Source organism: Myotis daubentonii, chromosome 1, assembly GCF_963259705.1.
Source record: "Myotis daubentonii chromosome 1, mMyoDau2.1, whole genome shotgun sequence".
Taxonomy (NCBI): Eukaryota; Metazoa; Chordata; class Mammalia; order Chiroptera; family Vespertilionidae; genus Myotis; species Myotis daubentonii.
This window is the reverse complement of record NC_081840.1, coordinates 35,484,995-35,627,288: the sequence shown is the minus strand read 5'-3', so window position 1 is coordinate 35,627,288 and position 142,294 is coordinate 35,484,995. Positions and strand designations below refer to the sequence as shown.

General features: G+C 40.6%; 3 protein-coding genes and 1 pseudogene across 9 annotated transcripts; 3 read left to right on the top strand and 1 right to left on the bottom strand.

Annotated features, from left to right (window-relative positions):
- The first annotated feature begins 5,755 nt into the window (after window positions 1-5,755).
- Window positions 5,756-6,096, top strand: LOC132217133 (large ribosomal subunit protein eL36-like; annotated as a pseudogene).
- A 30,546-nt stretch (window positions 6,097-36,642) lies between these two features.
- Window positions 36,643-75,797, top strand: NAA30 (N-alpha-acetyltransferase 30, NatC catalytic subunit). Of its 5 annotated transcripts, none has more exons than XR_009452731.1 (6): window positions 36,643-36,811; window positions 37,077-37,839; window positions 42,858-42,981; window positions 45,634-45,689; window positions 63,344-63,539; window positions 75,666-75,797. XR_009452731.1 is itself a non-coding variant. In XM_059695100.1 (5 exons), the coding sequence occupies exons 2-4, from the start codon at window positions 37,078-37,080 to the stop codon at window positions 45,638-45,640; spliced, it is 906 nt and encodes a 301-aa protein (XP_059551083.1). In that variant the 5' UTR covers window positions 36,643-36,811; window position 37,077; the 3' UTR covers window positions 45,641-45,689; window positions 63,344-63,362. The 5 variants fall into 5 exon arrangements, 3 of the variants coding, with proteins under 3 accessions (XP_059551083.1, XP_059551076.1, XP_059551078.1); XR_009452743.1 differs by lacking the exons at window positions 63,344-63,539; window positions 75,666-75,797 and adding exons at window positions 45,345-45,445; window positions 54,726-54,779 and having other exon boundaries at window positions 45,621-45,689; XM_059695100.1 differs by lacking the exon at window positions 75,666-75,797 and having other exon boundaries at window positions 45,621-45,689; window positions 63,344-63,362.
- Window positions 75,798-88,229: 12,432 nt separating this feature from the next.
- CCDC198 (coiled-coil domain containing 198) lies at window positions 88,230-107,899 on the bottom strand. 3 transcript variants are annotated; one of them, XM_059695085.1, is made up of 6 exons: window positions 107,506-107,899; window positions 104,277-104,359; window positions 95,386-95,472; window positions 93,769-93,870; window positions 92,681-92,837; window positions 88,230-88,480 (listed from the first exon to the last, which is right to left on the bottom strand). In XM_059695085.1, exons 1-6 carry the CDS (start codon window positions 107,726-107,728, stop codon window positions 88,245-88,247), a joined length of 888 nt encoding a protein of 295 aa, XP_059551068.1. In that variant the 5' UTR covers window positions 107,729-107,899; the 3' UTR covers window positions 88,230-88,244. The 3 variants fall into 3 exon arrangements, with proteins under 3 accessions (XP_059551068.1, XP_059551070.1, XP_059551074.1); XM_059695087.1 differs by having other exon boundaries at window positions 93,769-93,867; XM_059695091.1 differs by lacking the exon at window positions 104,277-104,359 and having other exon boundaries at window positions 93,769-93,867; window positions 107,506-107,639.
- Window positions 107,900-131,292: 23,393 nt separating this feature from the next.
- On the top strand, window positions 131,293-134,029 carry LOC132233826 (RNA-binding protein 25-like). The gene is given in 1 exon segment (XM_059695081.1): window positions 131,293-134,029. A coding segment is annotated over 1 exon segment (2,499 nt). The 5' UTR covers window positions 131,293-131,404; the 3' UTR covers window positions 133,904-134,029.
- Window positions 134,030-142,294: the final 8,265 nt, after the last annotated feature.

The window sequence follows — 142,294 nt, the reverse complement described above, 5'->3', positions numbered from 1 at the left end:
TCCTAAAACAGGATATTTTTTTTCCATTTTAAATAAAGCAAGCAGCATGTCCTAACACCCAAGAAGTATCCTCAATTCACTTATTGGAAACCTTAAATTTTGTCAGTCATTTTCCCATGTTGATAGCAAACACAGCAAAGATTTCCATTTTAGCTATCCCCCAACATCCAGCCGATTTGGCCTCACAATCAGCAAGAATATCCAATCCATTGTTTTTTTCTATCTACTGGGAAGGCATAAAAACACGTGGGCTTTCAATATAGGAGGTGGGGGAGGAATGGGCCTGGCTGAGTTTGGCCATTTCTGGACTGCTTTCTCCCATCTCATGAACGAAAGGGTTTCTAAGACTAGATGCCAGGCCATGGCTAATAATGATGGCTTTGCTCTCACTGCCAATGGGCAAAGAGTGTGAGGAGGAATAGAAAGAAACAGAGAAAGAAGGCTGGTGTCATCTTTGCAGCAAAATGCTCATCATTCCAAAGAGGTGCTCTACATCAGCGAGAAGGCCAGCTACTCCTGCGCTGCCCCTCTCCTTCCTTCTGGAATAAATTTCCTAATAATCACAGCTCAGAAGAGTTGTTCCTTTTCAAGCCACAGCCTTTGGGTGCTTCTCTTTAATCAATTCTAAGTAATACTTATCTTCAGATCACAGGCTAAGACTGAAAATAAAATTTAAAATATTATTTATGTTTAAAGTGTATACATGATTGATTTTTGTAAGTTTGGTGTTCACGTTGTTTTAAAAGTAGTCATTTTCATGGTAATAAGAGAATTCAGACAATTCTAACATTTGAATAATTCATGCTTATTCACATTTTACTACTTGTAAAGCAACAGTAGTCTGTCAAAAGTGCAAAATATGTTTGTAGACACCAAGAACAATTTTTTAAAATGTAGTTGTGTCAGAAGATTTCTGTCTGGACAGTTCTTAAACTGGATTTGTATAATATAGCAATGTTATGCTGATATTTGAACTATTTATAAATTTCAAACATAACAAATTAAAGATTATCAAAGTTTTAAAATACTATCTTTGGCCCAACAGTTTGACAGGTGATCACTTTTTGTCTAGCATACATATTCCTCCTAGTTTTCTGGAACAGAGAGGTTAGAAAATGTTCACCAAAGCATAAAAATAAAGGAGAATTTCAGGCACAAATAAAAATAGAAAAAAGATTGGGAGTTGTTAAAAAAAAAAAAAAACCCACAAAACTTTCCCAAGACATTCAGCGTAACACCAGCATAACAAAGTGATTGAAATGTTTGTTGTGATCAAGAAATTACAAATCAATAAAAAGCCAGGTAAGTACACAGAGAGAGCTAAGCTGCACTATACTAAGACCGCTCTGCCATCCTGTGGGGAGAGGCAGCCTGCAGGGCCGAAGGGCAGGGAGCCCAAGGGAGCCTGCTCTCAGGAACGCTGGATTGTCACCTAGAGAAACATCCATCTCCCTTATTACCCCACCGTGCTTTTCTGCCCCACATCAAACACCAGATGGACAGCCAGCTGTCAGGAAAGGCTGTCTGCTTGCCTCCTCAATGGGAGTATAGTGTGTGGAAGGTACCCTTTTTTTGAGTCTTGTACTTTCATGTGAGAAGTGCTGCTAAGGCAGCAGGAGCTCGGGGTAGGAGTTACGTGCTACAAAAATGTCCAGAAACATCAAACGTTACTCTCTCTACAGAAAAGTCGGCTCCAGCTTTAGCAGCTGATTCTTTTGGCTCAAGCTGAGTTAAGCAGTACACAAAGAGTAGACAAAAGCCCGCGAGCGACTGGCAGTCACCACGGGGCACGCCAAACCAAGGCTGGCTGACTCCCGGCGTTGCTCCTTCTCTGTGGAAGAGCGGCTGCACCTGCGTCCAGCTCAAGCTTGGCCACGTCTCCTCCTCTGGACCCTGGAAAACTCGCCACAGCAAGAAGACAGGGCTCTGGTCATGGAAAGCCCTGGTTTCTGTGTATGTGTGGATGCTTATTCATATGGAGATTTTATTCCTCAGGCTTCACCCACTTTAAGCTTGAGCTCTTTTTTAATGAACTATAAAATGAGGCATGACACAACTGTTAAAAATAATTCCTGCTGTAATAACTGAACCCAAATGCAGCTTCCTTTTTCTGGAGGCATGTGGAATTAGCCACAGCCTCTAAAATTAGCACTTTTATCTCCCACATAAACCTTTGACAATCCAAACTTAATTGTCCACTTACTGTTTACTTGGAATACTAATCCTCACACACCACTCTTTTGAGTGTCTCTACAGTTTTTATGGTATATCAGCTTTTTAAAAATATCATTGCTTTCTTCAATAACAACTAAATGGGGGTTAGGGAGTATTTTCTTTCACCTGGTATTATGGATCCATAATAAGATATTTATGGATCTTAAGAACTGTTGCCCATAGGGTTCATTTCTTTTTTAAAAATCTATTTTATTGATCTTAGAGAGGAAGGGAAAGGGAGTGAGAGATAGAAACATCCATGATGAGAGAGAGTCATGGATTGGCTGCCTCCTGCACGCCCCCTACTAGGGATGGAGCCCGAAACACAGGCATGTGGCCTTGGCCAGAATCGAACCCAGGACCCTTTAGTCCACAGGCCGATGCTCTATCCACTGAGCCAAATCAGCCAGGGCCAGGGTTCATTTCTTAAATGAACATTTCTTAAGCACGTATAGAACATCTTGTAATATAAGAAAGAGTCGCCCATTATTCTCCCCATTTAATAGAAAGGGAAATAAAGGCCAGTTGCATGATTTATGAAAATCCTTATTATGTAATGGGGGCATGGAAAATTCCAGAGAAATCACCTATAAAATGATTTAACTACTATTGTGTTGTTACTTATCAATGCAGGAACAGCATCAGGAAATCTGCATCTTTCAATACTTTATGGAATATAAAATTGTGGAAAGAAAACACCTTTTCCACCACTTCCCTTTTGCGGATTTTCTTCTGTGTCAGTTGTAGGATGGGATTGCGGACCACTGTTCACAGTTCCAGTGTGATCCTGGGCATCTCTACAGCAGGGCCTCTCAGAGAGGGAAATGTCTAGGCGTGGGGGAGGCCCTCGGGACACTGAAAAAGCAGACACAACGTGAACTGGTCTGTCATGTTAGGCTTTCTCTCTTACTTGTAGTCATGTGGTTGGAAGATCCTTCTTCCAGTCAAGTATCTGTCTATTTTTATGTTCATAAAACACTCTCTTCAAAAGTCAACCTTCAAATACCCTTGACGTTAGAAAGGCAAAAAAAACGTGCTATTGTTCACTTAGATGACACACCACTTCCCAGTGTTTGCCCTAATCTGCTAATAGCCAGCGGCAAGTGGACACAGTCGAAAGAATTCCCACGAGAGCCATTTTCTCCTTTGAACAAGATGGAAATGGTACTGGATTAAGTTCAAATATTGTCTGTGACTGTAGCATATAAAGACGTTAAATAGTTTATGGTACTGTAATGACTACCCTTGCAACTATTACTATCTCTTAAATTGTATCCCGATAGCTTAGTCCCACAGCTTGCTAAGAAAATATAGTGTGAAAGGGTCAAGAGCATAGCTATGTCACCGTAGATTTAGTAATCCACATGTGGTTAGTAATTCATTCAGAGAGTCCAATTAAAAATGTGTAAAACAGGCAAAAATGACTGTGTTTGCTTCAATCATGGTTAATCACACAATTCTTCAGTATGGACCATCACAGCCATCATGAGACATGTATGAAGCCGCAATGGCAGCAATGGAAGCAAATGCCTCTGAGAGATACAAGGCAATCATTAGCCATAAATAATTTCTTTGAAAATTCACAACTGGATAATTCCCACACAAGATGACTGTAGGAATAAAGTAATAGGTAATCTAGTACCATACATCTGAACATCCAGAATAGAAAATGCACAAATCTTGAACAATCCTATCTAATAAAAGAGAAACATGGTAATTAGCGTACGACCGCTACCCTTCCCATTGGCTAATCAGGGTGATATGCAAATTAACTGCCAGCCAAGATGGCGGCCGGCAGCCAGGCAGCTTGAAACTAACATGAGGCTTGCTTGCCTCAGTGACGGAGGACCCCAACGTTCCCCGTCTGTCTTGCCGGCCTCTGAGCTTGAAACATTGTAACAAATATAGAAGCTAAACAAAACCCCAGAAACCTGCTTTCAGCAGCAGAGGCCTCAGAGCTGGAGCCAGAGCTAAAGCTGGCCCAGAATAAAAAAAGAAAAGAAAAAAAAGGACAGGTTGGGAGCTTCAGTCACCCACCAGCCTGAAAACAGCCCTCAGCCCCTCACCCAGACTGGCCAGGCACCCCAGTGGGGACCCCCACCCTGAAGGGTGTGTGACCAGCTGCAAACAGCCATCATCCCCTCACCCAGGCTGGCCAGGCACCCCAGTGGGGACCCCCACCCTGATCCAAGACACCCTTCAGGGCAAACCAACCGGCCCACACCCATGCACCAGGCCTCTATCCTATATAGTAAAAGGGTAATATGCCTCCCAGCACCAGGATCAGCAGAGCCGAGAGGCCTCCCAGCACCGGGATCAGTGTGACAGGGGGCAGTGCCCAAACCCCCTGATCGCCCTGCGGCTCTGTGTGTGACAGGGGGCGGGGCCAAAACCTCCCTATCCACCCTGCTCTGTATGTGACAGGGGAATGTGCCCCAACCCCCTGATCAGCCCTGCTCTGTGCCTGATAGGGGGGAGCTCCCCAACCCCCTGATGGCCCTGCAGCGCTGTGTGTGACAGGGTGCGGCGCCCCAACCCCCTACCTCCCCACAGGCCCTGCTCTGTGTGTGACGGGGTAGAGCCATAACCTCCCCATCGGCCCTGCCCTGAGTGTGAGAGCGGCGGTGCCCCAACTCCCTGATCAACCCTGCTCTGTAGGTGATAGAGGGCGGTGCCCCAACCCCCCCCCCCCCCCACGGGCCCTGCTCTGTGTGTGACGGGGTAGAGCCATAACCTCCCCATCGGCCCTGCCCTGAGTGTGACAGTGGCGGTGCCCCAACCCCCTGATCCGCCCTGCTCTGTGAGTGACAGGGGGCAGCGCCCCAACCCCCTGATTGGCCCTGCTCTGTGCATGACAGGGGGTGGCGCCGCAACCTCCCCATCGACCCTGCCTTGAGTGTGACAGGGGGCAGTGCCCCAACCCCCCAATCGGCCCTCCCCTGAGCATGACTGAGGGTGGCATTGCAACCTCCCAATCTGCCCTGCTCTGTGCATGACAGGGGGTGGTGCCCCAACTCCCCAATCGGCCCTGCTCTGTGCCCGACCAGGGGCTGCACCTAGGGATTGGGCCTGCCCTCTGCCGCCCGGGAGCAGGCCTAAGCTAGTAGGTTGTTATCTCCCAAGGGGTCCCAGAATGCGAGAGGGCACAGGCAGGGCTGAGGGACCCCCCCCTCCCCGCCCTGAGTGTACAAATTTTTGTGCACCGGGCCTCTAGTAGGTATTATAATACTGATGAGATTATAAATTCATATAACTTGTCCAGTCATAAGCCAATAGACACAACACATGTTCTAAGAGTTTATAAAACCAATATTTTTGGAGAAGTAAAATCTCCAAAGTATCTGCCTCTGAAAAAACATCACAAAAATAAACAAGATGTTAGTTTTCGCCAAGGAAACATTAAAGGAAGAAGCATAAAAATAAGACATTTTGGTAAGTCTCTGGCTTCATACAGATATTTAATGACAATTCATCTGATAGTATCTTAAGAATATTTTTTGCTTGTTTCCCTTCCCCAGGCAGCCATTGAGTGGCAGCAGCCATGGCTCAGCACTACCCCATGGCCATCGGCCTTAACAAGGCCACAGGCGACCAAGGACGTGAGAAAGCTGAGGCACAGCCGCTGCAGTGGGTGCCTCACCAAGTGCATCAAGTTGGTACAGGACATGATCCGGGAAGTGTGTGGCTCTGCCCTCTATGAGAGGAGCACCATACGCTATTCAAGGTCTCTAAGGACAAGAGGGCCCTGAAGTTGATCAAGAAAAGGGTGGGGACACACAGCTGTGCCAAGAGGAAGAGACAGGAGATGAGCAATGTCCTTGCAGCCATGAGGAAGGCAGCAGCCAAGAAGGCCTGAACCCCATCCCCTGTGTAACAAAACCTGTTCAGAAAAAAAAAAGAAAGAAAGAAAGAAAGAAAGAAAGAAAGAAAGAAAGAAAGAAAGAAAATAACATATTTTGCTTACAATAATAGTTATTTAGTACATATCGTTACACATTTATAGCTGTTTCAACCAAGGAGTAGTTGTAATAAAAACATAAAAATATGGAATACAGCATTTCTGATGTCTTCAAGGAAATTAGAACAGATAAAGTCTTTATTATAGAGCAGAGAATTGATTTTAAACTTGATGCCTTATTAAATCTTTATTATCTCTGTTCTATGTTCTGAATGAAAAGTACAAATTAGGGAACTTTGGAAAATAATCTGAGTAGTACAATACATCTTGTTACAAAACACTATATTTGGTGTTTAATATAAAGTAGAACATGCCATAGTTACCAAGGAAGATGTTAAGTGGTCCTATTCAATTGGAAAAGAAAAGAATAAATAAAATAATTCTGATCATGAGGATAAAGGCTTTCCTGAGGTAGCAGTATTTCCAGAGCATAAAACAAGGGAAAGTAGAGAATGTAAAACAGGAGTGAATAACAAACAACATTTGATAATCAATTTAGATTAAAAAAAATTAGTAGAAGAGGCTGTTTGGTTTTTCTTCAGTAGAAAGATATTTTTTAAAGAGATTTTTAATTATATGAATATGTATGAGGGATAAAATAAGTCATTATTTTAAAATCAAGAATAAAGTGATATAATAAATATGAAAACCCTTTGATAAAACAGAACTGAAAATGTTCTTTTTTATCAAAGTACTTTTCCATGATATTTTGTATTTATCAAAATGCTTGTTTTGCTATTATTTATAGTGTCAATAATGTGATGCTGGGGGTTTGACAATAATAAGTTATGCATACTTAACATATATTTGCCATTAATGTTAAGACCAATATAAAATTTAACTTTTCTATTAGAATTTTTGATAAAGGTATTATTTCTTTGTATATGCTTAATTATGCAATTGCTTTCTGTTTTTGCTCAAAAAGTATATTAATTTCAATTAGTAATTTAAAAAAATTGTTTTTACCTGCTGGATAAAAATTAAACCTAACCATAATCTTAGTAATTTTATAGTATTCCAGGGAGGTTTTCTAGCATAATTTATTTTATCCCCTTTTTATCTTAGGAAAATGAATATGTGGATAATTGTTCACTGTCAATAATCTATGCCTATAAAAAGTACTGCAGCTAAAGCAAATGGACTAGTTGATGGAGAAAGTCATTTGCAAATTCAAATTTAAAAATTTATTTAACCAATTAAATAAACCCCATTGCTTTGATTTACAATATTTGATAGTAACATAGGCATTTGTTTAACTTTTGAAGTCAGTGTCAATATCATATTTTATCTATTTGAGACTGTGATTTCTTCTCCTTACTATTTCTCTAAGAAATAAAAAAGTAGCCAAAACCGGTTTGGCTCAGTGGATAGAGCGTCGGCCTGCGGACTGAAGGGTCCCAGGTTCGATTCCGGTCAAGGGCATGTACCTGGGTTGCGGGCACATCCCCAATGGGAGATGTGCAAGAGGCAGCTGATCGATGTTTCTCTCTCATCGATGTTTCTAACTCTCTATTTCTCTCCCTTCCTCTCTGTAAAAAAAGCAATAAAATATATTTTAAAAAAAAAAGAAATAAAAAAGTATAAAAAGGATCTTATATGTTAATATCCTAAATTTCTTGTTTTGACTCCTGACTAAGCCTCCATCTTTTTTTTTTTTTTTAATTTAGGAAACCCTAGAGACTGTACTACCAAAATATATAATTTAAACACATTTGCACATACTTTTACTTCCAGGTGAGAAATGAAACAGTATTACTGAGAAAATTATTAGAAATATGAACTACATCTCAGTTGTGATTGCCTTAAAATCAATATCCTTTTATTTGAAAAAACAGCAGCAAAAATCATTAAGGTAGAACCCTAGCAAGTCAGGTTAAATTACAGCTCAATCGTGAATTTGTTAGATCATTTGGACAAATTGTTTCAACAATTTCCATTTCTGCCTCTTGTAAGTATAATAAGCATAATCATCCTTGCTGGAAGCCATGACATTGAAGAACATGTTTTTGGGAAACTTTCCAGATTCTAAGGTATCTATTATAAAAGAGGAAAGATACTATTTACAAAAGTACTATCTGTCAAGAGACAAATTTTATCACATATACTTGAAGTCATGTCCTTATTGGCTATGTGGGTAGCATTCACATAAAACTTCAGAGGAACAGATACTTCCTGGAATAAAATCTAGAGCAGGCTTTAAAAAATAATCAAGACCCGGAGGAATAAAGCAGATGAATTGATTTAAATGCCTGAATCCTCAGGATTCTTATTTATTCTACATAGTATCTAAAACATGCCAAGACCATAAGTTCTTTTGTTGGTCTTGCTTTAGATTTCCCAAGTGAAAAAACACTCAAGAAGCAAAATTCAATTTAGAAGTAGCTACACCGCGAGCCGGGGACATGACTGGTCATGTTAACATGCTTGCCTGCCTCGGCCTTGCGCTAGCCCCCTGACCGCCCTCCTCGCACCCAGTGGTCGCAGGGATGGCGTTTCCATGGCTATCATCCGCTGCTCCGTGCCCTGCAGCCTATCAGGCAAAAACCCTCCGCTGTTTCCGAGTAATAGAGCGCTTGCAAAACCACAGAATTATCTTTCATAGCTTCAGTTTTCCAAGAATTTGACCGTTAGCAAAAGCAGCCATTTAACTGTTTTCATAAATAATTTTTTTTCAAGTGTATTATTTTTAATGGTTTTTCAGATATTATCACATCTGCTACCCCTTCCTCCACAATGGACATATTTCCATTAGTTTTTTTTTTTTAATCTAAATCTGTTTTAAATCTTAGCTAACAAGATACTAACCATTCCTTTTATTTGAATGTTGAAGACAGACAAACCCCTGTGAAGACACACAGCTGGCTGAAAGTACACCATCAGGTGATCATACCACAGGCAGCAACTGTTAAGAAATACTGGAGGTTAAAAGGAAACTCTGCTTTTCAGATTCAGGAAGATAACAACTGTCTTACAGTGGCACCGAATTCAGAGGTGGAAAGCCTTCAGTCATTGCTGGAGGTTGTATTCCTAACCATTGACCTTGGAGAGTTCAAGTTAATCAGAGTATCATGGCCTTTCAGTTCTGCCTGGTTTTCCCCAAGAAAAGGAATTAACTACAGTTTAGGTTTGGAACTAAAAGAGATTTGTAGATTCATAATGCTTTCCCTGTGTCAGATAGCTTTAAGAGGTAACTTCCTTTCTGCTTGAAAGATTATTATTGAGTGTTTAGCAATGTTAAATACATCTTTAAAAAAAAAAAATCAGCCTCTCTTTCAAAAAGTGCAACGTGAAGTTTGTTGATTATAAGGGTATTTTTTAAAAGTTAAAATGGTTTCTTTTTTCTATATTTTAAATACAAAAACTAATGATTTATAATTTGTACCTTCAGTTATTTGTGTTACATTACTTTAAACTGTATGAGTAAGACATTTCTACTTTCCAGGTATTATAAACTGTCATGCCCCTAACAAGCAATTTAATATCACAGAAAAGGAAATTTCCAGTTTGCAGTAAGTAGCTCCCTCCCTCAAGTCCAGAGTTAAACACTACTTATAAAGATGTGTAAACAGGACATTTCAAAGTTGTATTGAACGGGGCATGGCCATAAATAATATTAGAGGGTGAGTAATGAATTTTCCCTATTTATGCAGTATTCCCTTAATATTTCTGGAGGATAAAACAAGTTAGATGGGTGGCTAATGAGACAGAGGCTACCTGGAATTTCAATTATCAATCAATGTATCAATTATTAAATATCCATTATGACAGTAGCCCTGCAATCATTTCCAAAAAACAAGCAACATTCCTGTCTTCAAATCACCTCAGTGTCCTGAATGGCCTGGCATGTTGGCTTCTCCACTCTCTATTTAGGGCATAGCAAGGATGGGCTCAGTAAGTGAGACACTCAGAACATCAAGTCAAGAAATGCATTGACGAGAGACTCAGTGTCACAATGTTACGATGCTGTAGTGTAGGGGGCCTTTTTCCTCTTTCCTAATCCAAACACTCTCCAACATTGTTCAAATTCTCATTGGTCATTGAAAACAGGTGGAGTTTCAGCATTTACATGCTTTAAATCACTGGGCTCCATACATTTCACAGCATTCAGGAGGCAAGTGACACAACTCATAATAATGTACCTCAATCCATATAGTTCAAAGAGGTCTGCTAGGGGGATTGTTCTTCCCTCCTTCAAGTTTCTGAAGAGGAGGGGGAGGGAACTCATAGATGTGCTCATGAGACTCCACTGGGTATTTTCCCAATTCATTCAGCATATATTTATTGAGTGTCTACTATACACCAAACTGTACTAAGTGATGGGGACTTCTCTTCCTGGCACTGGAACCCTGGGCTGGGCACCAGGTGTGGGGCTGGGACCCCTTGCTCCTCACAGGAGGGCTCCTCATCCAAGCGATCCCTCCCCATTAAAAACACACCACACCTCCTACCAGTCTCAATGTGCTTTCTTCTTTAATTCTCTAGCTGTAGGGCTTCCATTCAGTCGGATTTCAGGTGGTTCTGAATGATGGCTGTTCTGTATTTTAGTTGTAATTTTGATGTGGTGTGGGAGGACCTGAGTACTGGCATTTATTTATGCTGTCATCTTGGTTCAGAGGTTTGCCTTGTATTTTAAAAGGAGGCCCAACATTTCTTTTTTATGTCGGAAGAAATTAAAATTTGAATTGTTTTCTCCCTACTATACATATGACGGTAGTTTTCCTGTAAACTTCAGTATTGATAGAATGTGAGTCTGGCTCTTGACAAACTCACAAAAAGGAATCAGAACAACAAAAAGACAAATAACCCAAGTAAAAATGGGCAAAGGATTTGGGTAGACATTTCTCCAAAGATGATATACAAGTGGCCAATAAGCATAAGAAAATGTGTGCGCTATCATTAGTCATCAGAAAAATGAGAATTAAAACCACAAAGAAATACTACTTTTCCACTGTAATAAAAAAGACAGACAACTAACAAGTTTGGGCAAGAATGTGAAGAACTGCAACCCTTATACGTTGCTGGCATGAATGTAAAATGGAGCAGCTACTGTGGAAAACAGGTTAGCAGTTTCTCAAAAAGTTAAACATAGAATTACCCTTCCCTCCTATATGTTTAAAAAAATTATTTTATTGCTTCTATTCACAATTATCAAAGGCATTTCCATTGATTATAAAGAGCTGGGAAAATAAGATTCACATTTTAAGGAATCTTTGAAAGGACATTATTTCTCTTTAGCTAGATTCAGTGCAATATTGATTGTTAATGTTTTTAGATATTTATTCAACTGAGAAGAAGATAAAAGATACGAGTTGAATTTGGAACATAACTTTAATAGGATGTGTAATAGGCTTTAAAATAAGGTCATATTGAGTAATTTAGTAGAGCTATCTATGACAGAAGTAAGCATATAAAGATAGGATGCTGAATTATAAAGCTGTAGAACCTCATGGGGATTAAAAAAATAGGAACAGGGTCAGTATGTGTAGAGTTACTCTCAGCGTCAAAAGAACAAAATAGGCCTATGATTCTATTACTCCAGCACATTGTGATAATACCAAAAATAAGATTATAAACATTCTTAACACCCAAGGAAAAATTAATCATTCAAAAGGAGTAGAACAATTCTGGGCAATTAATGAACTTTTTATACTTTTCAAAGTCACTTAGAGAGACCAAATAGAGTAATGATGCAAATGACTACTCAGAACATAGTGTCTTAAAGTGTTGGGGGTTTGCTTTCTGTTGTGCCAAATTCCAAAACTTCTGAATGTCCTGAGTTCTTTAACTCTGGGGGAAAGTGGCAGTGATGTAGCTTTGGGGATTATATGTATAATGACATTCATGATATGAGTTTTTGTGGTAATCATTTCACAATACATGAAAGTCATGTAATTATGCTGTACAACTTAAACTGATACAGTACATATGTCAATTATATCTCAATAAAACTGGGTGGGGGGACAAAAAGTACACTAGACTTGAAGTCAGGAGACCAAATACTACTCCTTCTTTATCTTGACTAACCACTCTGGTTCACCTTTGAGTTTTTATATGTATTTATAATATCTGTGCAAGTGTGTTCCTGTTAACAAAACAATTTATTCATTTTTTAAGATGTATTTTTATTGATTTCAGAAAGGAAGGGAGAGGGAGAGAGAGATAGAAACATCAATGATGAGAGAGAATAATTGATTGGCTGCCTCCTGCACACCCCTCACTGGGGATGGAGCCCACAACTTGGGCATGTGCCCTGACCAGGCATCGAACTGTGACAACCTGGCTCATAGGTCGACACTCAACCACTCAACCACACCAGCCAGGCTATTCTTAATTTGAAAATTCAACTGTTAGTAAACCATATAATGAAGACAATTTACCTCATTGATGAATTATTGTGGACAATTGATGAGCTGCATTATGAGAGCAAGGGAGAAAAAAGGCCCAATATACAGAAAATCAAAATTAAATTTGGCAGGGAAGGGAACCACAGGAAAAAAAGAACCTTGTAAATCTTAGTAGGTACATGCTGGGCACAGCACAAACAATAACTCTTGAGGTTTGTAGAGGGAAAAATGGCATCATTGCAACAAAAGGAAGGAAATAGAGAAATTGATGTGCATGCACACAGGGGGATGAACATACCTTCCACTTCAATAAAAAGTATATTGTGTTTGTATTGAAATATCAATTCTGCGCAACACTTTATATGTTCCCCAGTCTCCTAACAAAAGTGTGGTACTTGGAGCATATTGAGGAAGTCCCAGAAAGTAAACAGTTAGAGGAAAGGTGGTAATGAAGCAGCTTGATGCAATCTGATCAAAAGTAATAAAAGAGATGAAGAGGTAGTGAGTCATCTGTGCAGCAAAACCTAAAGGAAAAGCCTGGCTGGTGTGGCTAAGTGTTGAGCATAGATCCATGAACCAGGAGGTCATGGTTGGATCCCCAGTCAGGGCACATGCCTGGGGTTGCAGGCTCGATCCCTAATAGGGGGTGTGCAGGAGGCAGTCAATCAATGATTCATTCTGTCATCATTGATGTTTCTACCTCTCTCTCCTTCTCCCTTTCTCTCTCTAAAATCAATAAAAACATATTTTAAAAAACACCTAAAGGAAAGAACATCAAGTATTATTGGTGTCATCTTTGGTATTTAATGCATTTACAAATGAGAATCTACCTATGCCTACCGTTCTTCTTCCACTTGAACATTCACTGTTTAGTAAACTCAGTTCCTGATTGTCCAGTCATGCTTTTATCTGAGAAAAAGATTCCTGGAGAAAGGACTACCTTAGAAATGTTTGGGATTTTGAGTTTCAAACTATCCTCCTTTTCAGGGTCTCTAATTGCTTTCTGTCAAACTGGGAAGTCAATCTGGAATATTTTCAGGATGCTCAAGTTCCTGCAAGCTTTATACCTAAAGCAGATGCACAGCTGTGCAGAGAACAACCTTTGAAGTTACCATGCTTTGCTGGTAGCTAAAATGCTTTGCTTTCATCTGTAGGCACCATTTTTCCTAGAGAACTTTCTCATGATTTTTGTATTTTCTGTCACCAAGTATTTTTATTCCATAACTAGGGGCCCGGTGCACGAAATTCGTGCACTGGGTGTGTGTGGGGGCGAGTGTCCCTCAGCCCAGCCTGCCCCCTCTCACATACTGGGAGCTCTCAGGCGTTGACCCCCATCACCCTCCAATCGCAGGATTGGCCCCTTGCCCAGGCCTGACGCCTCTGGCCTAGGCGTCCGGCCCAGGCAGCGGGGACCTGCAGTGGCAGCGGGGGGGTGCCCTGATCACACGGGCTCCGTCCCTGCCCCTGCAGGATGCCTCTGGCTGTGACGTCCGGCCCGGGCAGCAGGGACCCGCAGCTGCAGCGGCCCCACGATCATGGGCTTTGCTTTAGGCCCAGGCAAGGGACCCCTAGCTCCCGGGACTGCCAGCTTCGACCATGCCCAGCTCCCATCACTGGCTCCACCCCTACTTCCTGCTATCACTGGCCAGGGCGGCAAAGGCACCTGATTCTCCGATCATAGCTCCCCACTGGGTTTCTAATCACTGTCAGTGGCAGGGGGCTTCTTCCTGCTTTCCCTTTCACCTCCCTGCATTGTGCCTACATATGCAAATTAACCGCCATCTTGTTGGCAGTTAACTGCCAATCTTAGTTGGCAGTTAACTGCCAATCTTAGTTGGCAGTTAATTTGCATATAGCCCTGATTAGCCAATGAAAAGGGTAGCTCGTACGCCAATTACCATTTTTCTCTTTTATTAGTGCTGATGTCACTATTCTTTATGAACCAAGGAAGACAAATATGGGCAAATATTTTGCCAGATATGTTATCTTTGGTAATAAAAAGTAAGAGAAACAAGGTCACTGAAGCTATGTTATTTCTTTTAAATGCTCATTACAACTAACTTTGATTAAATGGTAATTTTATATTTCTTTTTATTTTTACCTCCTGGTATTTGTAGAGAATAATAAGAAAGTTGGGCTCATTTGTCTGTAAACATTATGAAAATGAGAAAGAGCCAGAAAAAAACTATTTAATTTCTTTTTTTATTTTTATTTTTTATTTTTTTAATTAATTAAATCTTTATTGTTCAGATTATTACAGTTGTTCCTCTTTTTCCCCCCCATAATTCCCCTCCACCAAGTTCCCACCCCACCCTCCTCCCTCACTCCCCACCCACTGTCCTCATCCATAGGTGCACGATTTTTGTCCAGTCTCTTCCTGCATCCCCCTCACCCCTTTCCCCCCCAAGAATAGTCAATCCACTCCCTTCCTATGCCCCTGATTCTACTATAATCACCAGTTCATTCTGTTCATCAGATTATTCACTTGATTTTCAGATTCACTTGTTGATAGATGTGTATTTGTTGTTCATAATGTGTATCTTTACCTTTTTCTTCTTTCTCTTCTTAAAGGATACCTTTCAGCATTTCATCTAATACTGGTTTGGTGGTGATGAACTCCTTTAACTTTTTCTTATCTGTGAAGCTCTTTATCTGACCTTCAATTCTGAATGATAGCTTTGCTGGATAAACTAATCTTGGTTGTAGGTTCTTGGCATCCATCACTTCGAATATTTCTTGCCACTCCCTTCAGGCCTGCAAAGTTTCTGTTGAGAAATCAGCTGACAGTAGTATGGGTACTCCCTTGTAGGTAACTGAGTTTCTTTCTCTTGCTGCTTTTAAGATTCTCTCTTTGTCTTTTGCTCTTGGCATTTTAATTATGATGTGTCTTGGTGTGGTCCTCTTTGGATTCCTTTTGTTTGGGGTTCTCGGTGCTTCCTGGACTTGTAAGTGTATTTATTTCACCAGGTAGGGGAAGTTTTTTGTCATTATTTCTTCAAATAGGTTTTCAATATCTTGCTCTCTCTCTTCTTCTGGCACCCCTATAATTCGGATGTTGGTACACTTGAGGCTGTCCCAGAGGCTCCTTACACTATCTTCGTATTTTTGGATTCTTTTTTCATTTTGCTTTTCTGGTTGGGTGTTTTTTGCTTCTTCGTATTTCAAATCGTTGACTTGATTCTTGCGATCCTCTAGTCTGCTGTTGGTAGTCTGTATAATATTCTTTATTTCAGTCAGTGTATGCTTAATTTCTAGTTGGTCCTTTATCACAACCTCAAGGGTCTCATTAGATTTCTTGTAGGTCTCATTAAGTTTATCGGCAGTTTCTAGAAAATTCTTAAAAAATCTCAAAAGTGTGGTTTTGAACTCTATATCCAGTAGTTTGCTTTCTTCCATTTCTGTCATTTGTGTCCTTTTTCTTTGTCTCCACATTTTTTATGCTTCCCTGTGTTGATAAAGTGGTTTTCTGTGCTAAGTGTCCTCTAGGGCCCAGTGGTTCAGCCTCCCCAATTACCTGAGGAGGAAACTCTTGGTGCACCCCCTTGTGGTCTTTGTGCAAAGTCTTGTTGTAGTTAAGCCTTGATTGTTGTAGGTATCACTGAGAGGAATTGACCTCCAGGCCAATTGGCTGTGAGAATCAGCTATGTCTGCAGTGGGAGAACTTCTGTGCTGGAGACACCCCTCCAGGGCAAGACTTGCTTCAATGGGGCTTTAATGCTCACTGAGTCTGCCCCCTGAGTGTGTCCTTTATGTTTCCACTGAGCTGCAAACTGGATGGTCCCACTCTGACCTCTGGGTACACTGGCTCCTGGATCTCTAGGGAGGTGCTAATCTAGCCTCTGCCTGAGGCTATCCAGCAAAAGCCTCCCTGCAGGGCTTGGGTGGGGCAGGTCCCACGGGATCAACAGGGCGGGGCTAGCAGTTATGGCTGCTCTCAGAGGCTCCGCTTCTCAGTGTCTTGGCAGTCGCTGCAAGCCCCTCTGAGAGAAAGCTGCCCTTGAGTTCTGACCGATGCCAGACAGTCCCGCTTCTCCCGTATGAATCTGGGTCCCCAGAGACACGCCCAGAACTGGAGCTCAGAGCCTGAGACTCCCTCCCGATTGAAAACGACAACCACACCCTCAGCCGCCAGCCCGCTCCACGTGTGCCTCTGTACCTTAGTATTTTACTTCTGCACTGCGCCTCCTCTGAGTCTCGGTATGCTTTTCTCTTTCCTTCTAGTTGTAGAATTTCCACTCAGCCAGCCTTCCTGTGGTTCTGGATGATGTCCGTTCCGTCTTTTAGTTGTATTTTTGAAGTGGTTGTGCGAGGTAGCAAACTCCGGTGTTTACCTATGTCGCCATCTTGGTTTCTCTCTATTTAATTTTTTGATTAGTTTTATTCTTTTGTTTCAGGTGTGGGAAGATTTTATTAAAATGGTCCATAACTATTTAATATTTGTTTAATATTTAGTAAAATAAGTACATGGCATATGAAGTTATATTTCTAAAATGATGGAGAAAGAGAAGAAAAGTCAAGAAAGAAAGAGAAAGGGAGGGAGAAAATCTCTAACAAGGGAAGATGGAAGCAAAAGGAAAAAGTACCCAAATTAAGGAAGAACATGAAAGAAAAAGAAGAAAGAAAAGTAGATAAAAGAGATGGATGGAGGTAAAAAGCAAAAAGTATTGCGCAGAATTGATATTTCAATACAAACACAATATACTTTTATATTGAAAGTGTACACATCAAGTTATTACTCTCTATAAATCTTACTATTGTTGCTGCTATTACTTTAAAATGTATATATATCCTTCTTTAAATAAATGTCTTTATGTCCTGAGTACACACAGTACTAAGAAAAAGTGGTCCTGAGTGCTTTTCTTTCCTGTTATTATGTTTAAAGAAAAAGAGCTTTTTAAAAATGATCTTTTCTCAATTCTTGAAGACAAGGATAATGTAATGTGGTTGTTATTTATGGTTTAAAAAAAAAACAAGCATTGCTTGTATAGATTTCCCTAAGCTGATATTTGCTGTTAAGGTGTTCATGCATTGGTTTATTCTAAAAGATAATTGAAGACCTTAGGGTATACTTAAACTTCCACCAATGAAAGGTGCTGAAAATGATGAACAAATAGATAAACTGTAGATTCGTGTCTACAAAGCCATTTCTATCTTAGGTCAAGTTGCTCTCTGAAAAACTGATGTCTACCTCTTGGAGAGGGCAATGAATACAGCCGGGTTAGTATTTGTAACATCGAATTAAGAAAATGTAGGGGATCCAAGCACAGGATAATCAATAATCCTAATCTTGTTACTAACATTTTTAGCGTAATTTTTGTTTTGAATTCAGCTTTACCACCAGGACCACCTTTCGATTATAAATGCCATGTTAGCAGTTAGAACTCAGCCTATTGCATTCACTTGTGCCATTATAGACAATAGCTTTTTGGTCTATTGCATACCTTGAGCATATACACTGTGTATAGAAAGATTCGTGTGTCTAGCCTAGCACACAAAATAGCTTTAAAACAAGATTTGGCTCTCAATTTAAGTTGCCTTTTTAAGGTTTCCTCCTTTTAAAATGGTCGCCTTTGACTATCAGCCAACTACTTGCAACATTGCATGCTCAGGGTAACCTATGTCAGGCTTACAAAGTTTTGCTTTTTGTTCCCTACCTATGTGTTGGCACACTGTATTAAGTTCTAGCAGCAGAAGTAACTAGGGATCAAGCCAACTGGCTACTTGACATTGAAAATAAACTGCTGAGAAAGATGTGGCCAAGTACAACCTTCTCTATAAAGAAGAGCCAAGAAGATTCTAAATGTATTTGAGGCTCTTAATAGAAACAGCCCAGATAGGAACACTGCCTAGTCTTAGAGGATGGCTGATGCTTTATTCCTTGGAGTAGAAAACAGGACATCTTGACATGTGCAATGCCCCTGCTCCTAAATATAATGGTACCTTTCACCTATTTCTAGTGACTCTTATTTTCTTTTGCTGCTGGATCTCCTACATAACTATAAGCCTAAGACAGGCAAGCACAATGGTAAACAGTGGGCAAATGCTTCCTCCACAGATGCAGACAATATCTACCTGGCTTGTACTGCTTACTTCGGCCATTAACCCACTTTTACACACTCTTTTGAGCAAAAGGTGTGAAAAAGCTCCTAAAAATTGAAAGGAGAAGATGCTTTCCACCCAAATCTCATTTTCTGGTCCAAGATGTTTTGGTGAGTCAGTATGAAAATGCTAAGGGGAAAAAGCAGAAAGAACGGCCTACCAAAGACTTACCAAAGGCCTACCAAAGAGTGAGCAACATATGTAACCTTGGTCAAAGTTTAATCCTGCCACTCATAAAGCAACCTAGTCAGATGAAGAAATTATGAGTATATGTCAAGCAATTTTTTTGATGGGGCAGGGCGATCCCTCTGGATTATGGAAATTTTCAGATCCAAGCAAGCAGCACTTTTGTACCCCAGCTGGAGAGGGTCTAACCCAGGGGTCCTCAAACTACGGCCCGCGGGCCACATGCAAATATAAATATTGTATTTGTTCCCGTTTTGTTTTTTTACTTCAAAATAAGATATGTGCAGTGTGCATAGGAATTTGTTCATAGTTTTTTTTTTTAAAACTATAGTCCGGCCCTCCAACGGTCTGAGGGACAGTGAACTGGCCTCCTGTTTAAAAAGTTTGAGGACCCCTGGTCTAACCCATTGTCTTTACAAGTTCACTGTTTGCTGCCTGACCTCTCTGAGGCAGCTGCAATCATTTGCGCTTTAGTCTTCCTGCCTCCACTAGTTTCTTCATCCAATTCATCCTCCACCCAGCTATAGCATAATCTCCCTAAGGCACCAGTGATTTAACCTGGCACTCTCTGATCAAAAGCTTCAGTGATTGCCCATTCCCTGGAGAATCTAATGGGCATTGCACCTTCTCCCCCAGTTTCCTCACTTGCAACATGCTCTCAAAAAGCTGGACAGCCCTAGCTGGTTTGGCTCAGTGGATAGGGTGTTGGCCTGCGGACTGAAGGGTTCCGGGTTCAATTCCAGTCAAGGGCACATGCCCAAGTTGCAGGCTCAGTCCCCAGTAGGGGGTGTGTAGGAGTCAGCCCATCAATGATTCTCTCTCATAACTGATCGATCTCTCTCTCTCTCTCTCTCTCTCTCTCTCTCTCTCTCTCCCCCCCCCCCTTCCTCTCTGAAATCAATAAATGCTGGACAAAGTACTTGATGTTTTATGGACATGCTCTGTGCTTCCTACTCACAAGTCTTTACTCATTTTATTCTTTTCTCCTAGGATATCTACCCTGTACCCACTGCCCCCCGCCCCCATTCTCGTCTATTGGAATCTTATCCATTGTTATGAATTAAAATGGAATCCCTTCCCCACAAAATGTGTTGAAGTCTTTTAACCCCAGTACTTGTGAATGTGACTTTACTTTGCAAATGATCAGATTAAGATGAGGTCATTTGGGTGGGTCCTAGTCCATTATGGCTGGTGCCCTTATAAAAAGGGGAAACTCAGACACAGACACAGGCGTGCACAGAGGAAAGATGATGTGAAGACAGCCATGTGAGACAGAGGCAGAGATTGGCCTGATGCAGCCACGAGCCAAGGAATGCCAAGGATTGCTGGCTACCAACAGAAGTTGGGAAGAGGCAAGGGAAGATTCTACCCTGATCTCAGAGGGAATGTCTCTGCCAACACCTTAATGTTGGATGTCAAATCTTCTCAACTGCGAGACAATAAATTCCTGCTGTTTTAGCCACCTAGTTGGTAGTACTTTGTGACAGCAGCTCTGAGAAACTAATACATGTGTCCTTTAAGGCCCAGTTCATATGACACCTACTTCATTAAAACTTCCCTGATTTCAGTCTGTCTAGAGTAAACCCCTGCACTTTCCTACAGCCTCATAATACTGTTTTAAGAGCATGTCTTTTTTGTCTACATTTTCTGTATTAAATTGTGAGCTCCCTGAGATAACCCTTTATCCAGTTAATCTTTTTGTTCCCCCATGTCTTGGGTTTCTAACTCATAGGTCTTGGGTTTCTAACTCACAGGTCTTGGGTTTCTAACTTCAGTTGTATGTTGTTGTTGTTTTTTAAAGAGAGTTTTCCATAATATGAAAGTGACCTAGTTGAACAATCTTCCACTGCAAGTCACGTGGCATATGACAGAACTAAACTTTGTTAAAGTACCTCCTTCTATAAGATGCTGCACATCTCATTTGCTCTCTCGGAGAACCCATATCATAAATCCACCATTCAAATAATACCTACCAGTTCAGATCCTGTCAATAATAGCACTAGGCCTCATGGGCTCATGAATATGAACATTGAACGAGAGTACTCTAGAATGACTACTTTTCAAAGTGGAGGATAAAGCAGGTTTGGTTTTCTGCATGGTTAACATAAGCAAAACTCTTGCAGCATACAATAAATTGCTATTGCTAATTGCCAATTCCTTATTCCTAGGAACTGGGGGAAAACTATGAGCTAAGTGTAGCTTGAAAATGGTTATTATCTAAATTTTTCTTATTTCTGCTGACTCTTCTATTATAGGGATCCCACCTATATTTCAGATTCTGATATCTGGGTTCTTATTTCCATTAGAGATTTTCTTAGTCTCCCTAGCATAATAGCAAATATTTATATAAAATTTACTTTGTACCAGACACTGATCTAATATATATTCCTATTTTTATACATTCATTTAAGTCTCATGAGATGTGTACCATTATAACTGCATTATACCAAAAAAAAAAAAAAAAAAAAAGGCACAGATTGGTTAAGAACTTGCCCAAAGTCACACAGCTAGTATGTGGAAGAAACTGAGGAGTCAAACTCCATGTGATTAACTACTATGCTATATTGCTTTTCTAAGTACCAGGTACTTGATCACAGAATTATTAAGGCTTTCTCTTACCAGAATGCTTAAAAAACATCTATTTCTACTTTCTATTTTTTTTCTCTCTCTTGGTTGGCACTCTAAACTCCATATTAGTTTGAGATGGTTTTTGGGAGTATGGGGAGTAAGACAACACAGATGCTATCTCTGTCTTTGCTTTGTCGATGAAATTAAGATCTGAGAAGCTGCATATGCAAAAGTACATGCAATTGCCTTAAATTTCCCACTTGCTCATTCTAGTGATTTAACCAAAATTACAGTTGTATTCAAGTGTCAGAATATTAAAGTATGACCCTGGCCAGTGTGGCTCATTTGGTTGCCCTCCCATGTACTGAGAGGTTGCAGGTTAAATTCCTGGTCAGGGCACATGCCTGGGTTTCAGGCTTAGTCCCTAGTAGAGGGTGTACAGAGGGCAGCCAATCAATGTTTCTCTCCCTCTCCTTTCTTCTCTCTCTAAAAATCAAAAAAACATATTTTTTTAAAAAAGAGAGAGTTAAAGTATGAAAAAGATCATACATGTTTCCAATCTAATCATAAGACCATGCTCTTCCTTTAGCAATTTATTACTTTTTTATTTTAAAAAATAGCCTCTTTCATTGATATTTAGTGGATCACACACTCCTAATTAGAAAAAAAAACTATTTTCATTTTTTTTAATTAAATCTTTATTGTTCAGATTATTACATTTGTTCCTCTTTTTTCCCCCCCATAACTCCCCCCCTCCCAGTTCCCGCCCCACCCTCCGCCCTCACTCCCCACCCACTGTCCTCATCCATAGGTGCACGATTTTTGTCCAGTCTCTTCCCACATCTCCCACACCCTTTTCCCCCCCAAGAATAGTCAGTCCATTCCCTTTCTATGTCCCTGATTCTATTATAATCAACAGTTCATTCTGTTCATCAGATTATTAATTCACTTGATTCTTAGATTCACTTGTTGATAGATGCATATTTGTTGTTCATAATGTGTATCTTTACCTTTTTCTTCCTCTTCCTCTTCTTAAAGGATACCTTTCAGCATTTCATATAATCCTGGTTTGGTGGTGATGAACTCCTTTAGCTTTTCCTTATCTGTGAAGCTCTTTATCTGACCTTCAATTCTGAATGATAGCTTTGCTGGATAAAGTAATCTTGGTTGTAGGTTCTTGGTATTCATCACTTTGAATATTTCTTGCCACTCCCTTCAGGCCTACAAAGTTTCTGTTGAGAAATCAGCTGACAGTCGTATGGGTATTCCCTTGTAGGTAACTGAGCTTCTTTCTCTTGCTGTTTTTAAGATTCTCTCTTTATCTTTTGCTCTTGGCATTTTAATTATGATGTGTCTTGGTGTGGTCCTCTTTGGATTCCTTTTGTTTGGGGTTCTCCGCGCTTCTTGGACCTGTAAGTCCATTTCTTTCACCAGGTGGGGGAAGTTTTCTGTCATTATTTCTTCAAATAGGTTTTCAATATCTTGCTCTCTCTCATCTTCTGGCACCCCTATAATTCTGATGTTGGTACGCTTGAAGCTGTCCCAGAGGCTCCTTACACTATCCTCGCATTTTTGGATTCTTTTTTCATTTTGCTTTTCCGGTTGGATGTTTTTTGCTTCCTCGCATTTCAAATCATTGACTTGATTCTTGCGCTCCTCTGGTCTGCTGTCGGGCGTCTGTATAATATTCGTTATTTCAGTCCGTGTATGCTTAATTTCTCGTTGGTTCCCCAATATAAGATCGAGGGTCTTATTAGTTTTCGTGTAGATCTCATTAAGTTTATCGACAGCTTCTAAACAGTTCTTGAGAGACCTTAAAAGTGTGGTTCTGAACTCTATATCTTCCATTGACAATTTTGTCCTGTTTCTTTGTCTCCACATTTTGTTATGCTTCCTTGGTGTACCCCCTAGTGGTCTTTGTTCGCAGTCTTATAGTTAAATCTTGATTGTTGTAGCTAATTCCAGGGAGGGTTTGACCTCCAGGCCAAGTGGCTATGAGAATCAGCTGTGTCAGCAGTGAGAGAACTTCTGTCCTCTAGGGAGGTGCTAATCTAGCCTTTGCCTGAGGCTATCCGGCAAATGCCTCTGTGCAGGGCTTGGGCGGGGCGGGTCGCACAGGATCAACAGGGTGGGCCAGAGAGAGCAGTTATGGCGGCTCTCAGTCCTGTCCCCAGGGGCTCCGCCTGTCTGAGTCCCAGCACCCGCAGCAAAGCTGGGAGAGAAAGCTGCACTCGCTCTGACCGAAGCCAGACAGTCCCGCTTCTCCCGCTTGAGCCTGGGTCCCTAAAGACTCGCCCGGATCTGGTGCTCAGAGTCTGCGACTCCCTCCTGATTGAAAACAACAACCGCGCCCTCCGCCGCCAGCCCGCTCCGCGCACTCCGCACTTCAGAATTTGACTTCAGCACTGCGCCTCCTCTGAGTGTCCGTATGCGTTTCTCTTTCCTCCTAGTTGTAGGACTTCCACTCAGCCAGCGTTCCTGTGGTTCTGGGTGATGTCCCTTCTGTCTTTTAGTTTTAATTTTGAAGTAGTTGTTCAAAGCAGCAAACTCTGGCGTTAACCTATGCCGCCATCTTGGTTCCCTCCCCCCTTCTCCATCATTTTGAAAAAATATATATATTGAGTCCAGGAGAAAATACATATTAATAGTGTCTGTTCTGTAGCAGATCTATTTCCTTGCTTTTCTATAAACTGAAGTCAGGCAATATGCAGTGATCAATGGAAAATAGATTCATTTCCTTCCAGTATTAAAAAATATAACTCAGCCCAACCAGCATGGCTCAGGGGTTGAGCATCAACTTATGAACAAAGAGGTCACGGTTCGATTCTCCTACAGGGCACATGCCCAGGTTGCGGGCTCAATCCCCATGGGGGGCAGGCAGAAGGCAGCCAATCAATGATTCTCTCTCATCATTGATGTTTCTAGCTCTCTCTCCCTCTCCCTTCCTCTCTGAAATCAATAAAAATATATTATATATATAATCAAACACATGTAAAATTTACTAATTTACTATATGGATGCTGATAATACATTTCTTTGCAAAGTCGCCTTTCTATCATTGTGAATATAAAGATAATATGACAAGACTTTAATTGTTTATTGAACAAAACCACAGTTCATTAAAAATACTGAATTTTTTTTATCTTATGCAAACATATTTTACTGTTGTGCAAGATTGCCCTCTTGTGTTTTCTTCAGTTAAGTCATTATTTTAACAATTTAATATTCAACTTTTAACTTTACCATTTAAAATTAACTAACTATTAAATGAATTTCAAAGGTGTCCATTTGAAACCATACAGATCACAAGTTAATGTTAGTGTTTGGGTTTGTGGTATTCTTTCAAATTTCATAATTAACTTATAGAATACTATGGCCTAAAGTTAAGAAAATATGGACTCACACAGAAGTAAATACATAAAGAAAAATTTAGAATAATGTCAAGGAATACTAAAACCCCGGTACTCATATTACCAAGTTATGATGCAGCCAATTAGTCTATAGCATAGGTCTGGATTAATATTCTTGCAATCAGTTTCTCCCTTTAGCGTACCTAATTATTATAGATATATAAATATACTATTAACATTTTCAATTATTTTGTAAAAATTCCTTGTTTATGTAATGAGCAAAGTTTTCTTTTTAATGTTGCCTAATTAAAGCAGGTACTTTCAAGTGTTGCTGGTAAAAATATAAATCTGGTACACCTTTTTGTAAATCAAACTGGCAGTATATAATAAAAGCCTTTAAAAAAGTATTATTAGGTTTACTTCTAGGAATTTATCTCAAGAGTGCAATCCTAATTACCCAAGGAATTTTACGTCCAAACTGCTCATCACAGCATAATTTATAGCATAAACATCAGTAACAACCTAAACATGATGGCCATGTATTGAATTAGATTGGAATGCAATCATACAGTGGAATCATTCACAACTATTAAATTTTTAACGTAATGTTTAAAATAAAATTTTTCTATGTTATGATGTTAAGTTTTAAAAAATCAGGACTGAAATAAAATGTCTCCAAATATTATAGCGGTTGTCATTTGGGAACAGCACTATGATGGGTTTTTTTCTTTATTTTTCACGTGTATTTTTCACGTATTTATGCTGAATATAAATTACTCTTATAATGGAGGAAGTCTCCATGTTCCTAACTGTAGCAGAATGGAGTCCAGGTACTGCCCTCTTTATAGAAATCAGGAATTTTCTGTGGACTTTCTATGCAAGCTCAGGAAGCTTTAATAGGGACAACCAGGACTTCAGCAGCTAGCTCAGGATACAACATCCAGTTGAGTGATTGTAGGTGAGTGGAGGGGCCCCTAGATCAAAGAGTGGGTAAGGTCCTTAGGGTGGGTACTTTTTCTCCCAACTCCTTCACGTTGGGAGAAGAGAAAAATAGACAGGTGATATAAAAGAGCAAACAAAGTAACAACTACCTATTACATGCTGCATATGCGTTAGGTTGGTGGAAGGGGTCAGAAGTTAAATGTGATGAATGGCTGAATAAAAAGGATGATTACTGAATTTCACCTCCATGCTGTAGGACTTCCTCAGCTAGATTGTAGCTAATGAGCTGGTCTTCCTATCTGCATTTCTGCACATCTCTTGCCTCCCTTACCTCCCATCTCTAGCCGTTTTCCATGCTGCAGTGAGAATGATCTCAGAGAGCAAACCTTCGACTCCCAGTGCCCCTATGGACAAACTCTAAACTCTGTATGGCGGCTGACAAGGCCCTTTATGATCTGGCTTCAGCTTACTTCTCTAGCCTCCCTCCCTCTATCTTCCAGGCTTTGCCTCTGGTATACTCTGGGACCTACCTAGTCTCTCACTGCTTATTTTTCAAGTCTCTGGTTAAATGTTGCCTTCATTGGGAAAACTTAGCTACACTGCCACGTGCACCCATTGTAATCACTGCTTTCCCTAACATAGTCCTTTCTGTATGTTATTAAAATCTCTGGCTTGTCTTCATCTGAACTGTCGGCTCCAGGAGGGCAATGGCTAGGTAGGCCCTGTTTACCTTGGTACTTAACAATGACTAACAGGGTAACAACAGATGTTTACTGAATGAATGAATAAATGGATGAATAAGTGAGCCAGTCTGATTATATTGAACTTCCCCCAAACTTTCTTTAAAGAGGCACTCTAATTGATGCAAGTGCATATCAAAATAAAAATGATAAACATGTTTTGATTCTGTGAGTTTTTCATTCAGCACTGAGCCCCTAAACCTTGCCCTCAGTTAACAGATATATGTGTATGTGTGCTTATATTTCAAGATTTTTTTCAAATTAATTTTTTAAGCCCTTCATGGAAAAAAATTTCTGAATTATTGACCAATTGTTCTAATCTTTGAAAAATAAAGACAGTTTTTTAAAAAAAGACATCATCATTAAAAATAGGGGAGTAAATAAATTATAATTCATAAAAGAGTTATAAATAATCCTTAATACATAGTAAAAATAATATAATACTACTATTAATAATAAAACAATAGTTTTTTAAGTACACAAACTACATATGCAGAATAAGTTAATATCCCCCACATGAAAAGAAATGTACGTATTATGCATATTTACATAATGAAAAGATTGGAAGGAAAGGCATCAAAAATATATTGTGATTATTTCTGAGAGCCATCATTTCTTCCTTAAGCTTTTCAGTATTTCTCTTTCGGATGAGCATGTGTTACTTTTGTTAAAACATCAAGAGTTATCAAAAGCCGAAACCGGTTTGGCTCAGTGGATAGAGCGTCGGCCTGCGGACTGAAAGGCCCCGGGTTCGATTCCGGTCAAGGGCATGTACCTGGGTTGCGGGCACATCCCCAGTAGGAGATGTGCAGGAGGCAGCTGATCGATGTTTCTCTCTCATCGATGTTTCTAACTCTCTATCTCTCTCCCTTCCTCTCTGTAAAAAATCAATAAAATATATTTAAAAAAAAAGAGTTATCAAAAACTCTTCATAATAAAATTAATTCATGTGTACGCAGTTGTTTCAAAAATAGTTTTAAAACTAAAGGCTAGGCATGAATATTTGCTCATAGAGCACATGTACACTTTAAAATATTTTATACAGAATAGATTTAATAATGCAATGACCTTTAATGCAGATGCTACTAGAAGACTATACTCTAGAAACTATACTACTAGAAACTGTAACCATCTGGAATTTGACTTCCCATATATCCATATGTTTAGAGTTTTTCATATTTCTCAAGGGAAAACAATTTTATTTTATGAAATGGTTTTGAAAGTAAATTATTGCACATTTTATTATGCCAAGTACAAAAAACAATGACATTAAAAAAACACCAAAAAACTAAAGGCTAGGATAGAGGTAATTAACTAACTGTAGTTACTTGAAGTGGGTTGGGAAGAGGCTAACTTGGGCAGAATTGCCTCTTGAAGTAGACCAAAAGCAGCAGTTCAGACAAGTTGTCTGGGAAAATTCCTCACCTGCACCGCCTATCTCAATAGATCTAGGAAGTTGCTTTTTCTTTTGCTTAACAATAGGTACAGTGATAAGCAAAATTGCCCTCCTTCAAATCTCCCTGAAGTGCAAAAAGACTCAGAAGATCAAAGGAACCATTAGCCACTCCCTGAACTTCAAAGGTTTATCCTATGGGAACTCAGAGAAGCAGCTGTGGGTTTATAGATTACTCAGAAACTTCCATCACAGTGTATACATATAACATTACAAATATTTTGGTTGCCATATTCTTTTTATTTCCTTACTATGGTTGCATTTAAGGTTTTAGAGTTTTGTATAAATATTGAGAAACAAACCAAAATACTGTATATTAGGACTAGAGAGACCTCTACACCCCCAATGAGCACTGAAGCACTATTCTTAGCATTACGTTCTTTTTGTGCTCTCGAAACCTAGCTTCTTAATGTCTTGTTTCTATATTTTCTCATTCAGAAAAAAAGTAATAAAACAGCATGTTGTTTCACATAGTTTGTGTCTTAATGCGCTATCAAACGGAGTCTACAAAATCACTTCCCTTTCCTGAACTGGTCTCACGGACTCAGTCCCCACATTGATGAGATCTGCTCTTAACTAAAATACCATCTCATTCCAGCTGTGGTGACTTACAGCCCAAACAATTCAGCTAATCATGTGTGCATATTGTCATTGACTACATTGCCTCGAAGTATTCATTTTAATAATAAAAAAAAATGCTTCTGTAAGTGACTATTTTAAGGAAAACAATCTTAAGCAAAACACCCTAGATTATATGACTACTAGACCCTTAAGACTCTAGAAAACACTTCTATCATTTATAATGATGAGAAGTCCTATATAATTAAACTTTTTTTAAGGCATTTACACCGAGAGAGAGAGAGAGAGAGAGAGAGAGAGAGAGAGAGAGAGAGAGAGATCTGCTGTCTGAAAAGGTGTAGAGCAAGGTCAATCTTTGATTCATACATTCAGAATAATGTATTAAGCATCTACCAGTAAAATTAAAAAGGAAAAAGACATAATTCCCACCCTTAAAGCACTCACAGCAGGGAAAAGTCACTTTTGCAAGAGATGAAGAGACGTGTGTGTGTGTGTGTGTGTGTGTGTGTAAGAGAGACAGGGAGAGAGAGATTAGGTGTGTAGAGGGTGATGATTTCAAGGACCAATAGCAGTATGAACACAGACAAAGAGACCAGAAATTATCTTACACTTTTGGGAACTAAAAAGTGTTCGGTTCAAAGTTCATTCATTCATATATACAATAATCATTAATTGAACACTTTGAGTTGAAGTTGTGCATGGCAAAAATAATTTGTGCTTCAAGGTAAGATAATCAAGAGGATCTTGTTTATGTAGTCAACATAGAATGTGGTCTTCCCAGCATCCACTCCAGAAACTTAATTTTATTTAGTACACACCTCTTCCCCACACACCCATGCTTAGCCCTAGGTAGCCTATATGGAGGGAAACTTAGTCTCTTTCTAGTGACTGGGTCAGGAATAACACATGACCAATTCTGACCAATGAGACACCAAGAGAGGTTTGCTAGAGGTTTCTGGGAAAGTAATTCACATAAGTCACTGAAAGCCTTTCCCTTCCTTTCACTGAGCACAAGTCAAGAAACACATGGCCCCAAACACTTATGGCAACCATATTATAACTATGAGGAAAACCAGCTTTAGCATGGAACTGACTCTATAAATAGTAGGAGAGAGAAACAAACAAACAAACCTCGGTTCTCAATATTATCATTGAACCAACTAACCCTGAACTTCACACTGCCTCTGGTAGTGTTTTACATGATCTAATTCACTCCCTTATTTTTATTTTTTCAAAGCTATATTGCATTGGTTTTCTGTTATTTGTATCCAAAACACACTAACCTAAGTTTAGATTTTATTATTCGGCAATAGGGAGTCACTGAAGATGTTTAAGCAGGAGACTGACATTATCAGTTGGCAATTTATGAGGACAGCAGTGGCAGAAATGCTGAGGATGGATGGGTGGAATGGGTGATTGGCTAACATTTACTGAAAGCTGACTATTGCTTTGTACTGAACACTTTAATATATTAATTCATTTAACCCTTCCAAAACCACATGAAGCATGTAACATTATCCACATTCAATAAAAGGAATCTGCAACCCAGAGATGTTAAATTGTCCAAGAACATGAAGCTAGTAAGTGGTAACCCCAATTTTATTATACACATTCCTTCACTCCCAGATACATATATATATATATAATCTCAGAAGCAGCTCATTTCACTCTCAGCCTCAAACGGGCCTAATTAATATAAGCAAACACAGCCCCTTTTCAGTGATTGCCTCGGGAATAGGCTAGTTATCCAATTCTGGCCTGGCTTCTAACCACCAATTCATGCTGTATACTTCATGGAGTTACTATAAGAACGAAATGGGCTATTGCTTTTAACATACTAAAATGTGATAGGCTCATATTAAATGCTAGCTACTGCTATTATGATTATAGACTATAATTATCAAGAAAAACTGAGAATAAATGTTCAGAGAAGAAGGGCAAAGAGAGAGGTAAGACAGAAGCCAAGCGGAGAGTTTCTAAAGGGGCATCGCAGGATCCCATGCCATGGAGGAATAAGTTGACATGAGAACTGTAAAGAGTCTAATGGGCCTAGCCTTTGGGACATAATGGTTGACTTTTGCCAGAGAGTTGTTAGTGAAAGAGCTGAGGAGGAAGCCAACAGATTGGTTGAAGAGCAAACTTGCACCTGAGTGGAGACAGTGGCTACCTATTGAAGATGAGCAGTTTCACTGTGATGGAGAAAGGATGGTAGCAGAAGTTTTCAGATGCAGCACATTTATAAACTCTGAGGCAGTAACTAGCAGAGGTAATGTTGAAAATTCAAGAGAAGACAATGATGGGACAGGTCCCAAGGGAGACTGAGAGAGATGGCATCAAGTCCATGGGCAGAGTGAAGTTTTAGTCTGGGACAGTGGTAGGCAAACTCATTAGTCAACAGAACCAAATATCAACAGTTACAATGATTGAAATTTCTTTTGAAAGCCAAATTTTTTAAACTTAAGCTATATAGGTAGGTACATTGTTATTAACTTAATTAGGGTACTCCTAAGGCTTAGGAAGAGCCACACTCAAGGGGCCAAAGAGCCGTATGTGGCTCGCAAGCCGCAGTTTGCCGACCATGGGTCTGGGAGAATCAGCCTATCTATCCTCCTCTAAGACTGAGGGGAAGGAGGTAAGTGTAAGTTCAGATATAGATGCATTTACTAGTATAGGTATGGGGAGGGAGTGGAAGTTGAGAGAGTGCACCCATGGAATAGCTAATATTTTTTAGTGAAATGAAGGCAGGGTCACCTGCTAAGAGGGAGAGTGTAAAGAAAATAGTGGTTGAGAACAGGTGCTGTGGGATGGAGCTAGCCTGGAAGACAGATAAATTCATTCTAGAGCCCTGACAGCTGCAGCAGAGTTAAGTTGGAGACCAAGAATTGCCATTGGCTTTCACCATGTAGGAATATATGATTCTCTCTAGCACCACTCACAAGCCCAGGTGGAGATTGAAAGTCAGCCTGTCCATGTCTTCGGGTAGGTTGTGAAAGTAAGTATGAGGTTAAAAGTAATGGAAATGGGGACCATTTGACCATAGTCCCCTTTTGGTTCCTCATACTCCCCAGAGGTCCCAGGTCTACAAACAAAATCTGAGCATACAATTGGGACTGCCAATCACTGTTCTCAAAGGAAAAGAGGGTTAAAGAACACCCCAAAATTCAAAGGGAAAAAGAATTCTATTGTTAGTTAAAGCACTTTACCTGGGAATCACACAGTGCTCCAGGATTACAGGTAGTAAAACAATAATCTAATATTCAGTCTTTGGTTAAGTTATATGGCCCTCAAATGTGATGTATGCTTTTCCTTTCATCTGGGATAAAACTAAGTAAGGTCACTCATATTCAAGGCTTTATGCATAACAGATGGGATTAGTAGGATTAAGAACCACATGGCAAGTAAAATAAAACTACACAAATATTTAAATTATTCAGAACGCATGCCTATGGCACATAACATGACATCCTGCTGAGGGAAGGGCACTTAAAGCATCTCTCCAGTATTAACGTCTCCATTCCCATGATTACCTTTCAGGTAGGTACACAGCTAGGTTTCCCCTCTAAACCTGGCCAAAGGAGGGAAATGTCTAGCTGTTAGAAAGAATTGGGAAGGAAATTTTCTCCTTCCAAGCTAACTTCAGGAAGTTGCTTTAGGATTTTGTTTTGAAATTGTTAGTGGTTATTTTCATTGATTTAATTTCTTCTTAAAAAATTAAGGTGTGTTATTTTGTTGTTCAAAAGAGAACAAAGACAATAGTAAAAAATACCAATTATTCAGATAGAAGAATATCACTGGATACACTTCACCTGTTCTGAGACCATTTCTGATGAAGTCATTGCTCATAGAGATAGTTGTCTTTTCAGTCTCATAATAGGCAAATATATGGTGTCCCCCCAAAATGTATACACACACTTTGAATAATTATAAAGGCAGTGTTTATTAACATAAAGAATTATCAGCTATCAGTGTGTATACATTTTTTTGGGACACCCTGCCTAAATCATGAGTGAACTAATCTCATTTTTATCTCTAAAATAATGTGACCATCATATCAGCATATTACTCATAAACATGAGCAAGAAAGAAAAGATTTCGTAAGTATAAGTACAGATTTCTTAGAGATATCATCTGACTTAGAAGATTATTATTGGGATTTTAATACTGGGATATGAAGTAGAGTCACCCTAGCTTAGAGATCAGAACTCTTATTAGCTTATTAATTAGTAAAGAGGCCATAATTTACTCTGCTTAATTATAAACATCCTGGACTGCTGAATGAGAGACTAGCATAATTCAGTCAAAAAACTTAACAAGTTCCCTTTCATATGTAGATATATGAATACAAAGTGAAGAAGACTCAGTCCCTGACCTCAGGAAGGTCTTTATAACTCTCATCTTTCTGAAAATAACTTTGCGACATCAGGTCAGCCTCTCAGTGTGAGAAAGCTCAATGCCAAGTTACAATATGGAAAGAACATGCAGCCTTGCCACCAGTCACTCATTACAACGGAGTCACATCTTTCTTACAAGAGGGCAATATTCCACAGTTAGCAAGTGATAGACATTTCTCTAAGTAAAACTTACCCATAAACTTGTCTTAAGGAATTGTGTGGTGGCCATCTTGTCAGTTTTTCCTGCATTACTTGAACAGATTGGATCTTTGCCTGGACGCCCAGGTTACAGTTAGAAACCATTTCATTTTTTTACAGGACAGGTACCGGGCCCACAGCCTCAGATGGGCCGATAGTGTGTGGGTTCTTGACATCATGCAGGAAAGATTTCACAATATGAGCCCAAGTGACTTTTAGAGTATGTTTATGAAAGCTGGGGACAGTGAAACAAAGGAAGGGCTTAAGGTAGAAGGAGCAACAGGAGAGAGCCTGTGCAGGGTTGCTGTTAGCTCACAGAAAGTCAGAAAGGAGGGGTCTTGGAGACAGGTTCAGCAGGTAAGCTCATATGAGCTGCTGCTGCCTGCTGCTCCCCTGGTTGCAAATCCCATGGGGATGCTTAGAGTCTATGACAGCGGTTCTCAACCTGTGGGTCGCGACCCCTTTGGCAGTCGAACAACCCTTTCACAGGGGTCGCCTAAGACCATCCAGCACATCAGATATTTACGTTATGATTCATAACAGTAGCAACATTACAGTTATGAAGTAGCAACGAAAATAATTTTATGGTTGGGTCACAACATGAGGAACTGTATTTAAAGGGCCAGAAGGTTGAGAACCACTGGTCACTGGTCGATGAGAAAGAGAGCAGAGATAGAAGGCATGGGCGTGCTGTGGGTTCTTTGTCTGGAGGCTTTTTATCTTTTCGTAGCCAGTGGGAATCCTAGGGGAGGTCTCAGGGGAGGGTCTTAACAGAATATTCATTAACTTTCCAGGTGTGGCCTTCAATATGTTGATTCAAAATGCGTGAATAGATGGGTCAGGATTTTTTTCTGGTTAGTTTTATTTTTAAAGAATGCGATTGAAGAGGGACTGGGATCTGAAGCCAGTCTGCCCTTGGAGGGTCTGGAATGTGTAAACAAATTTTTCTTAAATGTCCTTGGTTAGGGAAGATAAACCCTTGTGATTCATTAGCTGGCTGTGAATTGCTCAAATTGTTTAGCTTGTTTAATGATTTTGTCTCAGTTTTCCCTATTCCACCTGTCAAGCAATTTCCCCAGATTCTTACCATCCTGCCTCAGTTTGGAAAATATGTATCTTAAGCAATTTATGAACATTTGAAACATGGGTTTTGTATTTTTAAAAAACCATGAATGGTATCACATTTTACTTATTATGCATCTCATTTATTTTACCCTCTTAAGGTGTTTAGGAGGTCTTCCAATGTAAGTACCTATGGCAAACTTGTATTTTCCAAAAATAGTCACAGCAATATTTCTGGCCTCACAAGCTCTTTAAACTTTGCCTCTGCCCCTCAAGAAGTAGGGTCTATTTCCCCACCTCTTAAACCTGAATGAGACTTCGTAATGGTGTGGATAAATAGAATGCAGCAAAATTGAATTGAGACTGTAAGACTTCTAAGGCTAGGTCATAAAAAGGAATCCCCCTTCCCTCCTCATCCTCCTCCTTCTTTCTCCCTCTCTCTCTCTGTCTCTCTCTCTCTCTCCTGGCCCTGCCCCTACCCCGTGTGTGTGTCTCTCTCAGTCTCTTATCTTTAGAACCCAGCCATCATGCTGTGAGGAAGCTCAAACCAGTCCATATTGCGATAACATGAAGAGCTCTACATGAAATAGAACTGAGGTCTCCAGCCTGCAGCCTCCAGCCTGCAGCTACCACCAACATGAGAGTGAAAGGTTTTCAGATGATTCCCCTTCACAACCTTCAAATATTCCAGCTGAGGCCCTATGCAAAATGGAGCAAAGAAAGGTCATCCCTGCTGTGCTGTCTGAATTCCTACCCACAGAATCTGTGAGCATAATACATGGTTGTTTTATACCTCTACGTTATGGGAGTAATTTGCAATGCAGCCAGAATAACTGGAAGAGGACCTATATATCTATGTCAGTGTTTTATTTTTCTATATATTTTTATTGATTTCAGAGAGGAAGGGAGAGGGAGAGAGAGATAGAAACATCAATGATGAGAGGGAATCATTGATCGGCTGCCTCTTGCACGCCCCACACTGGGTATTGAGCCCGAAACCCAGGCATGTGCCCTGACCTGTATTCAAACCATGACCTCCTGGTTCATAGTTCGATGCTCAACCACTGAGCCACGCAGGCCGGGTTATGTCAATGTTTTAAATAATAGCAATGAACAGTATTATTGTATATTATTTATGTATTATAAGTTTACTTAGTTATTCCTGTATAGATAGATACTTAGGAATTATTTTTTCCTATTATAAACAAGGCTGAAATAAAGAAGCTTCTAGGTCTATATGTACACAAATGTCAGTATTTTTATAAAAACTATAAATGATTAATAAATACATGTGAAATACTTAAAATAGTGCCTGGCATATACTAACTAATTTTTATTATTTTTTTAAATCAGTACAAGCTGAACTTTTATGTGTAAAGTGATTTTTCCTTTGGTGACAAGAACCTTCACGATTGTATCTAACAGCAGCTATGCTCAGTGCATACCGCTTTTGATAGCTTCGATTACGGCAAAAACTTGCAAACATAACCAGTCATAGAATTCTATCCCTGAAAACGTCCACCTGCTGCACACCTGACCAGTTCTACAAATCACTTGTTTGCAAAGTTGATTTGCCCCATGTGCGGTGAGTTACTCTCCCTGCGTTCCCCGTAGAACGGAGAGCGGAAGGGCGAGCGCTGCAGGTCTTTCCTCGCTGCGTTCACGCCGGCAGGCCCTTTGGGAGCGGGCGGGAGGGGGGGTGCCTCTGGACCGGTGGTCCCGGCCCTATTGCAACTCGTGTCACAGGTTTAGGAATGGATTCTTCTTCTTCTTCTTTTAAATCCTCAGCCGATTGACTTTTTTAGTTCTTTTTTGATTTTTTAAAATTAAATTCCTTGGGTGACATTGGTTAATGAGAGTATATTATTCACCAAGTGTAGGTTTCTATGATACAGGCTGTGTTCTGCGTTGGAATGTGCTTTCAGTCACTCTCTCCCACCCGAACCTTCCGCCGGCGGGCGTGCTGCAGCCCGACACCTGCCAACCACACTTCCCTCCAGTGTCCCGGGCGGCGTGCGGGGCGATCCTCAGAGGACGGAGACCACCTGTCCGCCTTCCCTCGCCTTAAAGGGGCAAAGACCAGTGAAACTTAACTCGCATTCTGACTCTCCCTCCTTTTCGATTTTCTCCCGGATTCGTTCCATTTTTAAGACCTCGGGTAACCGCCAGTCCCACCCCCACCCTCCCCGCCTCTCCCCACCCCCCACGTAGGGCAAACGTTCAAAAAGACCCAGCGGAGGAAACGCATTTTTACGAGTCTGGTATATGGCCGGGCGGGCTTGGCGGCAGCTCCGTGGGGGCGGCGGGCGCGGAACTCGGAGCGCCGGTCCGGCCCGCCCCTCCCCGGCCCGCGCGGGCGAGGAGCCCTAAAGGCCGGGAGAGCGGGGCCGCAGCGAGCGCCTTCCAGGCCTTCGGCACTTCCCGCCCCGCAGCCCCGCCCCCAGCACGCACCGCCCCCGAAACCCGCAGGCCGCACCCTCGGCCCCGCCCCTCCACAGGTCACCTCCCTCCACGCCCCTTTTCCTTGGCCCCGGCAGCCGGCAGGCAGGGAAGTGTCGTAAAGCCAGGCCCAGGAAACTTTACCCGGGGTAACAGCCGCGGCGCTTTACGGCGACGGCGGCGGAGTGGGAGCCTGGGCGGCGGAGGCGGCCGCGGCGGCGAAGGAGGCGGCGGCAGCGGCTGAGGAGAAAGAGGAGTGGCGGCGCTGGCGGCGGGGACCCGTGCCGGGTGAGCCTCGCGGAGGGGCCGGGAGGGGCGGCGGTGACAGGGCTGGCGGATGGGCCCGGGCGGACGGGGACGGTGGCCGGCGGAGCAGCTGGGCGGCGCTGAAGAGCGGGAGGGGGGGGCGCCGCGGAATTGGGGGGCACCTCGGTGAGGGACGGTTTCTGCCTTTGTTCCCCCCACCTCCGCCGCCCCCTGCCCGGCGCCCCCTGGGCTCGGCGCTCGCCGGCCGGCTCTCATGGCCTCCCCTCTCGGTGTGTGTTGCCTCTAGGATGGCGGAGGTACCGCCTGGGCCTAGCAGCCTCCTCCCACCCCCGGCACCTCCGGCCTCGGCGGCGGCTGAGCCCCGCTGTCCCTTCCCGGCGGGGGCCGCCCTCGCCTGCTGCAGCGAGGACGAGGAGGACGACGAGGAGCACGAAGGCGGCGGCGGCGGCGGCGGCAGGAGTCGGGCGGGCGGCGAGGCGACGGCGGCGGCCAAGGGGCATCCGTGCCTCCGGTGCCCTCAGCCGCCGCAGGAGCAGCAGCAGCTCAACGGATTGATCAGCCCCGAACTGCGGCACCTCCGGGCGGCCGCCTCGCTCAAGAGCAAGGTTTTCAACGCGGCCGAGGCGGCCACGACCACGGCCACCCCCGACGGGGGCCCCAGAGCGACTGCCACAAAAGGAGCCGGGGTCCGCTCGGGCGAGAGCCCCCCGCGCTGCCTCCCCAGCCACGCCAGAACTGCGCTCCCGGGCCCCGCGGAGGCCGCGGCGGCCCGCAATGGACTGGCGGAGGGCGCCGAGCAGGAGCAGGAGGAGGAGGAGGACGAGCAGGTGCGGCTGCTGTCTTCCTCCCTGACCGCCGGCTGCAGTTTGAGGAGCCCCTCCAGCCGGGAGGCGGAGCCCGGGGAGGATCGGACGATACGTTATGTCCGATATGAATCCGAGCTGCAAATGCCCGATATCATGAGACTGATCACCAAAGATCTGTCCGAACCCTACTCCATTTATACCTATAGATATTTTATCCACAACTGGCCACAGCTGTGTTTCTTGGTAAGTGGATGGCAGGAAAGGCGGGTGAACCCGGCGGAGCGAGCCAGGCCGCGCAGGGCAGGGAGTGTGAGGGCAGAGAGTGGCCGCGGACCCAGCCCGCCTGGCGCAGTGCGTGCCGCGCGGTGTCAGGTGCGTGTGCTCCCTCCCAGGTACTCGGTGGAACTTCGGAAGGTAAGAAGTCGTGACCCGGGTTCCCTTGATGCCGATGTTCAATGCAGCAAGCCCGTGCCGCTGCGTGCCGGGGGTCTTCTATCCGGTTTGCCTTCGCTCGTAGCTTATAATACTGTTTAACCTCTTTAATTGCCCTCCCTCCTCCTCCAAGCGCGCTGCAGTCATTTAATTTGAACACGATTCTGTGCGGATGCAGACCTTATTAATCTCTCAATTACAGCTCTAATCAGGGAAGAGTGTGTGCATAAACATGTTTTGGGGAAACGTGATTTGTCAGTAAACTTGCGGCGGCCGCACTGGAGAATGAAATCTCACTAGCATATTCTGTAATTACGGAGATTGTTTCCTTTACTTCAACAGGACAGCTAACAGTTGTAGCCAGACTGCCTTCTGGTACGTGATTGCAGATGGTGCTACTAACACTTCTGGTGGCTAGAAAACTCCTGAAACTTGAACAAAAATACCCTTTTGTGAAATGTAGGAAACTTAAAGTGTGAAATTGTTACTAACTTAATTTTTTTTTTCTTTTTTAAGAAACTGGTCATAGATATGCCCAAATGCTAGTAGTAATACTGGCTTGTGTCAAGTATAATTGACAAAATTCTTATTTATATGTAAGGAAAAAAGACGGGGCTACAAATAAGCGGAACAGTTTTTTTAAACTTTACATAATACTCGTGGTTCCAATAGTTTTTTTCCAATTACATTGAACAGTTTCACTTCTTTTGAAACCTTTCACTTAGATTAACGGCAGGTATATACTTTGTGTCATATACTCACAGATACGTTGTTTCCATTGAATTTTACTGAAATGCAACATGCTTTTAAGGAGCATTTTGTGATACATAAAGGGAAAAGCTACTACTATTATTTATCGTTTCAGCATTGATTTAGTTGCACTTGGTAATTCCCTGCAAGACATTTTAACAATACTTAAGAAATCCATCTTTTTTATTCTGTAGCTTAGTGATAACCTAAAAGTATATTCTCAGTATTGTAAATAATGGTTGTTCTGCTATTTTCTAAGTGTTCACTTTGCTAAACTTTAGTGTTTTTTTTAAACTGTGGGAACTATTTTATATTCTATGAAACTCCCCTTAGGAGCCTTACCATTGTATCCAAAAATGGGAAAATGATTTTTTTGTCAGTATTATGTCATATCACATTCCATTGTAATTGCTAAATATTATAGATTGACTTTAACTGTAAATTGACCCACAGAAGCATACAATTGAGGTACACTTTAAATTGAAATAGTATATTTATTTCTGTAAATTTCAGAAAATAGTTGTATATAGAGGGGTGGGTAAAAGTAGGTTTACAGTTGTGAATACATGAAATACAGTTTATTCTTATATTATTATTTATTAAGTATTAATCTGCCATTTTAGACTCTGATAAACTTAATATTATTAAACTTTAGTTTAGATTTTATATAGACTCCTCCCAATTCGCCAGTTAATTTGTGCTTTGACCCTTAAGAGTCAATTTGTTTAACATTAAATTCTGAGTATCTAGAAATCGAAATATGAAAAAGTGGTTGACCTATAAGATTTACTAGTGCAAGTATGAATCTGGTGGTGTAGAACATAAAATGATAGCTGAACAATTAGAGGCTATGTAGCCTCGGGCCTTTTTATTGGCATTTAAAAAATTAGAATTTCCCATAAGAACTAATTTAAAACAAATATAATGTGTATGTTTATTTTGAATCATATCATTTTAGAACTGTAAAGGATCCTAGAGATAATCTAGCTCAGATTTATTTTATTAATGAAAAAATTATGGGCCCGAGTGACTTTAAAATGTTTAAATCTCTAGATATTCACTGGCAGGAAGGTAAAGCTAGAACTCAGGTCTCCTGGCCACATGGAAACAAGAACCTGAAAAATGACATACCCTTGGTCTATTCAGTGAAGATCATTATGTCACAAAGTTATACTTCTTAAGGGACAGATGTGCTTACAAACATCAATCTCAAGTGATTAGAAACCTCCAAAATATTCCTGGTTTCATGAGTAACCTGTAATGGATTAAATGAAATATCTGAGGTTGAACCTTAGAAAATTGCCAATTATTGACCATATTTGACTAACACAAATAACAGGGTTGTTGCTTTTTTAAATTCTCACAGGAGGACATATTTTTATTGATTTTTAGAGAGAAGGGAAGGAAGAGAGAGAAACATCTTGTTGCCTCCTACATGAGCCCTGCCTGGGGATTGAACCCGAAGCCTAGGTATTTGCACTGACTGGGAATCGAACCTACAACCTTTTGGTGTACAGGATGATGCTCCAACTAACTGAAAGTCCCGGCCAGGGCCAAATGATAGTTTCTTCTGACTCTTTCTAATAATTGTAACATGTGAAAGTAGAGTACTGTACAACTTGGAGGCACTGTCACTCTGTACTTAACTAATTTCTCATTGCAGTTTATGATATTTTGAACTGTAGTTGGTGCGTTTTCAAACTTCTTAAACTTATTACCAGTGATGTATACTACTTCCATTTATTTGTTCTAAATTTAACTTTCTGGCTTCCTCTGGAGACGACGCTTCTTTCCTATTTGTAGTGTTCTGGAATTTGGGACTCTCTGTTTCACACAATTTATATTTTATATCTATATTATAGATTGATAAGCCTTTGGTCTTTAGAGTTAAGTCTTGCCAGGAATTTTTCAGTTACCATCTGAAAAAAGAACACATTTAATAGCAGAAGCTTTTATTTGGAAAAAAAATAACAAGTAATTTAGTAATTCTTGTAAGTGTATATTCATCAGCAATTTATCAAGAAAAAATAGCATTGGCCTTCCTCACTACCAACATTTGTTAATAATAATATATTATATATTGGGCTTTTATTTTTAAATGATATGTACAACTTGACTCTTGCTCCTATAGATTCTTAATTAGGAAGAAATCAATCTAGTCCAAGAGGGAGCTAATATACTTTGCTTGTTATTTTCTTGGTCAAAGGACAAAGAAGATTTGTTTGAAATTTCTATATAATTTGAAAGTATTGTCCAGCTGTATTGTATGTAGTGGTTTTAAAATTGTCCTCTTTTAGATGGTTTATTCACTGTTAAAAGTAGTTATTCTACAGTTTTGTATCAGAGATTTATATAGATTTCCACTTTCCCTAGCTAATGAGATCAGGCCCTAATATTTTTTAATATACCATTTGGTCTGTGGTATGTCCACATGCACACCACAACCACACATATATATTTGAAGTGAGTTTTCATGTTAAAAAGTTCAACCAAGCAATTTTTGCATAAATTTCAGGTTTTCAAAAGATTTTGAAAGAACCAGATTGATACATCATGAATGAAAATGGCCCCAAATGGTTTTGGATTGTGTGATAAAACATAAATTAATTAGTGTGGATTGTTGAATTTAATATTCCTTTAAAAGGATTTTTCTGACCTAATTTAGATTTGCATGAAATGGATTAGAATTATCGTGCCTAAAAGATTTCTCCACAGTTTTTTTTTAAAAAAGATTTTTGTAATCAAATTATAGAATGATGGACTAAAACAATCTTACAACAGATTTAAATTAAAATAGGTATTAAGTATAAATTGGGCTTTACTTACTAATTTTTTTAACCCATTCCTGTTTTTTGTTTTTGAAATAGTTTCTTCTGAAAAGTTAATATTATTAAGAGATAATTTGAAGCCGAAACCGGTTTGGCTCAGTGGATAGAGCGTCGGCCTGCGGACTGAGGGGTCCCAGGTTCGATTCCGGTCAAGGGCATGTACCAGGGTTGCGGGCACATCCCCAGTGGGGGATGTGCAGGAGGCAGCTGATCGATGTTTCTCTCTCATCGATGTTTCTAGCTCTCTATCTCTCTCCCTTCCTCTCTGTAAAAAATCAATGAAATATATTTAAAAAAAAAGAGAGAGATAATTTGAAGTTTTCATTTTTTTCTAATAAGGGCTTTTAACAGCAAGTATTTCTGGCTTACACATTATTAAACAATTGGAGCTATTGCCCTATTTATATTGACCAGACTATATATAGTATTACTAGAACATTTATCAGTGATAGAATGTTTGAAAGCCATATTTTTAGTTTTCAAAAAAATATGGAAATCTTAATTACTCTGGAAAGCTGTACATTTTTGTTTAAATAGAAAGCTCTGATTTTGAGTTCTAGATATACTATGAGCTTTATGATAATGACTTCACTGTCAAGAGTGTCCTAAAAATTAGACCATTGTATATACATCTACTCTTCGTAGTATCTCAGTAACAAAAACCCCTTGATTAGGATCCAAGGAATAGCTTAAAACAATCCTTTTTCTGAAAATATTTCACATTTCTTTCCTGATCAAAATTTACTGTTCAAGTATAAATCATGTCATATCTTTCACAAAAGCTTTATTATAAACTTAAAGTTATTGCACTCTGCCAGTAAGCAAGTTTCACAATATTTTATCATATCCTAATGAAGACTTTTTCTTTAAAAAGCTATTTTCACATGTTCCTCCTTCCCAAATCTGAAATATGTATTTATTGCAAATAATATAATTATAAACCTCTTATAAAACTAATTAGAACTAGAGACCTTTAAAAAGCACTTGAATGTTTACCTATGGAATTTTGCTTTTCCCCCCGTATGTTTTGATAATCATAAGAAATTCATGTTTTAAAGAATGTTGAAAAATATTAAAACTAGAACATTTGAAGGAGCTTTAGGATTTAGATTTCTGAAACTTCTGCTCTCTTGCTAGAATTCTCATTATCTCTTCCTCCCTCAAAAATGCTGACCAGTGGTTGGTTGCTGTTTCCCTGGGTGCAGTACTTGGTGGTATTATGTTCTTCATAATTGTTTGTTTATTTTCAAGGCCGTGGTAGGGGAGGAGTGTGTAGGTGCCATCGTTTGCAAGTTGGACATGCACAAAAAGATGTTCCGCAGAGGTTATATAGCCATGTTAGCCGTGGATTCCAAATACAGGAGAAATGGCATTGGTAAGGAAAATATTATGTCATTAAAAGAATGTATGAGTTCTTTTTTGTATTTTGAATCAGAAGATTTAAGTGTAAATATGTGTAAATGAGCATGATGCTAAGGGAAGAAAATCAAAATTGTTTTTACCTAAAAATATTTCCAAGATGTGAGTTGTTTTTTTTAAGAGAGAGAGAAACATTGAAGTGAGAGCTGCCTCCCCCCCCCCCCCACCCCCCCATGAGCCCAAAATTCACAGGGGAATCAAGTTGGTAACCTTTTAGTGCAAGGGACGACCCCCAACCAACTGACCCACACTGGCCAGGGAACCAAAATGTTTTTAATGATTTTTTAAGATTGTTTGAGAGATTATCTTTTTAATAAGTAGCAGGTGACCATTTTTTGTCTCCAAACATTTCTTTACTACGTTCAGAATGCTTTGTATTATACCAAGTACTGCAGTTTTGATAGCAGTCTTAGGGTACTTGATCATAGCTTTAAGCTGTCTATGCTTGGCTGAAGTGGACCTCAATGAAGGCAAAATAATGGAGAAATTGTTAACCATTATTTAGTACTAGTAATTGTATTAACAATTCAAAGAAGACCAGGAAAAGGAATTCTTACCATTCCCAGTCATCTCTTTCTTCGATCTACCTTTTTTGGCATTTTTCAGTTAATCTTACAATGGTCATTAGAGTCATCTGGGTGATTAAAAAACAAATACATAGGCCCCTCCCACTGAGAATCTTGTTTGTCTTGTTAGAAGGAGGGCTGAAGCTTCCCCAGGTGACTGTGATCTAAGCCTGTGCTAATACTTAGGACCTACAAGCTCTTCGTTTAAGATGTAAGAGCAGATTGACAAGTACTCTTGTCTGGGCATGTCAAATTCTGGGATGTACTGAAGCGAAGTTAGTATTCATGAAAGAATATTTGATGCCTATACCAGTATTTAATTACCAACAGTTTTTTTCTCAACTATTAGTATTATTGTCCAATTTAAGACAATCTTATTTATATTGGGAAACCATTAAGAATAGGTTCACTTACTACATTAAGTTTAACCAACTTACAGTGTTATAGTTTACCACCAAGATTTTTAATGAATCAGGCTTGTTATATAAGCCAGGATTGAGACTTTGATGCATTAAAAAGAGCTGGTAAGAACTCATGGAAAATGATAGGCAATTGTCTGGCTGTTTCGGAAGGCAGAAGCCAGTGGCTTGAAGGTTGTGTCTTAGCCCTCAGACATTTTGTTGGCCCAAATAATGTGTTTTTGCTCATGTTTTGAGAATTAAGAGATTTTTTATAAAATTTGGATTTTTTTCTTAAAATTCACATTTGGCAGTTGTTTTCCCTTTAATGTACTAAATATATCTGACCCTAACCTAAGATATATTTTGCTAGACATTTGCAGACACACCACTGACATCATATATATACTAGTGGCCCGGTGCACGAAATTCGTGCGGGGGGGGTGGGGGGGGTGGGGGCGTGTCCCTTAGCCCGGCCTGCACCCTCTCCAATCTGGGACCCCTCAGGAGATGTCTGACTGCCCCCCCCCACTCCCCTGCCAGCCTGCTTACCCCCAGTTGCCCCCCCCTGCCAGCATGATTGCCCCCACTGCCCCCCCACTGCTGGCCTACTCACCCCTAACTGCCCTCCCTCCTGGCCTGATCATCCCTAACTGCCTGTGCCCCACCACCATGGCTTTGTCCGGAAGGATGACCGGAAGGTCTCCCAGAAGGTCTCCTGGTCTAATTAGCATATTACCCTTTTAGTATAGATATAAAAGCCTAAGCGACTGTTAAGACCGAACAATTGGAACGACCAGTCGCTTTGACGTGCACTGACCACCAGGGGGCAGATGCTCAATGCAGGAGTTGTCCCCTGGTGGTCAGTGCACTCCCACAGCCAACCTCCCGCAGTCAGCCAATCTCCCATGGCCCCTCCACCCTGCTGGCAGGCCCTAGTCGGCCTGCCGCCCGCCTGCCACAGTGGCAGCATGGCGGTGAGGGAAGGAGGAGGGAGGGAGGTGGGGAACTGTGTGGTGGTGAGGCACCGATGTCGGCGTCCTGCATCCGTTCCTTCTGGGCCAGGCCCAGTGACCGTCAGCCGGGTCTAGGGACCCCACCCATGCACGAATTGGTGCACCAGGCCTCTAGTATGGGAATACCAGACTTAAGTGTGCCCCATGCTCACTATAAAGTTTGTAGGAACCAACCCAGTGTCTTGGGCCTACTTTGGGTCACAGCAGTTGTAGTGTGATCTTTGGCAAGATTGGTTCAAGGGTCATATGCAGTGAGTTCTGGCCAGCTCAAGAAGGTCCTGGGTTGCTTGGCCGTATTATATCTTGCCTTTTTCTTTTTTCCCCTTTCCCTTCAAACAGAATAGCAGAAACTCCTGCTTGGAGCAAGTAATTACACCTGAGAAAAAGGAATATATCAGGACTTGCTTAGATCTTTCAAGAGGAAACTTAAATTGCTATGTGTAGGTTCTCTTGGCCTCTCATTTTAAATCTAAAATTTTTCTCACTTAATTTAAGATAATCTGTGTACCTGCATTCAAGGTAGAACTCAGCATTTGACATTTATATGCTTATTATGATGTTATAATTTAGGTATCTTTAAGAAACTAATTACATTTTTCCTTCATTAATACTCAGATCTATATTCTAGGTACTAACTTGGTTAAGAAAGCTATATATGCCATGGTTGAAGGAGACTGTGATGAGGTAAGTCTTTCTAAATATTTAAGACCTTTTAGGCAGTATTCTACTGCGTATTTTTATAAATATCCCATGATGATTATACTGCAGGTCTTATAGCAGTGTACAAATGCAACTTGTAGTGAAATTATATATCATTTAAACACATGAATTTTGACCTAGAACAAATTTTAAGGTGATAATGGGAGCTAAAATTTGTTTTTTTTGGTCAAAATGTAAAGATGAAATCTTAGACATTTTCAGTAAATAAATGGTATTCAGAGGAATTTGTATTCAGAGGACTTGTTATCAGTTAAGTTATCACTTACTGTAAGTTACATATTAGCCTTAGTTTCTTTCTAAATAAAAGTTTTATTTTTAACTCTGGGCCAACTGTCAACTCATATGAAGGACATTTCACATTTGACAAACATCTCTCAGCATTAAATAATGATAAGGCTTGGAGGGTAGGTGAAGACAGCTACTTTTTTAATTGGAGCCATCTACATATTAACCTCAGAGCATCTCTTTTCAGCTTTTTTTCTAAGGCCTTATAGCAGGTATAATTTCTTGTATGTTATAGCACTGGGCTTTAAACATGCTAGGTGCTTAGTAAATAATGGTGATAGTTGGGACTGTTAAGATTTACTATTGAATAATTTGGGAGGGAATAAGTATAAATAAGGGGAAGTATAAATAAATGTCTGTATAGCAATGATGACTAAGAAGGAACAAAGTTGCATTTTTATGTATAGTAACTGTATGAGTGATACAAGTGACAGTTGTCTTTATTATTGGAGGGCAGATGTGCCTTAGCTCACAAAATACTTGAAATTAAGTAATTTTTTTTTCAACAACATGCTGACCTTAATAAGTAACTTGCCTTTTTAAAAAATTTTTCTTTTTTTGTACAAAATCTAGACACAAAAATTAACCTTGTGTGTGTGTGTGTGTGTGTTTTGGTATAACATACCTTCCACTGTCCTCATGCTCTTTAACTCTTCATTCATCTTTCCACTTATAGCTACTATTAATCTTATGATGTGCATCCTCCCATTTTCTAAGCACACCTGTATGCAACTGTGTAATACCTTTTTTATAAAAAATGAAATCACAATTATTCTGTAATAGTTTTTCCATTTAATGGTATCTCATGAACACATTTCATTGTCAGAATATAGTGATTTACTGCAGAGTATTCTCATGCTTCTTGTTTACATTAGTTTGTATTCTGACAGATCACACTAAATGGTGGTTGTATGGGAAGGCCTACAGACATACCGGGCAGCACAGAGAAGTCTAGGATTTAACGATATTTAATTTTACTCCAAATAAGATAATTACACATGGTGGAGGATCTCATATTGTTTGCAGCTTTTAATATAAAAAAGTAAAAGGTACAGTGACCTTGATAATTTACATGGCTGGTAACTAAAATTTACATACATTTATTACTATAAGTCTCTGTGTTTGGACCATAGCCACACTGGCTTAGCTCATCCAGAAGAAAGTCAGGCTTTGCAAAAGTAGTGTAACAGTTTGGAGAAATCTTTGGCATGATAAAACTATGTTTTGATCCTCTACTGCTGCTGAGCGGAGTAGTTTCCAGTGAACAAGGACGCTATGATCAGGGATATTATCTTCTTACGGTTAAGCCTTTTCTGAGTTTCCATAATCACTACCTGTGAGACATGCTTCACTTAATTGATCAAATGTTTAAATAGTATTGGTTTTACTTTGAAAGTTTAAAGGGATGATATGGAGATTTTGGTTATATTGCTTTGGTCTCAAGGTTAAATCCTAAATTAGTGATCTATGTATTATTGTAGAAATAGTCTTGTCTTTTTTAAAAATATATATTTCTTATTGATTTCTGAGAGGAAGGGAGAGGGGGAGAGAGAGAGAAAAGTCAGTGAGAGAGAATCATTGATTGGCTGCCTCCTGCACGCCTCTTCCTAGGAATTGAGCCCAAAACCCTGGGCATGCGCCCTGACTGGGAATCGAACCATAACCTCCTGGTTCATGGGTCAATACTCAACCACTGAGCCACACTAGCTGGGCCCTTCTATTTTTTGGTGGTAGTGTATTTGTTGGTTCTACTTTATATTGCCATTTCATCCCATTTCATTTGGATTCTTTCCCTTCCACTCCATTGTAACTACTTTCTCACTGATGTATTTGCTTGATCCAGTAGTTTTTTTTTTATTATTATTATATTTTATTGATTTTTTACAGAGAGGAAGGGAGAGGGATAGAGAGTCAGAAACCTCTATGAGAGAGAAACATCAATCAGCTGCCTCCTGCACAACCCCTACTGGGAATGTGCCCGCAACCAAGGTACATACCCTTGACTGGAATCGAACCTGGGACCCTTCAGTCCTCAGGCCAACACTCTATCCACTGAGCCAAACCAGTCAGGGCCCAGCAGCTTCTTTATCTTCCTCTGCTTATTAAAATACTTGTCAGTCTTTATTACCCAACTAAAATATCAACAACTCCTTAAAGTTTTCTTTAATCCTTCTGGACAGAATCAATTGTACCTCTCTGGTTTTCTTTACTTCCCTTTTTGTAATATAGTAGTCCCTACTTATCTGTGGTTTCACAGTTACCCATAGTCAACTAGGCTCTGAAAATATGAAATGGAAAATTTCAGAAATGAACAATTCATACATTTTAAATTGCCAGCAGTTCTGAGTAGCATGATGAAATCTTACACTGTTGTTGTACTGCTCCATTGGAATCCTCCCTTTGTCCAGCATGTTCACGCTGTGTATGTTTGCCACAGATTAGTCACTTAGTAGCCATCTTGGTTATCAGATTGACTGTTGCAGTATTGCAGTGCTTGTATTCCAGTTACCCTTATTTTACTTAATAATGGCCCCCAAATGCAAGAGTGATAATGTTGGTAATGCGGATATGCCAAAGAGAAGTCAAAAGTGTTTCCAAGTGAAAAGGTGAAAGCTCTCAACCTAAGGAAAGAAAAAAAATTGTATGTTGAGGTTGCTAAGATCTATACACTGAGTGGCCAGATTATTGTGACCACCTGACATTTGTAGGCAAATGAGCTGTAATTTCACACTAAAGTTGCTAGAAGGCCAGACCATTATAAATAGGGAAGCAGGTTGTTTACCACGACAGTAGAAGTGATTTTTTTCTGAAGACATGGGTAAACAACGCGATTTAACAGCCTTTGAACATGAGATATATATTATTATGAGTGGCTAGAATATTATGACCACCCCATCAGTATTTCGTAGGGCCACCTTTTGCCTTCAATACTGCGGCGATTCTTCTTGGCATTGACTCCACAAGATGTTGAAAGGTAATGTGAGGAATCTGACACCATGACTGATGCATAGCACTGTCCAGTTCTGTGAGATTTGATGGTTGTGGAACCAGCTGCCTGATGGCTCTTTTAACTTGGTCCCACAATGCTCAATTGGATTGAGATCTGGTGATTGTGGGGGCCACCTAAGCAAGGTAAAGTCTCCCTCATGTTCTTGAAACCACTCCTGCACAATACGAGCACCGTAGCATGGCGCATTGTCTTGTTGGAAGAAGCCATCAACATGATAGGATGAACAATGATACTTAGGTATGTTGTGCTATTCAGACGTTGTTGCACACGAATTAAAGAGCCCAAATCATGCCAGGAAAACATGCCCAAACCATAACACTGCCCCCACCAGTTTGAAGGGTTGTACTCATGCATGTGGGGTGCATGCTTTCATGCTGTTTCCGCCAAATTCTCACTCTGCCATCTGCATGATGCAACTGGAAACGTGATTCATTGGACCACATGACTTTTTTCCAATGCTTGACTGTCCAATCCTTGTGTTCCTGTGTGAATTGGAGACATTTTATCTTGGTAACTGCAGACAGCAAAGGTGTTCGAACAGGCCTTTGGCTTCCATATCCCATACAATGCAGTGTACGGCTAATTTGCCTACAAACGTCAGGTGGTCATAATAATATGGCCACTGTGTGTGTGTGTGTGTGTGTATGTATATACATATACATATACATATACATATACGTGTATGTATGTGTGTGTATATGTGTATGTGTGTGTATGTATGTGTGTGTGTGTGTGTATATATATATATATATATATATATATATATATATATATATATATCCCACGTTCAAAGGCGGTTAAATAGCGTTGTTTACCCATATCTTCAGAAAAAAAATCACTTCTACTGTCATGGTAAACAACCTGCTTCCCTATTTATAATGGTCTGGCCCTCTAGCAACTTCAGCGCGAATTACAGCTCATTTGCCTACAAACACCAAGTGGTCATAATAATCTGGCCACTCAGTGTATACATTTAACATTTTTAGTTTAACTGGAAACATATTTTGGCTATGAGACTGAGGCTTCTAGGTAAAGAACAGAGTAAAATGGAGTTATTTAAACTGAAGGGATTTTTGGTTAAGTAATTTAGCCTGATAAAGAACTGTGTATGAGAAGCCTGGCTTCCAGATCCATCTGCTGTCGCTTAGTATAGTTGTGTGATTGTAGGCAAGTCATTTAACTTTTTAAAATTTCTCTCTTTGTCTATATGCAATGTGATGGTAATTCTGATCTTAAAGGAATGTTATGAAGAGCAATAAAGGTGTTCATTCAGCAGTATCAGCGTGAGTAGCCTGTGAGGTGCCAGACAGTGAGCTAGTGCTTAGGTTCTAGCAGTGAACAAGCCTGTCCTCCCTCTAGTAGCTTCCAGCCTATAATATTAGAAAGGGCTTTCTAAACTGTAATGGTTTGGCATATTCTAACAATGGTTTGTTGCGAAGAGAATCCGTAGAAGTTCACTATAATTCAACTGCCTAGTTTCTTTAGGACCAAATAACCTTGTTATCCTTTGGCTTCCAATGTAATACTCCCATGAGATGCACTAAAAGAATAGTTTTATAGTGAATTTCCAGTATAAACCCAGATTCTCTTTTCATATAAGAATGTAAGTGATTAAGTATTAAAAAGTAGTTACTTTTTTCCTAGCATTTTTTTATTGAGTCAAATAATACATGATCTCTTGGTTTAGAAATTGTGAGTGTGCGGAGAGACTCTTTTAATTTTAGCAAAGGTTAGCCCTTTGTGAAATTTTTTTCTATGTAATTCAACACCTCAAGTTTGTATTTATGTAGTCGTGGTTAGCTGCAGATACTTTGAATATTTTAGATTGCCAAATATTAATGAACATGGTCTTAGATCTCCTTCATCATGTTTTAAATATGTTAGAGCTCCCATTTGCTGCATTGTTTTTACTTTGGAAACCAATCATGGGAGGTATAGAAGAGTGAATACTATTAAGCTCTAGTTCAGGTTTAGAGACTGGCCTTGAGTTTCATTCATTTGTAAATTAGTGTGTTTTTTTTTTCTTTTCTTATTTATTTATTTATTTATTGCTTAAAGTATTACAAAGGGTATTACATATGTGTCCATTTTATCCCCCCGCCCTAGACAGTCCCCTAGCCTCCCCTATCCCCCAGTGTCTTATGTCCATTGGTTATGCTTATATGCATGCATACAAGTCCTTTAGTTGATCTCTTACCCCCCTACCTCCTGCCCCCCAACCCTCCCTGGCCTTCCTGCTGCAGTTTGACAATCTGTTTGAGGCAGCTCTGCCTCTGTATCTATTATTGTTCAAAAGTTTATAATGGTCTCTATTATCCATGAATGAGTGAGATCATGTGGTATTTTTCCTTCATTGACTGGCTTATTTCACTTAGCATAATGCTCTCCAGTTCCATCCATGACGTTGCAAATGGTAAGAGTTCCTTCCTTTTTAGAGCAGCATAGTATTCCATTGTGTAGATGTACCACAGTTTTCTAATCCATTCATCATTCACTTGTAAATTAGAGAAAATAATTATTTATAGGGTTAGTGTGAAAATACCATAATGACAAATGCATATAAAATGCTTTCCATAACATTTAGTAAATCTTTGATAAATATGAGCTATTTTATTAAAACTGTCACTCCTTTTTATTTCTGTGAAATCAGTTCCAAGTTTTGTGTCATTGCAGCTTTATTGCTTCTCATATTAATTGTTTTGATTTAACATTTTACTAGTTGTTGTAATTAGGTGCTGGCCTAAAACAGAATTCTAGGAACTAACCAAGTGAATTGTTCAAAACTGAAAACTTGTATTGATCAGACTGGGGTGTTAGGTGGCCTACATTACTTAAAAAAAAATTCTACTTATTTATTTATTTACAATATACAAAATAAACCTATTACCAGATTGTAGATACAAAATAATTAGCCATTAAATTCTGTGTTTATTTAAAGAGCGGAGAGATGTGACTTCTTATTTTTATTTTAAAGCAGTATGTTTGCTACACAACTATTATTTTAGGCCTTCTTAGGAAAATTTTCTCATGATCCTTGCTTTTTAGATCTTTTAAAAGTTTGTATTTAGCTTGTGATTTGCTTCTATGACTTAATTGCATAGGTAATTGTCTTAAGATGGTGCTTTCTCTTTAAGTACTCTGGTCATTTACAAGCTTGGCAATACTTTTGTTTGTTTAATATTTATGTAATATAATAAAAGGTGCTGAGAACGTATATAATTAATAAATATTTAAGATATTTCTATATGTCAGGCAATGTGTTAGGTGCAGAGAAAATAACTGTGAAAGAGGTACCCATCCATAATCACAGCCATTATTGGGCTCACCAACTAAGATATCAAATGTTAAATGAGAGTGCAGTGGAATAAGGAGTGGTGCAGAGTGCTGTGAGGTTGTATAAACGGAAAGGGATATACTCGATTCAGTCTGCAAGTGACAAGCTAAGGCCAAAAGCAAGGAGGGTAGGAAGAGCGTACTTCTACACAGAGAAAACAGATTATGTGAAGGTTTAAAGTAGGAAAGATCTCAGTAGATTCCAGAAACTGAAAGTTTAGTGTCGATTGTGGAGAGCCACGGGAGAGACAAAGTTTGCAAGGTAGGTAGAGACCAAATTTTGATGGGACTTTTAGATTTCTTTAGATTATTTTTAATTTACGGACTTGATCTTGAGGACAAGCAGAGAATTAACAAGAGCATCACACTTCTTAGAGAATGGGAGATCTTTGAGTTAGGAAGCTCTTGTACTTACAGTGAAAGTTGATGGCAGCTCAGACTAGAGTGTTATCAATGGGGATAGAAAGAAGAGGACCAGTTTGAGAGAGATTTAAGGGAAAAAGTGGAAATACTCAGTGCTTGGACATAGTAGGGGGGTGGAAAGGAAAGAGGTTCTAGGACAGCCGTTCTCAACCTGTGGGTCACGACCCCTTTGGGGGTCTAACGACCCTTTCACAGGGGTCGCCTAAGACCATCAGAAAACACATATATAATTACATATTGTTTTTGTGATTATCACGATGCTTTAATTATGTTCAATTTGTAACAATGAAATTGGGGGTCACCAAACATGAGGAACTATATTAAAGGGTCGCGGCATTAGGAAGGTTGAGAACCACTGTTCTAGGATGACTCCTAGGTTTCAGGCTTGAGGCATTATTGTGATGGATATCTTGTTACTGACATGGGATCATGGAGGAGGAGTTAATCATGAGTTCAGTTTTTGGATATGAGTTGAGTGACAGTCTTTTCTCAGTTTCATTTTTTGTTTGAATTCTTGTCAGATTTTTGATAGCTTGAGTTAGAATAGGAACATGCTCAAAGGCTTCACTTGGGCCTTTGTTTAATGATATTTTGCCCTTTTTATTCCACTCCAAACACCTGAGGATTATAACATCCTAACAGTAACCATGGCTCACTCTATTGATAATTCTCAGTGAGGTAGGTTTAGAATCAATAGAAAAGCAATAGAGCTATGAATATTAAAGTTGGGAGGGTGGGATACAAGATGTATTGGTAGAGGAAAGTAAATTAAGGAAAGATAATCACATAATTTTCAAAAGTATCAGTTCTTCATCGTCAGGGCCATTAAATATTAAAAAAATTAATATTAAAAAAAAACCAGAAAGGCAATAATACTTTGTGTGTTTTTCTGTTTAAAGTATTGTGTTTAGTCCCCTGACCAGCATCATCTGGCAATTTTAAAAAGTACATATTCTTGGGCCCCACCCCAAACCTACCTACTCAGAAACTTTGGGGATGGGGCTAAGCAATCTTTTTTAACAAGCCCTCCAGGTACACTAAAGTTTGGGTACTTTTGGTCTAGGTTCAGCAAATTTTCTCTGCAAAAGGCCAAGTAGTAAATATTTTAGGCTTTGCAGACCATAGATCTCTGGTGCATCTACTCATATCTGTCCTTGTAAATGGAAAAAGCAGCTGTAAACCTCATGTAAACAAATGGCTTGGCTGTGTTCCAATAAAACTTTATTTACAAAAATAGACATGGGCACATTTGACCCAAGGGCTGTAGTTTGCAGATTCTGACCTGGACTCTAGACAAGTGTGGTAGTTGTCATCAGGATAAATGATGACAAATTAATGCTCCAAATATAGCCCCCCTCCAACAAGCATGTAAACCTATTGTTTGACTGTATATTGTGTAAGGAAAACTTCCTGCATATAGGACAAAGTTGTAAGTAGATTATAACATACCTATATTTAATCTTGTTCTTTACATACATAAATACAGTAAAATACCTGTAGTTATTTAAAAAAAAAAAATAGGAGTTGGAGGTCAATGGTGAACACTTTCAAATACTGGTTTATTTTCTAAACCATTGATTTTTTTTTTTCTTTCCACACTTTTCTTTTTGTCACACTACTATTATCCACAGGGAAATAATTTATCTTTGTTTTAGTTTGAAACATATTTTCATTACTAAAAATTCTAAATATCACAAAAATCAATAGAACAACATGTTTCCACCCCCTTCCTCCCCAAAAAGAATTATTGTTAAACTTTTGATGACTATTTTTGTTTTTTGTTTTTCTGTATATCTTTTTAGCTATCAATTTTTAAAAAGTTAAGTATGGTATGTTTTTTTTAAAAAAATATTTGATCTAATTGTTTATAAGTGATTTGTCAAATTATGAAATTGTAAGTTAGTTTCAAATATATAACATTATAACTTAGTTTTTCTTATTTTTTGAAGGTTGTTTTGGAAACAGAAATAACGAATAAGTCTGCTTTGAAACTTTATGAGAATCTTGGTTTTGTTCGAGATAAGAGGCTGTTCAGATACTATTTAAATGGAGTTGATGCACTGCGACTTAAATTGTGGCTGCGTTGAGAAACTGACATCAAGGAACAACTCTTCAACCACTCAGAATCGACCTTTGCATGCAATGCAATTTGTACAGAATTGCTTTGCAGGTGGATTTAGTAATTTCCATGCAGTTCTTATCTGTCAGTGTCTCATTGAGTGTCGCACAACATTTGTTGCACTTTGGCATGGCGCATTTGTTCTGAATTAAAAGAGATTGTTTTAAACTTAAAGAGTTTTTTTGGTACCAGCAAGATGTGCCAGTTGATAGCCAAGATTTGTTTGTTCATTTGCAAAGTCTGCTGACAATGTAATTAATAACAAAGTGATCATTTTACCACAGAACCAGTAAGTGGAACATTATTTGTGTTCCTTAAAAAAGCCAATGTAGATTGTAAAAACCTCTAAGTATACTAACATTTCACATGAAACCTGCCATAGTTTTCTGAAGGAGGTAGGGGGAAAGCTTCAATTTTAGGTTTTATTTTTTCAATATTAAATTTTCCATTCTTGAATATTGGTACCTCAGTGATTAGTGAATGAAAAATTTAGGGTTGGTTGTGTCTTACAATGAGTAAAGATAACAATTAAATTGCGTCTGCCAGTGCTTGTGTAGATAAGTATATTTGTCTTCATCTCTAGTTTTTTAATGCATGCTACCTTTTTCTTTTCTTTTTTTAAGGCCTTTGCAAGCAAACTTTTTTTTTTTAATTTAAATTCTAAATTTGATAATAAATTATTTCAGATTTTTATAATTTGGATACTTTTTCCAGGTGAGTGACAGAGTGGTTTACTTTACAGTAAGAAGTTGAATTTACTCGGAAAATCTTTGAGAAATGGCTCCAAAGGGGATGAGAAAGTTGGTGGAGCCGGGAATTGCTGGGTTTTGGATGCACTTTTTTTTGAGAGGGAATTTTTGGAAAAGAATAGAAAATTAATGTAAACTGATATGATTTTATTTAATCAAAATTATTGCTAAGCTGTGAAGAACAGCTTTTACAATGTAGGTGGAAGTTTTTTCCCACTTGATTAGGATTCACATTGCTTTCATTTCTTGAAATGTTTCACTTTTGGTTCTTGGTCTCTTAAGGTGCATTGTATCCACTTTAAACTGATTTTATTTACTTTCCACTTATTTGAGCAAATACTTGGGGGAACTTTGCTTAGTTCCTAGAAAAACAAAAGTGAGAAATGGAATTTTTTTTTTGGAATGAGTGCTTATGGGTTTTCAATAGCCATCACTATGCTCATAACTTAAATTGTGTTTTGGCCAGTCTGTCCTATAACAAATTTTAAAATTAATTGCTTTCAATTGAGTCAGGAAACCTGTGATGATAATTTATTTAACTGGAAAACCTAGGTACCCATGGGAAAAAAAAATTCATTCTCTGTGAAAAATGTTTTATAGGAAACTATGCTTTTTTCTTTCATTTGGATATGCTTTACTTCTTCTCTAGTATTTGGTTTGAATTTTATTTTATGACTATGATTACTGTATTTTTTTAAAACCCTACCTCCATTAACAGTTGGTAAAAGCCCCCTTTCAGGAAAGTTTGTTGTCCTTTTTTTTATTTTTTTAAAGGAAAGCTGCTCTTTGCTCAGTGTAATGTCTTGAAAGTGAACATGGTAACAAGTACTTTTAAAATAAAGATATACAGATTTGGTGAAAATAAATCTTTCTGCTGGTGGGATCATTTATAGTTCCTTATTATTAAAGAAACCTTTTTCTTTCCATTTTATATTGCTCTTGAAAGTTTAATGGGCAGAATACTGGTTACATTAAAATATGACCACATAATACTCAGCTTTTCAGTTGACCATTTGAGTATGATTTTGGTCAAACTTTATTTGGGCTCTAACATTTAGAGGAATACCAATTGTGATGCTTCTGTTATTTTTAATATGGAGGGAATTGAACTAAAAAAAAAACAGTACAGTACTTACATCACCAGTTTTTCTCTCACCACTTTATATTTGAATTGCTGGTTCATAGGTAATGATTATTGATGAACATACATTTGCTTGACTCACTAAAGGGGACAGTTCTAAAGTAGACACATGCTGGATTTTCAGTTCAACAATTATGTTTTTGGCAGGTTGTCAAAGAAACCATCACTACTGACCCTTTCCCTCTGAATTGACTTAAGTTTTGCCAAATTGGGTAGTCATAAATATGACCATAGCCATGTGATAATAAGTCATATGGTTGCTGTATTGTTTGATTTGTTTATGTTAAATAATAGTGTCTACTTTATGTCTTTAATTGGGTATGCAAAAATTGTTAAGTAGACTAAAATTTTAACTTTTAACATGATAACCAGAATTAAGTCTCTATTCCAATTAAAAGGGAATAAAACATTAATTTACTTTTTGATATTGGGTTTTTATTTTTCTTGAATAATCTAAAAAATTCCATTTAAAATTGATAGTGTGAGTTCACTTGGCTAAACCTGAGCAAAATTGGTGCAACTTTCTTTTAAAGGGGTGCTGCCTCTTTAAGACTGACTGTGCTATCCACTGACACTGGTTTGGCAGTTAATACTGCTGAACATTTTTTATACATGCTACCATGAAGCTATATATGTTAGTATTGAAGAAGCTAACGGGTATACTACCATTTTTGATATGTGGACTGATTACAATTTCCATTATGTTAAAATAAAACTACTCAAGAGAAATCCACAGGTCAGTAACCAGACAATAGATTTTGAAGTTGAAGCCAGCAAAATTAAAATAAGAAAGACAAAATATTAAAAATTTGGTTTTAATATTTTCTGCCTCTTCCCCAAATCACCCTCTCCACTTGCTTGACAAATCTTTGTAAAGGAGTTTGTTTGTCACATGTTTTAACTTTACCTTGCCCTGTGTTGTGGTATTGGCTGACATGTATAAGACTGGATGTGTATATTATGGTGTCTAAAAATCATGAAATTCATCACTTTTCAGGGGCATAGATAAAAGCAAATTGGTAGTGCATCAGAGTTACTTTCAGTGCACCATGACATCACTAAAATGAGTGCTAAAATGTTACAGGGCTTTCAGGTTTGTAAAAACATAACTATAAATTATATTGACGTCAGATATGAGTTGAGTATAAAATATCACGTGTATCTCAAAATATTGGACTGCTGTTTGATGACTGGATATTGCTGCATAATTTTCTTCTATTGTCCCGTATCCTTTTGGAGAGAGAGATTTAATGGGATTTGAAATGTGCAAGCTGTCTAAATAAGGTGCAGTCAAATAAAGTATGGTTACGTTGTGTTTGCATTTTTCTTTTAGATACAGCTGTGTGCATTTTATGATTGAGTTGTTATACTTACTAAGAAAAAATCCAAGCAATCTACTCTGTTCCCCACTTCCTGCCTCTCATCTCAGAGTTATTTGGAAGAAGTGATAGACAGTTCTTATCTCTACTTTGTGTTCTGACAAAGTAAATTAGAAAAATAGCAACATGAACTTAAGTTTCCTGAAAGTATTCAAAGTTAATCATCTCATATATCAGATATCAATACAAATGAGCATATTAAACCAAATTTTTTTGTCCTTGTTTCATAGCACTTTATTCCTAAGACAGTTTTTATTTCAATTTCCCATTTTTATTTGTATTTAAGTAATTTTTTTTACCCATACTGAGACACCAAAGTAAAATAGAGCATTATGTAAAGGGCTTTTTCTCCGATTTTTGTGAGAAGCTTTAAATGGTGTTTATGCTTTCATCAAGATTTATGGATATTAATGGAAGAGATCTGTTTCAATCATGACTGCTAAATTTCATCATGTATACCAAATCTCTTCAGTTTTCTTTTATAGTCATGTTTTGAAAATATCTGAGTTCATGTTTTACCTGTGCCTCACATGGCACTTTAAATACTTCATACATTGTCTAAATAAGGACCAGAAATTTGATACTGTTCTTTCACACCTATGAACAGAGATCAGTATTAACCTGTAGCACAGAAATATAGTGATACTTTTAAACAACTTATTAAGAAGATGAGTTTGAAAAGTCTCAGGAGCATATGGCACACTGCACTTTCTTCAGATCAGTGCTAATAGCACTTTTTATGATGGTAAGAATGTTCTTTATGTTCTCCAGTATGCTAGCACCCAGTAACATGTAGGTATTTGAGCCCATGAAGAGTGGCTAGCATGAAGAACTGAATTTTTAATCAACTGAAATTTAAATAGCTCTATGTGGCTAGTGGCTACTGTATTGGACAACATAGCTTTAGATAATACTTAAGCAGTAAAAGCTGAGGAAAGCATGTTTTGGATAGGAGTTTTAAGACCAGGCTATCTATTGAAATATGAAACAAGGATCATGATTGAAAATTGTCTCTGAGCAAAAGAGTGTAGCTGCACTGTTTATGCTGACAATCTATTTCATTAAAACAGTTTCTGACTGACCACCTCTCTCACTGCCCCTGTTATGATGTAGTGCTTCTGACGAAAGTTGCCCTTTCTGGATTTTATTTGGAAGTTCTTGGAGTTGCAGAGATGCACAAACTCAAATGCCAAAAATTGGTTTCTGATGAGATTGTCATATTTTTAACATTAAAACATTTTACATAGTTTAGCCTAATAATTTCTCATTTTAGATGAATTTGAAATCCTTTGACCCTAACAGGTCGATTTCTCATTACCCGTGATTATACCGAAACATGGAGGAATATCATTTTTATACTTAATATTTTTTAAATCCTGGAAGATCAGTTGTGGATCCAAAGGCAAGTGTTTTTGTTTCTGAGAGAACCAGATTAATTTTTCTATGTTCTCTGGCCACGGTGTGTCACCCTTGGTTCAAGCTGGTCATCTAATAAGTGATTCATCAAAAGGACAGAAGTGGGGTTGGGAGTGCCAGGCTTGGTACAGCCTGAAAACGCTGGGGAGAAAGCTCAGAGCACGTGTTCTGTTGAGAGCAATCACTGTTTAACCTTATGAAAAAGATGGCGGAATAACAGACCACCAAAGTGCCAAAATCTTCTACTTTAAAAAATGTAAACAATACAGAGGTTATAATGTAAGGTTTTTAAAGTGCTAAGAAATAAGCTCATTTTTAGTTACGGATTTTCATGACTACCTCTTTTGCTGTATGACTATATCTCAATTTTCTGATACCTCAATTTCCTGAGAATCTGTATGTATGTTTTTGTAAATAAAATAATTTACCATATGCTAGGGGAAGGACCTGGCTCTTAAAGAAATTGTATAAAGACATTTATTATGGGATTTGTTATGCAGTGAATCAATAATTTCAAAATGTCTTAGAGCTTTTTCTCACCCCCTTGACTGAGGGTTTTTTTTTTTTTTTTTCAGTAAATAATCTTATTTAGTGAGATTTGTGTTCCAGGAAGTGTGCATCCTCATTTGTTCATTTAAAACTGCAAAGATTTGTATGTCTCCTATGTTTTACTTTCATGCCAAAGAAACCCTTTTTAAAAGCCAGCAGGTTGCAACAACTGGGGGGGGGGGGGGGGGGGGAATTTGCTCCTTAAGTAGGCATGCTTAAGAAGTTTTATTTCCTGGGATATAAATATTTTTCCAGAGGAAAATAATCATTTGTTTCATTAAAGCAATTATTAATAATTTGTAAAAATGCATGTGCTTTTAGGAATGCAGTGGTTCCATTAAGGAAACAATATTGACAATTTTAAGGAACTGTTTCTATAATACAATCCACAATTGCATAAAACTTTGCAAACCGATATAAGATATAAAGTAATTCCTAAATTTCATGTATGTTTATGAATTGTCCAGGATTCAATGCTCTAACATAGGGGATTGATCGCTATCACTTTTAGGGCCAGATTCCCATGATTGTACATGGTTAGTTTCATAATTTTAAAGGAGGCTGAACCAGCTGTCTTAAAGCTAAACCTGCTGCCTTTAAACTGTGCTACCTCCCTCCCCCCCCCCCAATTGTGGCTGTAAATAGTGACTCTTTGCAGTCAGCTAGCGTTATACTTGATTTTATTGTAAATGCAAATAAAAATTGTAAGTCCATCAACTATTAAATTAACTAGGTAAATATAAACTGATTTCAACCTTGTCTTTGGCCAAATCTACCTGATGGTTTATGATTATTTGGAAATGAAGTACATCGTTATGGATGTGAGCACTGTGTTTGAGTTATTGTGGGAATCATTATTTTCTTCATATTTGGGACAGATAATGAACATTCAGCGGGTTTATTTCCATCCTGATGATACTGGGCAAGCTTTTTAAACCTCTCTGAGCCTTTAGTGGTAACTACCTGGTAAGCTCATTGTAAAAATGATATCATTTATGCAACAGTGCCTAGTAGCTTAGTAGAGTAATAAATGGTGACTATTACTAATATATGTAGCAGTAGTATATAATGTATTTTGGTATTGGGTTTTATAGCATCATTTTAATGGCAAATCATCTATATATTTCATTAGCTCTTATGAGAGTAGCCTAAACTAGTAAGTGAAGAGAGCAAACTTTGTCTTTATTGTGGAGAATACTAAAGTAGGTAGAAGTATATAATGATCTCTCTATGTACTTAACCAGGCCCAACACCCATGGCCTATCTGGTCCCATCCATTCCCCACCAGCCCTTCTCAGATTTTTTTCCAAACCCCAGAGATTATATTTTATCTATAAATATATTAGTACTTATTTCAAATGGTAAGGCCTAATTTTAAATAACAAAACCACAGTACTATTACACAATAATCTTTAATCATTATATAACCAGTGTTAATGCTTCAGTGTTTAGGAAATTGTTTTTGACAGCAGTATTGAGATGCATAAGAAATGGAGAGTAAATATGACTAGAAAAGAGATCACTCAAAGAGGATAAAAGATTTCTGTTACAAGGACAGTAGACACCTAAGTAGGTAAATTTGGAGGCGCAAATGGAAAGAAAAGTAGAAGAGTAGAGCTAAGGTTGAACGGAGGGGGCTGCCTTGTATATCCCAAGTGCCTAGTGTTTTCTTATGTAAGAAAAAGGAGTTGATAAATAAAGACTTAGAAGAAGGGATTGGGTTTTTGAAGTATAATCAGTGAAGCATGGCAGATAAGATATTGGGTGAGCAGGAGAGAAAAATTGGTCATATAGGGACACAATCTTACCCACTCTCCCCAAACGGTTGTTGATCCATGGACTACCTTAAAGAAACTGAAACCTTATAGATGTTCTCTCCCAAACACATTTTTAAACAAAAATTCCCAAATCTTAACCAAGTTATTTGGGAAAAGAACAATACTTTCAAGGAGATACCAGTAGGGTTTGACATAATTGTCATGCCATCAATGATTTAAGTCTTAAATGCTGAACTAATGGCTTTAGACTCAATAGCATTCTCAGCCTCAAAGACAAAGTGATTTTGCATTTCTTTTCATAAATTGTCCTTAGGACAGCAAGATGGTTGGAGGGTTTCCCCATAATTGAGATACTTGCCTTTAGTTCCCAGTTTTCTGCATTGTTTACCTATGATCTCAGGCCAGTTGCTTAGTTTCCTTGTGCCTGGTATTCATATTTTTTTGTTTTATTGATTTTTTACAGAGAGGAAGGGAAAGGGATAGAGAGTTAGAAACATCGATGAGAAAGAAACATCGATCAGCTACCTCCTGCACACCCCCTACTGGGGATGTGCTCACAACCAAGGTACATGACCTTGACCAGAATGGAACCTGGGACCCTTCAGTCTGCAGGCCAATGCTCTATCCACTGAGCCAAACCAGTCAGGGCTGGTCTTCATATTTTTATGGAGTAATTACAGCAGCCTCCCTTTGCAAGGACATTATAAGAAAACTGCGAGAAATGCTCTGAGTGACTTGGTTGATGATAGTACCATACTTAGTGCATTCAGCAAAGGTTTTTCTTCTAGGTGACTTTCCCCCCATTTTATTGCTGCTTTCCTAGCACCTGTAATTTGGTGCTGTTGTAGGGTGTTTCCTGTTCAGGTGGAAGGGTTGAATCAAAAGAAGGCCCTGAGTTAGGGACACAATTTTATTCCGTTTTTTTTTTTTTTTAAAGAAAACAAAGTGGGGAGCCCAGCCAGTGTGGCTAAGTGATTGAGTGTCGACCTATGAACCAGGAAGTCACAGTTCAATTTCTGGTCAGGGCACATGTTCGGGTTGTGGGCTGGATCCCCAGTGTGGGGCGTGCAGGAGGCAGCCTATCAGTGATTCTCATCATTGATGTTTCTATCTCCCTTCCTCTCTGGAATTGATAAAAATACATTAAAAAAAAATAGGGTGGGAAAAGGATTAGGGCCACCCTATATTGAAACACCCCAATATTATGGTTAAAGGGGATCAAGACATAAATAATTCAGGATAAACTAATCACAGCCATTATTTGAATTTATAAAGAAACCCTAAACCACATGGCTAACTAGAATTGCCAAGATTACATAAAATTGGGAAGTGATTTTATGAGTTTTTATACAGCAGCTACACTAAGTGTATGTACAGTATAAGCTACAGAATCGTGGTTCTCAAACCAGTGAGTCCAATTTTCTCATTGTTTAAAGGAGCACCTGACTGGAGACAAGAACACCTGGACATCTTTGTACAACCTGCTGAGCAGAGGATCACTGGGGTCTGGCTGATCACAGGATGCTTGCAGCTATTGGGATGTGATCCCCTCAGCTTCCGGTGGAGAGACCTGTGGTTAATGTCCTCTCTTCACTGCCAGGAGGGCAATAGAGTAATCTATATAATAAAAAGGTAATATGCTAATTTGTCCATTACTGTGTCCCAGTCATGACTAGTCTGTGGGCAGGGCCAGGGGCAGGGACTTCCGCCCCCAGCGCTAATGTCAGGCTGCCTGCGTGCTCCTGTGTGGGTCCCCGTTCAGCACTGGTATGACAGTGCTGGGGGGGTGGGAAGAGGGCCGGGCTTGACGGGGACCTAAGGCCACGTCCCCTGTCCCAGCTCCAGACCACCTCAGACTGCGCCCCCGCCCTGGCTCTGGGCTGGGAGACCCCAGGCCACCCCCCCCCCCACCTGGCAGGGCTTGACAGGAGACCTCAGGCTGCGCCCCCCCACCCTCAGGGCTTGACAGGGGACCTCAGGTTGTGCCCCCCCCACCCAGCAAGGCTTGACGTGGTACCTCAGGTCGCACCCCCAGCCCAGTGGGTCTTGATGGGGGACCTCAGACCATGTCCCTCACCCAGTGGGGTTTGATGGGAGACCCCAGCCCCGGCTCCAGGCCGGGAGACCTCAGACTGCATCCCCCCATCCCAGCGCCTGACTGGGAGACCTCAGGCCATGCCCCCTGCCCAGTGGGTCTTGATGGGGGACCTCAGGCTGTGCCCCTCGCCTGATGGGGCTTGACAGGGGGACCTCAGGCCATGCCCCCAACCCCAGCGCCAAGCTAGGGGACCTCAGGCTGTGTCTTCTGCCCGGTGGAGCATGGCAGGGACCTCAGGCTGGGGAACCTGAGGCTGTGCCCCTGACAGGGGTGGGGCCGGCCAGGTCTGGGTCTCCTGTGTTTTCGAAGCACGTGAGGGTGGTGGGCGGGGTCTTGACTCTAGGTCCCCTGGCATGCCCCAGACTCTGACAGGAGGGAGATTTTTTATACATTTTACTTTCTTTCATCTCTGACACTTCTATTATAGAGAAAGGGCAAGTAGCAATATTAAAATATTTCTTTTCATTAATTCCCTTTTAATGTGCATGAATTTCATGCACCGGGCCACTAGTAGTAAGTAAATAGCATGCGGTGAGATTGCCTCCTTACAGTTGTTAAAGTAGTTCCACCTACTTTTACTCAGTCTTTAAAAAGACCCTTTGGGATTGAAAGATAAACCAACACTTACAAATGACATCTCTGTCTAAGGTCACAGCAGTGATGAGACCTGAACCCGGGACTCTTGAGTCTCCTAGTTTTCTTCCTATCTGACCTGGTGCTTGATGAAACCCAAAGGGGACAGGCAGAGTCCAGTATGTTTAATTCTGTTGGATAAAATTAAAACTTTAATGAATCCTACTAAATTATTTAATAGGTCCAATTTGTAAAATCCATTAAAGCATTTAGGATTAAGTGGTTTTTCTTAACATCTAATTTGTTTCTAATAATTAGGCCTGTAATATCTTTCAAGGGGACTGAAATTGATTTCTTTTTAAAGCAAAACTTGACTTTCATATTGTCTCATTCTATAAAAATGGAAATGAATACTCTTATTTAGATTATGTTTAATTTTAAACTTTTGAAGTATTGTGTTCTAGTATATAATTCTCTTGCTGTATTTCCAGTAAATTTTACTTTATCAAACTTCAAATAAGCCTATAGAAATATGTTTTTAAGGGAAAGAAAGGAGTTTATAGAAAAACTACCTTGATTCAAGTTTAAAGTCTAATTAAAATATGTAAATTATTTTAAAAACACTATGCAAAATCAGATTATACATATTTTCTTTGTAATGCTAAGTCTCAAAAATGCAAACATTAGGAAATTATTTTTGTGTATATATGTATATATGTGTGAATAATGTGTGTGTGTAGATATGTGTATATATATGTATATATGTGCATATATATACGTGTGCGTGTGTGTTTTATTTTTTTGTATTAGATCCTTTTCCTGGTGGTAAAAACTTGCTTGAATTAGGTTATCAGCTGCTGGTGATACGATGTTAAATGACTGTGCCGGTCTCTAAAGCTGGTGGTTTCAAATAGAGTAGGATGTTACTACACAAAACTTACGCCACTTAAAACACTGGACAGGTCAGGGATGCCAAGCATACTGTGAGAGAAAATCTTTACTTTCCTACTCATAAAAACGGTGTTATCGATATGTGCCTTTCAGGGTAGTGATGTGGGTTCCACTCAAGTAATTCCATGACAGTAGGAAATTTGTTCATGGCTGTATTTGTTCACTGCCTAGATCAGTGCCTGGAACACATCTGGCATCAAATAAATGCTGATAACATAAATGCATTACTTGATGCAGAATACTTTGTGAAGTGCACTACAAAAAATATTCAGACTTAAAATCATCAGGTGTCCAAAGTGTGAATTGGCAGGCAATCTGTATTTTCCTCCCGCTCTTTCTCCCTCCTTCCCTACGTCATTCATGAAATTTGCATCATCTGCTAATGTTCTATACTAAGAACCCGCTCTAGGCTTGGCATCATGCTGGGCACTGAGGAGACAGAGCCCATAGAATAATTTCCTAATGTTTGCATTTTTGAGACTTAGCATTACAAAGAAAATATGTATAATCTGATTTTGCATAGTGTTTTTAAAATAATTTACATATTTTAATTAGACTTTAAACTTGAATCAAGGTAGTTTTTCTATAAACTCCTTTCTTTCACTTAAAAACATATTTCTATAGGCTTATTTGAATGGCTCTTGTGGGACTCATAGACCTACCCAAAGCTCTGTGTGATATGCAGAGGTGATTGCTAAATTATTTTTTATGATGCCAGAGATGTTGACCAGGTAAAAAATTCATAGATCAGCACAACCCTAGATATTTCTGAATTTTTTTTTGTATTTTAAAAAAAGATGCAAAAACCTTAATTTGTTGTGAATGTAAATATTTTTTATTATATCAATTGCTCAGACACATAAATCCAAATACAATTAACTCTGAATTGTAAATCAGACCTAAGAATTTAAACAAGAAAGTTTCATGGAAATTAAGATATTGAATTTATATATTTTAGCTGCAAAGAAGTAATTTTTTATAAACAAGGCAATTGGACACTTGTTTTAAAATCATTTGCATATACCTTCAGTTATAAAAAATAACTTCAGTGCTTTAAAACCAACAGTGCTTTTAAAACTCAGTGTACATTTTCAAGTTTTTCTAATCTGTAACCCAAATTTTCCTATTCCTTGTCCACCTGGTACACCACTTCTTCTAACTGCCCCACTCAGAGAGCCTTGCCAAGTCAGCTGTAAAGTCAATTTGCTGGCAAAACCAAGAACATAAATGCACTTTTCAGTCAAATCAGCCTACTGACAGCAAGGAGAATCAAGGCCAAAAACAGAGTCAGATTTATAAAGAGAAAAATAGAAGCAAAGGGGATCCAGCCAGCAGGGCTATGAGTCCGGTTATTTAAACAGGCAGAAGAAGGGGAAAGAATATTAGCGATTTTTGTGGATTGAAGTAGAAAAGTCTGAGTCTTAATCCAGAATGATTTTATTTTTACAAAGAGATATTTTTAAATGTTATAAGAAGGCATATATTCTATGTCAGCTAAAATCATTACATCTACTTTGAAAGGTGGCTTCTTTGAGAAGTTAAATTGCCTTTACCCAGGGGAAAATGTTGTTGACGTTTCTGTACGTTTGACTTAATTGCAAAGAACTGAATGGTTAGGTAGTAGTAACTATGTGTGATCCTCACTTCTTTTTTCTTAAACCTCAGGGATTTGACTGAACTACTACCAGCTTATATATTTGGACTAGAGGCCCAACGCACAAAATTCGTGCAAGAGTAAGCCTTTGCAGCCCCGGTTGCCTCGGTCCTCGCAGCCCCAGCTTCGTCCAGAAGGTCGTCAGAACTGTCGTTCTGCTGTTCGGCCATTCAGTCGATTTGCATATTACACTTTTATTATTATAGACACTCAGGTAGAGGGATGCCTGGGAAGTAATCCTTCTGGTTCCAAGTCTGAGCGTAACTCCTGGCAAATGACTCTGCGTTGGGCAGTCAATGGGAAACCATGCAGCACAAACACTGGTGGAGCATTGCTAGCATCAGAAGAGAGATGTAATTCCCAACTAGAGCACACCATTTACTCATCTGACCTATATTTACTGAGCACCTACTATGTGCCAGAAAATGCACCTGTGACTGTAGAGGAAAACTTCCACTCTTAGCATCAAATAGTGTGTGAAGTCCAAGACAGAAGTCTAGGGAAGGGAAGAGGAAGCACTAATTAAAGGCCGAAGGGGCCCTGGCATTATCTGTATTCTTCGAGCAGACAGCAGTTGCAGAATTCTAATGGGAAGCTTGGGAACACTTAAATAAGCATTCAGATATCTGGTGAGTCAGAGCTATGGGAGGCCAATTTTGAAAGATTAATTAGGAAGCAAGGGAGAAGCCCTCCTTGTAAGCAGTTTAAGACTGGGCAATACTCGTGATGCAAATGTAGCTGGATCTTGTCAGCAGCCTAATAATTCTCCTTTCAGTTCATAATCAGCATTTTGTAGCAACTCTCTGTCCTTTCTCCTAAAAAAAGAGAATGTAAAAGACATTGGTGAGTGCCTTGGATTTTGAGCACGTGTATGTGTGTGTGTGTGTTTGTGTGTGTGTGTATGGGAAATGTAAAATGTTGATCAAGGGGTACAAAGTTTCAGTTACATAACATCAGTAAGTTCGGGAGATCTAATACAGGGGTGGGCATAAGTAGTGTTACAGTTCTTTGCTGGCCTTCATTCTTCACACATTCTTGTAGCCTGCTTCCTATACTTGAGCACACATTGGTACAGAGTGTAGACCTACTTTTGCCCACCCCTGTATATACCAATTGGGACTATAGTTAACTGTATTGTATACTTAGAATTTTAAGTGTTCTCAACACATTTTAAAAAATAAAAAAAATAGTACCTATATGAAGTCATGGATATGTTAATTTGTTGATTTCAGTGATCATTTCACAATGTATGTGTATATGAAACATCAAGTTGTACACCTCAAATATATACGATTTTTCTTTGTCAAATATACTTCAATAAAGCTGAGAGAGAGAAATAGTCCTTAGGCCTGCTCTCCACATCCCAACCCTCACCATCCTTGTCTTCCAGCTGATGAGAGACAGGTCCAGACTTTGGATAAGTATTCTTGGGCTGGAGCAGTTTCTAGCAGACTCCTATGTTTCTGTCATCCTGCTCTCAGATCTGCTGTGGTAGGGATCTAGGTAAAATGAAATAATTGCAAAAGAAGATGGGGAAAATGTGATAGCCCTATAAGGAAGCAACAAGGAGATTTAACCTAGACTATCTACCATATAGCTATATGATATATATCACATAGCTACTACCTATGACTTATTACTGATAACAGCTGACACATAAAAGTTCACAAAAGGTATTCTTTTTTATAAGTTAGAGTCAGTGGCATCCTATAATAATGTTACTTGAGCCTGATATTTTTTTCTTGCCTGAAAGAGAAATGAGTAGAGTTCCAGCTGAACCTCCAGAAAACATGCCAGGGTCTGTGGACCATTTTGACTACTGTGTATTGAAGCAGAAAGTTGAGAGCTCCTGGGACGGGGCTAGGAGGTAAGGATCATGATTTTCTTCTAGTGGGGTCCTGGCTCTTGGATGTCCCCATTTTATTTTAGTAGATATTCTTTGGGAATAGCTATTAAACACATTTAACATTTAACATTTAACTGAGAAAGAAAGAATGATGATCGAGTCCATTCTCTAGTTCAGAATAGAAAGGGAAATTAATTAAAATTGGAGTTGAGTATTTTTCATTGTCTTTTGTGAACAATCTCTCCCTCCTGCCCTTTAACCAAAGCAACTAAAATTAAACACTTATCAGTTTGCCATAGCAGTGAGGCAACCAAAGGCCTTACACAGTATAATGTGAGTCAGCTATGATGTAAGGTAGCTCTTTTGTGTAGATCTGTTCCCCTCTTTCTTAGGTTTGTATTGAGATGGTTACCTTACATTGTTTTGCATTTGGGCATCTCAGGATTTTGACCCTGTTATAAGCTGGAGTCTAGAGGGAACCACAGAATATTGAGGCATCACACAGCATCTTATATAGTGGTTACTTTTATGGGCTTTGATATGAGAAAGCCTGGTTTCAAATGCTGATGCAGCCACTTATAGTTCTGTGATCCCTGAGCGTTACATCACTCAGAGTGTCTGGTTTCCTTATCTCTAAAATGAAGAGAATAGTAATGATGCTTATTTCACAGGGAAATAAGATGATTAAGCAAAACAATGCACAGAATATACTTAGGAGAGGGCCTGACTCAGAGTAAGTATTTAGTACATTTGAGTTGTTTATATTATTAGTAGTGGAAATATGGGGACGTTTATTTTACAAAATTGAAAAACTAAAACTTGTTATTTTAGCACAAAGACCTGAACATTATGCTAATTTCTAAGATCGGAATATGGCAAGAAAATCAAACTGTGGACACAGATCATCTTGGCCAGGGTTATAAACCGGCTAAGTGTTTGTGTTACACTCAGCCTGAGCTCGGGGTCCCACAGGAAGTTGCTGCATTTCTTCCCGAAGAGCTGTGGCCATCCTGGCTACTGCCTTGTTCCACGTGGATTGAGTTACTAATGTTCCTTACAAGCCTCTCTTCCTCAACAATAGACACTCACTTATTTATGGAAATTAAATCTTTTCTTTTGCATATTTTTAAAAATTTATCTTTATTGTTGAAAGTATTATAGATGTCCCCCTCTTCTCCCCATTGACTCCCTCCAATCTGTTCTTCAGAGGTGGCACCTCTTTAATAAAGTAAATGGGCTGGCAGTATTTTTAAAAATTAAATTCCCCATTTGTGAGGATGGGGCATACATGCTTTAAACACTTTTTATTTTGAAATACTTTCAAGTTAACATAGAATTTGGAAAAAAAAAAAAAAGGTACAAAGAACTCCTATATGTCTCTCATCAACATTTCCCAATCTTTAATGTAGGGACCCACTCAGAATTCCAGAGTTGGTATAAATATTATTTTAAACTTAAGACATTTGAGAATCAACAGATGGAAAGAAGTCTTCTTGAAGCTTCCCTTATCTAACTAAAAGCAATAATTTCTGGGAAGTAAAGCTGCAATAAATTTCTTCTATGGGCACATCTATGCCCACAGGGAGGAACATGAATAAAACCTTCCCCAAATTCCTTCTCAGGGGCAGTTTTATGGCTGTGAAGGAGACAAAAAACCATTCATATCTGTATAGACGAGCATTATTGGCTAACTTCTTTATCTCTTGATTGTTATCCTAAAAACCCATTTGTCTTTCCTAAAGAAACCTATTTATTCTTCCCAGAAAAGCCTTTTCTCCCCTCTCCTTTCCCCCTAAGTTAGGTATATAAGTCTTCAACTTAAATCATATAAAGAGCCAGCTATTTCTTTAGCAGGCTCCCGTGTATATGTGAATAAATCTTTTTTTCCTGTTAATCTGTCTTCAGTCAGTTTAATTTGCAGGCCTCAGATATAACATAAGAGGATAGAGGACAAGTTTTTCCTCCGCTACATTAACATTTTGCTTTATCTTTCCTGTCTCTTTATATATTTATTTTTTCTAAACCATTTGAAAGTTATAGTCATGACATCCCATTGCCCCTTAATACTGCAAAGTTTATTTCCTAAAAAGAGACACTTTCCTACAATACTATCATCTAAGCCCTAGAACCCACTAACAATTTGCCCATTACCCCAGTAATTACCCAATAATATTCTTCATAAGTCCAGGATCCAGTCTAGGGTCATGTGTTACATTTAGTTATCATTCGTTTTAGTCTCCCTCAACCAAGTACAGTTTCCCAGTGTTTTCTTATTTTAATGGTATGGAAAGTTTTTTAAATTTACCCTGTAAAATGCTCCTCAGTTTGGGTATGTCTGATGTTTCCTCATGATTGGATTCAGATTATTCATCTCAGGCAGGAATATTACAGAAGTGATGTTGTATTCTCTGTGTATAGTATTAGGAGGCACATAATAGTTACCTGTGCTATTACTCTGGATACTAACTTTTATCACTTGGTTAAGATGGTGTCTGCCTGGATACTCTATTATAAAGTTGTTAACTAGTATGTACTTCTTTATTAATAAGCAATGAATAAGCATCTTGTAGAGAGATGCTATGAGATTATGTAAATATCCTGCCCCTCATCAAATTTTCACCTACTTGTTTTAACAGCTAGTGACGATTCATGATTAAATCAATTATTATAATGACAGTCGCCAATTGGTAATTTTATAATTTCATTATTAACTCCCCCTCTCTATACATATGTATTTCTCGCCCATGGATATATTATTTTAGAGAGAGGAAGGGAGGGAGAGAGAGAGAAAAAAAACATTGATGTGTGAGAGAAACCTCGATCAGTTGCCTCCCACACATGCCCCAACTGGGGATCAAACCCTCAATCTGGGTATGTGCCCTGACCCAGAAGCTAACCCACCACCCTTTGGTGTATGGGACGACGCTCACACCAGCTGAGCCACACCAGCCAGGGCTTACCTTTATGTTTTTTTATTTGGCATTCTCTTATAAGGTAGAACTTTTCCTTTCTCCTTATTTATTTATACAGTAATTCATCTATATTTTTAAAAGCCTAATATGCAAAGTGTCCTCTTGGGAGTTCAACCAGGAGACCGGGCATTCGATCACTCACTATGATGTGCGCTGACCACCAGGGGGTGGTGCAGAATGAAGGAAGGCCCCGGCCGGCAGCCGCTAGGGACCCTACCCATGCACCAATTTTGTGCACTGGGCCTCTCGTTTATTTATATAAATATGGACTTATGGGCTTCTGTTTTGTTCCATGTGTTATTGCCTGTTGCTATGATTATTTATTAGCCCTCTCAAGCTGGCTCCGATGTCGTTTTAATGTGTCCCCATCATTCTTTGAAGCACTTCCTTACTTTCTGGCACAACACAATGTTCCAGGCTCACCTGCCATTTCCTGTCACAGCCCTGGAATCAGTTATTTCTTTAAAGAGCCCTGGTTCCTTTTAAGGGAGAATGTAATTTAGAAAACATGATCTCAATGTTCACTGATATTGGGATGTCATTACTTTCTTTTTAAAATATATTTTTATTGGTTTCAGAGAGGAAGAAAGTGGGAGAGAGAGATAGAAACTTCCATGGTGGAAGAGAATCATTGATTGGCTGCCTCCTGTCTGCCCCACACCAGGGACCGAGCCCACAACCCAGGCATGTGCCCCGACTGGGAACCAAACTGTGACCTCCTGGTTTATAGGTCAGTGCTCAACCACTGAGCCATGCCAGCCCTGCAGGGTGTGTAATTACTTTTAATTCTTCTCAGCAGAGTAGGAAATATGTATGTACACACTCACATATATCCATATCTGTCTATCATCTATCTATATTAAAATACCACGAACTCACACTTGATACCTTCAATTCCAATCCAACACCACAGGGCTTTTTATCCTTTCCTCTTTTACCTATTTGTAATGCCCTTCTTCAGCACTGAAAAACTTGGCTCCCATTAGCATCAATATGTTTGCTTAGTTTGTCATTTCTCCTGTGTGTAATCAATGTCCTAATGATACCGGCTACCTCTTTGACCCCAGCCCCACTGACTATGCTATCTACACCAGCCAAGTTCTTGACCTTGACTAAGGGAAATGGAAGGGAAAGAGATGGTGTACATTTTCTTTAATGAAGCCTAAAATAGTTCTGCTGTTCAATGTAATATAAGTGTTTTTCCTGCTAAAATCAAATTCTAAGTTTAAAACAGACAAGTAAAAATGCAAAGTGAAGATTCACATTCAATTGTTAGTTAATGATTGACTTGGCAAGTGATTATCTGCTCTGCTTAATTTTATTATCTGAGGCAATGTAACACCCCGTTGAAGCCATTAAAGTCAATCATTTCATTGCATAATAGACAGATCTGTCCTTTTTAGTGCAACCAATATGCTTAATTAATGTATGTAAAATTATGAAAATCAGATTTTTCCACCAGTTTATTATTTTATTTATTTTATTTTATTTTATTTATTATTTTATTTTATTTATTTTATTTTATTTTATTTTATTTTTTATTATTTTATTTTATTTTATTTTATTTTATTTTATTTATTTTATTTTATTTATTTTATTTTATTTTATTTTATTTTATTTTTGTTAGTCCTCACCTGAGGGTATTTTTCCATTGATTTTTAGGGAGAGTGGAAGAGAGAGGGAAAGACAGAGAGAAACACTGATGTGAGAGAAACACATTGATTGGTTGCCTCTGTACAAGCCCTGACCAAGGCCTGGGCCCAGGAGAAGTCTACAACCAAGGTACATCCCTCGATTGAAATCGAACCTGAGACCCTTTGGTCCAAAGGCCAATGCTCTATCCACTGAGCCACACTGGATAGGGCTTGCCACAGCTTAAAATTCTCAGATTGCACTCATTTTTTATCATTAGGACTCAACACTTCAATATACTTAAATGTTCTAGCTTGAAATATTATTTATTATACTAGAGGCCTGGTGCACAAAATTTGTGCATGGGGGAGGGGTGTGTGTTTGTGTGTGTGTCCCTCAGGGCAGCCTGCACCCTCTCCAATCTGGGATCCCTCTCACAATCCAGGACTGCTGGCTCCCAACCGCTCGCCTGCCTGCCTGCTTAATTGCCCCTAACCGCTTTTGCCTGCCAGCCTGATCACCCCCTAACCACTCCCCTGCCAGCCTGATTGACACCTAACTGCTCCCCTGCCGGTCTGGTTGCCCCTAACTGCCCTCCCTTGCCAGCCTGGTCACCCTTAACTGCCCTTCCCTGCTGGCCTGGTTGCCCCTAACTGCCCTCCCCGGCAGACCTGGGTCCCCCCGCCCCCAACTGCCCTCCTCTCCCGGCCCAGTCATCCCTAACTGCCCTCCCCTGCAGGCCTACTTGTGGCAGCCATCTTGTGTCCACATGGGGGTGGCCATCTTGTGTGTTGGAGTGATGGTCAATTTGCATATTACCTTTTTATTATATAGGATAGCTTTAGAAGTTTGACCCTGGGTTTGCTTAACCAGTCCTCAAACTGGAATGAGCATCCAAACTCCTGTGGTGCTGGTTAACAATGCTGATACCTGGGCCCACACTCAGAGATTCTGATTCAGTATCTGCATCTTAATGAGATCCCCAGCAGGTCAGGAGTGGGTGACCCAGGGACCACACCTTGAGAAACATTGGATTGGCATGTTTTTTACTCAAGACCAGGAGAGTTCTAGTTTAGAAGCTACGGTTGATTTTTCCTGGTCCTATGCAAGGTTGAATTGGTCATTAGAACCTATCGAAGCCTTCAAAATGAACAAGCAAATCAGTGTGTTGAAACTTGGCTGCCAAAACCTGCAATCACAGGACAAATGTGCCAGCTGTTTATCAATATTCATGGGTCAAGTCTGTGCTTGTGCATCTGAAAAGGGGTGGCATCAAAGCCAGAAACCTGATGGACCAGATAGAGCTACAGCAAGTGCCCCTCCACCCACTCCCACCCCCCTAAGATGCCAACACCATGGGCCAGGTCTTCAGGACTTTAGTTTGGCTGCCTGGCATTTTTTTTTAATTAAGTCTGAGAAGTGACCAGAGACAGACTGAGTACATGTGCTCCACAATCGCTGGCGAAAAATCTGTTTCCTTCTTCAGTTTTCCTTGTGGAACAAGGACAGATGACTGAAAACATTAGCAGAAAGCAAGCAAGCTATCAACCAGCACTTGTTTATGTTGCGTGCTCTCACAAAGAGTGTTGTATTCCATGATCATAAATCACCTGGTGGGTAGGTGACTCTAATATCACTGTTCCACAGAGGAGGAAAGGGAGACGCAGAGAGTGTGCACTTTGTACATGATCACACATCTAGTAATTGGTCATGTGCTGGAGGCTAAGTCCAGCAGATCATAATAAATGCAAAAAGTCCTCAAAAGGCTGGTGGGCTTTGATATTCAGCATGGCTGAATATCAGCATTATATTACCCTGCTGCTGGCCGAACAGCTGTAGGCAATTCCCCTAACCTGATAATCTTTTACTGTTTTCCAAACCTTACCTTTGATATGTGTGTTTGCTTTGCTAAAGGGAAAAATGTGTGAATAAAAAGCCATGGGTCTGGACATTCAGGGAGCCCACTTCACTAGAGGGTGAGGCCTCCGCCTGGCTCTCCCCGATGCCTTCCAAATTTATATTTCTTGTCTAGTGTATCCGTTTATGCATCAGCCCCTTCTCCAGATTCCTGAACTCTTGCTGCAAAAAGACTGCAGCAGTCATGAAGAGTTTCAACTGTTGGCCTTTTGTCCTTCAATCCAGTGCTTTGTGCAATAAACACTGTCTTGACCAACCTCTTGTATTTTGACTTTGTTTTCCCTTCCCAAGGTGATGTTATTCAGAAAAACAGAAACACTGTCATGAGTGAAAGTAATCTGAACAATAGGACACTTTCATTCTAGCAGACCTATTCTTTGACTGTTAAAGCAGAATATAGAAATAGGGGCCGGTGATGAGTGTGAAAACAGTTTATTAGACAATGACATCTCTATGCTAACGGTACTCTGGGGAAAAATTAAAGTGATTGGTTTATTTCACCTGAGGGTAAGGATCTTTTATAGGCAGGTGGTCTTTTAGAATGAGGATGTACAGGGTGACCAGAGTATAGTATTTCCCCTGTGTTCTGAGTGTGGGATCTTGCTGCTGCCTAGCTGCTGGTTTCATTGATCCTTCACATGAAGTACATATTTTGTTAAATGGTTTTACTCTTCTTTTATAATCTATCAAATGTAACTTCAGATATTACCCAGGGTTTACCTTCACTGCTGCCAGGTTCGGGTTATACAAATTTAAAAGCAAAGACCCTCTCTGAGATGGAAATAATTCACAGAGGTTCTTTTCTTTATAATAAAAAGGACCATTTGGGTGATTTCACAAGAAGAAGAACCAGTCTGCTCCCAAAGGATTATGTAGGGCTCATCACGTCCAAATCTAAACCACTACTTTTGATGCCTCCCCCTCCTCCCAGCTTTTTTCCCCTCAAGATTTCAGCCTAGGTGCCCATTACAGGAATCAAGGGCCCCTTGATCCATAGACCTCAATGGCAGCACTTGAGTGCATTGGTCCATAAACTTGCATTGACCAATGTCTCTCCTCCTGTAAGAGCCAGAACCAGAACTCAAACCAGATCTCCTGACTTTAGTCTATTCCTCTTTCCTTAGGGCCTGGGCAGTGGGCGTCACTGCATGTGGGCACAGTGGGTAGGAGTGTTGAGAGGCTAGACAGCAGTTCCAGTTCTCTCCTAACAGTCTCCCCAGGCGTCAAATAAAATACTTACATCAGCTCCTAGTCCCTTTCCCTGGAACTCTACAACTCAGTACATCCAGTGGTGCACTCACTGGCAGAGCAGCCCCCAAAACTCAGTGCTTTAGGTGGATACCTGTTGGTTTGCTATCTCAGGAGCTCCTCTGGTGAAACCTGAAACTGTTTCCTGTACATGGAAGGTAAAGAGAGACTGAAAGAGACAGATGACTCCAGATTGGTAGGTAGCAGGCTTAACAAGCAAGGGAACTTACATAGGAGGCTTGCCTGGCCGACTGCAAGATGAGTAGACCTCTGCATCCACTAAGTTAGAATCTTAAAAGCTTATATATTGGTCTTATCTGGGTTCAGTCACACATTCAGTCCAGATGGTCTTAACAACACTGTACTTTCTCATGGCTGTGTCATTGAACTGACTCCCACTGTGGGAAGAGTAAGCAGGATGTAACTTCCAAGGATGGGAAAAGGTGTAAAGAGCCTGATTCCTGGGTCCAGCTTGTGGGTCAGTTGTCAGTCATGTCCTCTTGATCACTTCTTCTAACAATGGTGCAGAATAATTCTAAGAGTACAATATGAAACATCTATTACTTATCATCATATCTAATTCATCACCAAGTCCAGTTAATTTTCTTTCCTAAATATCTCTCACCCTAGCCGGTTTGGCTCAGTGGATAGAGCGTTGGCCTGGGGACCAAAGGGTCCCGGGTTCAATTCCGGTCAAGGGCACGTACCTTGGTTGCAGGCTCCTTCCTGGCCTGGACCCTGGTTGGGGCTCGTGCAGGAGGCAACCAATCACATCGATGTTTCTCTCTGTCTTCCCCTCTCTCTAAAAATCAATGGAAAAATATCCTCAGGTGAGAATTAAAAAAAAAAAATCAAGGGGAGAGATATTGCCACCATCCTGGGGTAAGCCATCATTACCTCTGGTGGGGCCACAGAAGGAATCTCCTAGTCTCCCTTCTTTGTGTACTTTTCTCTCCGCATCCTAAAGTTGAGGCCTTCTTGCTTGACTGTCCTAGAACAGCCCTCCCCAAACCCTTTTGCTTAATTAACATCCACTCACCCTTCAGGTCTCAGCACCAGCAAGGGTCACCCCTTAGGGAGGTTGATTTTGCCTCCCAAGTTCTTGTGTTATTTGTTCTTATAGAAATTTCTTCTCTCACTTCATAGCATTTATCTCCACTGATAAACAATCTCTGTGATTATTAGATTAATGGAAGTTGCCACTACTAGACTATAAAATCCATGAGATGAGGATACATCTGTATTATCCTCTCTCCCTTCCCTTCTCTATTTCTCCCTCCTTCCCTTCCCCTTCCCTTCCCTTCCCCTTCCCTTCCCTTCCCTTCCCTTCCCTTCCCTTCCCTTCCCTTCCCTTCCCTTCCCTTCCCTTCCCTTCCCTTCCCTTCCCTTCCCTTCCCTTCCCTTCCCTTCCCCTCCCCTCCCCTCCCCTCCCCTCCCCTCCCCTCCCCTCCCCTCCCCTCCCCTCCCCTCCCCTCCCCTTCCCTTCCCTTCCCTTCCCTTCCTTTCCCTTCCTTTCCCTTCCCTTCCCTTCTCTTCCCTACCTACCTCACTTTTTCCATAGGAAGTCTATCTTTTCACTGAGCAAAGGATATGAGCTTTGCTCACATTGAGAAGGAAAAATGGAAGTTATTCTCTTGAAGGGCAGGTTTCCGAAGATCTGAGATGTTCCACTAAAGTGCAAGTTAAAGCAACTCTGCCAGGGCCGCCTACAGCCTTCTATGTTTGTAGTTAACTTATCTCACTTTTGGGGGTTATGTTTTTTCATTCTTCCACAGTTTTATTTATTAATTTTTTAAATAGAAAATTTAAAAATTACATAGAAGAAAAGAGTATTATGAACATTCATATACTATCACCAGCTTTAACAATTGATAACATTTTGCCAACCTTGTTTCATCTTTTTCCTTCCACTTTTGTTGATGTTGGTGGTGGTGAAATAATTTAAAGAAAATGCTTACATTATTATCATTTTAGCCATAAATAGTTCATTAACTAACATACAAGAAATTTCAAAGACATAAACCCAATGCCATTATCATCCCTAACAATAATTCTATCATGTAATTTTAATAATACTTAATTCCCCCATGCTGAAATTTTCCCCATTGTCTAAAAATTGTCCTACAATTGGTTTGTTTAGGTTATAATCAAACAAGAACCACACATTGTATTATTTCCCAAGTCTCTTTTTATCTATAACTATTTCTTCTTCTCCCACCTTTTAAAATTCCATTTATTTGTTGGTGAAACTGGGTCATTTATTGCATACCATTTCCTATCTTCTAGATTTGGCCAATTGCCTCCTTGTCCAACTTGTTCCTTACTTGCTTTTTTAGTCCCTGCATTTCCTGCAGACCAGCTCCAGGCTCGATTAGATTGAAATAAAACTTCTTTGGCAAGAATAAGTCCTAGGTGGTGCTTTGTACTTCTTGTACCTCATCGGGAGACATATGATGTCCCATTTGTACTGATGTTAAGATTGATCAGCTGATTAGGCTGTTGGGTGAGAATTCTCCACTGGGCTCTGCATTCCTTAATGTTTTGCAAGAAGAGGCTTTGTCTGCATTATCTTTTCAAGGGTGTCTGTATCTTGAGGCAGTCTTGGAAGAAATAGATAGTGTCTCTCACTGGGGCAAGAGGGCAGACAAGCTTACTGGATAACATAAAATACCAGAATTCCCTAAGCTCAGGGTACCTTTCTTCTAAAGCAGCACAGGGTCATTTGACCCTCTTTGTTAGAACTGATGCTCAGGGAACCAGAGTAAAAATGATAATACTCTGGCTACTGCTATTGCTGTAGCAATAGACTGTCCTTGGTCTCTGATTAGTCTGGATTCTCCAGAGAAACACGCCCCCTCCCCACACACACACACAAACACACACTCACACTCACACACTCACATATTGACTCACACATGGAGTTAGAGAGAGAATGATTTACTCATGTGCTTATGGAAGCTCAGAAGGCCAACATCAGCAGGCTGGAGACTCAGGAGAACCAATAGTGTATGTTGAAGTTCAAGTCCAAAGGCCCGAGAGGCAGGACAGCTGGTCTGAAGGCAAGAGGGGACCAATGTCCCAGTTCAGAAACAGTCATGTGCTGAGAAAGAATTCTCTTACTCAGCATTTTATTCTTTTCAGGCCTTTGATGGATTAGATGAGGCCCACCCACGTTAGGGCAGGCAATCTGCTGTACTGTCTACTGATTCCAATGTTAATCTCATCCTCATAGACACACCCAGAAAAGTCTGGGCACCCCATGGCCCAGACAAGTTGACACGTAAAATTAACCATCACAACGTTGTGACCCAGAATCTGTATCTTATCTGTATCTTCTGTCAGCTTCCATGAAATTGTGGCAGGTTAATTTGTTAGCTTACAAATAGAATGAAATCTCAGATCCTTCACAGTGTGTGATATGCACTTAAATAAACAATAAAAAGATTGGTCGTGGGCACAGGTGGTGTCAGCCTGATCTCTCCATTACAAAACTCCCATTAGCTTTTCAGGGAAAAAATTTTATTGCTTAGAGCCATTATTTCATTAGAGGTTGCAAAGTGATGTCACTCTAATGCTAGTATTCTGTTTGCATTTATTAGTAGGCTGTTTCTACAAAGAATTTTCTTTTATTAACTATTTGATTATGCTAAAATCTGATTTTTACAGGAAAAACTGGGATTAATTGCCCATTCTTTCCTGTTTGTTATTTAACAATTTTAAGAAAAATTAGTTGGTGTGGTAGCAATCTCCAAAGTAATCAGTATATTCATCTTTTGAGTGTTATGAAGTAATGGGTATTTTATATTTTATATTTCAACTAGAAGCCAGTTGCACGAAGATTCACGCAATAGGCCTTCCTTCCCCTGGCTGCTGGCACCGGTTTTCCTCCAGCACCTGGGACCCAGGCCTTTGGTCCGGCTGCAGTGGAGAAGCCAAGCCTCTTCAGTCTTCAGTCTTCAGTGTTTGCTCTGTGCCTGTGTATGCAAATTAACCTCCAGCTTTGTTTGGTTAATTTGCATAGTCGCTCTGATTGGCTGGTGGGTGTAGCAGAGTGACACCAATTTGCATGTTTCTCTTTTATTAGTGTAGATCCCTTGCAGTTATTTGTTTTTCATGCTCAAATTTTCCCATAATTGATTAGTTGGAACCCCTGCAGGTGACTACTGCAAACTTTAAAGATGATCACAGGAGTATTTGATAATTTTTTTTTCTTTCTTGAACAACAAAGTGGCCCATGATCATCTTGTACATTCATGCTGCTTACTGGAATCAGTCATTTCTCCAAGATGCCCTGATTCTTTAAATTCATTTATATCTATGCTAAGGTGTTTTGTTTTTAATTTTTTAAAAAAATATATTTTTTATTGATTTCAGAGAGGAAGGGAGAAGGAGAGGGAGTGATAGAAACATCAGTCATGAGAGAGAATCATTGATGGTCTGCCTCCTGCATGCCCTCCCACTAGGGGATCGAGCCAGCAACCCTGGCATGTGCCCTTCACTGGAATTGAACCCAGGACCCTTCAGTCCGCAGGCTGACGCTCTATCCACTGAGCCAAACCAGCGAGGGCTATACTAAGGTGTTTTAAATCAACTCTGCAGTGGATTGGCCTATCACCATAGAATTAGATGACTACCAGGGATTTCAGAAATCCTCTGGGCCTGCTGCCCTCCACCCTTAGACAAATGGACAGAATTTTATTGTTCAGTATTTACAGGGTAGATCCTAGCGTGCAGAGTAAGGGGAAGAGATGCAGGGTAGCCTAACAGGTTCTGCAAGGGAAATAGGGATGAGGAAAAGATTAAAAATGGGAGTGGAGAAGGGAGGATTCATAATGGGACAGACTCTGCCCTCAGAGTTTGGGGGTGATGCATCTTGACCTGAGACATTCACAGCTGGTCTGCAGGGGATCACTACACAATAACTGGGCATGGCTTTCTGTGTCTGCCTCTAAGACAGCAGTTCTCAACCTGTGGGTCGCGACCCCTTTGGGGGTCAAACGACCCTTTCACGGGGGTCGCCTAAGACCATCGGAAAACACATATGTAATTACATATTGTTTTTGTGATTAATCACTATGCTTTAATTATATTCAATTTGTAACAATGAAATTGGGGGTCACCACAACATGAGGAACTGTATTAAAGGGTTGCGGCATTAGGAAGGTTGAGAACCACTGCTCTAAGAGCTCCCAGCCTACTAGTAATTAGATATTATTGTAAAGCCTTGGTATTCCCTTTATAGCTTATTTTTAGGACCATCTCTGAAACTGGAAATCAAGAAGAAGCCATAAACTAGATAACAAAAACTTTGCAAAGAATTATGGAAAAAGCCGAGGTCAGCTCAGAACAAGACAGAGGTCAGGCTCTCTGCAGACTTGTTCTCCAGGCAAGGGCCACCAGGAGTGGCTGGCAGCGGACTCAGACCCCAGGGAGGAAAGCAGGCTGGAAAAGAAGCACCGAAGTGAACCAACCGAGTGTCAGAAAAATGTCCTCACTATCCCCAAGGTTTTCTGATGGCTTTTTTTTTTTTTTTTTAATTAAGCAGTACATGTAATGAGAATGGTCAGCAGAGGGCCTTTAAATGAACACGAACACTGAACATTGTTTAATATTTGGGTAGGAGCTTTGAATGCTCCTCCTTATAGGATTTTTAAAATAAAAGTTTTAAAAATGCTTCACATTTTATTGGGAAATAGTTGCATGCATTTGATGAATGTTGCTGACAAAGAATTATGATCGCTAGCAATATTTTGAGGAGCACGAGGTACTTTAGCAAAAGGTCAGTAGGTGGCAAACTTGTACAACCCTTAGGTTGAAGAAGGACTGCAATAGGTAGATCTCATTCAAAGAAATGGGTCTTTTTGTAGTATGTTTACTGAACTGAAAAATATCAGTATTACTTAAAGTCCTTTTTTCATTCTCAGATGTTTTTCTTTATTTTATTTTTCAATTACAGTTACATTCAATATTATTTTTTACAAGAGGCCTGATGCACTAAATTCGTGCAAGAGTAGGCCTTCCTTTCCCCGGCTGCTGGCACTGGCTTCCCTCGCAGCCCCGGCTTCCTCTGGAAGGTCGTCTGGAAGGATGTCCAGTCTAATTAGCATATTATGCTTTTATTATTATAGATTAGCTTCAGGTATACAACATAGTGGTTAGATATTCGTATACTTTACAAAGTGGTCCCCACCCCATACAGAGTTATTGACTATATTCCCTATGCTGTACTTTACATTCCTAGAACTATTTGGTACTACTGATCGCTACTTCACAATCCCTTCATCTTTCACCCATTCTCCCCTCCCTCTTCCTCTCTGTAATGATGCCTCTTATATGCTCTGAAGTCTGCTTCATTGAAGAGTAATATGGACACTCCAGCTTTCTTTTGATTAGTGTTGGCATGGCATACCTTGTTCATCTTTTTACTTTTAACCTGCTTGTGTCATTATATTTAAAGTTTGCTTCTTGTAGATAGCATAGATTTGGTTCCTGCTCTTTTACTGGTATTCAATCTGAATTTAAATCCATCTCTGCATTTAAATCATGGGTTAAATTTGCCACTTTGCTATTTGGATTTAGTTTTTGCTTTTTCTCTTTTGATCACTTTTTTCCTCTTTTTCTGACTTTTTTTGGACTGAGTAATTTTTATGGTTTATTTTATTTCCTCTTTGGTTTATTAGCTATTCCTGGGTTTTTTTGTTTGTTTTTTTGTTTTGTTTTGTGTGTGTGTGTGTGTGTGTGTTTGCTTGCTATAATGTTCACAGTGCATTTCTTTAGCATATCACAATTTACCTTCCCTCTGGCACCCGGGACCCGGGCTTCCCTTGCAGTATGTTTATTCTCTTTGGATAAATTCTGAGAAATGGTTTTCAAAAGCTATTGATTTAAAAAAATATATCTCTTTTATTCAAATACCTACATAATTCCATTATTAATTCTAAATTGTTTTCCCATTGATTTGTTGGGTGGTCTAGCTTGCAATCACATTATCTGTGAATCACGATGAATTTGTTTTCACAGTTTCATAGTTATGTACTTCTGGCTTTTGTTTCATGTCTTGTTGAACAAATCGGACTTTTAGAACCACAAAAAATATTCTTATTTTATTTCTAATTTCAACAGGAATCATACTGCTAGTTAACTGATATGTACTGAGCAGTTATTATGTGCCAGGCACTGTTCTCAGCACTCTACCTGTATGATCTTTATTTCATTGTCTCTATAAGGTAGACACTGATTACTTCCATTTTACAATGAGGAAGCTGTGGCCAGAGAGGATAAATAATTTACCTAAGACAGGAAGCAGTAGAGCTGGGATGTGAATTGTGACTCTAGAGCCCATTGGTGTTTACCTCTAGACAGGTGTGCTACCATCCAGCTCTCTGAAAATAAGCCCTGGTTTGTCACATTTGCCAATTTTTGTGGTGTAAATACTCCCACCATAGCTGACATAGCTTCACTAAGCACGGATTTGGGGAGAGATCTCACAATTCCTCTTGGAAGCTGGACCTCTTGCCAGTTCCAGTGCCACAGCCTTTAGCGTTACACCAGCAGGTAAGGGGGTGGTGTTCTTCAAATAGCTATTAGTTGAGATTCTTTGGTTTTAAGAAACAGAAATGAGCTGGAGCTGGCCCAAGCAGAAGGTGGAATTTACTATAAGGATATAGTATCAGAATGAAGGGCAGGAGGGTTTTAGGGTGGGGGAGCGAGGAAAAAATATGGTGGGGGCCTCGATGGGTCCCTGATCTCTACTTCTCTGTTTACTGCAGGGCAGTGTTCTTACATCTCTGGCCCACAGGCAGAACAGTACTATCCATCGGTCCTGAGTGTCCTCACAGCGGCTCCTGCCACCAGCAGAGACTGAGGCCTTCTCTGACTGGCTCAGTTAGGTCAAGAGTCAGGTCTAGGTCAGTCAGCTATGGCCATGTGACTTCAGTGGGTCTGTTCATGATCAAATTGGAGATGTCAGTCTACACTAGGATCAGCCCCTTCTGTCTTTGAAATTCTGTTACACTTAACACCTATCTTTGTACTGTGGTCCTCCGGGCTCCTCACCATTTGGGTCCTGATGATCGTTCTGATGTACGTCATCCCCTTCTTCACTTTGACATCCTGGCCTTCTTGTTGGCCCTTGAATATTACAGCTCATCTCACCCTAGGGCCTTTGTATTTGTCTTCCAATGCCTGGAAGACATTTTCTACGGGTCTTCTTGTGGTTCACAACCTCCCTTCATTAAAGTCTCTCCCTCAGAGACTCCCTCCCTGAGCATCCTGCCTGAAACAGTCCACGCCACCTGTGCCTGTCCTCTCATCCGCTTTATTTTTCTTCATCATGTTTGATATTATCTGAAATTGTATCATGTATTTGACCCTCTCTGCTCGTGGTCTCCCCACTGGAATGTAACCTATTGGCATAGGGACTTTGTCTTGGTTATTGCTGTATTTTCAGCACCTGGAACAGTGCTTGGCATGTCGTAGATACTCAAATCTGTTTGTTGAATGCATGATTAAATGAATGAACAAATGAGTTGCAGACTTATTTTGAAGTATACATTTAAAAATAAACCTCAGCCCTGTCCAGTCTGGCTAAGTTGGTTGAGCGTTGGCCCGTGCACCCAAAGGTTGCCTGTTGATTCCTGGTCAGAACACGTGCCCAGGTTGTGGGTTCAATCCCTGATAGGGGTGTGTGTGGGAGGCAACCAACAAATGTTTCTCTTTTACATAGATGTTTCGCTCTCTCTCCCTTCCTCTCGCTCTCTCTCTCAAAATCAATAAAGACATATTAAAACAATAAATCTCAACTATTGACTTTTTTTTTCAAATGTGTTTTGTTTATCCTGTACTGTAATAAAAATAGTACTTCTTTTTTTAAAAATGAGATGTAATTCAGATTTTTAATGGTCTGACCTTCCCCAATCTACCCCTTAACACACTTTCTCCAAAGCCCTCCCTGTAAGTATTCTAAATAAACGAGGTTTTGCAGCAATATGTGGAAATGGGCTTTTGTTGTTCGTTTGAGGCAGGAAATATTTGATATTAATTATGACTTGATGATTGTATGCTTTCCTGGTAAGAAAGAAAGTGGCATAAAAAGCTGGAGTTTTGTTTTCTGTGTTTAAAGGCTTGGGGCAAGCAGAAAACATTATCTGTTTGTTTATAAGACTATTTCACAGGTGACTCCTACAAGAGTCCTCTTTAGTTAAATGCAGGTAAAGTAACTCAGAATTATCATCAAAATAGATGAAGACAAATGGCTGTTTGCATGAAAAAAAGAAAAAAAAAACAATTGAGAAAGATACGTTTCCAAAAGTGTGCCAAAAAGATTTTCTTTTGAAAAATTCAGAGCTAGAAGGAAAATATTATTTTCACAAGAGAAGCATGCATTTGGCCATTGACAAGCCATTTTCCTTTCCAAAGCTGGGGAGATTTTCAGTTGAAGAAGATCGACAACGTTGCCCCTGGGCTGAAATTTATAGTTTTCACCGTTATGATTGATTTTCCTTTGCAGCTAACACACTCTGATAGAGTTTTGAAAAAATTTTTGAGCTATGGCATCCTCACTATGGTACATATGTGTCTAGCTCCTGTATCCCAAGGCAATGTCTAATTCATGCCATCCATTTAGATGTATACATTTCATGAGCTTTTGAAGACATTTTCCTTTCTTTACTGTATAACCAGCCTGATACATTTCAGACTCGTGGGAAATGATGGAAATGAGAGGGAGCAACTGCACAGCTGGAAAGAAACAAGTGCCTCTCTAATTAGCTAGTTAGCTCAACACATAAGCTAATGAATTCAACAAACATTTACTAATTAGTGCCAGGTGTTGTGCTAGGATGTGGGGATGCCACCTGGAAGAGACATGGTCCATGCCCTCATGGAGCTCACAATCCAGTGAGTTCTAGAAGGAGGTGTCATTCCAATTTCAAGTCACAGACCACCATGATGAAGATATAATTAAGCTCTGCTGTCTTCCACACTGGGAGCTGACCACCCCACTTTGTTGTAAACCTTCAGATAAACCATAATATTCATTATGAATAGGTTGGACTCATTTTTTCTCTCAAGGATTTTACTTTTTCAAGAAGGCTGACTGGTCAAACCATTATGTATTCCTTTGTAGGAACTATGCTTTTTATATACCACAGAAAAAGTAAGAATACTTCTTGCAAAGAACTGGGAGTAACAATGCCTAAAGGTGACCTAGAGGCCTTTTGTCCTTGAAGGAAACATGATTGTTTATCCCCTGACACAGCAATCTTTCTTTTTCGGTTCTTTGTGACTGACTTAAATGCACTGAACATCAAATTCAGGGGGTAACTCCCTCTTTTTTTTTTTTTTTTTTTTTTGAGAGGGGGTCTCCTAAATAAGGCTTAAAAGGGTATTTTTATTTTGATTTAAGTTTTACTAATATTTTAGAAACTTCTGGATGGCATAAAAGTACTTTTAGAGTATGCTAAAAGTACAGCCTAATTTTACACCAAAAAAAACTCTTAAAGCTACCTAAAAATCTAATTTTTATAAATGGAGTAACTTTTGTATTGACTATTTCTACCATTCCTTTTAGTTTTAAAGAGTTCAAAGATCACCTCATACTCTTAAGAGTTCTTCATTTAACTTCGAGCTTTAATTCACAACAACATTTCACACTAGACATTATTCCACCTGTTTCCTGTAACCTCTCAGTTATGAGATCATAAACTGCTAACTCACAAGACTGTGACTTAGTGAGCTTAGTCTCTAATGTAGCATCTTTAAAAACTCACCTTTATTTGTGTCAAATCTACTTTCTCATCTCTTTGCTTTATAAGCTATAATTTGCTTTTTAAAAATATGGTGTAGGGGCAAGTCTCAAAGACGCACCCCGGTGGGCCACAGTTTGGAATTCAAGCCCTTTTTCATTGACTGCGATCTGGACAATGATTTGCTTCAACAAACAGAATGTAGGAGCGATGCAGAGCCTGTCCCATGATTACCCTTTAGAGGACTGGCAGCTTCTCCTTCCTCCTCTTGGAACATCTGTTTTTTGGAGCCCTGGGCTCCTCATTCACCACCTGGCTGGAGAGACCATGTGAAGGGGCTCTGAGGCTGTATGGAGAGGGAGTGAGGTCCACCTGTCTCAGTGTCCTGGTCAAGCCCTTGCTGCTGGCTGACTTCATCTTCATGAAAGACTTCACAAGGGACCAGCAGAAGAACCACCCAACCGAGCCCAGCAACCCACAGAAGAGTGTAACAACATGTGGCTGCTGTTTATGCCCCTATGTGTTAGGCAGTTGGTTATGCAGCATCACTAACAAACTATGCCACACCTGCTAATCATAAGACTTCAAATAAAAAGCAAGTGAATTGGCTCCCTCAGAATAATTCATATACTAACTTGAAGAGTTTTTACGGGAAAGGAAGCCTTCAGTGCTCTGAGAATCTAGGTTAGTGAAGAGCATTCTTATTCTCGATCAAAAAACTCGTCAAAAGGTGGGATTCTCTCTGTCCTGGTCCTCACCAGGGCTCGTGGTTTCTTCGTGACTTCCCCCAGCTCCTCAGAGTCGGAGCTAGAGCTGTCCCAGAGCGGCTGTCCCCAGGCCTCTTGTTCACGGAGCCATGTTTCCATTTTGCCAATTTTCCGGGGACCATAGTCATTCCTTGAATGATGTTCTAAAAAGTCTGCATTCTGTGAATTTCCTACAAAAAATTAAAAGTTGATTTAATTAATTCCCCCCTGACAATGGTGTATTTGTTTAAGTGCCTGTTTTTGTATGAACACAGAATAATCTGTTTGGTATTTTTAAAAATATATACACATATACAGGATTCCATCTGGGGAAGCATTCACAATGTTTCTCTTTTCCTTTTTCTAAAAAAATTTAAATCTTCTGAAAGGCACAAGAATACTATACCTGTATATATACCTGTACACTCCAACTCACCAACAACATTTTGTCACTATATATGTACTTTTCAGTTGATCCATTTGAGAATTAGTTGTAGAGTCACTGCCCCCCAGCGCCCATCACCACAAATCTCCTAAGAACAAAGGCAGGAAGGAGAAAAGAAAAAAAGAAGAAAATCAAGGAGACTAAGAAGCCCTGGCAAGATACCTCAGCTGGTTAGAGCATCGCCCTGATACACCAAGGTAACGGGTTTGATCCCTGGTTGGGGCACATACAAGAGTTAACCAATGAATGCAAAAATAAGTGGTCAACAAATCAATGTTTCTTTCTTTCTCTCTCCCCTCTCTCACCATCCTCTCTCTCTAAAAAAACAAAACAACAAACAAGCAAAAAAGGAGACTGAGAAACAGAAAATAAAATACAATGTATGATCCTGGTTTGGATCCTGGATCTAAAAAAGAAAGCACTAACAGAGAAACAAAAAGTAGCCATAAAGAGCATTATGGGGATAACCATCGACACATACGGACCAAACATTAGAAAATAGCATGTACGAATGTTAACATTTGTAAGTGTAATAATTGTATTGTGGTTATGTAGGAAAGTTGCCCTTGTTCTTAGAAGAAGCTTAAAGAAAACTACTAAAATACTAAGTAAATAATAGCACAGGTGTCCAGATAAGACCAGAATTGTGCAGGTGACAAATGATGTATTTAGGATGACACTTCCCTGAGGTATATAGTTATTTTCACTATAAGATATCAGTTCCATCTTTCTTCAGTTGTGTCCATATTCCCATGCATTTACATGACACTTTACATTTTATATATGCTTTCCCGCAGATGTATATTAATTTTACATAAAACCTACTTGGTGACATGCTTTATATTCCCATTTTACAGATGTGGAAATTGAGGTTTGCAGAGATTAAATGACTATAATTTAGCTGTAATCTCTTTGTCTATAGAATAATCTCATGTAGACAAATATATATCTAATAATTATTGAGAGATACTATGTACCAGGCACTGTTCTGGGAGCTAGAGAAGGTCCCTGCTCCCATTTATTACAGTTAATGAATGTCCTGGTGGGGCTCAAATGAAAGACCTTGATTCCAAGTCCATGCCTTTTTCTACCCACTACATATGGCTTCTGGAAAGGGCAAGAGCAACACAAACATCTTAAAACTCATAGAATTTTAAGCTCTAAAAAACGATGTTCACTTTGTGTTAGTTATGTATCATTTTATATATATACATATACAGTATATATAATTTATTATATAAATATATGTAAAGTGTGGGTGATTTCATTTTAAAGAAGCTGCAGAAAGAAAGAGACTTGAACTCTCACGTCAATTCCAAAAGAGGGAACGGAATAGGCAAATACAGCATAAAATCAGAGGAGATGGGTACAGAGGAATCTTAACTACCAGAATCTAACTAGCAGGATCCTCTTGTAAGTCTATGATCTTGGCTACACCCCATTTCTAGGAGAAAGCAAAGAGAATTGCTTTTAGAAGACAGGGGAAGAAATCAAAGACACTATTTTGGAATAAGTAAAAAGGAATCATTAATCCAGCATGTGCCTACTGCTGTGGTGAAATCTATAGGCTTTGCAGAGGGCAGCCTGCTCTTGAAAGATAAGGTTGAGGAGTCACAACCTCTATATTTGCAGAATTTCCCACGGTTGTCCTGGACGGAGCTCCAACGAGGCTGTACAAGAGGGTGGGTGAGAGAGCACACTTGGGAGTCAGAAGGACTTGGCCTTGAATATTGGCTCCATTACGTAGGGCCTAATAGTAACTCCTACCTTATAGGTGATGTGAGGATTAATGCATTTAAGGGCAGACCACAGTGCCTGGCTTATAGTAAGCACTCCATAAACCTTTGCCAGAGAAAAATGAAGCAGCTCAGAATAGCATGGGGAAAGCAGGAAAACCCCATCACCATGTGTCACAGTCTCCCCTGAGCCTCTCCAATTCTGGAGCACCTCCCAAAGACTACACCTGTGTTGGTTTTCCTTGGCCTGATCTCAAACAATGAGTCTCTGTGTCTAACTGTAGCTGAGGCACTTTTCTTACTTGTTTTGCCAATATTTTTTTTAATTGTAAAAGTTGTTTTTCTGCATGATAACACGGCATATTTTATTCCGGGACTCAGGAGTATAGGTTACATAGATGCCTCAAGTAGATTTTCAATGATTCAGCCTGTTCTTATTGCATTAATGTATTGATTAAGCATCTCGTTCTGAGCAGGAGCAGGATCTCTTTCAGCTGCCTATTTTGCTCTTAGAAGCCCAAGACCACCAGAGGCGTGGCCAGCATCTCCCTAGAGCTCTCAGTGGTCAGTCTTGCTGAGGTGGGGATTTGGCCCACAGCAGGGCAATCTAAGAGGGTAGACAATCTTGTACATTTGCAAGGGTGGGCTTGCCCTGGAGCAATACAGACAGGGCAAACTTTATGGGGCTCTAATTGGTGGGGCAACATAGCGCAGGGGTTACGTATGCAGATATCTGTTGGAAATCACACCGCAATCTGAGGCTGTGAGCAATCTGGGCTGACTGCGGTGTGGGGCTGGGTAGGAGATGGCAGGAGATGAAGCCAGGGAGGGAGTTAGACTTTGTCCTCAGGCTGATGGGGACTCACTGAAGGATTTCTTTTAGCAACACAGTGAGTTGATCAGATTTGCATTGTATAAGGCTCCTCCACTCTGAGTGCAGTACTTCTAGAACATTATTGTGCAGGGGAACCACTTTGGAATCTTGACAAAATGTGGGGCCTGATTCAGTCGGTCTGGGGTGGGGTCTGAAATTCCGCATTTCTAATAAACTCCCAGGTGATGCAGACCCTGCTGGTCTGTGGACAATAGACCTGTGGTTCTTAAACTTTACAGGCATCGAATCACCACGGTAGAGGGTGCTAAACCCAGATTGCTGTGCCCATCCTGCAGTTTCTGATTCAGTCACTCTGGCTGGGGCCCTAACACGTTCCCAGGTGAGGCTGGTGCTGGAGGTCTGGGGACCACACTGGGAACCACTGAAGTGGAGGGCTGATGTGGGAGGGTGAGACCTGAGTGAGGAGTGCAGTCAGGAGGCTGTCGCAATAGCCCTGGTATGACACGATGGCCTAAAGGCGATATGGGGGATGGGAGACAGAAGGGAGATTTCAGCGCTAGGCGACCTCAACAGGACTTGGCGACTGACCAGCTGCCAGGAGGGGGAACAGAAAGGCCGGAAAGGCCCCAGAGCACGGAGGCCTCGCTGAATGCATGGATGCAGCAGGGGCAGGCTTGGATTCAGTTTAGATATGCCGAGTGTGCTGTGGGGGGAAGAGTGGGCCGGGGGTGAGAGTGTCTGCATGTGGCACCCAACCAGCTGATACCCATTTCCCGTTTAATATATCCTCCACGTGCTTTATTCTCTCTCACCACAAGGTGAGGCTCTCTGGCCTTTTTCCCTCCTAGGGATGGAGCGAGGATTGCCAATAATGCATACAAAGTACAGCAAGCCTCTATAACAGTGATGGCGAACCTATGACATGCGTGTCAGAGGTGACACGCGAACTCATTTTTTTGGTTGATTTTTCTTTGTTAAATGGCATTTAATATATAAAATAAATATCAAAAATATAAGTCTTTGTTTTACTATGGTTGCAAATATCAAAAAATTTCTATATGTGACACTGCACCAGAGTTAAGTTAGGGTTTTTCAAAATGCTGACACGCCGAGCTCCAAAGGTTCGCCATCACTGCTCTATAAAGAAAGAAAGCATCTTATTACAGTGCTTAAACTTCTGCCTTTTCTTCCGGGCCATCCAAATGACATGATAACCTACCCACTATATTCCAGGAAGTAAGTATCAGCCGGGACCTCAGGCTGTTTACTGACCTCCTACCCTAACAAGTTCCTACCCGTACCCCTGAAAGTTTATTTGGTGATGATTGAAACACTTGAAATACTTTATTTTACTGAAAAAAACGACATGGCTCACCTGGACTTGGGTTTAAGGTTTCATCAGGCAACACGGTTAGAAAGTCACCGTCATCTCTGGGGATGCTGTCAAGGATTTTCTTGGCTGTGCTGTCCCTCGGTTTCTCCTTATTAATCCTCGCCTCCCTGTGAAGACTTTTCTTCAACTCCACTTGGGCCTGAAAACGATCAGTTATAAATGGTTCAAGTCCTCCCAACCCCCATCCCCACCCTCAGCTACTGTCACCAGAATAGGTCCATGGGTCAGCCACTTTGCCAGTTGTGTAATCATCTGTGGGCATCTGTGGTCCCCTAATCAGAATAGGACTCTCTTTTTCCTATTAGAAGGCACAGAGTGTTTCTTTATGCACAGGTTTGTTAGGAGAAGGGAGAATATATCCGCCGTCTCAAAAAGGTGAGGACTTCTGTGAAAGCATTTCTCCGAAGGCTGGTTGATATAATTGGAATAACAGCAGACAGTGGTTTTAGGCTTATTCACTGGAGTGAGAAGTTTGGAGCCATACTGTACATGGCTTTGTAACAAGAGGTCTTTCTTGTAAGATCGCTCTATGGCAGTGGTCAGCAAACTGCGGCTCACGAGCCACATGCGACTCTTTGGCCCCTTGAGTGTAGCCACGAAGTTCCAATCACACTGTATGTGTGCACCCGCACATGGTATTTTGTGGAAGAGCCACGCTCAAGGGGCCACAGTTTGCCGACCACCGCTCTATGGCATACATTGCAGAGATGCTTCAGTATCAGAATAAAGACCAACCCCACACCACTCACCGCCCCCCCCTTTTTTTTTTACTAAACCAAGAAAAATGATCTAACCCATTTTTTCTTCTGGAGCCAGAATGTCATAGAAGCAAAAGTTTAAAAAGAGAGACCTGAGACACAGCTAGATCCTATGAAGATTGAAAACAGAGGAAAGACTTAGTTGGTAGGAGAAGGAATATTGCTGGTTCTTCCCAATTCCAGTAGTTGAATCTTTTGGATCTAATGGCTAGATTTAAAAAGACTGGAGATGAACCCTTAACTACCTTTATGTGCCAGGGCAGTTATCATGTTCAGTGACTTTGGTAAATATGATAGTCTTCTCATATTTACCTCTTGTCTTTTCCGGTTTATTTCCAGCATTTGCATCTTATGTAAATATTGTCTTTTCCCAGAAGTATACATTGGAATTTGCATCTTCTTTTCCAATTCCTGCTACAAAAGATGACACCTTCATTAGTGTGAGATAACTAGTTATGGACTCTGCAATCTAAACTTGAAATCCTTTTTGGAGCAGAACAAGATGAATCCACAATCGTAATCCATAGAGATCTCCTCTGATATCAAAGGCGAACCACGGCAGTTCCCAGATAAGACCTTTGTGTAGCTACCAGTGAATGGAGTGGCAGTTGGCAATGTGTGCAATGTAGTTTTTTAAGGTTCCTGTGGAGTGTTTCAGACCTTGAATGGACATATCTTTTCACATCTCATTTTGACAAGATATCACTTCCACTATCAATAGATGCTTATTACTATTTCCCCAGAAATGTGTTCTGGTTTGATGAGACCAACCTCTCTCTCTTTCTCCCTATCTCTTCTACCACTGACTACTTGTCTGGCTATGAAATTAGAACCTATTTATACAGAGTGTTCCCCTATATACCAACATAAGCTCTGGTATATTACAATTTAGGAAGGACTTGAAGTTGATTATTTGTGACTTTGGTGCTCTTCCCATAAACTCCAGTGGGACAGTGTTGACAGTCATTGAGGGCAATCAGGGGTGATGCACACTCATTTACCACCAGATGCGGTTCAGTGATGTTTTATGGTGGCCTGTGGACAATGACTGTGTTCACTGATGTGAGCCTCAGGGAGAGGCCATCTCCTGAGGTGCTATCAGCCTCACAAACATGGCCTTGAGCAAAGGTGGGCAAACTTTTTGACTGGAGGGACACAATGGGTTCTTAAACTGGACCGGAGGGCCGGAACAAAAGCCTGGATGGAGTGTTTGTGTGAACTAATATAAATTCAAAGTAAACATCATTACATAAAAGGGTACGGTCTTTTTTTTTTTTTTTTAAGTTTTATTCATTTCAAACGGGCCGTAGTTTGCCCACGGCTTGCCTTGAGGATCCAAAACTACCTGGACATCTTCTACCAAGTGAGCCAGCACACAGCAGTATCTAGCTGGTTCCAAAATGAATCAGGAGTAGAAAGTGTTAGAAATCTGCTTCTACCTCACATTTTACATTTCTGCACGAGGGAAGTTTTCTCAGCAGAGTATGACAAGTTTATAAAAAGAAAGAATTTTACAGTAAGCCCTTTCCAGGATGACTTTTTGGTGCGTTGTAGTATGATTTATCCTGAAAACTGAGAACAAAGAGAAAGTTTTAGCCGAGTGGAAGAAATGAAAGGGAAGAGTTATGCTGGACTTTCCCACATATTTGAACACTTCTAGAGTCACCAATTTCCAAGTACAATTTCTCTGTCTCTTCTTCTTCTCCCTGTTCCACCAGGAAGCGGAGAAGGGCCAGGGGTTCACCTGACAGGCAAGAGCAGTTGCCAGCAGGAGGCAGGCCCAGGAGAAGACAGAGGGCTTTATCAAGTTCTAACACTGAATAACGTAATAGTGTGATTTGCTTTGAAGTCCTCTGTGCAGGGAGTACATGAAAAGGACGGCCCACCCTCCAGTTACACCCACCCCCTCCGAGTACCACTGCAGTTCACCTTTGCTTTGCGAGTCGTCCTGGGTTCTCGCTGGCTCAAGATCCTTTCAGAAGTAATTACTTGTGGCAGGTCAATGGGTTCAAGCTTCTAGAAGCCCAACATTTAGAGCATTCAGCATTCCTCGAGCCATGAGATGATGAAACATAAAAACCAGGCATTAAACTATCTTAACACTTTGCGAAAGCAGCACTTGCTCTTGAGAGCACACAGAGAAGGCAATTTCAATGGGATCACAGTGGTATTCTGGGTTCTATATGGTTCTATTGCCCTATGGTCAGTGACTTATTGATCTAAATAGTGGTCAGAGAGTTAAAAGACTAAGAATCCTTTTCTAGCTGCATTGAGAGACCATGTCTAAAGTTATCGAATAATGAGGATCTTAGAGTATTAGAGATGAAAGACGCACCAAGAAGTTATTTTCTTCATCCATTAACCACCCAGCTGAACTCTTCTGGTTCTTGGAGAAGTGACGTATTTTAACATCTTCAGAGGAGCTCCCTTATCCTCCTCAATAATAATCGGTGGTGCTTAAGAGGCACACGTGAAACGGAAGTTCAGGGTGCTAGCAAATCTTAGGCATGACTTTTCCTAGCGGGGGTTGGCTTCATAGGGAAAGTGATGCTGGAGTTTCAAGGGGTCACTAATTGGGCAGCAATTGATGAGCCAGTAGCTCTGCCTCCAGTCCTACTTGCCTCAGAGGACCGGCTGCTCCAGAAGCTAGAGTGCTGGGAGGAGACTGAGTAGGCAGGGACATAAATGCTGCCCTGCTCACACCGCCATGCAGTGAAGGACCTGGAGGGCCATGGAGTTCATTGCTTCACTCAGTGAATACCTATTGAACAATTGCCATATGCCAAGCATGGGGGTACAGTGGTCAACAAAAATGGGCATGGTCCCTCATGGAGCTTACAGTCTATGGGGGAGGAGGATCAGATATACTTTCGCTTGTGTGATTATTTGATTAAGAATTACAAACTAATCAGCACTTGAGGGAAAAGTCTGCAGGGCAGGACTATGAAAATATATTATTCCTGGAGGACTCCACCTCAGAAATGGGTGGTATTATGAGTTGAATTGTGTTCCTTCTCCCAAATCTATACGCTGAAGTTCTAACCCCTAGTACCTCAGAATGTGACTTTATTGGGTAATGGGGTCCTTGCAGATATAATTAGTTAATATGAGGTTATACGGGAGTAGGCTGGACCTTTAATTCAATATGTTGGTGTCCTCATAAAAAGAGGAAATTTGGAAGATCACCATGTGAAGATCAAGGTGGACATTGGAGTGATGTTTCACAAGAAAAGGAATGCCAAAGGCTGCCAGCAAATCATCAGAAGCTAAGAGAAAGGCATGGAACAGACTCTCCATCCCAGCCCTCAGAAGAAACCTACCCTGCCAACACCTTGATTTCATACCTCTAGCTTCCAGAACTGTGACATAGTACATTTCTGTTATTTTAAGTCACACAGTTTTTTACACTTCATGATTGTAGCCCTAGAAAAATAATACAAGAGGGAGAAGGGTAAGGAGGCAGTCCCCAAAAGTTTGCTGAAGAAGTAATTTTCAGCAGAAGTTGGAAGGTTGGAAGTATTAAGAGGACGAAGGTTAGGAGAGTGCATGAGCTATTGAAGGAATTGCAAGAAGTTGGCTGCAGTTCAGAGTGAGAGGAGAGCCGCTCAAATGAGGCTGGAGAGGGAGGCAGGGGTCAGCTTATGCCAGGCCTAATAGGGTAGTATCAGATGTTGGTTTTCTTAAGACTATGCGCAGCCATTGGCACATTTTAAGCAAAGTAGTGACATGGTTGCTACAGTTGTTTTTAAAAATGATCACTGTAGCTGAAGTGTGGAAACTAAACAACTAAAGAGAGTAGTGGTGGTGGGGGGGGGGGGGGGGAGGGGGGCGGCTGTGGCTCCTGGAAGGACACGTGATGGACTCTACAAATATTTAAAACTGACCAAACAGGATTCATGATGGCTGGTGAGGGTGAGTGAAGTGTCCAGATGATATTCAAATACAAGGTACAGATAGTGTTATCAGTCACTGAGATGGGGAATTCTAGAGGAGGACCAGGTTTAGGTGGAATATAGCAGGAAAATACAAATTCGGTTTAGAGCAGGTTGTGTTTGAGAAGCCTTTGAGACATATCAGTGTAGATGTTGAGTAGATGTTGAGGTGTTGAACAAGCATGGAGTTCAGAGGACAGGTCTGTGCAGGGGGCCATTCCTGGGTAAAGCAAAACTGAAGCCATAGTCATGGGCGCGTCAAGAATGAGAAGAGCAGCGCCAAGGAGTCCAACACCGAGAGGCTGGTGTGTGAAGAGGAAATGGCCAAGGAGACAGAAGTGATGGCTCGGGTAGCAGGAGGGAACCAGGATGCCACGTGCTGCAGCAAACAATGTGAGCGCTACTCCCTTAGTCCACCATGAAAGGCAAATCCTAACATCTTCTGAAATTATTTTTCATTGTAGTCTGATTTGTTGTATTATCAAGGCGTAGTTCTGGAAGCCAGTGGTAGCTTCCAAGAGTGAAAAGAGACAGAGCGAGACCACGGGAGTTGGACGCTGAGCATCCAGCACTCATAGTGGGAGAGTGACATGTGCCTCCTGCTACTTCCCTATGGGACCGTTCCTGGTCCCGGGCCTGGGCCTGGGCTGTTCCCGGGAGGGCAGCCAGCATGTCCTTCTGCTAAAGCAGCCTAACGTGAGGAAGTAGCTTTTTGTTTGTTTTTAACATAGTGACTTAGCAAGGAGCTAATGAGAGGTGATCAATACTAGTAAGAGAGAGGTTTGTCTCTCTTCTCTGCAGAACACAAAGATGCAGGACAAATGGGACCTGCTGGCAGAGGAAGCAGCAGCTGGTCAAGTCAGAACCCTGAGGGGAATGGAGTAGAAAAGGAAGGGGGATGGAGACCAAGGGTCAAGGGATATCCAGGTAAATGGGAGGGAGAATCAGCAATAACTAGGGAGTTTGGGGGGGGAGGTGAGGAAAGAACAGGAAGTGTTTATGCTATCCCCTGGCGTGGTTCAGGATTTGGTTCTTTCTGGTGGTTAGGCCCAAATGCCTTTGCAGCCGCTATTGTCCATCGTGCTCAGGGTCACAATAGGTCATCTCATTCAGTTGTCATGGGAACCCTGTGGATGATGATGATGATGGTTCCCCATGTCAGAGAGGTTAGTGATGTGTCCAAAGTTGCATAGCTAGTAAGTGGCAACTCCAGGATTCAAACTCAGGTCTGTCCAGTTCTGAACTTCATGCTTTTTTCCTCTACTACTTGTTCCTAAACCTGATTTATCACTAGAAACTCTGGGAATTAAAAGAAAAAAGTCCTGAGCAATTCATTGGGGATTGAGATTCAACAGATATGGGCTATGTTCTGGCAAAAAAAATAATAGTATATACGTATATTTGTGTGTATGTTTAATTAATAAACTTTATTTTTTGAGCAGATTTAGGTTCACAGCAAAATTGTGCAGAAAGTAGAGCTCTCATATACCTTCTGCTCACAACCTCTCCATTATCAACAGCCTGCACCAGATTGGAACATTGATCACAACTGATAAACCTACAGTGACATATCATTATCACCCAAAGTCTTTAGTTTACAGTAAGGTTCACTCTTGGCGTTGTACATTCTAATGGGTTTGGACAAATGTATAATGACATGAACCTACCATTGAAGTACCATATAGAGGTGGTTATATTACTCTCCAAATCCTCTGTGCTCTGCCTATTTACTCATCTCTCTTTCCCCCTAACTCCTGGTGACAACTGGTATTTCCATGACTATCTCTATAGTTTTACATTTCCCAGAATGTCATAAAGTTGGAATCACACAGTGTGCAGTCTTTTCAGATTGATTTCTTTCACTTAGTAATATGCATTTACGTTTCCTCCATGTCTTTTCATGGCTTGATAGGCACATTTCCTTTTAATGCTAAGTTATTCTATTTTCTGGATATATCACAATTTATTTACCCATTCACCTACTGAAGGGTATCTTGGTTGCTTCAAAGTTTTGGCAATTATGAATAAAGCTGCTATAAACATCTGTGTGTAGACTTTTGTATGGATATGAGATTTCGATTCATTTGGGGTAAATACCAAGGAGTCTGATTGATGTACCTGCAGTTCTGATATTCAATCTGCAGTTCTGATAAGGGTTAAGTAGCAGGTGTCTTCAAGTACTCTCTGCAAGCAATTACTTTCTTCCTGGCCATTGAAAAGAACCTAAGGGCTCACACTATTTCTCCCCAAAGGACACTAGATGGCAGCAACTAACATTGCAAATAGGATCCCTCTGTTAAATCTTTTTTACTTGACCTGGGAAGCACTGCAGAAAATATTGGTGGAAAATTGGCTTCTCTAAACAAAGTAGTCAAGTGAAGTGGCCTCGGAATTCTGGCTTCATATTTAGTTCCTTTTCTCTCCCTGGGAAATGGGATGCCTCACTTCATCATCTTCAGAGAGAATACAATTGACGGAATTACTTGGAGAATTGTTAGAATGACACTTAAAAAAAATTGTCTAAAGATTTCTGGATTATTTGGTTTCTCAAAACAAATTGTCAGGATAGCCAGTGGAAGTGTCACATAGGAGACAAGAGATTCAATCTGTTAGTGGTGACAAACACTAACCTGAGCTTCTATTTACTAGTAGGAGAAAGGTGGGCAGCGACAACTTGAAGAAAGTATAACGTTCATTTGGCACCGTGACTGAAGAATGTGGGCTCTGGGACAAAGGTCAAGATGTCCAAGACGGCCTTGGAGGAAGAAATCGTAAGGCCAAGGGGGAATTTCTGGTCAAGGCATTGCAAGGAGCTCACATTTTAATAACATTCATTGCTCCAAACATATAGCAATAAAAAAATAAAGCAGGAAACCAAAAAGATATGGTCAGTCTTTGATACAAGATATGTATCTCCCTGACTTAGAAAACAGAACAGAAAATTTGGGGGAGGCAGATCAATAAGGCATTTAGGATTCCTGATGGCTGTGAGTTATTTCTATAGGTTAAATGGGACCTAAGACTGCTCCATACAAGATGGGAAACTAGAGCCAGGCTCACAGTTTCAACTCAAGGGCTGCATTATTCTTCACCCCTTTTCCTGGTGAAAAAAAGCTGCATCAACATGTAAGCTGAGAGATGTACCAAGAAATATAACAAAAAATATTACACAAGACCTCTGTTGAAAAATTATGAAATATTATTGAAATATCTAAAAGAAAATATAATTAAATGGAGATTTATGCCATGCTCATGGTTTCGAAGACTCAATATTGTAAACTTGGCTAATCTTCCCCAAGTTAATCTATTAATGCTGATAAGGTTTTTTTGTGGAACTTGCCAAGAAGATCCAAACTACACATGGAAAAGCAAAGGGCTATGGATAGCAAAAGATAACTCTGAAGAAGAATAAAGTGAAGGGACTTTCCTTATTGAATATAAAAACTCGGTTTAAAGTTAATAGCTACGACAGTGTGGAATTCCCGCGCAGATACCAAGTAGACCAGCACAACAGAGGAGAGAGTCCAGAAACAGATTCATGAAGCTTTGGATATTGGATATATGACAGAAGTAACATTTCAAATCAATGATTTCAAAAGAATGAATGATTCTGTAAAGAGTGCTGGGGCAATAGATTAATCAAATGGGGAAAAAGTAAAGTTAGATTTCAACCTCACACCTGCACACAAATGAATTTCAGATGGATTAAGACCTAAGTGTGAAAAGTTAAATAGTATAAATGTTAGAAATACAAAATATCTTTACGAACTTGGGAAAGAGAATAATTAGTCAAAATACAAGAAATACAAAACATAAAGGTTAAGATTGAGAAATCTGACATTAAAACTGGAAATTCATGTGTACACACGCCCATGCATGCGCATGTGCCAAATGAAAAAGCAAACCGTAGATGAAAAGAAGATATTTGCAGCACAGGTCATTGAAAAAGGACCAGGTCCCATAAAGAATTCGTATGAATCACAAAGAAAAAGCTGATAGAAAATTGGCAAAGGACCAAAAAGGTAAAGAAAAAGAAGTTTGTGACAAATTGTCTAATACCCAAAGCAGCACAGACCACCCAGGTCAGAGCCATCCTCCGTATCTCTCATCACCAGCCTTTGTGCTCATCTTTCTCTCCTCTACTCTTCATTCATTCATTCATTCATTCATTCAACATTTATTCAACACATACTTATTGCTCACCTACTACCTGCCATGTACTGTTTTAGATACTTATATACAATATAGAAGACAACAGACAGAAATCCCTGCTTCTGTGAAGATTATATTCTAGCATTGGGGTTGGGGGAGGGTGAAAAGGCACTGAAGAAAATACACACCGAACATAATAGGTAAGTAAATTGCTTGTGTTGGATGAAAATAAGTGTTCTGGGGGTGGGGGGTGGGTGGGGAATAGTGAAGGGCCAGGGCAATCAGGAGAGCTAGGGTGAGGGTTGCAATTGTCAATGGATTGTCAGGATAAACTTTCCAGGGAAGGTGAGATTTGAGCAAATCTTTGGAGATGAGGGAATCATTTGAGATTACCTGATGAAACACTATAGAGTGGGGTGGGGGTTGGGGTGGACATCTCCATCTTAGGCTGGATCTGAGATAGCTGGATGAGAAGGTGAGTCAGGCCAGAAGGGACAGTGATGGTCAACTCTTCAGCACGGGGCAGGCACATTTGCTGTAGAGCTCCCTGGAAGAGGTTCTCAGATCCAAGCAACTCCAAGTTAGAGAGAACCTGAGTTCATGACCTGCTCTTTGCTTGAGGAGTAGATGTTCAGGAAGTAGGGAGTGCCAAATATGCAAGTCAAATTATTTAAGGTGCGATTCAACCTGGTTTAATAATTTAAAAAATACTTTTAGAATTTTCCCTGCCAGGGATTAGGCTATTAATTAGCATGTCATGGGAACCCAGCATTTATTATTCTCTCAAAAACCCATTTGTAGTGGAAAATGTGCTGAGTCTCATTTGTGAAAGATAATTATAGTTTCTATCTTTCAGATGCCTGCCAAGTTCCCAGTGATTTCCCTCTTCTCAGGGAGCTGCCTTCAGATTCTACATTTCCACTGCATGGCATACCCCCTGGTCATAGCTCTTTGGACCAAACCTGGAATCATGAGCAGAGCTGAGCCAATAAGATTTTTCTCTCTCTCAGGAATTTGGAATTGGAGCCAAGAGGGCCAGGCCACACTGTTTGACTGGAATGGTAAGATGCAAATTATTGGTCACATATCACCGATGGTCTTGAGGAGCTGAGAAATTTGATTTGCAGGGAGGGAATAAAGCAAATGCAGAGAGAATAGCACAGGGGAGACACATAGGAAGTTCTGCCTTTCAGGTTCCAAGGCACAGTTCTTCCCTGAAGTGCAGGTGCCTCCCAACTCTGGGGTTCAATAAAACACTCCTCTATCCTTATTATTCATCACATTTGTTATGTTGGTTAGACAATTGGACTTCCAATCTAGTGATGCTACAGGTCTCCAGCAGGGAGTGCACTTTGATTTTTTTTTCCCCACGAGGAACAAAGGGTCTCTTTCTTATTCATTGATCTGTTCATTCATTCACAAAATATTGTGGGGTATGTATTAAGTGTTAGTGACTGAAGATATAAGGCTGGATAACACATGGTCTTTGAGCTCAAATAATTCATTTGTCTGGATTTTTCTTTTTAAGGTGGTTTGGTTAGGATGTGGGGATGCAGTCTTTGAAATACCAGAGTTCTCTTTTTGAGCGTGATGGATTGATGTACTCTTTTAGCGTATTCAGGATTGTTAGGTATGAAAAGTACTTTGTGAACTACAGACTGCTACACACTTACTTTTCACTGGTTACTTTTCATTAAACAATATTTTAAGGCTTTTAATCGTTTGGGAAAAGATGCTTTTTTGTGTGACCAAAAGATATAATCAGATTAAATAATGATTGTGAGCTTTTGGAGAAAACAGGTAAATAAAAACCAACTGAAAACAGAAATAATGCCTAACAAATGAGCTCAGATACACCTGGGATTGGTCTAGTCATCTGGGTGAGTTGTGTAGCAGGTGGGATTTGGCTTTGATTCTTTTCAAACGTCAGCGGTAAATCCTGCTCACTGAGACACCCCCCCTTCTCCCCCCACCCCCACCCCAGCCCTGCTTTCAGCTGGTGCTTATTTTCAAAGACCCACTCATATCTCTTTCCCCTTCTACAATGAGAGTTCTGAGACTTTACAGTTCTCTGGAGAAAATTCATTAAATATTTATTAAGGTGAGTGCATTTAAAATTTGCTTTGCTGCCTTGAAATCCAATGTTCTCAATTTCAACAACCAGTTGACACTTAAAACAATAGAAGGGTAGGGACAGAAGGGCTGTAGAGATCATCTCTGCCCAGTTAAGAAAAAGGGCTTTGGAGACCTGATTGATATGTGGTCTCTGTTGTCCTTGTTAACTCTCTGAACTACATGTATACAACAAAGATAATGCTTCCTTTCTCATAGAGGGGTCTGAGGATTAAATGGATGACATAGATCAAGTTGTCTGGGGTGTCTCTGACTTGTAGTAGGTGAAAATTAAATAGTACTAGCTATTGTTATTGTTATCATTGTCTATTACAAGTGATTTCCCCATAGTCACTCAACTAATCAATGCAAGTTTCAGGTCCTTTGAGCCTCATCATGGCTATGTCTTTGGTACTATGCTTTCTCCTTTTGGTAGTGGCTTTCAAAAGTGAAATCATTACAAAAGGAAACTGAAGGAAAGATGGTCTTTGCATTGATAACATTCTCTTTAACATTACTGTCATTCTCGTTTGCTTGGTCCTTTTTAATATCCCTCTTTTATGATTATAGTTAAAAAGGGATGTGACCATTAAATTCCTATGAAGCTTTTTAAATTTATCTTACTTGAAGTCTTCGGGGTGGATGCCTTTTAATAATACTTGTTTCTCCCTGTTCCAGTGGGATGTCAAAATACATGGCCCTGGGCACTTGAAGGATTGGGGGAGAAGCAAGAAAAAACACATTAGAAACAATTTACTATTAAATAAGTTTAACAATTAGTTTTTAGACTTTGTTAACCAATTTTGTACCTTTTTAAAAAAATATATATGCCTAACCTATGGGTTGAATGTGGAGATGAAACATATAAAGCAGGAACCCTACATGAGAGCAAATGCAAAATATTAGCTTAGACGCAGAATTTAATTTCTGTTTTTCTCATTTCCTCTCCAAACGTATTGATGACAACCCAGCCAGTATGGCTCAGCAGTTGAGTGTCCACCGAGGAACCAAGAGGTTGACAGTTCAATTCTGGATCAGGGCACATGCTCGAGGTTGCAGGCTCAATCCCCAGTGCGGGGATTGGGGGTGGGGGGTGGGAGGTGGTGGGGGTGGTGGGGGTGGTAGGGGGCATGCAGGAGGCAGTCTATTGATATTTCTCTCTCATCAGTGTTTCTTACTCTCTATCCCTCTCCCTTTCTCTCTCTCTAAAAAATCAATAAAAACATATTTTTAAAGAAATGTATTGATGACAAATGTTATTCAAACACAGGATTTGGCATGAAAAATAGAAATGTATGGATTTATTTTAATTTCATTAAATCACCCCCAAATAATATAGGAAATCAGGATAAAATATAGCTTTAAGAAATAAAAATAAATTCTCTTTTTAGATGAACTAGATAGATAGATAGATAGATAGATAGATAGATAGATATTAGGTAGAGAGGTAATAAAGAAATGGAGCAAATGCCCTAACTGGTTTGGCTCTGTCGGCCTGCGGACTGAAAGGTCCCAGGTTAGATTCTGGTCAAGGGCATGTACCTTGGTTGCGGGTACATCCCCAGTAGGAGGTGTGCAGGAGGCAGCTGATGAATGTTTCTCTCTCATTTATGTTTCTAACTCTATCCCTCTCCCTTCCTCTCTGTAACAAATCAATAAAATATATTTTAAAAAAAGAAATGGAGCAAAAAATAAGAAATAATTAAAAAAAAAGAAATTGAGCATGTTTAATAGGAGTATGCAACGCTAAGCATTGTAAGTTCCTAATTAAATAGTCCCCCTAACTAAGGAAAGACATTCCCACAGTCCCTACTATAATATAGCATGTCAATATTCTTTCTTAATAAAACAACTTTGTTAGGAAACAGAGGCTCAAGAGCTCCATTGTGAATTGGATTTTTTTAGCTTGATTTTCCTGAGCCTTTGGGACTGCTACCATGACCAACACTGCTTGAATGAAGTTCTTGTCCTCTCTTCTTAACAGGCTGGAAGCATTCTGATTTCTAGATTCTTGTGTAGACTGTCCTACAGCTCCATGTTGCATTTTAAATGGAAAAATTCCTGGATAATTATGTATTTCTATCCTTAAGACACTTCAATGACCACCTTAAGCACTTTGCTCTGTCCTTATTTTCTTTTAAGAGATGCCAGCATAGTGAGCAAGACAGAAACAATAGCAATGGCAACTAAACACATGTGGGATTTAAAAATCTAAATATTTTCAGCAAAATTTTCTTCAGTAGCCTGACTCTTCTGTAATTATATACTATGATTTGAGTAATATCACTTCATTATTTAATTTGATTCTCCTGAAATGGCATAGGCATTGTCAGGTAGCTATTTTTATCCCTGATTTATAGTTGAAGAAAACGAAGGAAGTAAATTGCTCAAGTCATACGATTTGCTATTTGGTGGAGCTGCGGATAGAATATGGGCCCCTGGAAAATAGTGGTCAAAATGCTCACTATCCCCTAGTTATTTATTTTTAATGTGATTTTGCCATTTCAAAAATAAGAACATTTTCCAGTTGTGACTCTAATCCATTAGAATCAGCTTTTACCATTCAGATACCCAAATCTTAAAACTGGATAAAGGGGTTAGATTGTTTGTAAAAAGAGACTTATTCAATAAAATTAAGAGGAAAATTCCCATTCATGACCTTAGGAAGTTGAAGAGCATAAAAACCTAGGTCATGGGGAACGGGTCAAAGGTTGTCAGTTACAGAAAGTAGCTCTGAAAGTCATTCTAGGTAAGATTTCCGAGGTACCAACATAGATAGAAGGCTTTCTGGCCAAGTTGACCAACAATGGGAGCTTGATAATGTGTTATTGATCTAGAATGTGAAGAAAAAAGAAAATTACATACAAATATATGTGCTAGTATGTTTACATTATTCATGTACACATCTCTTCCCCAGTTAGAAATCTAGTAAAATATCCCAGAATAATTTATAGCCACTTCAGGCTTAGAGCTTCCTATCTTAATGGGGAAAAAAATGTTCTTAGTCCTGCGGATGACCATGAGAATATGGAGTTGGGGACAGAGTGACTCATCCACTCATCTGTATTGCAATAAATCAATTTTGTTTGGGGCGGTTTCCAAATTCACATTAGAGTGAACTCCCACAGTGCTGCTTTCAAAATAACAAAGTCTGAGGCATTAAACACGACTGGGGAGGACGATTTAAATTTAGAATCTGATGAACACATGATGGTCACAAGGTATCACACCTTTATCTAAATAATTGTAATTGTCTGGCAAAGCTAGCTGTAAACTAAACTGAAACAAAAGGATTTTTCCTTCTCATATGGAACTGGAGAGCATTATGCTAAGCGAAATAAGCCAGTTGGAGAAAGATAAATATCACATGATCTCACTCATATGTGGGATATAATGATCAACATAATTTGATGAACAAGAATAGATCGATCTAGAGACAAAAAGTGTGTGTGTGGGGGGGTGTTAGAGAGCAACTAAAGGACTTGTATGCATGCATATTAGCATAACCAATGGACACAGACACTGGGGCGGTGGGGGCTTGCGGCGGGGTGGGAATGGCTTGGGGGAGAGGGGTCAATTGGGGAAAAAGAAGACATATGTAAAACGTTAGACAATAAAAAATGATATTAATTATACTTAAAAAAAGAGAAAAGCCCTTTATGTAGTTTACACACCCATTCTAACGTACCCAGAATACTTAACAATTGACAGACATTCAATCTCCCATCAAAAGATGTTCCCTTATGTTTCTGTAATTGAGAAACTTTCTGAGATTATGGGGTTAGACAGGTAAACCTACCAATAGCTCTGCTTGGCACAAATACACAAATCTCACGCTGGGCTTCATGCTTACCTGCAGAATATCTTCCATACCAGGTCTCTCGTAGCGGGGGCAACTGCCCTTCCCAAGCTTTACTCCGGTCTTGCCGTCTGGCCAGGGAATATGTACTCTTTTCTTCCAGGTTCTGAGTGAATGCAAACTCCGCAGGACCAGCCGAGGGTGTCTCATCCTCTTTGTTTTGCAAAGGTGCCACTTTGATCACCCTAGGGTGAGCCTTAGAGTGGCTCAGGCCCATTTTACCTTAAAGACAGTCAAAGGAAAACCATGAGGGAAGTGGTGTGGGGCCTTTAACGTAGGTCGTTTTAATCAAAGTATTTCAGACGTTTAGCCCTGCTTTCCAAAGCAGATGTTTCCTTCCTGAAATCTTTGTAGGTCTACTTCACCACACACTAACCCTTCTGGCCACTTCCTGGGAGGTTGGTTTCCATGGAGACTTCCCTCCAGCTCCCACTTTGTCATTTCAGACCCAAAGAATTCAGTTAAACATTGACTTGGTTATGCTACTTTATGAAAGGCTCAGTGGTAGCAATAGAAACCTCTATTGATCATTAAACAAATCTCTAACCCCAGGAAGGCCATTAACAGAGATGGAGAGCAGAGGGTTAGAGAAGTCTTAAACTTGACCCTTTCATTGCATGTACCTTTAAACCCCACCTGTAAGAACTACCAACTAAGTAAGAATAGCTAAATCACCTTTGGACAGGAGGGATGCATGCTAATAATCTAGGGCTTAGTCAATCTTTAATTTTAACTGAAGAATTTATCTTCCAAATAGGTAAAAAAACAGCAGAATAGCTTAAATAATTTGATTTTTCTGTCAATAACTTGTGCTGGAAGCCGGTCCATCCTTGCTGCTTGACACAGTTGTTGCAGGGAAGAAACATCTGCACAGCATATGTTTCAAGGACCTGGCGTATATGGCATACTGTTCTTAATATGTTTGCTCCCCTTCTTGGTGCTATGTGTTTTAACCAAGATCACCTCTCCGAGAAAGGTTCTTTCCCCAAGTAGGGATTTTTCCCTGGAGTTAGGGAGGGAATAAAACCCCTTAACTAAGTGCCAGGCGGGTAGTTAATCACTTTAACTATGAACAATCACGCTTAAGCTACATAATCTTTACTCCCTGGAATGGAGATAAGAAACGCCCTAACCTTTGGAATAGAAATTGATAGGATTAAAATCAACTGGTATAAATACAGATGTAACAAGACAATGAAACACAGAACCTGGCTGGAGAAGCTGGCTGGAGGACCTGGCTAGAACCTGGCTAGAGAACCTCACTATGCTGATCATCTGAACACTGTCTCCATGTCATTCCTTCTTCGCCGACTCCGTCCACACCTTTGGGGAACCCCTGGACCTGCTGGGACTGGACCCCAACAAACTTGAATTGCCTTAGAAGAGATGAATACATTACAGGAGGATAGGGACACAATAGGAATTTTCCTCCAAGACAATGGGACAAACTTCTTGAATAAATGGTTCAAGTAAACCTTGGGTTTTAAAAGGTAGGCTATTCACTATGTTTTAAAAAGTAGGGGAGAAAAAGCACTGGAAATAAATGTACTGAAATGCTGAGTGGGGGTTTTTGAATTGTGGAATTATGTGTGATTATTATTTTAATTTTGTTATAGTTAGAAACAGAACTCACTTTCATGTTCTAATTGTTCATGTTCATCATAACCTTGTAGTGAAGTTCAAAGAAATTTTTTTCCCATTTTTGCAAAATTCATTATCTAAGAGGCTAACATGGGTTTGGAAAGTCTTGATAACCAATAGAGTTCATCTAAAAAGATGTTTGAGCTTAACCTTTTCCTACTTAATTCCCTTTGCATTTTACAACCATGTTCTCTGTGGCAGAGAGACTTGTAAGAAAGAATCATATGTTAACAGTATCTACAAACAAAATTATGATAAAGATGAAGATATTTGAACAATATCTAGCATATTTTTTTTTGATACAACCAATTTAAGTATTTCTAAGGGCAGGGTAAAGTATTGCAAGTCATCAAATGAATGAGAAATTACATGGGGACTTCATGGATCTGGATCAGGGAGAATTCCACTCTCATATTCTTTACTATTATCTAATTTTGAGAGATTGTATGTGTGGAGAATATCAGTCTTTGTGAGGAAGTTGGTTAGTTGTTGAGGAAATTATTTTAAAAATGAAGATTCACACCCTGGTTGTTTCTTTCTTTTTTTTTTTGGCAGAAAATTTGGTTCCTTTTTATTTTTATTTATTTTTTAAAAAATTCTTTATTAGTTAAGGTATTACAAATGTGTCCTTATCCCCCCCTCCCATTAACCGCCCCCCCCCCACACACTCATGTTCTCATCCCCCTGTTGTCCATGTCCATTGGTTTGGCTTATATGCATGCATACAAGGCCTTTGGTTGATCTCTTCCCCTTACCCCCTCCCTCCCCTACTTTCCCTCTGGGGATTGATAGTCTGATTGCTGTTTCTCTGTCTTTGGATCTGTCCCTGTTTATCAGTCTATGTCAGGGGTGGGCAAACTTTTTGACTCGAAGGCCACAATGGGTTCTTAAACTGGACCGGAGGGCCGGAACAAAAGCATGGATGGAGTGTTTGTGTGAACTAATATAAATTCAAAGTAAACATCATTACATAAAAGGGTACGGTCTTTTTTTTTTTTAGTTTTATTCATTTCAAACGGGCCAGATTCAGCCCGTGGGCCGTAGTTTGCCCACGGCTTGTCTATGTTGTTCTCTATAATCCACAAATGAGTGAAATCTTTCTCTGACTGGCTTATTTTACTTAGCATAATGCTCTCCAGTTCCATCCATGCTGTTGCAAAAGGCAAGAGTTCCTTCTTTTTTACCGCAGCGTAGTATTCCATTGTGTAGATGTATCACAGTTTTCTAGTTTGTTTCTCCTTTTATTACTAGCCACCACTGTCACACCTTGTAACTTGCTCAGATTACTTAACACTTCCATGCCTCAATGTCCTCATCTATAAAATGGGGTTCACAATAATTTATGAAGAAAGAATCAATTGATTCTCTTTATAGCTCTTAGCCAGCATTCTTCTCCTGAGGAAGTATTGCTACATGTCTCCATGTAACAGGATAGTCCTTATTACCCACTGGTCAGAATCTATTAAAATAGACATATTCCTGTCTAAAGGAGTTTACACCTAAGTATAGAAAAGAACAATGAAGAAAGGGTAAATTAATTGGGTCTATTTAACATCAATGCTTAAGGACTATCATTTAAAAAGTGCTCATGTGTTGGGAGAATTTTTATTAGAATGATAATAAAAATATTTTCAATTTTATTAAAAGAGGAAAAGGAGAATTTAATGTCATCTATAGAGTCTTTTATAAGATACTAGAGGCCTGGTGCACGAAATTCGTGCACTGGGGTGGGAGGGTTCCCTCAGCCCTGCCTGTGCCTTCTCACAGTCCAGGATCCCTCTGGGGATGTCCGCCTGCTAGCTTAGGAGCGGGCCTAAGTCAGCAGGCGGACATCCCCCTTGCAGTCCAGGAGCCCTTGGGAGGATGTCTATCCACCTACTCACTGCTCTTTACCACTCAGCTCACTACTCCTTAGCATTGCTGTGGAGGCAGGAGAGGCTCCCCCCACCGCCGCTGCGCTTACCAGCCGTGAGCCCAGCTTCTGGCTAAGTAGCACTCTCCCTGTGGGAACGCACTGACCACCAGGGGGCAGCCCCTGTGTTGAGCATCTGCCCCCTGGTAGTCAGTGCACGTCATAGCGACTGGTCGTTCCACCGTTTGGTCAATTTGCATATTAGCCTTTTATTATATAGGATAATTTATTAACCACAACAGTCAAAAAACATTAAAAAGCTCTCACCTACCCAAATCTTGCCCACTCCTCAGACATTTTATAATGATCCTTCCTCAGTTCAAGAATGGTTATGGCCCTAGCCGTTTTGGCTTGGCTCAATGGATAGAGCATCAGCCCTTGGACTGAAAGGTCTGGGGTTGGATTATGGTCAAGGGCATGTACCTCTTGAATATGAGAGGCAACCAATTAATGTGCCTCTCTCACATAGATGTTTCTCTCACTCTGTCTCTCCCCCTTCCCTTCCACTCTCTCTAAAAAAAACAAATAAATAAATCAAGGGAAAAATATCCTCAGGTGAGGATTAACAACAACAGCAACAAAATGGTTATGGATATGCATTGCTGATAAAATACGATGTTGTTTGTAATAGTTAGGGTTCATGAATACGTAATAAGAATATAAATTTATAAATCTCTTAAGATGAGGCAGAGAAGGGATTTAAAGGTAGTGCCCCAAAAAAACTTTATGAAAACACAGGGCAGAGAGGAAAGAGAAGTTGGTGGGAGAGGAGCAGGAACTGATAGCCACATGTGCTATTCCGCAGGTTAGGGACAAGAGCTGCCAGTTTGCAACCTGACCATGGCGTTCCCAAGGAGTGTCCTTGGACAAGCTCCAGTGCTCAGAGCTTTCTTGCCTTGGGTCGAGAACACCTTCCTTTGAGACATGGAGTGAGCTAAGCACCCATTATCCCCACTCCTAACACTCCTCTTTGCCTTTGCATTCAAACTGGAGGGAGCAAAGCTACGAAGCTGTGTTCTTAGCCAGAAATCTCTGCTTTTGTTCTTGGTTCTCTCCTGAATTGGGCAAAACTGTTAAGGAAGCTTGTTTAGTGGACTTAAATTCTATAGTAGTGGGAATGCAGACTGGTGCAGCCACTGTGGAGAACAGTATGGAGTTTCCTCAAAACAATAAAAATGGAACTCCCATTTGACCCAGTGATCCCATTCTAGGAATATATCCCAAGAAACTAGAAACACCAATCAGAAAGGAAGTATGCATTTCTACATAGCAACACAATTCACCATACCTAAGATTTGGAAACAGCTTAAGTGCCCATCAGCAGATGAGTAGATTAGAAAACTGTGATACATCTACACAATGGAATACTACCCTGTGGTAAAAAAGGGAATTCTTACCATTTGCAACAGCATGGATGGAACTGGAGAGCATCATGCTAAGTGAAATAAGCCAGTCAGACAAAGATAAATATCACATGATCTCACTCATTTATGGAATATAATGAACAACATAAACTGATGAACAAAAACAGATCCAGGGACAGAGAAGCATTGATCAGACCATCAAACCTCAGAGGGAAGGTAAGGGAGGGTGGGGGTAAGGGGGAGAGATCAACCAAAGGACTTATATGCATGCATATAAGCCTAACCAATGGACATAGACACCAGGGGGTGAGGGCATGAGTGGGGGGATAGGGGGTGGGGGAGCAATGGGGGGATAGGAAACATATGTAATACCTTAATCAATAAAAAAAAAGAAGAAGAAATAGGGTTGACTCCTTCCTAAAAAAAAAAAAAAATCCTATAGTAAAGTTAATGCAGAGTCACAGGAGATGTGTGGATGTTTCTTCTCGCTATTAAGAGAAAGTCTACATTTGAATGATACAGGGCTTTAAGTCTAAGTTTGGTATCAGAGAGTGGTGAGGTGCCCTTTACACTTCCTTACAATTTTTATAACCAGATTTATACTATAATGTTTCCTCTGAGCCAGCAAGACAAAAGCTCCCCATCCCTGTGTGGAAACATTACTTATCTTTGTTCATAGGATTGTGATTTGATAGCTCTTGCCTTGGTTTTGATGGACTTCCCAGGCTCATCCACACTCCCTGGATCAGATAGCTCTTGGAGATAAGAAGCCTGGGGTAAGAAAGGTAGATTTTTCTGCAGATAGCTCACCAGGCACCATGTGAATCCAACAGGTAATGAATGGTGACTGCAATAGTAGTAGCAGTAGCGGTAGGTTCTAAGCAGCTACAGGCAATGTAAAACCACACAAATGCTTGATGGCTATGCACATTCACAAATGGTAAATTTTGAAATTTAAACAACCTAATATTAGAGAAATGTTTCTTTAATGGACTATGGACATATAAATTCAGATGCATTTAAATACATATATTTTTTAATTGATTTCATAGAATGAGAAAGAGAAACATCTATGATGAGAGACAATCATTGATCGGCTGCCTTCTGCATGTCCCCTCCTGGGGATCAAGCCCACAACCCAGGCATGTGCCCTGATCAGGAATCGAACTGTGACCTCCTGGTTCATAGGTCCAGGCTCACTCACTGAATCACACTGCTTGGGCTGGATGTTTTAGAATAGGCAGGTGATGGCCACTAAGATGATTTTCCTTGGCATTGGATGGCGGTGCTTTGATCACGTTGGTTAAATTGCCTTTTGATCCTTCAGCTTATGTGTGTGTTTTTTTGAGAAGGGTTTGGACAGAATTGAAAACAACATATGTATAAATCTTCCTTAGGGTTGGATTTAATTTCACACATGGGTTAATTACTAAGCATTGGCCATTTAGAAAGTGGGGTGTAAATCTTAAGTGTTAGGGGTTTCTTAAATTATGCTTCTAATAAAGTTATAGCCTTTTCTGCAATTGATCGGCAGTGGGTGAGCATCACTGGAGGCTTTTCAGTAATGTGAATTATGTGCTTAGATGCCAGCTAAGCAGAGTTGATGTATGACCAAACCTTAATTTGCCTCCCAGTGATTATTTCCTCTATATTTACCCATACATTGGGTGGGAGGGTGACCGTGCAATTAGACCTCCTTCGTTTGGAATTGCTGAAGCAAAACAAATGGGGAAAAATGTGAATTGAAGCTGCTTGTGTAAGCTGTTAAATAAGATCAGTTGAATCAAATATATATTTTTTACCCTTTAAATGCAGTCTGCAAGTGCATCATCGAATTAAATGCTCAAATCAAACCATCACATGCCTGCTACTCTGAAGATAGCCAGTGCATTGGTTTCTTAAAATGCATTGCTAATGGATTTAACTTAGGCCAAATCATATTTCTGTATTTTATTTCTTACTGGGAGAAAACAACCTTTGGCTATAATGACCAGGTTTCCCTTTGCCTTTCCCTTCATTTCCTCTTTTATTCTGTTATTTCCCATCAAATATAATGCCACTCTCACTGCTCTGGCCTTCGTCTGACAGACCCTTCCTTCCTTCCTTCCTTCCTTCCTTCCTTCCTTCCTTCCTTCCTTCCTTCTTTCCTTCCTTCATTCCTTCCTACAAGATTACATTGTAATTGTTGTCCATGGATGTTTGTCTCAAGAATTTACACTGAAATTTAACCTTCAATACATGCTCCCTCTCTGGTCTAAACAGTCATTCAGGATATAGGCCTAAATTAAATAACATACACTTTTCCCTAAGACAAGTGCCTATTCTTACTGATACCTACTGAAACCAAATTTTAAGTCCCTCTTTTTCTTTTGAAGAAATTTAACTGTGGACCCAGAGGTGAAGATGTGAACTTATAAATGTTAAGGCAGCACGAGGACAGGGTGGAGAGGAGTATAGTGAACCAGAAGTTCAGGGTGGCCCAAAGAGGCCCAGAGTGAAGCTTCAGTTGGTGCCACTGAACTGAATGCGAGTTTGGCCAGTGTAGTGCCCAAGCTCAGAAACCCCAGTTGTCAGTGGTTGTAAACTGCATCCATTCTGGGTCTGCCCAAATCAGGATGTCTCCTTGTTCTGAGAAAGTCTGTACTTGGCTCTTTTAAAAATTGCTTTGAAAGCACTGGCTGGGTAGCTCACTTGGTTAGAGCATTGTCCCAATATACCAAGGTTGTGAGTTCAATCCCCAGCCAGGGCACATACAAGAAGCAACTAATGAATGCATAAATAAATGGAACAATAAATTGAAATTCTCTCTCTCTCTCTCCCTCTCTTTCTCAAATTAATAAGTAAATTTTTAAAATTGTTTTGAGATGAAATTAGAGGTCATCAAATAAAGAGATCTCCCCAAAGATTTCCTCTCCCTTCATTCCCTTTTTATTCCTTTTATTTCCCATTAAATGTAATGCCAAGCAACACCAAGATACCACCCTCACTGCACTGGCCCTCTGCCTTCATTCGTCCAGGTGGCCAGGAACCCTGATCTGGCTCAGGTCACTTGGCAAAATAATGCGTACAGAGGCTTCCTGTTACCTGTGGCTGAGCTCTGGCCAGCACAGTCAGGCGGCCGCTCTGACCTCATTTACCACTTTCCTTCTGGGCAGAAATCGTGCTTGTGATGACATCCAAATTTAACTCTATGCTCTCTTTTGGGATCTTTAGGGGGCAACTTCCTTCCTTCCTAATTTAAACAGAAAGCAAATCACTGCTAAACAAAGGGATAGAATAAAAGGGTTTGCTAATGTTAAACTGGCTTCCTTGCTTCCAACTTGTATCCTAGTAAAGGACATGGATCTTGAAATATCTTACTTTAGAACAAAAGAATAATAGAACAATAAGCTCAGTCTATTTCGTCTGTTTCTCATAAGAAGGGGAAAGTATTGCCCAGAATTGTCAGGGGGTCTCAGGTTTCCCTGGAAAGACTCTCCCAAGGGTCTGCCATCGTAATACCCCCTTGGACCCATATTCTTTCTGAAGTTGCTCCAAGAGCAGTGCACAGCGTTTTGCCAGCAGTTTGGCTAGCTGCCTGACCTCATTGCTTATGCCTCATTCTGGGTCTCGTCAGCATGCTCACGGGCACGGCCCCTGCAGCAAGGCAGGGGGCAAAGGACTCTCTTAATTAGAGCTGTGCAGTTTTCCACGGGTCTTTTCCAGAGCTTTCTCGGTTATCCCGTGGAAGCTAGATCCCCTGGCGCTGGGCTCACAGGCAGGCAGATGCTCCCTCAGACCTTTGTCCCTTCTAGGTGCTTCCTACTCTAACTGGCATGCTGCTCTCCCCGGGATTTTACTCTGAGACTTCAGACACCTCCAAGCAGCAAGAAGTAGTGAATTTCTATGCAATTGTTTGCAGCCATGGTGGCTGCAATGTGTAGGCTCTGTGTAACCACAGTCTCTGGGCGTTCCTCCAGCTTCCTTGCCTTTCCCTCCTGGTGGGAGCAGAAGCTGGAGGCAGCCCACTGTGACAGGCACTACATGGGGAGTATCTGATGTGAATGAGACACAACACTTAACTACTCTCACTGAGTCCAAAATCTAGCACTGATGGTGGATGGGCAAGGAGCGGTGCAGAGCACGCTCTGGAACGACACCGATAGCTGCAGTTTAACGGACGCCAATGGCTTCCTGCTGCCCTGAGAGTAAAATCCAAACTCATTCATGTGGTGTCTTGGGTTCCCTCCGACAAAGCTTCTGGTGCAAGTGGCTCATTGGGCAGGTGATTCCAGAAAACACAGGTGGCAGGTGGGGAAGTAATTCGGGGAAGAGAGAAAAACTAATACAGGGGATGTTACTGAGTTTGTTTCACCCCCGAGTAGATCTTAATCCTGCTCTAGATTTCTGGGAAACACACTTGAAAGATATCTCTCCAGAGGGGTAAGGGAGGGATAGTATACCCCTCCTGTCTGTCACTGGTTGAGAACTGCTGAGGGGAGAACGGGAAGAGGGGGGTCTCAATTCTCTGGCACTTCCAGCTGGGCACACCCTCAAGGTCAGCATGGGCTCCGGCAGTGAGAGAAGCCGAAACACAGTGTTGAGGGCTAGCAGTCTGCTCTGAAATAGTGAAGGCCCAGGACCCAGCAGGGCACCAAGAGAGTCCTCGGAACATGCTCTTACTATTCCCGCACAGGCAGGCTCTGGTGACATCTCCAGCCTTAGCTCAGGGAGGCAGAGTAGGGGAGGGACATTCATGTTTGGGGAGATGACATTTCCAATAGGCTAAGTTAGGCATTATTATGTAAAGAAGTTGATAGATGGAAAGCAGGAAGGCCAGGGTAGCACCACGCTGCAGGGCATTGCACGGGGACAGTTTAGTCAATAAACAGATCTCTGGTATGATACTAGCAGCTGCCACTTCTGAGTACCCAGGATCCCCAGGTACTGCGCTAAGGCCTTCCTGCATCTTCTCAGTCCATCTTCACAACCTCCCTCATGTTGCAGGTATGGAAATAGGCTCAGTGAGGTCCAGTAACTTGTCCCCATGCCCGTCAGTGGTAAAGATAGGATGAAGCCCCCCTTGTCTGACTCCCAGACTTTGTTGTTGTTTTTAGTTGTTATAACTCTAAAATGTCAAATCTTTTATCTAAAGCAATCCTCCCGCCTTCTATGTGTCACTAGCTTGTTGAAGAGACTGTGGAATCAGTTGTCTTATGATCTGATGGTTTCCTCCTGGTGTCGTTAAACTTGTTCCTCCAGCCCCTGGGCTTTCTGTAAACTGGGAGTTAGGTCTAAAGGCTTGTGAGATGGGGGTTGGTTCAGTTAGAGACCCTGATTCTAATTGGTCCTGTAAACAGCACGCTGTACCCTGGGGAGGCTGCATGCTAGGACTGACCGTGGGTTAAGAAGGTCACAGTGGACACCCCTCCCCCTCGAAATAAATCAGCAAAGCTGATTTATCCCCCTTATAATCATCAAGTAACCACTCATGGGTGATACTTTTAATGCCTGTGCTCTTAACCGTAATATAATAGCAGTATCTCAACCCTAAGTTTTCAATTAGATGTGGCCATGCCAGATCTGACTCCCACCGAGGTGCGGAGCCTGAACTAACAGAGGCATCTCAGATGTCAGACAGCCTTCGTAATTCCCTAGAGTCTAGGGCAGGGGTGGGCAAACTTTTTGACTCGAGGGCCACAATGGGTTCTTAAACTGGACCGGAGGGCCGGAACAAAAGCATGGATGGAGTGTTTGTGTGAACTAATATAAATTCAAAGTAAACATCATTACATAAAAAGGCACGGTCTTTTTTCTTTTTAGTTTTATTCATTTCAAATGGGCCGGATCCGGCCCGCGGGCCGTAGTTTGCCCCCGGCTGGTCTAGGGCCTAGACCCAGCCTGGGAGAGGCTTTAAGACCTTATCTTTTCAGGTTCCACGTGGAGAGGTTGGGCCCTGCGGGCTGCAGAGGTTGACCACTGTAGAGTCGGGACAGGAGATGTTGGCACAGAGCTGAGAGCAACAGCAAGGCTCCCGCCTTCCTTCAGGGCCAGCCACGTGCCAGGAGCAGCCCCTTCTCTCCTGCACTTCCCAGGTTCTTTCCAGATGAGGCTGGGCCCCTCTTTGTCTCTCATGCCAGCTGCCACAGGTCCCGGACAAGCAAAGAAACTGTCAGTTTCCATTTTCAATTACGTCAAATGGTTCTATTATGCAATCAGATCTGGCTGAGGCCCAGAATAGACCCCAAAGCACCAAGGGATCTGATGACACTCCCACGCATTCTGTTCTCATTAACACTCTGCCCAGCCTGGTGAGTTGTCCTACAACATCCAGATGTGTCCTGGGGCTGGAACTCCACTGGGAGAGCCCCGGGCGGAATTGCTGCAGCTGCTACCTTGGGCCCGGAGGCAGGCTTCTCTGGCAGTGCCAGTCATTTTCGCTGTACCATCACTACGTTTCCTTGACATCTGGGTCCAGGAAAAAAGTTCATGGGCCCCTCCACTCTGAAAAAGTGAGATACAACCAATAATAGTTACAGTTTTCCCTAAAGGGCAAGCACAGGAGCTTGGAGCATGTGAATGCTGGGCTAACTCACCTAGAAGGGACTCCTACTAGCTTTTCTCCAACCCCCAAATTTTGCCAGGTCAGCAAAGGACACATGGAAATATCCCTAAGAGAAAAGAGTAGTTGCCCAGACTTTTGGTCCCATTTCTGATCTTATTTTGTTTCTGGAGGGCAGGGGGGAAAGTCTGCATGAAAGAAGTAAGATGTTAAGGAAGAAAGAAAGATGTTAAGGCTCAATGAGTATGCGGGGGCGAATAGTGGAAAGCTGGCCAAGGCAGCCCTGTGGTCAGGGAGCAGGGGAGTTGGAGTTGAGAAGTTTAATATCCAGGAAGACTGCATTGTATTTGGAGGGACAGAGCCCTAGGAAACAATACCGTGAGGTTAGAGCCAGAGCCGAGGGGTGGGGAACACTCAAAGGCACAGTGGCGTGGGGACACGCAGCAGTCTAGTGATGGGGCTGGAATTCAGGTCCATTGAAGGGAAGAGACATCCTTATTTGGGGAGAACTTACAGCTTTCAATCTTGTCAAATGTTTTATGATACTTCCAGTCTTACAGGGGGCCAAACCCCTTCAAAGCCTATTGCTATGCAAAATACTGACTTTTATTATTGTGTGATTCTCACCTGCTTTTGGTTATTTACAATAATAATAACAATTAACAGATTCTGAGCCACAGCTATTTATTAGACACTTTACAAAACTTTTAAAATATAGTCTTTCATTTAATTCTTACAATAATACTACGACAGCGGTCCTTGTCATTATCCTTAATGGGGAAATGGAAGCTTGAAGAGACTGTCGCTCATCCAGTCACACAGAATGTATAAATAGGGTATGAATTCAAGTGCTCTGACTAGTCTAGAATCCCAGCTCTATCTGTCTCATGTGGAGTAAGTTGCACATTTCCGAAGAGTAGCAACTACATCCTCCTCTCCTCTTTGTACCATTCCTCACCACCATGCTCTACACTCTCAATGCAGAACCTTTGGTAGAACAGGCCCTTGTAAGGATTCATTGGAAGAATGGATATCTTACTGGGCTTCCCCTCTCCTCTGCCCAGGCTCTGGGGAAAGAACTCTGGGTTTCTCATTAGCGCCAGAACTTCAGAATAACAGAAAGAGAAAACACTGGTAAATCCTCATTAAGCTCCTAATGAGCTTTATAAGCATAAAGAAGAAAAGCCGTGACCAGTCTACGTCTTACAGCTGTTAGTCTGTAATTGTCTTTATTGTCACGTACATGGTAAAGACCCAAGTGAAGCATTTGGAGCCTCCCACCCCCCACTCCTCCCTGCTCCTCCCAATTAGAAGAAAATCTTGGATTCAGTAGCTGCTTTTTAAAAGCAAAAATGTGTGCTGGGGGAAATGTGCCACGAAGGCTGTGTGGCATGCTTCCTGCCCAGAAAATGGGGGAACGACTTCCCTGGCCACGGCTGGTCTGTGCTGCATCTATCCTGACTGCTCAGTTACAGGCTTTACTTCCATCTCTGGCCCTTTCACCAGGGTGCTAATGAGGACATCGGTGTTGGCAAGGTGGAGACCCCTCACTTAGAACAGTACATTTCACAGCCTTTAAATGGACATGATCTCCAGCTGCTACTGAGCTGGATGGACCAGCTATCGGGAAGCCAGCATGGCCTGGAACTACTGTCATGTGTTTGAACACCCATAGTGAGGTATCATAACAGAAGACAGAAAAATCAATTGTGTTACAACTCTGAAACAGTGACATCTTGTGTTAAGAAATACTTGACTTACCCCAATCCCAGTAGAACAGAAGAGCTGGGAACACCCGTTGAAATAGGTTTAATGGGCCACGTGGCCCGTATGCTTAGGAAGTTCTCATTGTGAGTCATTTGCTTCCTGACTTCTGCAGGAACAGCAGCTGTTTCTTTTTGCCATTTTCTTCTTCTTCGCAATCAACAAACACATCCAGTCAACATTTTAGTGCCCCACTTTTAAATATGGACGGAGAAGGATTGCCAGACATGTGAGGAAAGCCTTTAATATGAAAGATAGAAACTAAAACAAACAAACAAAAACAAAAAAGAAAACAAACAAAAAAGACTGAAAATGCTATGTTTTTTCTTTAAAAAAAGGACATTCAGCCCGGCCAGTGTGGCTTAGCAGGTGAGCATAAACCAATGAATCAGGAGGTCTAGGGTGTGATTCCCAGTCAGGGCATATGCCCACGTGGCGGCCTTGATCCCCAGCAGGGGGCATGCAGGAGGCAGCCAACCGATGTTGATGTTTCTCTCTCACTGATGTTTCTATCTCTCCTTTTCCCTTTCTCTCTCTCTAAAAGTTCAATTAAAAAAAAATTTTTTTAAAAGGACATTCAGAGAACAAGAAAAGACCTCTTAGAAATTAAAAAGCTCACAGGAGAAAATTTTACTCCATAGAAATTTTGGAAAATAAAGTTGAAATTTTTGCAAAATAGGGGGAAAGATAAGGAGATAGAAAATAGGGAACAATAGAGAACTAAACGAGAAGAGAGAGAAAGAGAGAGATAAAAACAGAGGAGAGGAAGTTTTCACAGAAATAATTTATGAAAATCTCCTGAACTGAAAGACATGAGTTGCCAGACTGAAAGGGTCTACCGAGTGCCCAGCACAATGGATGAAAGTACTCAGTCCAGTCATTGTGAACTTTCAGAGCACATGGCCCAAAAGCTTCCAGAGAGAAAACTGGAGTTTTTCACAAAGATTCAGGATGGTACTAAACTTTTCTAAGGATTTGTCAGAAGCTAAAAGATAATGAAACAAGGTTTAAGAACACGGAAGCTTGCCCTAACCGGTTTGGCTCAGTGGATGGAGCGTCGGCCTACGGACTGAAGGTTCCCAGGTTCGATTCTGGTCAAGGGTATGTACCTTGGTTGCGGGCACATCCCCAGTGGGGAGTGTGCAGGAGGCGGCTGATCGATGTTTCTCTCTCATCGCGATGTTTCTAACTCTCTATCCCTCTCCCTTCCTCTCTGTAAAAAATCAGTAAAATATAAAAAAACCCCACAAAAAACAAAACAAAAAACACACTGAAGCTTGTTTAAGAACAAGCGCACTTTAGTGTAAGAGTATAATAAAGACCTTTCGGCCATGCCATATCTCACCTTTTCTTGAGAAGATGCTGGTGGATATGTCCTACCAAAATGAAAGAGTAAATGAAGAGTAAACCTGGGACCCAGAGAAATGTGATTCAATATAGTGATGGATAAAAGAAATCCCAAGGATGAAGGTGAAAGGAAAGTCCAAGATGATAGCCATGCAACAAGCATGGAGCAACCAGTCCACCTTGTAGCTAATCAGAAGGCTCAGGAGAGATTTCTTCAGGATGAGATAGACAGCTATTTTCTCTTCTTCCCTATTCTCCCCCCATTTCCTTTTACTTGTCTTTTTTCTTCATCGCTTACTTCTTCTTGGATTATAATTTGTTTCTTTAAAATTATTTTGGTGTGAAATATTTTTTCTTAATTTTAAAAGTACTGCTTGATGATCAAAGGAAATCAAACAAAATACTAATATAGTGAACATTAATCAAGTGATTGCTAAGGGTCAGGCTCACTGAAGTGCATTATATGGATTATCTCAATCTTCATCTTAACCCTGTGAGGTTGGAACCATGATGACCTCCATTCAGAGATGAAGGGATGAGGGCACAGAGAAGTTAAGAACTTGCGCATTGACTCATCTGAGAAGGGGGGAGGGTTGGGATTCAAACCTAGTCTGGCTCTGAGCCTCTGATTTTGACCATTGTGCTATGTATTAAAGGAAATGTAACATTTCCCTCCATTCCGTAAAATCCATGAGGTGTTTTTTGGTTACAGTTTGGTGTGCATCTTATCATATTTTTTTAATGTTCATATGGACATATAAACATATATATTTTTTCCTTTAAAAATAGAATCATTTTGCATGCTTTAATTTTATTTCAATTAACATTTACCGAACGCAAATTTTGTGCTTAGCTCTGTGCTAGGTATTGGGATGAAATAAAAGTTATATAGTCTCAATTTATAAGGATCTCCTAGAGATTAATAAATTGAACATCCTGGTTTATTGAGAATTATTATCATAAAACACAATTTTCCAAAGAATTGGAGTATAAGAAATATATTTAATGTTAAATTATACTAAATCTAAGGTTTTCTTTGGTTCAGACACCACTTGAAATACCTTTGCCTTTTTAGTATGAACATCAGATATTCTTGAATAATACAGAAAAAAAAAAAAAATCTGTTATTTGAACTTTCAAATGATTGAATTCCAGGAAAATAAGTCTCCACTATGCATTTAATCAGCCTCTCTGCCAAATCTCTTCTCTTAAATGCCATCTGCCCCATGGCCTCACTCTGTGCCAATTTAATATCATTTCCTTGGCCCTAGGCCAGATTCCATGTAAGTTTTTTTTTAAAAGGCCCTAGATAATGTTGTCTAGGTTGCTAGTATATCTAATTCTTGGACTAGAGACAAACTTTATGGTCTATTTAACAGAGATTTTGCTTCATCACTTCACCCCTAAAAAGATAAATGGCAATAACTAAAAAATAAAGCTCTTTTAGTTAAAGACCAAGTCTTGGTTCAGGATGGTGCTTGTTTGCTGGGTGCGATTGGTTTGCCTTGAGAACTGGTGAAGCTCAGTTAGAGTCGGAGCCTGAGTGACAGCTATTTGTATTGGAATCTGAAGATTGTCTTTCTGATATTACCTGTCTTAGAGGTAACTAGCCATCTCTAAATCTGGAAACACATCCTTATTTGTGATCTTTATCCTGCATAGCTTTCCTTGAATTTTGTCTGATAACAGGAGAAAAATTATTGATGTTAAACTGTATGAGAGAGTCAGATACAGATGAGCCTGCAGTTCTTTATCTGTGGAATGCAGTGTTCCATTGCCGGTGGTAGTGTCCTATTTAAGATCGGGAAATGTATCAAATCTCCCAAACAGGAGCTGAAATATGACCTCTTCATAGTGACTGATGTTCTTGCATCTGGGAGCATGTGTACTGGCTGTAAGCCAGTTCCAGAGGCTGCTGCTGAACAACTGACATGGCAATCCACAGATGATTTGTAGAGAAGAGTGTCTGAGCATGCCGATATTACAACAATTTGTTCTGCTTCTTTTCTTCCTGATCAACATTATTATTGAAATACTAGAGGCCCGGTGCATGAAATTCGTGCATGAGGGGTTGTCCCTCAGCCCAGCCTGTACCCTCTCCAATCTGGAACCCCTCGAGGGATGTCCAACTGCCAGCCTGGTCCCCCCCAACTGCCCTCCCCTATAGGCCTGATCCTCCCCAACTGCCCTCCCCTATAGGCCTGGTCCCCCCCAATTGCCCTCCCCTACAGGCCTGGTCCCCCCAACTGCCCTCCCCTGCAGGCCTGCCCCCCCACCTGCCCTCCCCTGCAGGCCTGGTCATCCCCAACTGCCTTCCCTTTTAGGCCTGGTCCCTCCCAACTCCCCCCCCCCGACCCCCCCACAGGCCTGGTCCTCCCCCCCCAACTGCCCTTCCCTGCAGGCCTGGTCCCCCTCCAACTGCTCTCCCCTGCAGGCCTGATCACCCCCAACTGCCCTCCCTTGCAGGCCTGGTCCCTCCCAACTGCCCTCCCCTGCCATCTTGTGTCCACATGGGGGCAGCCATCTTGTGTGTTGGAGTGATGGTCAATTTGCATATTACCTCCTTGCTATATAGGATAGTTTACAAACAATAAAATGTATACATTTTAACTGTACATCTCAACAAGTTTAGACAAATGTATACATCTGTGTAATTACCACCTCAATCAATAAGCAGAATATTTCTGTCTCCCCCAAGAGTTCTTTGTGCCGCAGCCTAGTCATTCTCTCCATTTCCCACATCCGTAGCCTCAGGCAACTGCGAATCTGCTATTGTCCCTACAGATTAGTCTGTTATTTCTAAAGTTTCATGGAAATGGAATCATAAGGTATATACTCGTTTGTGTGCATCTTCTTAGCTTAGCATAAAGAACTTAAGATTCATTCATATTGTTGCGTGTATGTGCAGTTTATTCCTTTTTGATGTTGTTATATTCCATTGTATGAATATACCGCAATTTATTTATCCATTCACCTGTTGATGGGATTGTTTGGGATTGTTTCCAATCATTGCCTGAAATGACTAGAGCTGCTATGAATAGTTGTGTACAGATTTTCATGTGGATACACAAGAGAAGTTTTATTTCTCTTGGGTAAATGTGTAAAAGTAGAGTTGGTGGGTCATTTTGAATGTATATTTAACTTTTTAAGAAACTGGTTTTTCCAAGTGATGTACTATTTTACATTCCCATCAACAATATATGAGAGTTTCAGCTATTCCACATCTTGGACAACACTTGGTATTTTCAGCCATTTAAATTTTAGCCACTCTCACTGTAATTTTAATTTGGGTTTCCATTTGCTTACTTTAAATCCATCTTTCTTCTTTGGTGAAATATCTGTTCAAATCTTTTGCCCACTTAAACTGTTTGTTTTTGCCCATTAAAAAATTTTCTTTTGTCTTCTTATTCTTCAGTTCTAAGTGTTCTTTATGTTTTTTTGGATAAAAGTATTTTATTAGATATATGCTTTGCAAATATTTTCTCCCAGACTGGGTCTGCCTTTCCATTTTTCTAAGAGCATCTTTTGTAAAGCAACAGTTTTAAAATTTCAATGAAGTATAAGCTTTCATATTTGCTTATAGTTTTGCTTTTTATATTCTGAGAAATCTTTGCCTAACTCTTTTGCTACTTGTTAAAACAATGTTTCTTTTACTGATCAAAACCAATTATTCATAGATGATATGACTAGGTACTTAGAAAGTCCAAGGCAATCAACTTAATGATTCTGAGAGCTAATGAGAAAATTAAATAAGGTGTCCAGAATGAGATGCAGATCATAACTTTCTTGTATTATCCAGGCAGCTGTCAAGATGGCCCATGTATTAAAATATGGGTGATGAAGAGACTATTTACACAGGTGTGGGTAGGGTTAAGCTCTCAGTGTCTAAGAGCAGCAGGAAGCCATTACAAGGCCTAGGTTTGAACGGTCAAAAGAAAGATGTGATTTCTAGAACCCAGAGAAACTTATAGCTACAGTCCACCTAATGGGAGCTGTGGTCTTTGGTAGAGGAAGAAATTCAGACACTGTCAACCTATGACCTAGCAGGGAGGGAGTCTGGTGAATAAATACTTCAATCCTCTCTCCTCCCATTCTTTGCATCTTCTGCCAGTGCTTCCCATTGCCAAACTCTACTGGGAGCCAGATGGCAAGGAAGACCAACTGACATAGTCAATAAAAATCAGGCTCTCAGTCCTGACTGTTGGTTCATTGGCATGAAGAACCTAAATTGACTAGAGGAAAGTCCCAGCTTCAATTTAATGGAGCACAGATTATGCTTACTGATGAACCACTTCTCTTTTGGGCAGGATGCCTTACAGAACCATTAAACTCAAGGTTGCAGCATCAGCATAAAGAGCCAGAACTCCTTAGGTAGGTTCTTAAATCTAATAATGAGAGGAGCCATGTCCACTTTTACCTCTTGCTTCTCAGGCACGAGCATTCAGCCTATAAGGAGATGGCGCTGTTATCTGCCTCTGGTTTTTTGCATTTACTCTATCTTATAGGAAAGCACCCCATCTGCAGAATTGGACTTTAGGCTTTCAAAAATCCAACCCTCTAAAGGTCTGGGGAAGGGGCAGCAGTGGGTTGGAGGAAGTCAGTTGGGAATGGCGGAGAAGAGGAGGACATCTGTAATACTGTCAATAATGAAGATAATTTTTAAAATCCAATCCTGTGGCTATGGAGATATAGTTTCTTTCAGAACAGTCGTAGAAGTTTTCTGATAACTTACACAGATATTTAGCTGGAAATGCAAAGCCCTAAACTCATCAGTTTTTTCTTCAATCTCTCCAGCTCACTTAGGAGCAACTAACCGACCCCACAGTCCTTATATTATATTTCCACTAAAAGGTTCTGTAGCAGCAACTACTTGATCATCCAAAGCCTTTGCCTTCTGTAGGAATTTGACTCCAGGTGATAAAGACAGTACTTTAGGTAACTCTTTGTCACTCTATGCCATGAACTGTTTCAGTATCTTTTACCAATAGAAACATGACCAATAATGCCTTTAAATCTAGCCAGAGAACCAATTCTGGATTCCTATCCTCAGCCTTCTGTTCTTCTGGGACCACTCCTGGTATCAACAACTTTTTTAATCAAGGTTTGATTGAAACTTTAGCAGAAGCACAGAGTCCATACAAGAATGATAGGACAAGGGATTTATTATAGGAAGTAGACTTACATTATTATGGGAAGAGATAAGAAAGTGAAGGTCTGGAGGTGAGTGCCTCTCAGATTTTGCAGCAAGTTATATCTATTGTCCGAAAACAATCTTTATTCCAAATCTAGCCCCTAGAGGAAATTGAATTTTGTCACTCTTCCGTTTATTTCCACGTTAAAGACTCTCTCAATGTGATAAAAAGGTTATTGTCTTCTTTTCCCCTTTCAACCTGATACATATTATTGAATCTGTTCATTCTTTCAACAAATATTTCTTAGGCACCTACTGGTATTGATTTAGGGGATGGAGATACATTATTGAACAAAATAAGAAAAAAATACACGCCCAATGGAGCTTGCATTCTAATAACGGAAGACTAAGCAACTCAATTGTTATAGTAGGCTGGAAGATGAAGGGAAGGGGCTAATGAAAGGGAGACTGACAAGCCTTAGACCCAAATCCCCCAAACTTGGTATTTCTACATCTGGCCTTGATAGCCTCCCATAGTCTTGCCCAACCTTGCCTTGCATATCTTGTCTTTCACTGCTCCCATTTCTATCAAATGAGTCCTTTCTCCCTCTTCTTTCAATAAGCTTTGTCTTTCCTGAATATTGAGTGTCCCCATGCCCACAGCAGTTTCCATGGGAGCCTCTCCCAGTGCTTCTTGATGCCTCTTTGATTCTGGGCTGTGATGCATCATGAAGCTAAGTATTTACCCTCATAGATTCCTGGCACATCTCCTCCTTCTGCCACTAGACCCCTTTCACCTCTCTCATTCGCACACAACACTGATGGGACAGTCACTCCTTCTGATCCTGATTTGCAAATTTACATATTCCATGGGGTTAGCCATGTAAAGCAACATCTTGCTTGACAAAAACAATAACAAACAAACAAAACAACAACAACAACAACATGTCAGGTTGCTGGGGCACAGAGAATGAGCACAGTTGGGAAGTAAAAATAAGAATGGCTGCCCAAAGTAGACTGATGTGGGGCAGGGTGAATGATATGCAAGTGGAGGTCACATATTTCCCCTTGGGAAAATTGGAAGGTCTCATCCCTCACTCCCAACAGGATTGGGATATTCTTCTGCCTTGGGAAAAAAGGGGTGATTATCAACGGGCCGCTCAGACCCTGTGTCCTAGAGATATTGATGTTTCCCAGTGCCTGAGATAAGGGCAAGCTTGGTCATGTTTCTGAACACATGTCTGAGCAACCACACTTCCTTATATCCAGGGGCCCAAGAGAATGATAGGTATTCTATAGGGCAGTGATGGCGAACCTATGACACGCGTATCAGAGGCGACACGCGAACTCATTTTTTTGGTTGATTTTTCTTTGTTAAATGGCATTTAACTATATAAAATAAATATCAAAAATATACATCTTTGTTTTACTATGGTTGCAAATATCAAAAAATTTCTATATGTGACACGGCACCAGAGTTAAGTTAGGGTTTTTCAACATGCTGACAGGCCGAGCTCAAAAGGTTCGCCATCACTGTTCTACACCATCTGTCGTTTCATCTCCATATATAAATTAGTAAGAAAAAAGGTTTTGTTTTTTTGACAGATATCTATAAAAATAACAAAATATGCAAATATTAATAGCAAATACTATTATAATTTAGTATAGTATAGGGTGTGCTTGCATGCTCTAGAGGCAGCATGTGGTCTGAAGCCTTTAAAACTGCCCTGCAGCCTGGAAGCATGCTTTGGATCTTACCTGACCCTGTTACTTGGGGTAATTCGGGGCCACACTTCCTCATGAGCACACCAGCATGAAATGGGGTGGAGTGTGGAGTGGGCGTCTTTGATTGTCCATCTCTCCCAGCTCAGTCCGTCCCCAGCAGTCACACCACCTGCCCTTGGAGTCTAGGACAAGGTTCCTAGGCGAGGCAGCCAGGCTTCAGCTTTCTTTTCAGTAACCTTGAGCCTGGTTTGCACAGTGGAGGCAAGTTTCAAATCCGAAGTCCACTCTCAGGAAATTCTCCTGGGAGTCTAAGGGAATGGTGTCAAGCCACAAGTACAGGCTGCTTTCCTATTAATAGTTCCTATGGAATCTGTAGCGTGCTTTCAGCAGTTGTAAAGCATGTTCATGCTTATAGCCCTGGGAGTGCTTCACTGTTGAGAAATAGGCTTAAAGAGGTTACACAGGAGACATGTGGTAGCTCAGGGACATAGACCCAGATATTCTGACCCCCAAAGCCTGTGCTTGCTATACTGCAGCACACTACATTCTGCCCAATGGGCTGCACAGTATTTGCCAACCACTCTTTTCTGAGACTATTATTTTGCCTGGTCCTATTATTTTGTTTATAATTCTGATGTGATGGAAATCTTTTTGTGGAGTGGTAGGAAGCTGTGTAGTTTATTGCAAAGAGCTGTAGATTAAACCTCATGGACCTTGAATTCAAGTCCCAGCTTGATTACTAGAAGGCTGTGTGACCCTGAGCCAGCTTCTTGATCTCTCTGGCCTTAGATTCTGTTAAACGAGGGCCTCAACCTTGATATTTGTGCTGTTTCACAGCTCTCACATTCTCACACGAACCCAGGCCTACTGGGGGAAACTGTGCAGGTGCCACTGAGGACAGTTTTTCTGAAAAACAAGCTCTAGTTCTGAATGTCCCTTCAGGAGTTGACTTTTATAAAGTCAAAGATTTGGCCTAAGAGTCCTTGTGGTGTCTAGATGGCCATAACGTTGTGTCTCTGTTTCAGGTACATTGTGCTATATAACCTACAATTAGTGGCTTAAAACAATAAGGATTTAGTATTTCTCATAACTCGGTGGTTGGCGGGTTCAGTTGGGCAATTCTTCTGCTCCCTCTGGGGTCAGTCAAGTGGCTGTATTTGGCTGGCTTAGTTGGGGCTAAAATGTCCAAGATGATCTCCCTCGAATATTAGGGCTTAGATGCTGGCTATTGGCTGAAGATCTCAGCTCTGCTCAACTTGTTTCTCCAGCAGAATAGCCCTGACCATTTTTTTCTCTTTTTTTGCATATCAAGGCTTTAAAGAGGGTAAAAGTGCAAATTTCAAGTCCTCTTAAGGCAGTGGTTCTCAACCTTGGCTGCACATTAGAATCACCTGGGAATCTTTTTAAAATCCTGATTTCTGGGCCTCATCCTCTGGAAATTCTGTTTCTTTGTTATGGGTGGGGCCACAACATTAGTAACAAAGAAACAGAATTTCCCGAGGATGAGGCCCAGAAGTCAGGATTTTAAAAAGATTCCCAGGTGATTCTAATGTGCAGCCAAGGTTGAGAACTACTGTCTTAAGGCATGAGCCTGTAATTTATACAGCATCCCTTCTCCCATATTCCATTGGTCAAAGCAAGTCAGAGCCACCCTGAATTCAAGGGGAGGAGAGACTGGCCCTTCCATTTGTTGATGGATGCTGGAAGCCGGTCCATTCTTGCTGCTTGTCATAGTCACTGCAGAGAAGAAATATCTGCACAGCATATGTTTCAAAGGACCTGGCGTATATGTCATATTGTTCTTAATATGTTTGCTCCCCTTCTTAGCGCTATGTGTTCTAACCAGGGTCACCTCTCCAAGAAAGGTTGTTTCCCCAGATGGGAATTTTTCCCTGGAGTTAGGGATTAACAGGACTAAGGAAGGGAATAAATCAGTAAAACCTCTTAACTAAGTGCCAGGCGGGTAGTTAATCACCTTAACTATGAACAATCACACTTAAGCTACATAATCTTTACTTAGGATAATCTCCTTCAGTTTACTTCCTTGTAGCTTAACAGAACAGTAGAGTAGTGACCTTGGAATGGAGATAAGAAACGCCCTAACCTTTGGAATAGAATGGATAGGATTAAAATCAACTGGTATAAATACAGATGTAATAGGAGAATAGAGAACCTGGCTAGAGAACTTGGCTGGAGAACCTGGCTAGGCTGCTGATCAACTGTACGCTGTCTCTGTGTCATTCCTTCTTCGCCGACTCCGTCCACACCTTTGGGAGCCCCTGGACCTGCCGGGGCTGGACCCCAACCTCTGGCACCGAAAAGGAAGACCTCCAGAAGCTCCCCGAGCAGCGAGGCAGTGTTTGCACTGCGGCCTTTGCGAGGGGTCACCTCAGAACCAGTCTCCCTGTGAGCGGCGCACAGAAACCTCGAACCAGTGGAGTCTCCCGTAACCAGGAGCCCAGAGGGCCATGGAGACAGTACCCTTGTCTGGGCGGCGGACATCTGCAGTAAGAATGCCCTTCCCCCCTCATTTGAATCGCCCTCCCATGGGAATCCCAGCACTCCTACCAGGGATTCCACCACCACAGTTTCCTGGCTTTCCTCCACCTGTACCTCCAGGAACCCCAATGATTCCTGTACCAATAAGCATTAGGGCTCCTGCTCCAACTGTCCTAGTACCCACTGTGTCCATGGTTGGAAAGCATTTGGGAGCAAGAAAGGATCATCCAGGCTTAAAGGCAAAGGAAAATGATGAAAATTATGGTCCTACTACTACTGTTTTTCTTGGCAGCATTTCTGAGAAAGCCTCAGACATGCTCATAAGACAGCTCCTTGCTAAATGTGGCTTGGTTTTAAGCTGGAAGAGAGTACAAGGTGCATCTGGAAAACTTCAAGCCTTTGGATTCTGTGAGTATAAGGAGCCTGAATCTGCCCTCCGTGCACTCAGGTTATTGCATGACCTGCAGATTGGAGAGAAGAAACTGCTTGTTAAAGTTGATGCAAAGACAAAGGTACAACTGGATGAATGGAAAGCAAAGAAGAAAGCTTCTAATGGGACTGTTAGGCCAGAAACTGTCACTAATGATGACGAAGAAGCCTTAGATGAAGAAACGAAGAGAAGAGATCAGATGACCAAAGGGGCCATTGAAATTTTAATATGTAAATACTCCAGTGAGCTCCACGCCCCTTCACAAGAATCTGACTCTCACCCCAGGAAGAAGGAGGACATTTTCCGCAGATTTCCAGTGGCACCTCTGAACCAGTATCCACTCATCACTAAGGAAGATATAAATGCTATAGAAATGGAAGAAGACAAAAGAGACCTGATATCCCGAGAGATCAGCAAATTCAGAGATACACACAAGAAACTGGAAGAAGAGAAAGGCAAAAAAGAAAAAGAAAGACAGGAAATTGAGAAAGAACGGAGAGAAAGAGAGAGGGAGCATGAAGGGGAACGAGAAAGGCGAGAACGTGAAAGGGAAAGAAAACATGAACGAGAAAAAGAGAAGGAACGGGAGCGGGAACGAGAACGGGATAGGGATCGTGACCGGGCAAAGGAGAGAGATCGGGATCCTGATCGAGAGAGAGATCGTGACCGCGGTCGGGAAAGGAGTTCAGATCGGAATAAGGATCGGAATCGATCAAGAGAAAAGAGCAGAGATCGTGAAAGGGAGCGGGAAAGAGAGAGAGAGAGAGAACAAGAAAGGGAACGTGAACGAGAAAGAGAGCTAGAAAAAGAAAAATACAAGAAGAGGGATAGAGAAGAGCATGAACCAAGAAAACTCTGGGAGAAAGAAGTTGCTTATCAAAAGCGCGTTAAGAATTGGGAAATCAGAGAACGGAAGAAAAGCCGGGAGTATGAGAAAGAGGCTGAAAGAGAAGAGGAGAGGAGAAGAGAAATGGCAAAAGAAGCTAAACTACTGAAAGAATTCTTAGAAGATTATGATGATGAGAGAGATGATCCCAAATATTACAGAGGAAGTGCTGTTCAGAAAAGATTGCGTGACAGGGAAAAGGAAATGGAAGCAGATGAACGGGATAGGAAAAGAGAGAAGGAAGAGCTAGAGGAAACCAGGCAGCGACTTCGGGCAGAAGAGCATCCGGGTCCAGACGCAGAGCTTCAGAGGACAGAACAAGAGGCTGAGAGGCGCAGACAACCACACATAAAGCAAGAACCAGAATCAGAAGAAGAGGAAGAAGAAACGCAAGAAAAAGAAGAAACACGAGAGGAACCGGTGGAAGAGGAAGAAGAGCCAGAGCAGAAGCCCTGTCTTAAACCAACTCTGAGGCCCATCAGTTCTGCCCCATTTGTTTCCTCTGCCAGTGGCAATGCAACGCCCAACACCCCTGGGAATGAGTCTCCCTGTGGTATTATTATTCCTCAAGAAAATTCGCCAGATCAACAACAACCTGAGGAGCATAGGCCAAAAATAGGACTGAGACTTAACCTGGGTGCTTCCGATAGTCCTCGTCAACCTAGCTCTGTGAAGAGAAAGAAACTCCCTGTAGATAGTGTCTTTAACAAATCTGAGGATGACGACAGTGATGATGTACCCAGAAAAAGGAAACTGGTTCCCTTGGATTATGGTGAAGATGGTAAAAATGCTGCCAAAGGCACCGTAAACACTGAAGAAAAGTGCAAACACATTAAGAGTCTCATTGAGAAAATTCCTACAGCCAAACCTGAGCTTTTTGCCTATCCCCTGGATTAGTCTATTGTGGATTCTATATTGATGGAAAGATGAATTAGACCTTGGATTAATAAGAAAATTATAGAACACGTAGGTGAAGAAGAAGCTACATTAGTTGATTTTGTTTGTTCTAAGGTTATGGCTCATAGTTCACCTCAGAGCATTTTAGATGATGTTGCCATGGTACTTGACGAAGAAGCAGAAGTTTTTATAGTCCAAATGTGGAGATTATTGATATATGAAACAGAAGCCAAGAAAATTGGTCTTGTGAAGTAAAACTCTCTGTACGTTGAGAGTTCCATTTCAGATATCGTCTTTCCCATCCTTCAAAGGACTTTGAAAAATTTTTTTGTCTTCAAAGACATTTGTGAGATCTGTAATTTTTTTTTAAGTGTAGAAAATGTGAATATATATATATATATATTTGTCCTGCAATTTGTTTTTTTTTTTTTCTCTTTTTTCTTTTTTTTTTTTAATTAAATCTTTATTGTTCAGATTATTACATTTGTTCCTCTTTTTTCCCCCCCATAACTCCCCTCCTCCCAGTTCCCGCCCCACCCTCCGCCCTCACTCCCCACCCCTGTCCTCATCCATAGGTGCACGATTTTTGTCCAGTCTCTTCCCACATCTCCCACACCCCTTTCCCCCCCAAGAATAGTCAGTCCATTCCCTTTCTATGTCCCTGATTCTATTATAATCAACAGTTCATTCTGTTCATCAGATTATTTATTCACTTGATTCTTAGATTCACTTGTTGATAGATGCATATTTGTTGTTCATAATTTGTATCTTTACCTTTTTCTTCCTCTTCCTCTTCTTAAAGGATACCTTTCAGCATTTCATATAATCCTGGTTTGGTGGTGATGAACTCCTTTAGCTTTTCCTTATCTGTGAAGCTCTTTATCTGACCTTCAATTCTGAATGATAGCTTTGCTGGATAAAGTAATCTTGGTTGTAGGTTCTTGGTATTCATCACTTTGAATATTTCTTGCCACTCCCTTCTGGCCTGCAAAGTTTCTGTTGAGAAATCAGCTGACAGTCGTATGGGTATTCCCTTGTAGGTAACTGAGTTTCTTTCTCTTGCTGTTTTTAAGATTCTCTCTTTATCTTTTGCTCTTGGCATTTTAATGATGATGTGTCTTGGTGTGGTCCTCTTTGGATTCCTTTTGTTTGGGGTTCTCCGCGCTTCTTGGACCTGTAAGTCCATTTCTTTCACCAGGTGGGGGAAGTTTTCTGTCATTATTTCTTCAAATAGGTTTTCAATATCTTGCTCTCTCTCATCTTCTGGCACCCCTATAATTCTGATGTTGGTACGCTTGAAGCTGTCCCAGAGGCTCCTTACACTATCCTCGCATTTTTGGATTCTTTTTTCATTTTGCTTTTCTGGTTGGATGTTTTTTGCTTCCTCGCATTTCAAATCATTGACTTGATTCTTGCGCTCCTCTGGTCTGCTGTCGGGCGTCTGTATAATATTCGTTATTTCAGTCCGTGTATGCTTAATTTCTAGTTGGTTCCCCAATATAAGATCGAGGGTCTTATTAGTTTTTGTGTAGAGCTCATTAAGTTTATCGGCAGCTTCTAAACAGTTCTTGAGAGACCTTAAAAGTGCGGTTCTGAACTCTATTTCTTCCATTGACAATTTTGTCCTGTTTCTTTGTCTCCGCATTTTGTTATGCTTCCTTGGTGCACCCCCTAGTGGTCTTTGTTCGCAGTCTTATAGATAAATCTTGATTGTTGTAGCTAATTCCAGGGAGGGTTTGACCTCCAGGCCAAGTGGCTATGAGAATCAGCTGTGTCAGTAGTGAGAGAACTTCTGTCCTCTAGGGAGGTGCTAATCTAGCCTTTGCCTGAGGCTATCCGGCAAATGCCTCTGTGCAGGGCTTGGGCGGGGCGGGTCGAACAGGATCAACAGGGTGGGCCGGAGAGAGCAGCTATGGCGGCTCTCAGTCCTGTCCCAAGGGGCTCTGCCTCTCTGAGTCCCAGCACCCGCTGCAAAGCTCGGAGAGAAAGCTGCACTCGCTCTGACCGAAGCCAGACAGACCCGCTTCTGCCGTTTGAGTCTGGGTCCCTAAAGACTCGCCCGGATCTGGTGCTCAGAGTCTGCGACTCCGTCCCGATTGAAAACGCCAACCGCGCCCTCCACCGCCAGCCCGCTCCGCGCACTCCGCACCTCAGAATTTGACTTCAGCACTGCGCCTCCTCTGAGTGTCCGTGTGCGTTTCTCTTTCCTCCTAGTTGTAGGACTTCCACTCAGCCAGCGTTCCTGTGGTTCTGGGTGATGTCCCTTCCGTTTTTTGGTTACACTTTTGAAGTAGTTGTTCAAAGCAGCAAACTCCGGCGTTAACCTATGCCGCCATCTTGGTTCTCTGTCCTGCAATTTGTTGATGCCTTGTGTACTCCCTTGGTTGTAAAGACATCCGAATCCTACCTTGGTTCTCTTTATACTCACCAGGTACAAATTTGTATTATTTGAATTTTGGAGTTTAAACCCTCCTACTAAAAGAAGCAGAAGCCATCAGTGATTCTTTTTTTTTTTTTAAATATATTTTATTGATTTTTCACAGAGAGGAAGGGAGAGGGATAGAGAGTTAGAAACATCGATCAGCTGCCTGCTGCACACTCCCCACCGGGGACGTGCCCACAATCCAGGCACATGCCCTTGACCGGAACCGAACCTGGGACCCTTGAGTCCGTAGGCCAACGCTCTATTCACCGAGCCAAACCGGTCAGGGCCATCAGTGACTCTTGAGAGGCATGCTTGGGAAGGTACACTTGAGTTGAAGAAATATATTGTCACATGGTAGCGATGGAGTAGGAGTCCCAGTGGCTCATTTTTATTTCACAGAGCCAAATGTTGGAACAAATGAGCGTTTTGGGAAGGAGAGAGCCAGAATAGCCTTTGTGCTTATAAAATAGGTCAACTATTAAAAGTAGTGTTCACTTAATAGATTATAAAATAGACTGAGAGATTTATAAACAAGGAGATAATTATTTTCTAAGTTTTCCTGGATTAGAGAAACAGGCACTTCCTAAATGTTTTGTTATGAATGTGAGCAGGGACATGTGTCTGGCATCTAACTGACATTCAGTAAAACTCCACTGAGTGAGCAAATGCATGAATCAATGAATGACCTGTGCTGATTCATTCTTCTTTTCTATATAAAAAGGTTGAATAATTGAGTTTTCTTCATTCTCTGTCTCCTGGCTTGAAAGTTATGCATACTTTTCATATTGTTATAGTGGTTGCCCTTACTTGTGCTTTCCCCCAGATACAAGGAGATGGTAAGTTTCCTTACATTTGATTCCAAGTTCCATGTCCCCCTCCTGAAACACACAGGTGGATTTTCTATGATGCTAATGATTCTGAAGTTCAGGGCCCTTCACTTGCATGCTCTAATGTTTTAGTACATATTTAACAAGTGTGAGGAGGTATGATACACACATAAAGAACTGCATTTTTTCCCCAATTATATAGACAGAAATCTGGAGAATATGTGTGGGAATGGATAGTGAGAGTGTGTGATTAAGGTAGAAGGAATATAAAGTTGGAAAGCCTTAAAAAATGGGACTGAGGTTTCAGAGGGAGGGGGGAGAGAAATAGAGGAGGGGGAAGGGGGAGGAAGGGGGAAGAAAGATGAGGGAAGGAGAAGGAACGCTTTTTATCCCTTCTGCTTCTCCCCAGATGGAGACTGTCACTTACAAAGGCCATGGAGATAGGTGAACCCTCAGGATATAATGCGAAGCTAGGAAGGAGACAGATATTTTTAGCAAGATATATTGCAGAAGGTAAGGTGGCTGGGGTTTAATCATTGTGCTAGTTGTCTTTCAGATCCTTTATCTGAGGACTTCCTTCCTCTCCTTTACTGCAATGCTGATGTGAATTGACCCCTCACTATCCTACCCATTCATGGACATAGACAAAGACACAAAATGACTTAGAACTCACAATGGAGGTAAGACACAGGAAAGGCAGGACCTTCGTGAGGGAAAGGGGTGGGGGGTGGGGGTGAAAAGGACTGAGAACCTGGGGGTGGTGGGAGAGACAGAGGGTGTGAGGAGGAGGTGTTGTAATGTACCCTGCGAATCACAGAAGGACGCCTCAAGAAGTCGAATTAAAGAGTCACATTTATTGCAATCCAGGACTATGAGGGGTCATTCCCAAATTTCATAGTAACAAGATGGTTGAAAAACCAGGTTTATATAGGCAAAAATCACAAAGGTATTGATTACATCCCAGGGTTTGGAATGAGGAACCTGGTTCGCAAAAAAGCAGTTTACAGAAGCAGAATTAAGCATGTTAATTACAGTTTGGGGTCTCCGGATCACTGAGTTGATAGAAACACATTATCTGGGACCGCTGGGTTGACAGGAACACATTATCTAGAGCCCTCAGGTCTTGAGACCACTGAGTTGTCAGGAATTCATTGTCTAGAGCCATCGAGGCAATTTAGAATAATTGTGCTGTCCTGGTCTTGGGACCACTGAGTCAATTGGAACACATTATCTGTGGCCACTAAAACAATGTAGGATAATTGTGCTCTCCTGTTTCCCAGGTACAGAAGAATGTGCTTTCTAAAACCAGTAAGATCACAATCAATGGGATAGTCATTCAATCGAATGGGATGATTTATACAATCCAGAAAATCAAAATAACTTTTGTATTGTTAAGCCAAACAACAGGGTTAGAGTTAAACTACAGTTTCTACCTGAGATGGTTGCTACCATACTTCAGAGGGAATAAGAGGAATCTTCTGATGGCAGGTTAACTGGGAGGTTCTGCTCAAGAGACTGGACCAAGACCCAGTACCAAGGAGAGAGCCCTTGGAGACACACTGAATAGCCTAGAGATGTGACATTGACCTGGCCTTGCCGGGGCTAGGAATTTTTTCACTGACCAGAAGCAAAGACTGGCTGAACACTCTCTAGGGTTGTGTGTGCGTGCTTCACTGACCGAGAGTAAGACCACTTTATTTTAGGTTTTAACCGCCCCTCCTTTTACCATCAAGAGCATAGTGGCAGGTTACAGTAGAAAAAGAAATGGCATGTGTCAGAGTAAAAACAACCGTAGATCCGGAAGACTCTGATTTAATCACACTGCTCCTGACATCAGATCCTCTTGTTTCTCTCTAGCCCCACCATCTACCATAGCAAGTCAGATTTCATGGATATGAGCAACTAACACTGAGGCATTCCTATGATTTATCGACTCACTAAGCCTCCCAGCAGTATCATGAATAATTTGTGTGGCATTTAACCTGCAGTGGAAAGATTCAACAGTTCATTTTCCATCTACAAACCTCAGAGGAACTTTCTGGCCAGTCAGCTCTTATTTGATCAATTGACCACTCAGTTAACTGTGCACCTGGGTTAAAAGATAGTGGATGGTGAAATTACATTGGAATGTTTCATGAGTCAAGGCATTCCCGTTGAAGAAAAAAATAATTTCACAAACTGCAAGGTTTTAACAATTACGACTGTGAAAATGGTATTTTAAAGTGATGTTCTGGGTTCTAGCTTAATTTTCAAATTTTCTGTATTTTGATTTATAAGTGGTGTGCTGTTTTAAGGAACGGATGTTTTCCTTACAAGGTACTTCGCTGTGTACACAACTTATCTGTAACAGCAGAATCTTGCTCTGCTTTCTCATCCACAGAAGAACAAAGATAGCAGAAGAACACTGGCTAGAGGGGAAAGAGCCAAAAATACTGCTTATCAATTTTTCATTTTTTGTAGGCATTGGCTTGAAATTCAATGGCAAACATGACTAATTGAGAAAAAAAAAACAAATGCTACTATTTTTGTGAAAACTAATGCCCTTGCCCATGATAAGACGGAACGTTAACTCTACTGAAAAAAACAAACAAAAACAACAACACACAAACAGTGAACCAGGAGTTAGCCTGCTTAGGCCAGTGATCTACCACAAGTTAATGAGCAATCTTGGGCAGGCCACTGTTACAATCTTTTTTTTTTTTTTTTATGAGATATAAAGGTAGATTTTTTTATGAGGTTAGTGAAGCTGAAGTTCAGGGTCCCTCACTTTCATGGTCTGACATTTTAATACATATTTAACAAATGTGAAGTTAATTATTATCTCCGTCCACCTCCTTTGAGAAGGTGCAATACACACATAAGGAATGGCATGATTTTTTTCTAATTTTACAAACAGAAATCTGAAGAGCACTTAAGAGCATGTAGAACCAAAGGATCAAAATCATGAATGTGGACTTTTATTGTAGATGTAAGAGAGAAGATAGGGACGTAGACAAGATACAGATGTGCCAGAGAGGCTCTTGGAAAACTGAGAATTGAGTGAAAAAAGTTAACACCAGTTTTAAGATTTAGTAATAGCAATGGCATCTTGAAGACAGTACTCTTTCAAAGCCAAGAGTAGGAAGAGCTTTAGAGTCAGCTAAAATATAATAGATGGATGCTTGGGTCCAACCCCAGCAGGTCCAGGGGTCCCCAAAGGTGTGGACGGAGTAGGCGAAGAGGGAATGACACGGAGACAGAGTTCAGTTGATCAGCAGCCTAGCCAGGATATCTAGCAAGGATCTCCAGCCAGGTTCTGTAGCCATGTTCTAGTCAGGTTCTCTTGCCATGTTCTATCCAGGTTCTGTAGCCAGGTTCTGTCTCTAGGTTCTTCAGCCAGGTTCTCTTGCTAGGTTCTGTCTCTAGTTTCTGTGGCCAGTTTCTGTCCAGGATCTTTTGCCATGTTCTCTCGCTAGGTTCTCCAGCCAGGTTCTGGCCAGGTTCTTCAGCCAGGTTCTTCAGCCAGGTTCAGTCACCAGGTCTAGTCAGGTTCTCTTGCCATGTTCTATCCAGGTTCTGTAGCCAGGTTCTGTCTCTAGGTTCTTCAGCCAGGTTCTCTCGCTAGGTTCTGTCTCTAGGTTCTGTGGCCAGTTTCTGTCCAGGATCTTTTGCCATGTTCTCTCCAGTGAAGTTCTTCTGTCTCTAGGTTCTGTGTAGGTTCTGTGTCTAGGTTCTGTGTCTAGGTTCTGTGTCTAGGTTCTGTCTAGGTTCTGTCTTCTAAGTTCTGCCTCCTGTAGCCTTGTTACATCTGTATTTATACCAGTTGATTCAATCCTATAAATCTCTATTACAAAGGTTAGGGCGTTTCTTATCTCCATTCCAGGGAGTAAAGATTATGTAGCTTAAGCATGATTGTTCGTAGTTAAAGTGATTAATTACCCTCCTGGCACTTAGTTGAGGGGTTTTATTCCCTCCCTAACTTCAGAGGAAAATCCCTACCTGGGGAAACAACCTTTCTCAGAGAGGTGACCTTGGTTAAAACACATAGTGCCAAGAAGGCGAGCAAACATATTAAGAACAGTATGCCATATATGCCAGGTCCCTTGAAACAGCAAGGATGGACCGGCTCCCGGCAGATGATGTTAACATTTCCAAGAGAAAAACCTAGCAATCAGAAGTATGATCAGCCCTGGTTGGTGTGACTCAGTTGGTTGGGCATCATCCCATGCACCAAGAGGTCATCAGTTGATTCCCGGTCAGGGCACAGGCCTGGGTTGTGGGGGTGTACAGGTGGGAGCCTATCGATTTTTCTTTCTCTCTCCTTCTCCCTTTCTCTCTCTCTCAAATCAATAAAAACATATTAAAACACAAAAAGAAGTAGATGATCAACACAAAGCAGAAAACATTGCAGTGTCTACTCAGCACTGATGAGGGATACCGGAACATGTGTAGGGATTATTGAAGGAAAGGGGAAACTTGTATGTAAAAGGAGAGAATTAAACTGGTGTTAGCTGACAGAAATAGAATTATTAAAGGTAAAAATATAAGTCAAGTTTAAAAATTACAAGTCAGAGTTGGGCTTTATAGAAAGCTATATGAAAGAAGATGAAAGCTGGAAATATTTTAACATTAAGATGAGTTAATGCAAATAAAAAGTATAACAAGATGGAAATTTTGGTGAATGTGTCCAGATAAATCACATAACCAATAAGATACAAAAGATGGAGAGTGCCTTGTTTCTGTGTCCTTGGGATTTTAAGAGTGTGTTAAGCCAAGGGCACTGGTTGTACAGAGATCTTTGCAAAGACTGAATTTCAGTGTATCACTGAAAGGAACTCCTAATTCTATTATAAGAAGAAAATCCATATGTAAGGGTAGTAATCAAGGAAGGATTAACCGTGGACTTGTTAGCGTTTCCCTCAGTGGAAAAGGAGTTAAGAAGGAATTGTGTAGCAAATAAGCTCATAAAGTGGTCTATCTGCTGGACACTTCTGGGGACCATAATGACTATTTTGGTCATAAACAGTGTCTCTAAATCAAGTGTTGGCAAATCTATGATGTCTATTTGTTACTATCATTAACTGCAGAGAATTTCAACTTGGGATTTGGTAGAATACATTCCACAAGTGGACTGTGTAAATGGCTTGAGATGGCAGCAATTGTATCAGTCGGTTCTTTAGGTTCCTCTCATTACCACCTGCTATAGTTCAGCAAGGACGAGCTCATCTTCACAAGGGAGGAGGGGTTGAAATGGAAATAAAAAACAGAACGGAAGAGTTTGAATCATACATCTGACTCTTTGCTTTGATTTCAGGCTCACTAAGCAACCTTTTCATTAACACTCAGCTTCCCAGAGTTGCCTCTGAGGGAAAGATTGCACTAGTCTTCATAATGTGAGAGTTTTGTTCCATACGA

Bases quoted from the DNA above. Each gene is read 5' to 3' on its own strand.
- NAA30 (XM_059695093.1), top strand. From the start codon at position 37,078: ATGGCGGAGGTACCGCCTGGGCCTAGCAGCCTCCTCCCACCCCCGGCA. The intron at 37,840-42,857 runs GTAAGTGGATGG...TTTATTTTCAAG, and splicing joins GGCCACAGCTGTGTTTCTTG to GCCGTGGTAGGGGAGGAGTG. The intron at 42,982-45,633 runs GTAAGGAAAATA...TCTATATTCTAG, and splicing joins ATACAGGAGAAATGGCATTG to GTACTAACTTGGTTAAGAAA.
- CCDC198 (XM_059695085.1), bottom strand. From the start codon at position 107,728: ATGGGCCTGAGCCACTCTAAGGCTCACCCTAGGGTGATCAAAGTGGCA. The intron at 93,871-95,385 runs GTGAACTGCAGT...CATCTTTTGTAG, and splicing joins GGACGACTCGCAAAGCAAAG to CAGGAATTGGAAAAGAAGAT. The intron at 92,838-93,768 runs GTAAATATGAGA...GATCGTTTTCAG, and splicing joins TAAACCGGAAAAGACAAGAG to GCCCAAGTGGAGTTGAAGAA.